General features: G+C 34.9%; 2 protein-coding genes across 3 annotated transcripts; one reads left to right on the plus strand and one right to left on the minus strand.

Moving 5' to 3' along the window:
* Positions 1–12,802: 12,802 nt before the first annotated feature.
* On the plus strand, positions 12,803–104,034 carry Fis1 (Mitochondrial fission 1 protein). 2 transcript variants are annotated; one of them, XM_090411914.1, is made up of 6 exons: positions 12,803–12,894; positions 24,605–24,737; positions 47,954–48,030; positions 81,586–81,691; positions 101,700–101,822; positions 103,682–104,034. In XM_090411914.1, exons 1-5 carry the CDS (start codon positions 12,850–12,852, stop codon positions 101,789–101,791), a joined length of 453 nt encoding a protein of 150 aa, XP_090268040.1. In that variant the 5' UTR covers positions 12,803–12,849; the 3' UTR covers positions 101,792–101,822; positions 103,682–104,034. The 2 variants fall into 2 exon arrangements, with proteins under 2 accessions (XP_090268040.1, XP_090268041.1); XM_090411915.1 differs by having other exon boundaries at positions 101,703–101,822.
* Positions 104,035–118,408: 14,374 nt separating this feature from the next.
* Positions 118,409–127,429, minus strand: LOC150094498 (serpin SMSB4-like). Its single transcript, XM_090412042.1, has 2 exons — positions 127,224–127,429; positions 118,409–119,899 (listed from the first exon to the last, which is right to left on the minus strand). Exon 2 carries the CDS (start codon positions 119,882–119,884, stop codon positions 118,619–118,621), a length of 1,266 nt encoding a protein of 421 aa, XP_090268168.1. The 5' UTR covers positions 119,885–119,899; positions 127,224–127,429; the 3' UTR covers positions 118,409–118,618.
* Positions 127,430–144,179: the final 16,750 nt, after the last annotated feature.

Raw genomic sequence — 144,179 nt, forward strand, 5'->3', positions numbered from 1 at the left:
ATTTTACACGTTGTTTTACTTTTCTACATTTTTTTTCTCTATATTTTCTGTCACAAAACACGCTAATTTACGCTCGATATGCTCTCTTCCTTTCATCAACTATTTCCTTAACTTCCTCAGTTCAAAATGGAGTTCTTGTTCTCTCTGTCCTTGCAGACAACTCCAACATATACCTCTCTGGCTAACAGTTGATGTTTTTCTGCTAACTCTGTCAGTGTTTCCAACGACTGTTCCTACTTTCAATTTGATTTTTCTAAAATATTTCTTCTTCACCCATATTCTATGTAGACCGTTGGGGAACTATAAAGGCGACAGTCCTAACATACTCTCTCCAGATGTTTCTGGCCCAGCCACCGAAGCTGTTTCCGACATATTTTAGTGATGATATTTCTTGTGATCTAGCAATGGAGAGGATTTGCCTTCTAACCTCGTCATTTACTATGTGTGCGGTATATGGTATCTTCAAAAGATTGTTGTAGTACTTCATCTCGAAGGTCAATAATCTTCTCTCATCTTCCTTTAGCAATATCTAACTCTCACATTCGTATAGTAAGAAGAATTAACAAGAGTATCAATGAGGTAGAGTATTGCAGCTAGCTGTATTTTTTGTCCTCCCAAAGTGCCTGTAGTCTCTGAAGGGCAGCAGCTATTTTCAATGCATTCTTTGATGTCATGTTTAGACTAGCTATCTCTGTGTTGTACGCTTACCAAGTAGGTGAAGCTTTCTACTTCTTCCAATTTTTCATTAGCTGAAATTTTCATTTGCTGAAGTTATTTTCTTGAATAATACATTAGTATTTGAGCTTATAATTACCTCCGAAAGCCGCCCAATTTTGATTCTTTTAAACTCTTTCTTATAGATTTGCTTTTCAATATGATATTCAGTTTTATAGTTCTTAAAACAAATTAGGGATCATTTCTTTTTTCTTTTCTTTTTTTTTTCAGATGCCATGCTGTCCTGAGTCAGCATGAATGTTATCGGAACAATTTTGATTAAACTATTCTTATTAATAAAGATTAGTCCATGTACTGAAGAGAAATGCAGCAGATATTTACCATCATTATTATTATTTGGACTTGAACGCATTGCACGACAATATACCAATCTTCCTATCCGAATATTTAACACCATTCAAGAAGAATCTGTTGTACCAAGCAAGAAAAGCAAAAACAGAAAAAAATTACCAATTTTTGTGGATCAGAGATGCCTAGATATTCTTGAGGAAGTCACAAACTTCAAAGCCGATACAAATTAAAAGTTCAGAAGACATGGAAAGGCTGCCACAGTGAGAAAAAAAAAGTCTCCTAATTAGTTCAAAAAAGAAGACCACAATAAAAAAAAAGAATGTGAACTATTAAGACAGATGCATTAATACCAGAATATATCGGCAATTTCACTTTGATCAGACCTTTCAGATCATTCATTTGATCTCCCAAACATCAGCCTACTTCCAGCACAGCAATCAAATTAATAAAAAAAATCTAACCAGTGTCATCCTCAGATAAGCTTATTAAAAAGCTTCGAGGATGCAAGCTGAGACATTACATTTCATCCGAGATCAACAGAAAAAAAAGATAAATAAATAATTTATTACATTGAAAAAAAAATATTATTCAAGTTGTAATATTGTAAGGTCTCATTGTTCATTGATGCTGCTGTCGATTTTATTTATTTATTTTTTTTAAATTATTATTGTGAAAAGTGAAATGAATGCATATAGCATGTTAATAAAAAAAAAGAAGTAATTGTTAATGTGAATTGTGAATAAAAATGAATTGTAAAATTAAAATGTAAATGCAAAAACAGCTGTTTAACTATTTATTTGTAAAACCAACTGTAAATTGTTTCTGTTAGGATCATAATTAATTTTAACATTAATTATATTATTACATTGTCCTAATCATAATAATTTTAGTAACATGTAACAAAATGTACCCTACACTCATGTAATTTCTTTGAAAGATAATAAACTGTTGAAAAAAAAAATTACTATGCGATTTTTTTCCAGTTTTCTTCAGCACATTTTTATGTCTAATATTAATTTCTTACTTTGCTGTTTATATCTTCTACAACGACTAACGTCTCATATTTCTTTATATGAAGTGCTTTCTCTACTGGCTCCGAACATATATTTCTCCATTTCCTCCTTAGTAGAACCTTTTGTGCCATAGGCTCAAATAAATCTCATTGTGTAATTTTCCATTTTTATGTTTTCCTACATCACACTACTTGAAATTGCTTCTCATTCAAGAATATTATCTTAGCGTATGGTATTAAGCAGACCTTATTAAGCTTGGTGACACCATAATTGGCATAGCATTTAATATTGTCTTACCATTATGGTCTTTTGGTTTAACCAATACGATATACAATTTAGATGGTAAATCCCACTTTGCGACCCATCATTGTCTGTTCCATATCCAGTAGATATTTCTGATGATGTACATCACGAGAGGTGAGGATTAGAGATTCTTTTAAAAGGCCATATGAAGATATCCAACCAGGCATATAACTCTTAACCGACCTCAAATTTCATACGAAAGTTATCCAGTAACTAATTTTCTCATTATATAAACTTTAGAGAAAGTTGGTATTGCCAAAAGCTTTTTTTTAAGCTGCCAAATCCTATCACCTTTCCTTAAAACTATCAATCCTTATTCACATATATCAACCATTTGAATTTTCTAGAAACTAGTGATAGGTTTAAAATGGGAGAGTCTCTCTCTCTCTCACTCTCTTTCTCATATATTGTCTATTTTATTATTATTATTATTATTATTATTACACCCATTGAACGCAGAATATTTAACACCATTCAACCACAATCTTTTTGCACTAAGCAAAAACAGAAAAAAATTACCAATTTTTGTGGATCAGAGATGCCAAGATATTCTTGAGGAAGTCACAAACTTCAAAACCGATACAAATTAAAAGCTCAGAAGACATAGAAAGGCTGCCACATTGAAAAAAAATCTCCTAGTTAGTTCAAAAAGAAGACCACAATAAAAAAAAAAGAATGTGAACCATCAAGACAGATGCATACCATCATAACACCAGAACATACCGCAATTTCACTTTGATCAGGCCTTTCAGATCATTCATTTGACCTCCCAAACATCAGCCTACTTCCAGCACAGCAATCAAATCAATAATAACACAAATACATATATCTAACCGGTGTCATCCTCAGATAAGCGCATTAAAAAGCTTCGAGGATGAAAGCTGAGACATTACATCTCAACAGATCAACAGAAAGGGGGAGAATTACTTATTACATTGAAGTGCTGTAGTTACAGCGGCTAAAAACATTAAAAAGCAAAAATTGTAAAATATATATAACTTACTGTTATACTATAAATGCTGTTAAAAAAAACATAACCTAATCCAATTGCAAACTATAAATTAGCATCCATAGTAACTATTATTAACGCATTTTAGAATACAAAAAAACGGAAAAATTTGTATGAAATTCACTGTAAAAAAATATATGTAATATGTAAATATATGTAACTGCTCTGTAAGTTGATAAATAAAATGTTAATCTTAAAAAAATATTATTACACCCTCCATGGAGCATCTGGGACAGTGCAAGGCTCTCTCTTATTTCAAAGAGTTCTCTCTAGAATAATGTATCAAGATTGCTTAACTTTTTGCTATCTGTTGTACTTATCATTGCTTTTAAAATACTGTCCAAGATTCTGACTATCATAATACCTTTTCCAAAATCAGTTTACCCTGATCCACTTCCTTTTAAAAATATGGTGTAGGACTACAGCTTATGTGTATTGTGCCTTTATATTATTCTTTACCACGTGGTCAATAACATAGATTTTTTGGGAAAATTAAACTCTTTGGATGATTTTAGAACACATCGAATTCTTTCTTGCTCTCAGTTCCCTTATTCTGCATGTGTACCACTGCCTATATATCAGATGTTCCACTGTAGGAATGGTGTTATTTTCTACAGTCCTAGACAGCCAGAAGTAAAACCGTTATAAATATCGTTCTGATCTCCAATTAGCGGAACTTTTTCCTATTTCAGTAATTTCACAGGTTAGTTGGTCTTTGGTACCTGCAAATAGGGTTCTACTCCAGGAAACTTGGGTTTTTGGCCCTGATCTCACAAAAAATTAACGAAGATCACAAGCAAATCTCGCACTATTTCAGACAATAAAATATAAATTATGAGTTAGGTCAGGGACAATAATATTGGCACCCATCTTCTTCGCTCTTCTCTCTCTCTCTCTCTCTCTGGATACGTATGAAATTATCAATAGTCTTGGGCCATTTACCACTGGTGATTATGGTGGAGCCTGACGGTCCACCATTTTTCAAAAAGATTATGGCTAAAAGGCCTCGTATAATCATTTTATGGAATAAATCATTCGACGATTTTTAGAGAATCTAGAGAAGAGCCAGAACAGTGTTACTCTGTGAAAATTGCATTGGTATCCATAATGCTATTCCACTTGATGAAAGATCATTATGGGATTCATTATGGTAGTAGACTAGAAGAATTTTTTCTACGTCTGCTACTAAAGATGACTAACTAGGAAACTGGCATTGACGAGTGTGGTTTTTCTCATGGAAACAAGGGGTTTTAATCCTACTGCTCAAAAAAGTTATCTTTAGAATTCACACTATTACAGATAATAATAATAATAATAATAATAATAATAATTATTATTATTATTATTATTATTATTATTATTATTATTATTATATATTTTTTATTAAAAAATTTTTTTTTATTGATCTCTCAAATATTTACATGTATACAATGGTCATATATTCAGTATATTATTTTACAAGGTTCAGCACTATGTGCTACATATAATGAGATTTCAATAATAATCATGATGATAACATAGTATTTTGCTATGTTTTTTAAATAACAATCACAGTAATAATTTACAATTACATAGTTCAGAATTATACGAGTTATGTAATATTACATGTTGTAGTTTACTTTTTTTTTTTCAAAGTTTGAAAAAGTGTGATTATACAACAGTATTTACACATTTGCAATTAAAATATTATATTTCCTAATTCTCATAAACATGCAGTGTAAACTCATTATTTACATTTTTTATTACATTACATTCATGTGTTACAGATATTACATACATTATATACATTTGATTACATATGATACAACATTAGTTACATATGATACTTACATTACATACATTTGTTTACATATGATACTTACTTATATATATATATATTTATTTACTTATCTTGGATGTGATGCAATTTCTCAGCTTTCATCCTCGAAGCTTATTTGTAAGTTTATCTGAGGATGACAACAGTTGGTTATTATTTATTGGTTTGTTTGCTGTGTTGGGAAGCTATGAAATCTATGATTGAGAAATTCGCACACGCGCGCGCGATAACTTGGAATGTATTGTGCGTCACTAAACTGGAAGCCTGAACGAATATATTGTGTTTCATTTAAGTTTGTATGGTATTTTGGATGCGTGTTTCTTGTTCATAGTATGTCCTCAGAGCTCTTTTCAGGCTATTGTAGTTTGTAAGGTTTCTGTATTCAAAAGGTAATTTGTCTATCATGTCTGGGATGTAGAAGTTTCATGTGGCCTTTCCGTAGTGATTATTGTACTTATATGTGATATAATTAGTTGTCTGAGGTCTTGTTATACGGTATGTATTTCTGACTGTCCTGTAGTTGGCATCGAAATAATGTTTTAGCAAAGCTGCATAGTGACATAAATGTTTTGCTGTCGGTATTTTGTGTTCTGACATTGCAGTGTATGTAAAGTTGTTATTGTCTCTTTGTTCCCAAAAGATAAGTTTTATCATTTTGTACTGTAACGACATTAATCTATTTAGGTTGTAGGGTGCACAGAAAGCATACGTTGTTATAGCGTATCTTAGTATATTTTGGCATAGTGTTTTGTATATTAGTATTTTAGGAGTGTGGGAACTGTCTTTTAACCTGTAGAGTTTGCCACTTATTGTTCGGAGTTTGTTGTATGTAGATGGTTTATGTGGCTATTTCAGTTCATATCTGCATCGAAGTAAATTCGAAGGTATCGTATCAATCTGAGTGATTGTAGTGGTTTTGCTGTTCTATGTGTTTTTTATGTTGGAGAGTGGATGGTTATATATCTGTTATCAACTGGTGGAGTCAGTAGATTTCTGAATATCATTAATTTTGTCTTATCTGAGTTTAGGTGTATGGAGTTTTTCGTGAGCCAGTCTGTGATCAGATTTATGTCATGTTGCATATTTGTTTGGGCTATGCTTGCATTATTATGGATGGATAATAATAATAATAATAATAATAATAATTTTTTTATTGTTCTTTCAAATATTTACATATGTACAATTATCATCTATTCAGTATATTATTTTACAAGGTTCAGCACTTTGTGCTACATATAATGAGATTTAAATAGTAATGATGATAACAGTTTTTTTTTATATAACAATCATAATAATAATAATTTACAATTATATTGTTCAGAGTTACATAAGTTGTATAATATTACATGCTGTGGTTTACTATTTTTTTTTTCCAAGTTTGAAAAGGTGTGATTATACAACAGTATTTACACATCTGCAATCTGAATATTATGTGTCCTTGTTTTCACAAACATACGGTGTAAACTCATGATTTACTTTTTAAATATTTTTTTTACATTGCATACATTTGTTACAGTTATTATATACATTACATACATTTGTTACAATTATTATATACATTACATTCATTTGTTTACATATGATACATTACTTACATTTGTTTACATATGATACATTACTTACATTTGTTTACATGTGATATTTACATTACGCATATTGGTTTACATATAATACACACATTGGTTTTCTTGTGATACGTACATTATATGCATTTCGTTACATATGATACATCTTGGATGAGAACTAATTTTTTTTTCCTTTCATCCTCGCAGCTTAAATGTAAGCTTATCTGAGGATGACACCAGTTGGTTATTATGTATTGTTTTTTTTTGCTTTGTTAGAATGCTACGGAATCTATGATTGAGAAATTCGCGCGCCCGCACTCACACGCACACGCACGCACGCACGCACACGCGCGCGCTCACCCCACCCCCATCCCCACACACAATAAATTGGAATGTACTGATGCGTCGCTGAACTGGAAGCCTGAGCGAATATATTGTGTTTCATTAAGTTTGTATGGTATTTTGGGTGCGTGTTTCTTGTTCGTAGTATGTCCTTAGAGCTCTTTTCAGGCTATTGTAGTTTGTAAGGTTTCTGTATTCAAAAGGTAATTTGTTTATCATGTCTGGGATGTAGGGGTTTCGCGTGGCCTTTCCGTAGTGATTATTGTATTTATATGTGATATAATTAATAGTCTGGTATGTATTTCTAACTGTCCTGTAGTTGGCATCGAAATAATGTTTTAGCAAGGCTGCATAGTAACATAAATGTTTTGCTGTCAGTATTTTGTGTTCTGCCATTGTAATGTTTATAAGGTCGTGATTTTCTCTTTGTTCCCAAAAGATCAGTTTTGTCATTTTGTACTACAGTACATTAATCTGTTTAATCTGTAGGGTGCACAGAAAGCATACGTTGTTATAGCGTATCTTAGTATATTTTGGCATAGTGCTTTGTATATTAGTGTTTTTAGGCGTATGGGAACTATGTCTTTTAATCTGTAGAGTTTGCCACTTATTGTTCGGAGTTTGTTGTGTAGATGTTTTATATGGTTATTCCAGTTCATATCTGCATCGAGGTAAATTCCAAGGTATGATATTGTTTCAACCTGAGTGATTGTAGTGGTTTTGCTGTTCTGTGTGTTTTTTGTGTTGGAAAGTGGATGTTGGATGGTTATATATTTGTTATCAACTGGTCGAGTCAGTGGATTTTTGAATATCATTAATTTTGTCTTTTCTGAGTTTAGGTGTATGGAGTTTTTCGTGATCCAGTCTATGATCAGATTTATATCATGTTGCATATTTGTTTGGGCTATGCTTGCGTTATTATGGATGGATATTATTGCTGTATCGTCTGCATACTGGAATATCTTACCTTTGAGTGGTAACTGATTAATATCGTGCGTGTAAATGTTGAATAGAGTTGGGGAGAGTACAGCTCCCTGTGGCACTCCACAGGTTACTGGTAGGTCTCTGCTTCGGTTTGATCCGATACGTGTGATATGCTTTCTATTTTGGAGGTAGTTTGTAAACCACCTGTGAAGAGGCCCGTCTATTCCAACATGCCTCAGCTTTTCTAACAAGGTTTGATGTGTAAGTGTATCGAATGCTTTGGTTAGATCTATAAAGACTACCACGGCTATTTTGTTTTTGTCTAAGGCGGTATCAATTACGTCTGTAAAGTCTTCCAAGAGAGATGTTGTTCCCTTATTTTTCTGAAAACCATATTGTGTTTTGGGGATAATATTAAAGATCTCAGTGAATGCTGTGAGTTTCTTCAGTATGATCCGCTCCATAATTTGATTGATAATTGGTAATGTTGCTATGGGTCTGTAATTGCTGATTAAATTTCTTTTTCCTTGTTTGTATGTGGCTGTAATTATGGCGGTCTTTAGTATACTTGGTATCTGTCCTGTTTTAAATATTTTATTTATTAGTTTTAGTAGGATAGGACTTAAACTAGTTGCATGTTGCTTTATATCTTTAGGTCTGATACCATCTATTCCTGGGCCTTTGTTTGGTTTGATTTGATGTATTGCTGAGAGAAGTTCTGCTTCTTTTATGGTTGGGAACCATAATGTCTGTTTTGATCGCGGTCCAAGTGGGTCTCGTTTTGTGATTGGGGGAATATTTCTGTGAAGTTCTTGGATGGAGTCTGCAAAGTATTGGTTAAAGTCATTTGCTAGTTGTTGGATAGGTTTTGCGTCTTTCATGAAGCTGTGTTTTATGATTTCGGAGGCAGTGGTGTTGGGAACAGAATCTAGCATCTCATTAATCATATGCCAGGTTTGTTTCATGTTGTTTTGTGCGGAGGTTAGTTTGTCTCTGTAGTAGCTTCTTTTTGCATTTCTGATTTCTGTTGTAAGGTGATTCCTTGTTATCTTATATTCAGTTTTTAAAGTTGTGTTATTTGGATATCGCTTTAATTCTTTCCATAAAGCGTCCTTTCTGTGTATTTCTAGGATTAAGTTTTGTGTTATCCAAGGATTTTGTGTTGTTTATCGAATTCAGACTTTCTTTGTAGCTGTCTTATATATTTCCTCCAGTGTGAGTTTAATGTTGTTGTATAAGATATCTGCTGAATCTGATGCCAGGTGTTCCCAGTCTGTTTTTCTTATTTCGTGGTTGACTATTTCTTCGTCTATTATTGTTTTCTGTCGTTTTTCTTCTGTGGGACATTGCATAGGTATTGTCTTGGTGTGCAGGTTTAGAGCGGTGAAGTAATGGTCTGCTACTTTGCACTTTATGACTGATGCAGTGTAACTATTTGGTGATGCTCGGACGTTTATATGGTCTAGACAGGAGGCAGTGATAGTATTTCCGAATATTTCTTCTCTAGTACATGATGTTATTGTTGGTATTAGATTGTACATGGATAGTGTGTCTAGGTATTGTACAGTGTTGTTCTGGTTTTCATTTGCAATATTAATGTTTATGTCGCCAATTATCATTAGATGTTCGGTTGAGCATATTTCTTGGCTTGAAAGCCAGCAATTGAGTTCGTGTAAGAATTTTATCATGTTTAGGTTTGGTGGCCTGTAAACAGCATTTAGTATTATGGGATGCTGTGTATTCGTGGTATTAATGATTTCGAGGCAGAGGGTTTCAGCATGCTCAAACTGATAGGCCATTTATTTTGCTATTAATTTTTGTTTCATAAATATTAGTATTCCACCCCCTCTTCTTGTTTGGTGGCATGATCTATGTTGTTGGAAGCCTGGAATCATTAGTTATGGATACTTCTGTAAGAATCAATATATCAGTGTAATTCCTCAGATAAGCCTGTAATAATAACCAATGTTTTCGGATGCTTCTGATGTTAATATGCAAGATTGAGAGACCTCTCGCTTGTACTGTGTTTTGTTTCCATGCATCAAGAGATTCGAAAGTACAATTACTGATGTATTCTGGTGTAATTACATCTATCTGATGGTTCACATTCATTTTTGTTGTGTTGAAATCTTCTTATTGAACTAAGTTAGAATCTTTTGTTTCACTCTGGCAACCTGTCTATATCTTCCGAGCTTTTTATTTGTATAGACTTTGAAGTCTGTGACTTTCTCTAGAATATTTTGCCGTCTTTGATCCATAAAAATTGATACTTTTTTCTGTTTTTTCCTTTCTTGCTTGGTACAAAAGATTCTGATTGAAAGATGTTAAATACTCAGATAGAAAGATTGGCGTATTGTCTTGCGATGCATTTAAATCCTTCCTTGACTACTGGTTTTTTCAGTCTGCTGGCTTTTATGAGATTGTCTCTTGTAGCCTTGCTTGTCAGACGAACTATGACTGGTGCCGGTCGTGGCGAACCTTGTTTTCTGTTCTTCCTGGGAAACCGATTTATGGTCTGAATATCATTATGCTGTAAGGGGATGTCAATTGCATGGCCTAACTTTAGAACTACGTCTCTGAGATTTTCTGTGGATTCGGTTTCTGGAAGACCGTTTATGACAAGGTCTTCTTTATGTTGTTGTTGGTTTAAAACTTCGTATTGTTGTTTCAGGGAATTAAATTCTTGACGGAGTTCCGATGTGTCTTTTATCAATTTGTGCTGCCTCTCAGTTAATGCGTTAATGCTGGTTTTAATGTCTTTTACCGTTTGTAAGATTTCTTCGACTTTTGAATTATTAAATTTAACAAACACTTCATATTCGCTAATTTTTTTTTGTTATTTCTTTATTCTGTTTATCAAATAGTTCTTGGACAAGATCTACCAAGCTGGCTTTTATATTTCCTAAACCGTTTTCTAGTAATAAATTAACGGAACTCAAATTATAAGACTCACCGGTGTTTTGTTGTCTGTTCAGTTCATCTTCCGATTCTGCCTCCCGCGTAATCAGTTGCGTCGTGGGTGGTGGCGTTTCTTTGTTCTCTCTACAGTTTAGGCACTTCCATTCTTCTCGTTTGGCATTGGATTTGTGTTGCCAGGTTGTTTCAGAAAGTCTGGAACATGTAAAGTGAAGATTCTTATGGCATTTCCTACAGGTTATGTAGCATCCGTCGGACGGCAATTCCTTCTGACACTTGTTGCACTTCATGACTCTTCTTTCTTCCTCTGGACAGCTGCAAAGATGGCGACGTCCTTTGTTCTGTACTCGTTAGCAACCGCGGTGTACGCTTCAATTTTTTTAGCACACTCAGATTTTGGATTTCACTTGGCCAATTTCGATGAATTATATGTCACTGTCTTCAGCGTGACAAGTAGAGTTTCTTTATGACACTTTTAAATTGAAAACAGGAGTTAGAACCACATTAAAACTATAAAAACGGGACGAGCAATACGACCATGCAACCGTTCGTATGCCTACACAGCCTATATTAAAATAATAATAATAATAATAATAATAATAATAATAATAATAATAATAATAATATATGAATCACGATATAGCAGAAGCTGTCTGCCATATGCTCTCTCTCTGTCTGTTCTGAAAAGCTTTAATTCATTGATGATTTGCACTTACTATCAGTGAGACAAATTTCCAAGTTAATTTGGGATAAAGTAGTTCCACTTACTCTTTCGGGGAATAGAAAGGAGGATTCAAAGGATATCGTCGGTACCGTCGACAGGGTCTGACATACAGTAGAAGCAGCTTGCCTCATGGCGCGACTTAATAAGGGCACTCGTTCAGCCATATTGCCGTAGGCGCCGTCGCTACGCTAGTTTACGTTAGTTTACGCTTGGAAAGAAGTTTTTCCAAGCGTAAACTGATTAAAAATTATTTGCGAATAGCATTGACCCAAGAAAGATTGGTTGGTCTAGCAACTATATCGATAGAGGCAGACATAGCTTATAATTTAAACTTAGAAGAGCTTATAAACAGTTTTATTGTGCGATATCCCCGTAGAGCAAACATTTAATTAATATTATTATATAATCGTTTTGCATTAATGTTTCTCTTGTAAAAGTTAATTTGGGATAAAGGAGTTCCACTTGCTCTTTCGGGGGAATAGAAAGGAGGATATCGTCGGTACCGTCGACAAAAACAGCTTCGCCTATTCCCTATACAGGAACAAAAAGACGTTAGCTTATTATTATTATTTTTTTTGTAATAAAAATAAAATAGCAATTGGAGATTTCCTTATATTTTTGTCTTATAATCCATCAGGGGTGATATTTAATTGTTTGCCTCACGGCGCGATCCAATTTGGCGACGACCCTGGATATCGTCTAATGCTTTAATTATTCAGAAGGAGCAGGCCGAGTTCCTTTAACTGGAACTTCCTTTTTGGAAATCAGTGGTAGGTAATCTCACCCCTAGTAATTATTAATACTGAAGGTCCTGACTATTTGATGTCTCTCAATGCATCTTAAAGTCTAGTAGACATTTCACTCCGTCTCATAATTGCAGCATAAAATTCCAGACAATAATCGGGATATGAAACTCAGAATTTGATTTCAATTCGAAAACAAACCAGTAAAGAAATCTAGATAAACGTTTCTCTAGTCGAACGACTAGGAAAACTTATTAGGGTTTTCCTTCCGGCAATCTGGAATATGGTGCTGGAAACGTTGCTATACCGGAACAAAAATGCAACCATAGAATTCTACATAAAAAATGAGATCATGTAACTTTTTTTGTTTGTTTGTTTTTTGTTTTGTATATGGGCGCTTTTATTGTCTGAAATACGAACAATCTTGGTGGCACTGTCGTGTCACATAGATATCGGGTGTTTTCCAAGATGGAGGCGTTGTTAGATGACTATGTTTCTACAGAAGATCTTAGAGTATGTTAAACAAGTATATTATTCATAACATTTGACTGCGGTGTTTTGAAATAATTTGTTTCAAGACTTTTTTTTTTTTCCGTTTCGTGTTGCTCACAAAAGTTTTACAAAATCTCGCTACAAACTTCTATATTTCACTTTCTCTTGGACAAACGTAGTAATTCTATGATTTGGTAACTGTGTTCTATGATAACTAATCTTATCGTAACTGGCTTGACTTGGCTAATCGAATTAACGGAATACAGGCTATATCCTATCAATGTATGTACAAAGCTGTATCTTTTCAATCCCCTCTTTTAATTTCCCAATCTATTTGAACCGCAGTACCGTAGACAATATCACTGATACCCGGTTAATACAGTTTATTATATGATACGTCAGAATTAGATCATATACTGTAGGAAGCCGTTTTTGAAAAATGCAGTTATCTTAAAGACCATTTTACTAGACATTTTTTTCGCTTGTGGAGATATTCTCCTCAGTGACAAAATGTTTGCTTCCAATTCTTTGGTTTTTCCCAAACCTTATGAAACACAAAAACTAGCGCAGAACATTATTAGTTGGTAAACAGAATGTTGTCAGAATTCCTGTTAAAAAGTTATATATATTTAAAAAAAAAAGAAAACCTTATTATGAATGCTATATTATTTTCATTTCAACTATACATTTAAAAATAGGAACTACAATTTTTAAATATACCATGTATTTTCTCCTGTGTTTTGCATGCACAGCATGGTTATGTTGATGCAGTATGTGGCTCTTTTGTGAAGGACATACAGAACATTTTAAATGGTCAGTTGACATCCAAAACTGTACTTTTCGTTTTCTTGTGGAGTGCAGAATTACTACTGAAAAGTTTTATATAATCCTATTCCCTTTTAAATTCTCCATTTATTATTTCACCGAATTGCTTATTAATATAAATTGCTAGTATTGATAAGAATGCGAAATCAGCAGGCTTCTGGACCATGTTGTTTTTTCATCAGCCATATGGATAGAATGATAACATATTTTGTTATTTGCAAAAATGCTTCATCTGGTGGTAAATACTAATCCTGCTGTTAGTCCAATATCTAGGATGAAAAAAAAAAAAAAAGATACAGCTAGGAGAAACTTATTGTGATGAACATGTGTAAATTTAATAACCATAATCTTTTAATAACCACTTGCAAAACAGTAAAGCAAAACAAGAACTAAATGGCCATTTTACACACTAGAGACCATCAAAGTGTAGGAGTAGCAACTGAGGTAGTCTGACAAAACTAATCAAAATATTATTTGTATGGCTTAATTTTTATTCTGATTCAGTGTTAAAGGAATTAAAGTATACACCAGATCACCCCCTTGAATATATATCGTGGCAGTGGACCAAAGCATTATTCATGGTGAACTCATTCACCTATAAAATAATTATATCTGATAATTTGATTGATTTGAAATGCAATACATAATTTGTTAGTATTTTGTTAGTTTTAAAACACTAACAAATAATAAACAATACAATTCTTACTCAAAAAATTCAAAACAGTAGCTCCTCCTTTCACATTATTAGAATAAAATATTTCAAGTGGCTTACATATTAAGGGATCTGAGAAATAAGCTCAGTTTGAGATTTTAAAAACCAATGCTACTTTTAAAATTGTAGAAAACACCAAGATGCAATTGCAGTGGTGGAAAATAAAAGGAATAAAGTCAAGAGTACATATCAATACCTGAAGCAGAGAATGCTATCAGAAGCCTGAAATTGGGAAGTCAGAGATGATGTTTTACTCAAAATATCTATGGAGGTCTAAAAGTTTTACAATGCAACACTGTATAATTTGGGAAGAGCATTCTTCAGAAAATAGAATTCCATATGATATACTGCTTGACAAAATTAAGAGATTTATTATTTTTTTGCCATTGTCTCTAAAAGTAAATATCCAATATGATAGGCATGCTGGCTTTCAAATTCTGAGTATTATTATTATTATTACAGGCTACTCCATGGAGTCAGACTTATTTGAGGGAGGCCCTAAACATCATATCAAGCATTATCCAACAGACTTATTTGAGGGAGGCCCTAAACATCATATCAAGCATTATCCAACATTGCGCACGATCTGCCATACTTTGCTTTGAACTCATTCACAGTCATGCCAACCTGTGTCACACTCATTCACCACTCTCCAAGCAAAAAAGCCTAGTTCTAACACTCTTGCTAACGACACTCTTACCCATTTTCTAAGGATGGCCCTAGTTCTCCAAAAAAAATTGAAAAATTTAATCTGAATTAACTTTGTAAAATCCCTTTAGTAATTTGTGTCTCAATCATGTAAACCCCACTTTCTGCCTGTCAACCAGTTTCTGTAACCCAAAATTCTTCAACTTGTCCTTCAACCAGTTCATTCCATAGACCTGCTACCATTTTGGTCACTTGCCTCTGGATCCTCTCTATCTCCTATTACTAAGAATCCTGTTGCCCAGATCCATACAGTAGTCAAGATGGTGTCTTATCGAGGGTCAATAAAGGGAAATAATAATGCTTGTCTATGCTCATCAAAGTATTCTTCAATAACCAAGTGATCTGATGAGTTGCTTTACCCACATTTGCTATGTGTGCCCTGCCCTCTGAAGTTTAACTCCCTGTCCACTAACACTCCCAAATCTCTAACCTCATCAATTTTCTGGAGTATAGTTCCATCAATGTAGTATACGGCTGGTAATATTTTCACCACAAAATGCATAACCTAACACTTTTCCACATTAAACTGACACCCATTCTCCTTTGCCTAGACTGCCAGTTTATCCACATCATCTTGCAAAATTTTAACATCTATATTAACTATTGCTCTGCCCAACTTTGCATCATCGGCAAACAACTAAACAGTTCCTCTCAGATCCTTTCCTATATCATTAATATACAAATTAAATAGAGCAATCTAAGAACAGAGCCTTGTATCAAGCCACTAGTCACAGGCTTTTTTTCTGTACTCTACTACTGAATAAACTGCTCTGATATCTCTCCATCAACTACCATCTTATCCACCTTGCCAACCTGTATCCATCCCCATGTGCTGCAGTTTACTGATTAGCATTCCTGTTAAAGGCTTTTTGCAAAGTCCATCTGTATCACTACAAACTCAGCTGTCACTTTATTATTAAACATGAGCAATAGCTACTGAGGCAAGACCTACCCTTTGCAAAATCATGTTGCCTCCCTCCCCCCTCATACAGCATCTCATTTCCATCTATCTGTTCCTGTATTTTGCTCTTGACTAACTTCTCCAGTACCTTGACAACTCCTGATATGCTGATCACTCAGTAATTTGTTACATCAGGCTAGGAGCCTTCCTTTTGCAATGGAACTTATTTTTCCCCTCTTTCCACCCCCTTGAGACTAACCCAGAGCCGAGACTTAGGTTAAACATGGTCAAGGGCACTGACAGTTCCCTAGCACCTTCACATAAAACTCAAGCTGGAATACCATACAAACCCATAGCTATACTCACATTAAGGTTCTGTAATATGCTATGCACCTCTATGTCATTTACCTCAGTTCCCATATTAGTCTTTGCTTCTCTTGTTACTGCAGTATCTCCACCTGGATGATATACTCTTGCAAAGTGTTCGCTTAGTAATTCCATTATTTCAACTGATTCAGTTACTTCCCTACCATTGTCAATCATTAACACGTTCGCTGCCAACTATGAGTATACTCGTAGTTGGTAAACCAGCCACACAAGCCAGCTATGAGTATACTCATATGACGCTTACTGCCGGCAACGAGATTACTGTACTGACCTTGAAGAAGTGAAAATGCTTGGCTTATGGAGCTAGCATCAAAACTATGTATTCTCATAGATGGTATATGCTCTGCACAAGCCAACTACGAGTATACTCGTATGACACTTACTGCTGGCAATGAGATTACCGTACTGACCTTGAAGAAGTGAAATTGCTCGGCGTACGGGAACAGACTATGCCGAAGTAGCGTGGCAGCGAACGTGTTAAAATCATTCTGCCATAAACATTCTTTCTTTTACTTGCAGCATATCGAAAGAACTGCTTGGAGTTATCTTTGGTCTTTGCTGCTAATTTCCTTTCATACTCTGCTTTTGCCTTTCCTTTCTCATCACACTGATTACCCTTCTGGCCTGTGCTTTATACTGGCCATGTGCTTGCTGGTTACTTTTCTCCTTGAATTCTCTCCACAATTTTTTCCTTTCTTTTCTTTTGTAGTTCTGGCTTAATGATGATATTCATCCATTTATCTCTCACTTGATTATTCTCCTGACTCTAGGTATGCAGTCTGCTGTTATTTCCCTCAGACACTCCTTCCACTTTCCATGTCACCAATCAAAGCAATTTCCCAAGCTTGTCATACATGCCAGCTCCGTAATTCCACATATACCCTCACTTAACTAAAAATTCAACACATTTTGCCATGCCCCATGTCAAGACCATATGATCACTCTCACCAGTTGGCCGCAACGTGGTCCTATTGGGTATAGACATTCTCAGATGCAATTACTAAGATCGAGCACTCTCAAACCCCTAGTGTGTTCCATCACATGCTGTCTCAGGTAATTATTCTTTAGTAACTACATAAATTCCAATTTTTTCCTCCCATGTGTCCTTTCCTCCATCCAATCTATGTTCCCATAGTTGAAATCCCTGTAATAATTACCTGCCCTCCACTCATTGAGACTATTTGCTGATGCATACTATCCCCAAAATCTTTTCCATCCACTGGTCTATAGCAGTATTCAACTGTATATTTTTTGCTCTGCTGTCTTCTATCTCACACCAGATAGCCTCAAATGTTCTATTTTCACTGGCCTTCAGTTGAACTTCTACTCTCTTCATTTGCGATTCATCGGCTATCATTAATGACACTTCTATCCCTGTTCTTTTCTCTCTATCCTCCCAGACACACTCTACCTTTCATATTCTATCCCACTAAATACATCATCTTCTGTCAGACATGACTCACTGATGCCAATAACCTTTGGCCAGGATGAACTAACCAATGCCAAAAGTTCCTCCTGCTTGTTCCAAATGCTCTTGGCGTTAGTGTACATAAAGAGCAAATGCACCTTAGACCCACTGCTATCCTGACACTTTATAGTAACTATCCCATTCTAGTTTGTTACCAGTGGTAACAAACTAGAATGGGATAGTTACTTGTCTTGCTCAGTAGATTAGACATAAACTAGGAGCACTGTTTTCTAACATTATTTCTACTGGTGTGCTAATATTATTGCTAATTTGGTTCCTTTTTTTACTAACCAATTTTTTATACATGCATTACATCGCTAACTTTGCTGGCACTGGTAAAGCAGGAGTTATTGCCACTATTGTACAATTTTCTTTTATCTAGTAGTGTTTTCATGCTTAGAATTTCCTTTAAGTATTCAGACTTAAAGGCACTTTACATTTAATTCAGAGTTAACATCACAGTTACAAAGAAAATGGTCCCACCCACAGCAAGGTTAATTGGAATTGATGTGCAATCACAAAGATACTTAAATAGACCATAGTAGCCAAATCATCCACTATGGCAGAGATAAGTATCTTTATCATCAGAGGTGATATTCAGCTGGTATGGCCATACTGGTTATTAAAATTTTCAGTTTTCTGTACCGGTTAAAGTCATTATTTAATTTTATCATAATGCCATTAGTTAATTAAAATGAATAATAAAAATAAAGAAATGCAAGCATATTCATAGATTTAAAGAAAAAAAACAGAATACGATTTATCAGTGCATGTACAATTGGCTTGGTCATTAGCTGTGATGCACATATGGCAATGTACTCGGTGTGTTTTTTTACTTTATTTACAAACACCTGCACTTTCGAATTTCAACCCCAACTGCTGACAGGACCAAACATGCTCGAAACTGATGTCTCGATCTGGCCTTATCAGCTGTCAGCGGGTGATGCATACTCTAACATGTATGTTTGGATCGCTAGAACAACAGTCAACTGACAACATTTACAGTGTATGCATGTAGAAAGATTTAATGTTCAAGTATGATATTTTAAAATAATTTCAAATTATAATTAATTATTCAGAAATTATTAATATTATTATATACATGACATGTAAATAAATAATTATAAGTAAATAAATGTCTACAATACTTTTATTTTGAATCATACCGGTTGTTGAATATTTCGAATATTACCACTGCTTATCATAATTAAATATATAAATTGAAGGGATAAACTTTTAGAGGGGTTTCTCCTTCCTGGGGAGCCACTTAACATCCATTATGGTAGGGAGCCAACTGAGAACTGCTAAAATAGAAAGATTTTCCCATGGAATATTTAGAGGACAGAGACAACATCTAAAGCCAGACATTTTTGAAGTTGGGAAAGTGAGCAATGTGAAGAACAGCATCTCCAGTGAAGATCCTTCTTGGTACTCCTGAGAAGTCTCATTCACAATGGACATGAAAATACCATTTGCAAACCTAGTCACCATCAGAACATCTTGAGTGATGGTTAACTACCTCGGAGTACAGAGACAGTGTCTGCGTTGTGGCTTGTCTGAGCAGCTGTTGTCACTGAGAAGTGTTTCATCTGTGTCAGCATTGAGCAAATCTCAAGAGCAGCAAAAGTCATACTGTGCCATAGCAGTACAACAGTACACAAAGTCATAGCTCCCCCCATGCCTCCCAATGTGTCTTATGTCTGTAGATGCATGTGTTTACAGGGCTGGTTTGTCTGTTCTGGGGATGAAAAACTTCTCCTGAAAAAAAACTCCTATCTCTGTATGAGACCAGCTAACTCACCTTTTGTCAAAAGAGACCAGATAAAGGTTCCTCACGTCACTGACGAGAATTGAACTCTGGTCTTTCTGACCAAAGGGCTTCGTCTATATTGACTGAGCTATGGAGGCTCTGCCTGAGTGTACATAGCTTGGCTAAATGGTAAAAGTTTCCTTCCTCTCATGTAAAGTGCTGCGACTCCACCAGAATCTAACAAATAGTAAGATGCATGTTTCATTTTTCACACACAGGTGAGTCATCAGCCCTCAGTAAATAAGAATGTGTAACATGACTATGACCTCTGCAGATCCTATCAAGAACAACTTCCTATCTGTTCTTTTTTGCAGAGACTTTATAAACTTGTCTGGTTTTTGGGAGATTAAGAGTTTACCTTTGTTAGGTTTATATTTATCACTTGTTTCTGTTATCAAATGTTGATCTATGGTATCAGTACTTAGTTGGGACTTTGTTAGGGCTCCTGAAACATTTGAGGATGAAGATTTCATGCTAAAGGGGGATTTGTGGTTTGGCAGCAGTGCTCTCCATTTACCATGGAGCCATGCATTTATGCCCACTGACTGGCAGGCAAATGGCTATGCTTGAGAGTGGAAGCCAGAGCTACTTCGAATGCAATATCAGCATCACAGCAAGCCTTGGATCCTGATTCTAAACCATGAGATGAGTGACAATGCAATACTCTTGACCCTTGCAGGCAAGTCAACTAGCCAATTGATCCTGGCTGAGCCATCCAGGCATGCCAAAGCAGGCACCAAAGTAGTGCGAGACTACCAGGATCCACCCCTTTTCTGGATCTTAGTAGTCCTGGTCCGTGGATCACATTGCACTGTAAACATAGCTGCAGGGCATTGGATTCCAGTGGTGGTGATGGTCTGAAAGGAAGGATAGTAGAAAAGACTGAGGAGAAGTAGAGCAAAGAATACAGGAAGAGAAGCAAAGAAAAATGAAGAATGAAAGGGACCAGTACCATCACTGGGATGGTATACTGGCCCCATAGGGATGGGGGGTGAAGAAGGTAGCTCTACCCAACACTTCATCAGCTACCACATTTCTATCTACTTCCGCTTCATCTACTACCCAGATGGAATTGACATACACCTTCCAAACAACACCACCACCATCTATTGAACTTGACACAACATTTCCTGTAGCACTCATTTCTCTTCAAGAAGAAATGCTAGTCGAAGAAGCAAATGAGGGATAAATTAAAGAATCTTACCTTCACCACCATCAAAGGTGATAAAGAGAAAAAGAACTCCTCACCACCATCAAAGGTGATAAAGAGAAAAAGAACTATCTCTAAAACCTAAAAAAAATAAAATCAAGACTGAAAAAATATCTATTAGTAAGGTATCCAAGCTGCAGCTGGGAAAAAAACTCCTCCCCACTCCAGAGAAGATCAAGAGGTACGTGAGTCAACAATTTAACTCATATGAATATACAATATTATTATTATTATATAGGTATCTCCATGGGATCATCAAAACTCATTGTGGGAAATCCATTATTTACACACTAGCCATTATTCATCTCCTGTTGTCGGTATGCCACCAATACATGTTAGAACAATGGTGGCAAAGACTATGTTGTCAGGGGATTTGAATTTGCAGGATTTTGTGAATTGATGGTGTGTATGTGAGATGTAGTCGTTGTGAAATTAAAGGATATGTGGAAGAAAATTGAAACTGGAGAAAGTGTGCATGTGTGTATTAAATGTTTCAAAAGTGAATGCCTATTAGTGATGAGAATGGATCAAATAGTAGAGTGAATAGTATCGATGATAGTATGGAAAATATTGAACATGCGATGGTGGAAATACAGGAGAACGAAATGGACATTAATAAAGAAATAGTGCACTTGAATGTTATCCTTCACAGACAAAGTGCAAAATTGAAAAATTGCAGAAGCGACAAGAGACTAGCAGGGCTGAGAAGTGAAAGAAACAGGTGATCCGAAGTAATAATAAAGACAGGTGAACAAACGAGAAAAACAAGTAAGGTGAAAGTTACGTACAGAGACTCGGTGATTAGGAGAGTACTTAATGAAAGTGTAACAAAATTGTTTCCTTGGTGCAAAAAAAATCATTTATGCCAACCAATCACTTGGTTGGCACAAATGATTTGAGAAATAAGAAATATTCTATGAGGGAGTATGCAAAGAAGTTGTTAGAAGAAGCAAAACAGAAGAATGAGACGGTGAAGATTGTAAGTCTCCTACCACACTATGATAGAGATGAGCTGAGGAGGGAGACTGGTAGCAAATGAATCAATACATAAGTTGTACAGGAATGATGTAGGATCTGTGGTCTGTGTTTGACGGAAAGAAGGATTTGTGTAATGATTGACGGCATCTAAATGGTTTTGGTTTTAGGTGTCTAAAAAGAGTTTTGTTCACTAAGCATAAATTCATATAGAATAAGAAAGAAATTAGTCAAAGCACTAAATTAGCTGCTTAGAAGACAGTGTTCAAACCAATTTTTAACCTATGGATCCTAGAACCAGGTTAGAAATAAAACACTTAATCAAAGACTGGAGACCTGATATGAGCGTTCTGAGAAAGATTAGGTAGTTCACATTAAAATGAGGATATTAGGAAAGAACTTATCATTGTTAGTAGAGCTAATCTTGGGTGGTATTGTCATTTAAACAGAATGGGAAAGAAAGATTAGCAAATCAAGTGTTTTTTGCCAGGTTGGCAGGAAAAAGACTTAGAGGAAGACCAAGATGTAAATGGATTGATACTAGTAAAAAGCACCTCGAAAGACAAGAATATAAGATCTGATAATGTTGGATTATTGACAGATAACCGATTTATTTGGAGAAAAATTGTTGATCGGAAGTTAGTAATGGTGTAACTGTTTCATGTAGTACTATCATAATTATCCTGTATACACCCTCAGATTGTACATATCAGGTATTTAATGACAATGATGATGATGACAATCAAGAAATCATTGGAGTATAATATCAATCTATATTTAAGTTTTGTAGATCTGGAAATGGCTGTGATACTCAAGCTTGCTTTATGCTTGTCAGAAGCAACATAGTTCAAATACACATAAATTTACAAAAAAATTGATTATATATTGGAATTAAAAAAGAAAAGAAAAACAACACAATTTACATCATAAATACACTAAGTAAAAGTACACTAGAAGGTCCATCAAATTTTTACTACTCAGAATTTGGCCAGATGACAAGCATTAGGTGTCGCATTAATGAAATCGTCCGTTGTACAATCAAAGGAACATGATCTAAAGTTCAAGAGGTGAGCCATAGTTTGCTCTTCCCTTCATTCACATTGGGATGATTCACGAGTCCCCACTTTTTTACGTTATCCTTGGATCTTCCAACAATTATATAGTGCATGTGGAATATTGTACAGAGTACTGTTGATTTTGTATTAAGAAGTAAGTCACAAAACTTAGTTTTGTTTTCCCTTTGATGAACATTATTGTTATTATTATTATACAGGTATCTCCATGGAGTCAGAAAATTCATTGTGGGAGACCTATACTATACCTATCATACCTCTCCTCGAACTTGTTCATTGTCAGGGCACTCACAATAATTCAGTTAACCCATTCCATTCACTCACCACTCTCTCCAAGCAAAAATCTATTCTGTATGCCCTTACTAACCACACTGTTTTACAACTTCAAGGAGTGACCTAGTTTTTTTTTGTTTCTGTTATGTCCCCTCTTTTTCTCCTGTCAGCTAACCTTTACAGTGCACATACCTTCATCCTGTCATCAGTAACAGTTAAATTCTTCATATGCTGTAATTGAGAGAAACTCCCTTTCCCACCTAATATATTATAAAATCTTTAAAATCCACTTCAAAGTATGGAATTATATGAAATGAGCACAGTTTGTGATCTGAAAGCTGTTGCATGTATTTGTCAGAAACGATCTTAAACTGTACTTACTTGGTGCAAAACTTGCCACAATTGGACTGCAGTCCATTGGAAAGCTGTTAAGTGATGAATCACAATGCACTCTCTTTGGATTAGACAAATGTGCTTGATATGCTGCTATCTAGGAGAATATTATTTACCAGAGTGCATTATTGCATTTTGTCAAGTGAACTCATTCCTGTAGTGTCTAATAAATAAACAAATGCTAAATTGACATTATGTACATTCCTGTGTTACACTTGCCTTGGAAGTTCTGTGGAAATGACTCATTTGAGTATCATCATAATAAAGCACCATTGCCAGCTTAGTTGGCTGAGTCATAGGAGTGGATGTTTAGGAATGCCTTTGGGTTCAAGATGAATTTCATTCATCTCTCATATCAAAGCTTATTGCCTGCCATGTTTAGTCTCTAGAGCATAGTTTTCAGATTATGTAAAAATAAAGAGAGAAGAAAACCCTCACCCCATCCATGCACTAAAGTACCATAGGTGTAGGTTTATTATAACCTCTAATGAGCAGGAGTTGCATAATAAAAATAAAAAGTCATGATGCAAGTAAGGGCTGTGGTGACATAGTGTGAGAAATGGTAGTGTAATGGAATACCTTTAGAATAGTTAGTGTATATAAGACCTGAATATTCTATGTCAGTGCAGTACCATAATTATTTCAGTGGAGAAATGAACCAAAATATCTGTTTTTATTAACATTTAGTCAAAAATCCACCCATAATAGTAACACTTTTCATCAGTGCTAAGGATGGAGCATCAGTATTTTGAGACAAGTGAAAAGGAAGGGTTCATAAACAGTTAATGTTTCCATATCATTTTTGCAGCATGGCATATATTATACATGCATTTGAGGTGGGGAGTATCATCTCACATTACATTTCAATGTATTATTTGTGTGTTAGAAAATTATTGTGCAAGTAATAATTTGCAAACACATACATAATACATAAACTTTGAAATTTGCAAACACATTCATAATATATAAATTTTAAAATTTGGTTGTATTTTACAGAGATTTGAGCAGAGCTACAATGAACAAATAAAGAAAGGAACTATAACATCTAAAGCTCAGTTTGAGTATGCTTGGTGTCTCATCCGTAGTAAATACTCTGCAGATATTAAGAGAGGAGTTGTTCTATTAGAAGGTATGATTTATGATAATAAAACATTTATTGGGAAGAGCATCATAATCTTTTAATATTATTTAAATGACTTTTTTTTTTTTAAGTGACTTCCACACTCACAGGGTTATAAACATATAGTGCATTAGTACTTTGGGTGGGCTAAGATATATATATAGATATATGTTTCATTTATTTATTTATTTGTATTTTTATTTTTTACATAATCTGGAATCCCTTCCCCAGAGACCAAACATGGAACTTTTTCAAGGCATTTCAGGCCTTCATTAATCAGAGTGGTAGTTTCATACTTGAGGATTAAATTCATCTTCTGCCTAAAGACATCCACAAACGGCATGTCCGTAGTGGGATCGAAACCCACAACCTGTTGGTTGGAGATGGTAGTGTGATGCTTTCAAAACAAAAAAAAACATGCTGAAGCCTATTTTTTGTTATACCGCTCTAGACAGTTTTGTTTTGCCTTATTCTGCCACTGCAAATGGTCTGATCGAAACTAAAATTTGAAATGACCCAGCAAATTTTAATAAAGATCCTAAATACTAAATGTCATTAAATTCTATCCAGTTGGTGCAGCACTATTGTTCAAATCATTTTGCTAATTATAATGCTGTGATTGGAACCAAAATTTATCCACATAGACATCACCCTATATGAAACCTATATCAAAATTTTATTAAATTTTATAGCCCAACTAGGGGGGAGGTGCTATGCCCCCTGGTGCCTACGGTGCCCAACCCCCGAGTTCCAGACTGATAGGCCAGTTCTCCTTGAATTCTGAATACTCAGCACTCAGGGTAACCCCTGAGTTTCAAAAAACGTGACATAAAAAGCTTATCATTTTATATATATATATAGGGTAGATTTATATTAAACTTCATCCAATCAAAGTTATTGCGGCGTATGACTTTTAATACATTTTAGCCTGTCAAATTTTTTTAATAGTTCCATACCAGATTTCATTAAAATCTGTCTAGCAGCAGGTCTAGAATAATTGAATACAGAGGGATAATGTTATCTTTAAAATTGGATTGGAATTAATCAACTTGAGAAGGATACTGGTAATACAGAAGGAGGGTAAATTATCAGCTCACAACATTAATTTGCTATAGAGTTTTTTGCAGCCTCTCATATGTGTAAGTGATATAAAAAAAATGAAATAGTGGTATCCCAGCATTAGTTTGAATATAAAGATTAATCTGTCCTTATGCTCCCAAACAGAAAGCTGCTTACCATTTGTAGTAAGAGGACAAACCAATAAGTGGGGCCTGACTTAATAAGCTCCATGCTAAACTCATTCAAATGCTTCAGAGATATAAGTAATAAGCATTTAAGTTTTTCTGAACTGTTTGATGGTATTTGTTCAAGGATGTGTGTGACTGTTGAAATGATGGCAGAATACATACTGGGCCTTGTTTATTAGTTTGAAGAGTTTCTAAGTAGCACAGATATTGACTATTGATGTCAATATCTGTGCTTCATTACATCAGAAATAATTCACATGGAAGCAATAGGATAATAAATTGGTAATATTTGTTACTATTCTTAGGAATAGCTTTGTCATGGAGTAATTTTTAAGCTGCAGAATAATAATATGAACAGGCAACACAAAACAGGAGTTGTCTCTAAGGCATAAGTTCAAATCTCCTTTTGGAGAGAAGAGCTTGCTTGTCAGGTTCTTTTATGATCAGGCTATGTTATTAGTTTGTTTGCAGCTCTTTCAAATTTCTTTTAGGAGACTGTTGCTCATTTAGTAATGACAGTGCCCTTGGGTTGAAAAGGCTTCAGTTTGATTGGATGCATTACAAATGCCTGTCTAGAATGCGAAATACTTCATAAGGGCTTTTTAATTGAAGGCGTGGTAGCTGATTTAATATAAAGGTTGCAATGTTTTTCATCTTGCAAGTAAGCAAATTGGCCCATGAACACAACCACCTATGTACATGATACACCCTTAGGGGAATGCATCAGAGGAATAGCAATTTGGATGCATTACAAATGCCTGTAAGTCCCTGACTAGATGAACTAACCCATCCTTGGATGGAAAAAAAGCGAGGGAGGTAGGCAGGCAGAAAAGAATGTGGAACAATCAAAAATGCCACAAGGAGTTTTTTTTTATATATCGCTGTTTGACACAATTCTTCGGATTTTTTCATGATGAAATATGATAGGAGGTATTGAAGATTGTGAGTTTGGAATTGGAGAAAATTTACGAAGGTCATCACTACAGAAACTGGAGAAGAAGTAAGAAGCCAGAAAATTGGCTTTTCCTGTATTAACGATGCTGTAGAATCAGCTGAGTGCAAACAAAATTAGAAGGGGTTTTGGCTAGGAACCAGAAAGAATGACAACTATTTGGACAAGATGCCGGTTTTGTTTTTTATTTCTTTATTTTTAATAAAAATCTTACAAAAGAAAAGTATGTAAATCGCATGATACATTGATATCTTGTTGCACTGAAGGTTATATAATCTGGAATCCCTTCTCTAGAGACCAAAGATGGGACTAGTTTAAGTTATGCATGCCTCCAGTAAGCAAACTGGTAGTCTCGCACTGATGCATTTCATCTACCACCTAAAGAGATTCAGAAACATCCATACCCATAGTGTGATTCAAAACTGCAGCTATCTTTAAAGTAGAGTAGAGACACTATCCACATGGATAGTGCCTCTATTTTACAAACAGTCAAGGATCATTCAAGGTCACTTTTGGATGTGTTTATTATTTGCTCACAACATTTGATCCTTACAGAAATTTCACTAAAAGCCAATTGGTTCTTTCTTTTTTTGAATATCACTTCCTGAAGAACCATTGATTTAATAAGGGTTGAGAATTTCAAGTTAGTGATACATTTAATACGGATCATAAGAGTGGAATGGTTAACCAACAAAGAACATGAATCACTGCAATCAGAAAGATCATCCCACTTGACATTTTTATAATGTTGGATAAGTGGTTGTGGGTATTGCTTCATAGCAGAAGAAATCAACACTAAGTTTTGATCTGAACCATCTCTAGAAAACTTCATCAGAAAACTGCGAAGGATCGTTGCATCATATTATCAGGATAAATTTCTAATAGTATTTGAAAAATTTATATCGGATCTTTTTATTTTATAAAAAGAACAACTGCAGTCATTATACTCTTGGAGATATTGCACAACTTTGTGTTTTTAATTAAATCATTTTCTTCTTCCTATGCATCACTTGTAACGGTCTTAACAGCTTAAGTATCACACACACACACACACACACACACATATATATTTATATTTAAAAGTGGTCTGAAACGTTCTCAGCCTCCACCATAGATGGCAACACTATTGGCAAGATTTTTTTTTTCTAAAGTTGGTACATCTGTCATAAGCATCCATGTGAAATTGCAAGTCATTCTATCAACTTGTTTGTTTTATACAGCTGTCTGAAGCAAAAGTGTTGTCTGTATCCCTTGAAATGGATAAAATTGAGTATCATATGGTTATAAAATTCTTTATAAAAGATATTCATTCGAAGTTCGTAAAAGTTTATGGGCACTCTTCTCCTTTGATTTCGACAATTAAGAAATGGGCTGCCAAGCTTAAACGTGGCCGTACCAACCTTGAAGATGATCCACATGAAGAATGTCCAAAAAAGTGTAACAACACCAGAAATCGTTGATCAAGTACACAATATGGTATTGGATGACCAGCGAGTCAAAGTTTGTGAAATTGCTGAGACTATAGGCATTCCAAAAGAACATGTAGGATATATTTTGCATGAAGAATTGCATGTGAAAAAGCTTTGCTCAAATTGGGTGCCACACTTGCTCACAGCAGATCAAAAATGCACTCGCCTGAAAATCTCTGAACAGTGCCTGAAGCGTTTTAACAAGAATAAAACTGATTTGGTGCTTCAATTTATTACTATGAATGAGATTTGGATTCACCATTACACACCAGAATCCAAACAGAAGTCAGTTGTTCAGCGCCATAGAAGACAAAGTAAGTTCCATCAGGAAGGATGGTCATGGCATCGGTGTTTTGGGATACTAAAGGCATTTTGTTTATTAATTATCTTGACATGGGTAAAACAATAACCAGAGAATATTATTCCGATCATTTAACCAGACTAGACGAAAAAAATTTGTGAGAAAAGACCCTGTTTGCAGAAGAAAAAAAATCATTTTTCATCAGGACAATGCACCTGTCCACAAAAGTGTTTTGGCAATGGGAAAATTAAGGTATCTGCACTATGAATTGTTGGAACATCTACCATATTCCCCAGATTTGGCTCCCTCTGACTTCTATCTCTTCCCCAGACTAAAACTCTTCCTTGCCGATCAGCGTTTTTCTTCTAATCAAGAGGTGATTGCAGCTGTAGAGGGGTATTTTTCAGATTTACTGAGAACCACTACAGGGATGGAATAATGCTGCTGGAGCATCGCTGGAATAAATGTATTAGTCTTAAGGGAGATCATGTTGAAAAATAAAAATTTTGAAAGTGTAAATTTGTTTTTTCATTGTTATGCCGAGAGCTTTTCAGACCACCCTTGTATAACCTCTGTTCTTCTCGTACATTTAATTTCTGCTGCAATGATTCTTTTATCTCTTTCTCTTATTGTACACCTCATTGCTGTATAATGATGTTGGTTTTGGTAAAATTTATAAAATTAGCAAATTCTCCAAAGTCAATGGAATAATAAAAAAAAAAAACATTAAGGACAGCAATAGTTACCAAGCAGACTAAGAAACTATTGCTGTCCTTAATGTTTTTTTTTTTTTTATTATTCCATTGACTTTGGAGAATTTGCTAATTTTGTTATAAATGTACAAATCTTCATTGTAACTTAATTTATAGGCCAAATAGTTCAGATAGGCATTTTTCCCTTGAATTCCTTAGTTATAGTTTTTTTGAGAGATTGACATATTATATATATATATATATATATATATATATATATAGTTTTATTATTAAATTCAGTTTATATACAGCGTTTATAGATGTCCTCAGTTATTCTAAATATTACTTGGTCATCTGCAAAAAGTAAGGTATCTAAGATAAATTTATTTTCTATTTGAATTTCTTCTTTGTTGGTTAACCTCCATTCTTTAATTATTTCATACATATATTCCAAATAATATTGGAAAATTTGTTTTAAATGTTTAAGTTCCGTTCTCACCACTTTTTATGCTTATTACTGTTTTCTCATGTAGACTGTACAACGATTGTAATAAATTTATAGGCAAGTGCTTTTTTTAAGTATATCAAAGTTTATATCTTTCTTGTCAAAAGCTTTTTTGTAATCTATGAATGCTCTGTTTCTAAGTTTAATTGTTTTATTTTGTTAGTAGTTTGAGGCTGAATATAGGATCTATGTAGAATTTCCCATTTCTATAATATTCTCTTCTTCATTTATTACGTCACAGTTATTCTTACTTCCTTTTCTAAAGATGGGAATCACATATGCATGGTTTCTGTCACTGGGTATTCCAGTGTTGTATATTTCATTTATTGAAGTAAGAAATCAATTTGTTGAAATGTATTATCTGCATATTTTTTGTTTATAATCTGATTGTTGATTTACTTTCCAGAGTTTATAATAATAATCTATTCATTGTTAGTCATCTATTTCTCCAATATGTTGTTTCTTTTGTTTATTTCTATAAGAAGTTTACTGCATTAATGATTTTGAGTTGTGTTTTATATATTTCTTTTTTGTAATTTACTAATATAATTATCTCAACTTTTTTTGCAATGTTTTCTTGTCTCACTTTTTGCTGTTGCTCTTTTTATCTTAATTTCTATTTCATCTTTGAGTTTTCTTGAGGTAAGCCATTTAATGTATACAGTGTTGTGATCTTCAATTATATTCTTGATTTCATCATTCCATATTCATAGGCCTTGTTTTCTTTTCCATTTTCCCCCCTTCTTCCTTGCCTTTTTCTGCTGCTCTTTGTATAATTAGTGTCAAATTTTAAAAATTTTTAAGTTAAAAAAAAATAATTTGTTTTAATGGGAATTTTTGAAGTGAAAAAGGATCAAGAGAATTATTAAGCATAGCATATACTTCTATTACAAGAGGGGGGGAAAGGAAGCAGGAGATATAGGTATATAAACCAAATGCTGTCATATTCATTTGAGAATGAGTAGAGAATAAAATCATGGATAAACCTTTGTAAATGAATGTTTATGCAAGACACAATACTTTGCAAGAAATACTAATTAATAAACTAAATATTCGGTTTGAAATTTGGCTGAAGCATACTGAATTAAATTTTGTAGACAAATTTAAAAACTATGTATATACTCATTACCTTGTAATGCATTTGGAAGAATAATGCTATATTGTGCCCTTCAATTGGAAGAGGACTAAGTTCATTTCTCATCATTATGAGAGGAATCTTTATATGGGATTTTTCATTCAAAGGTGAGTTAGCTGATCTCATATGGGGTAGCAGGATTTTTCATCCTGTGTACAACCAAATCCGGCCTTCGGAACACACGCAGTTTACAAACAAAAAATATTGTTAGTGGGAATGATGGGTGGTAGATGGCATTGATGGTAGTAGTGTGTAGTAGGAGATTTAAGTAGTATGGATAACAGTTGGTTGGATGTGTATGTGTGTGGCAGAGTGCAGTTGAGTGCCTTCCCCCACCCGCAATTAGTCCTTGGAATCTTTGGCAATGTCAAATAATAATAAAGCTAATGATTAAAAATTAAGTACTACTTTCAGTTGTCTGTTTAGTAACAGGATAGGAATTTCAGTTTAAGTGGGGATGCACCAAATGCCAAATATTCAGTTTGAAATTTGGCTGAAGCATACTCAATTAAATTTTGTAAACAAATGTTTAAAAAAAATACACGTGTTAAAAATGGATAAAAATTTTATTAAGTGTATATTTTTTGTTAAAAGAATTTCTTCATTAAATTTAATTAGTAGCATTTAAAATTTAATTAGTTATGCTTCAGCCAAATATTCAGCACTTCTGTCAAATTGTAGAATGAAGAAAGTTTTTAAAATATGTGTAATAATACTACGCCTAATCATATGACCACTTGAAAATAAATATATATATATATATATATATATATATATATCAGTTGGATTTGCTGTCATGGCTTATGCAACACTTGCTACAAAATTCATGTCGGTTTGACTGTATGATTGCATTTTTATTGATGTATGAAAGTTTAAGAGTTTATAGCACATCAGTGCTCATCTTGATTGGTCTAATGCAGTTAATTGTAAGATAACTTTGAATACTTTAATTTATCAATTAATTGTAACCAAATCTGTGCAGAGTGGGACAATGTGTTTGTTTTAAGATATATGTATATTAGAAAGCACTAGTGAAGGATAATGCTATATTTGGTTGGTATATTTGAATTACTCAAAGGTATAAAATTTGGAAGGGAAGAACTAGGCTTACCTCCTTCGATTACAATACTGTCTCCCATTGTAAATATGGACAAAAAGTTATAAAATTATCAAAAATTATATATTAAAAACTTATCTATATGATATATAAAAACTTGCCTACCAAGTCAGTTCACACTTCACACACACACAAAACAGATGAAACTCAGAAAACAAAAACAGCAACTCATGACAATTGACAACATTCAATTGTATTGGTTGACACAATAACCAATCACAGCCTCTAGGTGTTATTGTCTTAGAGCTCACCCTACCTCACCTTCTGAGCAGTTTAAAACTACTAGAACACTAAGAATTTGACCTGCTGCCCATCTGTACATCTTTTCAAAGGGCTCAAAGATGTATGTATTTTGAACGCACACCCGAGCTATCGATGCGAATGTGATGCACTGTTTACTCGTTGAAAAAATATCCTCTTTGTGAAGCATCAGTATGTTGTGTTTACTTTTAGGAATCACGTGAAGTCTGGAAGCAATTAGAGGTGACTTTAATTGGAATAAATTGAAAAGTATAATATCTGTGATATTGCCATTTGATGGATGAGCACTGTACATCTGGAATATTTGCCCCATATATATATATATATATATCATCATCATCATCAAATTCCTGCCATGTACCCTCAAGAGGTGTACAAGATATGATAGTACAACATGAAAAATTTACTTCATTACGAACTTCCTATCTATAATTTTCCTCCAAATCAGTCTGTTACCTGTCAAGATGCCAACATTATCAGTTCGTATATATTTTCTAAGGCACTTTTAACCATATCAATCCACCTATATCTTGGTATTTCTCTAGGTCTTTTTCCTGCCATCCTGACAGAGAACATTTGTTTTGCTAATCATTCCTTGCCCATTCTGTTTAAGTGACCAGTACCACCTGAGATTAGTTCTGCTAATGTATTCCTGGATGCTGACAATGTCAAGTTCTTTCCTAATATCCCCGTTTTTAATGTGGCATTGCCATTGATGCCATCTGTTCATGCCCCTAATCTTTCTCAGGACAAGTGTTTTATTTCCAACCCAGCTCTCAGAATCATAAGTTGAAATTGGCTTGAACACTGTCTTGTATATAGCTAATTTAGTGTTCTGACTAATTTCTCTCTTATTCCATATAAATTTATTCAGTTGACTTCCTACCATACCAGCTTTGTTGATTCTTTCATATTTTACCATCTTCACTAAAAATTATGCCTAAAGAGTAGCTGAAATGTTTCACTTGTTCTACATGTTCTTCATTCACAGTGCAGTTGATATTTTCAATGCTTCTGGCTATTTTCAATGTCTTTGTCTTGTTATTGCTGACCTTCATACCAAATCTATTCAATTTAGTCAGGGAATCTGGCAGACTTATAGCAGATTTCTTTAGACGTATAACATCTGCATAGAGTAAAGAGCTGAGATTAACATATCCAATTTTGATATCAGGTTTAATACCACTTCATAATGTGATCCATATAGATAATAACATTTGCATCCTTATCTTGATACCAGATTTAACATAAAAACCATCTTCCTATACTTCCTTCAATTCTAACTGCTAACTTACAACTCAAAGACTAAGTATTGCTTGATATAATGTTCCATTCATACCATACAACTGTAGCACTTTGAACAGCTTCTCTCTTTGCACCCTCTCATATGCCTTTTCCAGATCTACAAAACTTAAATACAGGTGTTTGTTATATTCCCATGATTTCTCAACTATTTGTCTTAACATGAAAATTTGATCCTGACGGCCTCCAGTTGGCCTGAATCCAGCTTGTTCTTCACCAAGCTTTTCTTCCACAATCCTTCTCAACCGTTTCTCAAGTATACTTGCATGTATCTTACCAGGAACACTCAATAGGGAAATACCTCTATAATTCTCACATTCAGTTTTATTTTCCTTTTTATATATGGGTACTATCAGAGCCCTACTCCAATCATCTGGAATTCGTCCCTCTGTCCAGGCCTTCTATGCAGTGCAGCCACTGTAAGACTTTTATACCTCTATACCTGAGCATTTCTGGTTGAATATCATCTATTCCTGCTGCCTTTCCACATATCAAGCCTTTGATGTCTTTTTCTACTTCAAGTACGGATATGTATTCCTGTCTGCATGCCTAGTCAGTGTTTTTTTACCACTGTGCTGTCATCACTGCTTGTTTCATTTAGCAATTTTTCGAAGTAATTACTCCATACTTCAAGGATATCTTTTTCTCCAGTTTTCATGTCATCATCTTTATCATCTCTAATTCCTTTTATCTTGCCACCTTCTTGATATTTATTTTCTATGTTCTTACTAAAGTCTTCCCATGACTTTTGTTTAGTTAGTTTTACACAGTGTTTAGCTTTCTTACATTTGTCTCTGTATTCTCTAAGAGCACAAGCTGACTTATTTGCCAGCAACTTTTCGGACGGAAAAGTTGTGACGGAAAAGAAGAAAGATTCCTTTCTTCTTTTCCGTCACTGCCTCTTTAACTTCCTTTATTCCGCCATGGATTTTTGATTTTTCTGTCCTTGCAGACAAGCTCACCACATGCTTCTCTGGCTGAATCAATCAGTGTTTTCTTCAGGGCTTGCCATTGAATCTCCAAGGTTTGGTTCCTGTTCTCAAACTCTTTCATTTTTCCTTGAATAATATTTGTGTATTTTAGTCTACAGTTCATATCTGACAGCTGCTCAACTTTTATTTGCTTTAAAACTTTCTTATATGGAATTCTTTTCAATATGAAATTCAATTTTATCCTGCTCAACAAGACTAAATAGTGATCACTTCCAATTACAAATCTTCTGTACACTGATGTCTTGCACCAGGGAGAAAATATCACTATCAACAATAGCATAGTCAATGAGACTTTTCTTATTCCTTGCCTCTTCTCTCCATTTTTATTTGGAACATTGTTTTAGTAATAACCAGTCCATGTCCTGAGCAGAAATCTAACAGGTATTTGCCATTATTATTAGTTTTGTTCTTTTCTTTAAATTTTCCCAAAATATTTTTGTATGTCTGACAATCATTTCCTACTTTGCTACTTAGATCCCCAACAAGAACCAACTTTTTCTTCTTTATTGTGTCAGTTGCTTTCTCTAAAGTCTCAAAACATTCCTCCACTTCTAAGTGGTTATTTGTGCCTTAAGTGGGACCATAGGCACAAATAAGTCTCATTGTCCAGTTCCCCATTCTGATGCCCACATCACTACTTGATATTGCCTGCCACTCAAGATTAGCCTCATATTTAGTGTTGAATACTAAGGCTATTCCTTCTTTTCTTTGGTTGTCATTGCATGAATATAATATTTTGTATTTATTGCTCAGAAAGATCTCACGTTTTTGTCTTTTTTTTTTCAGTCACCCCTATTATATTGATCTGGTACTTATCTAATTCCTCAGCTAGCTCCATTTCTTTTCCATTCAGGCTTCTTATGTTGATGGTACTGATCTTGAACCATGGGGATGTTGAGTTGGGGTGTGTTTTAAGATTTTATTTAAGATATATAAACTGAAAGTTTCTAAAACTGACTGGAGAGCTTATGAGAATACAGTCTTTGGCATCAGAGTTGCTTTAACTTGCACTTATATATATATATAAAAAAAAAAAAAAAGATGTGTTGCCGAGTCATCTGTATATTTGCCTTTTATTAGTTCTTTTGATTAAAGTTTGACTGGCCTGACAGCTGTTTTGAACTGCTAGTTTTCATCAGAGACCAAGCAGAAACCTTAAAATAATAAGAATCCCCATTCAGTACCAAGCAATTTCTTTTTTTAGAGAATTGTATTTTTCATAAATGAACAGCAGTTGGTACTTTAGAATAATTATCAAAATCAAAGAGCCTAAATGTATTCATTTTGGCATTGTAAATAAGCAGATCAATTCATATTTCATTCACTACTTAAGAACCTTGGAAAGTTTTTTCTATTTCTGTTTATTTTACATTGCCAAAATGAAGACTTCTAGGATCTTCTTTGATAAAACTGAAATCTAAAATTTTACTTTCCCTAATATTGTGTGTTAAATTTTTAAATATAGATCCAGGATGCTCCAATTTGAAATAAGTGAGATATTGAAATAGCAGATATTAGGAATCATCCATATTTTATAGTCAAATATAGAGAAAAAGTTAAATCGAATGGACAACAGCACACTACCAAAAATATTATACAGATACAAAATAAGTGGAAAAAGAAGAATCAGAAGACCAAGAAATTGATGGCATGAGACCGGAACAGGCCTCTTGGCCTAAAATCCATGTTAGGAAGAAGATATAGAAAAAAAGTTAAAACTTTCAAAAATTTACCAGAGAGTTTATAATAACATAACATTCTTATAAGCTATCTAGTAATTTTTTGAAAGTTAGAACATTGTTCTACATTTCTGTGTTGTTACACGAGCAACAGACAGAGAGACTTTAGAAGATTTTTACCATTGAAGATTCTGTATATGCCCCAGATGATCAGACTGCACATGCATAGTACCCAGGATTCAGAGACGTAATCACCCAGCATCACTGATGGGTTTGTGTGTATGTGGGGGGGGGGTTGATGTATCAGGAAATATCAAAGCTACATTTCTAAGAGAAAGGGATCAAAACCTCCTCCAGAGTGTATCAAGATGCTATGTTGGAACAATGATATCTTCGGTTCGGCTTCCAACAGGCCTCAGCCCCTGCACACAAGGTGAGGACCACACAACAATGGTTGGAGGCAAATGTGTCTGACCACATCATCTGATTGGCTGTCTGGAAGTACCAATCATCATCATCAAATTCCTGCCATGTACCCTCAAGGGGTGTACAGGATATGATAGTACTACATGAAAAAAATTACATCATTATTAATTTCCTATCTACAATTTTCCTCCAGATCAGTCTGTTACTTGTCAAGACTCCAACATTATCAGATCTTATATTTCTATCGTCTAAAGCACTTTGTACCGTATCAATCCACCTATATCTTGGTCTTCCTCTGGGTCGTTTTGCTGCCAACCTGGCAGAGAACACTTGTTTTGCTAATCTTTCCTCGCCCATTCTGTTTAAGTGTCCATACCACCTGAGATTAGCTCTGCTAACACATTCCTGGATGTTAACAATGTCAAGTTCTTTCCTAATATCCTCATTTTTAATATGATATTGCCATTGATGCCATCTGTTCACGCCTATAATCTTTCTCAGGACTCTCATATCTGTGGTCTCTAGTCTTTGGTCAAGTGTTTTACTTCTGACCCAGCTCTCAAAGCTATAAGTTAAAACTGGTTTGAACACTGTCTTGTATACAGCTAATTTAGTGTTCCGACTAATTTCTCTCTTATTCCATATGAATTTATTCAATTGACTTCCCACCATAATAGCTTTGCTGATTCTGTTGTCTATTTCTATATTTAATGTACCATCTTCAGTAAAAATCGTGCCTAAGTAGCTGAAATGTTTTACTTGTTCCATAGGTTCTCCATTCACAACACAGTTGACATTTTCAATGATTCTGCCTATTTTCATTGTCTTTGTCTTTTTATTGCTGACCTTCATACCATATCTATTACAACAACTATTCAATTTAGTCAGAGAATCTTGCAGACTTGTTGCGGATTTATTTAGAAGTATAACATCATCCGCATAAAGCAAAGAGCTGACATTAACATCTCCAATTGTTATATCATGTTTAATACCACTTTCCTTCATAATGTGATCCATATAGATAATGAATAACAGAGGAGATAACGTACATCCTTGTCTCACACCAGATTTAACATTAAACCATCTTCCTGTACTTCCTTCAATTCTAACTGCTGACTTACAACTCAAATAAAGACTAAGTATTGCTTGATATAATGCTCCATTGACACCATATAACTACAGCGTATTGAATAACTTCTCTCTTGACACCTTGTCATATGCCTTTTCCAAATCGACAAAACTTAAATACAGATCTTTGTTATATTCCCATGCTTTCTCGACTGTTTGTCGTAAAGTGAAGATCTGATCCTGACAGCCTCTATTTGGCCTGAATCCAGTTTGTTCTTCACCAAGCTTTTCTTCCACAATTCTTCTCAATCGTTTCTCAAGTATACTTGCATAGATCTTGCCAGGAACACTCAGTAGGGAAATACCTCTGTAATTCTCACTTGCAGTTTTATTTCCCTTTTTATATATGGGTACTATGAGAGCTCTACTCCAATCATCAGGAATTCGTCCCTCTGTCCAGGCTTTCTGAACTATGCAGTGCAGCCACTGTAAGACTCTTATACCACCATACTTCAGCATTTCTGGTCGAATATCATCTACTCCTGCTGCCTTTCCACATTTCAAGCCTTTGATGGCTTTTTCTACTTCAAGTATGGATACCTGACCGCATGCCTGGTCAGTGTTTTTTCACCACTGTGCTGTCATCACTGCTTGTTTCATTTAGCAGTTTTTGAAAGTAATTACTCCATACTTCAAGGATATCTTTTTCTCCCGTTTTCATATCACCTTTATCATCTCTAATTCCTTTTACAGCACTCTTTCCTCCATTCTTAAGCTTCTTCAACAACCTCCAGAATATTTTGCCACCTTCTTGATATTTATTTTCTATATTCTTACCAAAGTCCTCCCATGACTTTTGTTTAGCTAGTTTTACACAGTGTTTAGCATTCTTGCATTTGTCTCTATATTCTCTAAGAGCACAAGCTGACTTATTTGATAGGAACTTTTGATATGCTTTCTTCTTTTCCTTCACTGCCTCTTTAACTTCCTATGTCCACCAGGGACTTCTGATTTTTTTTATCCTTACAGACAACCTCACCACATGCCTCTCTGGCAGAATCAATCAATGTTTTCTTCAGAGTTTGCCACTGAATCTCCAAGGTTTGATTCCTGTTCTCAAACTCTTTCATTTTTTCTTCAATAATCTTTGTGTATTTTAATCTACAGTTCACATCTGAGAGCTGCTCAACTTTTATTCGCTTTAAAACTTTCTTACATGTTATTCTTTTCAATATCAAATTCAATTTTATCCTGCTCAAGACTAAATAGTGATCACTTCCAATTTCAAATCCTCTGTACACTCTGGTGTCCTGCACCAGGGAGAAAACATCACTATCATCAATAACATAGTCAATGAGACTTTTCTTATTCCTAGCCTCTTCTCTCCATGTGAATTTGTGCACATTTTTATGTTGGAACATGGTGTTAGTAATAACCAGTCCATGTCCTGAGCAGAAATCCAACAGATATTTGCCATTATTATTAGCTTTGCTCTTTTCTCCAAATTTTTCCAAAATATTTTTGTATGTCTCACAATCATTTCCTACTCTGCTATTTAGATCCATAACAAGGACCAACTTTTCATTTTTCATTGTGTCAGTTGCTTTTTCTAAAGCCTCAAAAAACTCCTCCACTTCTACCTTAGTACCAATCAAGGCAGTACCAATCTGAATCTTCAAATTGTGGTGAGAGCTTGAGAGAATTGCCTTGCAAGAAACAACACCCAGCATTGCCAACCAGAAGGCGAATTTTAAGCGAACAGTGGCAGTGTTTCCATTGGATATTGTGCATGCTGCCATCGATATGTGGCACCTCACAGACTACAGGAGTGCATGAAGGCGAAAGGGGGACATTTCAAATATTGAGTGCTGCTATATGCACATTATGTGCTGAAAGCTGTAAATGATTTATTGATAGATTAGAGGTTTATGTACTGTTCAAGTTATACCAGTATTTATGGCTAGGCTAAGTATATTAGCTTCTTAGCTGTATAGTTAATATTTTATTATGCACCCACCCAGAGCACTTGCTACTTATGAATTTAACTTTCTGATATAAGTTAGAGTTGAATGGGCTTTTGTCTTCACTTCTGCATGTAATTTTTTTAACTTGGTCAGTTTGAAGCCTGGTGTTTCAGGCTAGTGAAACTTCTATGCATTAATAAAAGGCAAATATATATATATAGGTTGGTGAGTACTTATGAGAACGAGTCTTGTAAAATTTCGAAACTTTACTTTCTGCATTTGGCTGACTAAATGCGGTACTTAATAAGCAATCTTCTTATACGATTAATTTTCACGTTACCGATGGATCCATAATATCTTCTATATTCGATATAATGAAACTATCATTTAATTTCATAGAGAACATTGTATTTAAAATACAATACAATATAAAAATCAGAAGAAAATAGTGCACTTATTTCTTCAAATAACAAAAATATTAATGGAACTTATTTTAAATAGCCTTGGAAACTTTTCTACTTGAACAGTCACACAAAATAAGTGAAGCTTTTCCTGATTGGTTGGGTTTGTTATGAAACATGTAGCAGGAATTTTTTTGCTTCAGCCGACCGAGACAGTTTTGGTTCTGAATATATGAAAAAAAAAACATGCTGAATTGACAGAATACTGAAGCAAAACATGGATATTCAACACATCCATAGTTTTAAGTCAATAAGTAATACTTCCTTGGATGTTTTACAGGGTTATGTAAAATTTACAGATAACTTTAAATAGGATTCACCAGCCTTTATTCAAATTTGACTTAAATATAATTAATAAATATTGTGAATTTTAGGTAATGATCTGTTGGCATGAATCAGGATTTCATTCTAACAGAGATTCTGTACTCAGAATTTGAATATAATACTTATCGATTATAAAGGATTTATAGATGACAATAGCAAGGGGAATGGTTACATTATTGATTAGTAAAATTCTAGATTATATACGAAATTTTCACTTAATGAGAAACTTAACAATTCGAGTTTAAGGATACACTTGTTACAAAGCAGGCAACAATTGTGATTATGGTGCAGCACTTTTCAGACATAAAATTGACTAGCAAAAATAAATGTCTAATAGAGGAAGATTTCACTTTCCTGCTGTTGATTGGGAATTGTGGGATGTGTATTTGGCTCATAATAGGTTTTTGTCTGAATCTTTTAGATGACTGTTTTTTTCACTCACCACATAAAATGTGTCACAAGCAGAGGGAATGTTCTAAATGTAATACTTAATAAGCAATCTTCTTGTATGATTAATCTACAGGTTACCGATTCACTTGCAGACAGTGATGATAATGTTATTATCTGGAGTATGTAATGAAGCCATAAGGGTAAAAATTAAAGGTAAGGGATTTAGTTTTTCCCATGTGACAAAGATATAGTCAGTTAAGTGTTAATAAAAAATAGGAAATGTTCAAGGAAATTATGCTTTCAGCTGCCATCAGTTTTATATCTCATAAAGCATAACAGTTCAAAATTGACAACCAAATTGATCACCCAGACTTGGAGGAGATTCATCAATCATGATAATTATAAAGACATTTATAACAGCACAACTAAATATATTATACTTTCAAAAGCAGATTATGAAAAAGTTTTGTTTAGGAGGACTAAGGAAGTAGTTACATACATATCAGGGGCATATACTCAGGGTGTGCTAGGTGTATGGTGCACACCCATAGAATAGCAGTTTCACTGATATTATATTTTTGCATTTATTCCTGTTAAAGATTCCCCTTATTGTTTGCTGACTTTGCATAATTCCTAAAATTAAACATAATATACTAATGCTCATGAAGAGGAGATGTTTCAATGCGTAAATATTTTACCGCATTCGTGTTAATAGTACAGGGGTGCGGTCACAAATATGGACACCTTTGAGTCCTTTTAACAGACATTCAGATGGCACAGCATGTCAAATTCTTAGCATTCCAGCACATAAACAGCCCAGAAGGCGAGGCAGGTGTGTACTGAGACAGTAGCACCCAGAAATCATTAGTGTCTGCGATTGGTTATTGTGTTCAACCAATCCAGTTGAGATTGTTGTCATTGTCATGAGCTGCTGTTTTTTTTTGTTTTTTGAGTTTAATCTGTTTTGTGTGCATGAAGTGTGAACTGATGTGTTTATGACACTGATAAAGACAAGTTTTTAATATATATTTATAGTTTTCTATAAATAATTTATAACTTTTTTGTCCATATTTACAATGGGAAACAGTTTTAACGATCTATTAAATTCCCTGTTTTCTACCAGAGCTTTTGCAGATTGTATGATTATAGTCAAAACAGGTTAGAATTTGCATATAAGTAACTAAGTAAAATGAGTTATTTCAACCTTTCTTTGGTTCAATCCGGAGAAATAATTTCCCATGTAATTACTTTTTCTGATTTCTGTGTTGTATTTAAAAATCATTTGAAATTTCAAATTATTCATGTCTCACTCTGGTATTTGCCAATGATAATCTGATCTCATCACGAAGCGTAAACCTTTTGTGCTTCTCCCATAAATGGCCTGTGTGAAGCATAGCTATTGTTCATTTGGCCTTTATGCTTTTCATATTTAGCATTATATTAATTGATAAATTAAAGTATTCAAAGTTATCTTACAATTAATTGCATTGGATCAATTAAGATAAGTGCTAATGCATTATGCCCTCTTAAAACTTTCATACATCAATAAAAATTCAATCATACTGTCAAACTGATGTGAATTTTGTAGTGTGGGTTGCATAAGCCACACGACAGCACACCCAACCTAAAAAAATGGGCATGCCATGCCATTGATACATATATAACATTAAAAAAGGAAAAGTATAATTGTCTAAATGTCCAATGATAGGCTATATCATTGGACATTTAGTTGAAATCATAGGGAATATTATTGACCAGGTAAGTAAGATGCTAATGTTTACAACCAGTTTTCTGCAAAAATAGATGCTGGTTATAAATGAAGGTACTAATGATTCTATATAGTGAACTTAAAGACATTTTGTTAATGAAGAATAAACTTGGAAAAAAAATTGCAAGCATGGTACTTAATAAGGCTATAGGATAGTTGGCTATATCAAGCAATGAATGAGATAAATTAATAGTTAAGTATAATAATAAGGGCTTCATTTGATTTAGGGGAAAACTTCAATGGATCTGTGAAGGATAAATGTCACTTCAGCTAATAAGGAAAGATCAAAAATATGTGGAACTGCAGGTGTGTGCAAGTTTAATATCTGTTGGAAACTATTCTTAAGGACAGCCTGCAGGAATATTTATGAAATTTGCACTGACAATGCCTGTATATGCATAAACTGCTGACCCCCTAGGATTACTGCAATCATCATAGCAAAAGGAGAGCTTACATCTTATTAAGGTGGGCACCATGGCTGTTTGTTTCTCACACTATGGTGTCCATTGACTTCTTTCCAAGCAGTGTATAGCATTCTCTTTCATTGTTGTTTTCTAATACCATATTTACTCAAATATAACTCGCCCTCGCATATATCTCGCACCCCTGATATTAAAAAGTTTTACATATACCTCACGCATGAAAAAAAGCTGAAAACTTTAAGAAATAGATTGTGAATGTTGTTATGGCAGAAATAGTAAAAACATTTCAATGTGAAGACCGGTGTGGCCATTATTTCTGGGTCTTACACCTTGTCTACAGCCCTCGGATGTATCAATCGACAAACCATTCAAGGACTACATATAAAAAATTCTACACATAGTGGATGGCAGCTGGTAGTTACGATCTGACTCTGGCAGGAAAGATTAATTACGAGACCATCATTAGAACTGTTGTGCAACTGGATTTTGAGAGCTTGGGACATGATTTCACAGAAATAATTGCCAAGAGTTTTTTAAAAACTGACATCTCTAATGCCCTAGATGGGAATGAAGATGACACTGTTTGGGTAGATTGACAATGCACAGGAGGAAACTGCTCTCGAGACCAGAAGTAGCGATAGCAAATAGATATTCATTTCCCATTTTCAGTTTTTTTAAATCATGGTGATCTTATGATTCCAAAATGATAAATGGACAAACAATAATGAAACTAGTTAATTTAATTACAGAAACATTGTTACTATAGATTCAAGTATATTGTGTGATGAAGGTGAGCAGCCGATTGCATAAATAATGTTGATAATTAAAATTTAAATGTCTTCATTTTATAAATAATGTGAGCAATTTATTTATTCATTTGTATGGGATTTCTACCTTTCTCTCCTGTCCGTTACGACAGGTTTAGCCCACTCAATGTATTTTATAACTGTAAATTCATGTGTATTCACAGGGCCGGTTTGCCTGTTCTGAGGGACGAAACACCCGAGTTTCCAGGTGAAAAAAACCCTCTACCTCTGTATGAGACTGGCTAACTCGCCTTTCATTAAAAGAGACCAAATAAAGGTTCCTCATGTTGTGGACGGGAATCGAACCCAGGTCTTTCCAACCAAACAGCTTCATATATACCGACTGACCTACAGAGGCTCTATGTGAGCAGTTAAAATCATAATGAATACTGAGGATTTAATTATAAATGTCAATTTAGATTTTTTTCCTGAAAAATTTTAGTTTCTGAAAATCCCCACATATATCTTGCACTACGATTTTTTAATTTTAATTTTGAGAAAAAACGTGCAAGTAAATACAGTATATCCTAAAACAAGCACCTTGTTCCCCACCTGCACACCCACACGCATGTAGATATGGTTGCAATTAAAGAACCATTACAATAGCATGTCCACTGAAATGCAAGCACAAAATTTCCCCTAATCAGTGTTTTTTCCCCATCAGATAATTAGGTGACGGTGAAAGAGCTACAATCTCTCCAGCATGAATGGTTTAATGTAAAATTAATCAGCCATTCACAATTTAGTTTTCTGTGAGGTTAAGTCCTATTTATGAGACTTAATTACTGTGATAATGTTACAAATGAATGAGATGTATAATAGTTTTGACATCATGTATTTGGAATTTAGTACATTTGATACTGTACAATATACTTATCTCAGTTACAAATTGGAGAAATGTGGCATTAAGGGTAAGGCACTGGTTCAGTGGGTAGAAAGGATGGTTAAAGGGAAGAAGGCAGAGTAATATTGAATGGTTATACCTCTGATTGGACCATGATAAGGTTCCACAGGGAACTTCATTAGTTACCAGGTACTAGATTTATTTTTGTTCTTAATTTTTATCATCGATATTGATAATAGAATCAAAAATTTAATGTCAAAATTTGCAATTAATGCCAAAGTGGGTAAAGTGGTTTATCAAATAATGCAGGTGAAGGCTGATTTTGGTATTGTACTTTGTTGATGTTAAGGAGTGTCAATTAAAGTTTAAAATGCAAACTTCTTCACTTAAATGGTAACAATTTAAGAGTGGCCTCTTATTTGGATAAGGATAAACTGAAAAAAGTAGAAGATGAAAAGTACCTCAGAATAGTAATATAATAAATCCAGTATGAAAATTTCAAAATTGTAGTGAGGACTGGAATTGGGATTCTTTCATCAACTTGCAGGAACTTTGATAGTAGACGCAAGGATGTGTCTCCACTTCCAAGCTTTCAAATTAATGAAGGGCATAGATGTGATTATTCCTCTTTACAAAAAAAGTTGAAAGTCCTTATCTTAGAAAGATATAGATATGCTGGAGAAGGTAGAGGAATGTAACCAGACTGATATCAAATGAATATCTTGTTTTATGAAGAAAGACTGATTTTTTAGGTTACAAACCTCAGAGACAATACAAACAAAAGCAGGTTTGATCAAAGAACACATTTTCACAGGAATCGTGAACTAGGAGGCAGTTTTAAACTCACAAAGGATTCATCAGTGTTAGGCTTTAGAAAATATTTTAAAAAAAGTGTAGTCATCTGCTGGAATACTGGAAAGTATTGTACAAGGGTGGTCGGAAAAGTTCTTGGCCTCAACCATAGATGGCAACACTATCGGCAAGATTTTTTTTTTTTTTCTAAGTTGGTACATCTGTCACAAGCATCCATGTGGAATTTTAAGTTATTTTATTAAGTGGTTTGTTTTATACAGCTGTCTAAAGCAAAAGTGTTGTCTGTATCCCTTGAAATGGATAAAATTGAGTATCGTGCGGTTATAAAATTCTTTGTAAAAGAAGGTTTAATGCCAAAAGAATTATTTCTGAATTGTCGAAAACGAAGTTCATAAAAGTTCATGGGCACTCTTCTCCTTCGTTTTCGACAATTCAGAAATGGGCTGCCAAGTTTAAACGTGGCCATACCAGCCTTGAAGATGATCCACATGAAGAACATCCAAAAAGTGTAGCAACACCAGAAATCATTGATTGAGTGCATGATATGGTATTGGATGACCGGCGAGTCAAAGTGTGTGAAATTGCTGAGACTATAAGCATTTCAAAAGAATGCGTAGGATATATTTTGCATGAAGAATTGCATATGAAAAGGCTTTGCGCAAGATGGGTGCCACACTTGCTCACGGCAGATCAAAAATGCACTTGCACAAAAACCTCTGAACAGTACTTGGAGCATTTTAACAGGAATAAAACTGATTTTGTGCATCGACTTATTACTATGGATGAGGCTTGGATTCACCATTACACACCAAAATCCAAACAGCAGTCAAAACAGTGGACAGAAGCCAGTTGTTCAGCACCAAAGAAGATAACGTCGGTTCCATCAGCAGGAAAGGTCATGGCATCAGTATTTTGGGATGCTAAAGGCATTTTGTTTATTAATTATCTTGAAAAGGGTAAAACAATAACCGGGAAATATTATTCTGATCTTTTAACCAGACTAGACGAGAAAATTTGTATCAAAAGACCCGATTTGCAGAAGAAAAAAATCATCTTTCATCAGGAAAATGCACCTGCCCACAAAAGTGTTTTGGCAATGGGAAAATTAAGGGATCTGCACTATGGATTGTTGGAACATCCACCCTATTCCCCAGATTTGGCTCCCTCTGACTTCTATCTCTTCCCAAAACTAAAACTTTTCCTCGCTGGTCAGCATTTTTCTTCGAATCAAGAGGTGATTGCAGCTGTAGATGGGTAATTTTCAGATCTTACTGAGAACCAATACAGCGACTGGATAATGGCGCTGAGCATCGCTTGAATACATGTATTAGTCTTAAGGGAGATTATGCTGAAAAATAAAAATAATTTTTTGAAATTGTAAATTTGGTTTTTCATTGTTAGGCCAAGTACTTTTCAGATCACCATTGTATCCAGTGATGCTCCAGTGGCAATATCCCGTTCCTGTAGTGGTTCTCAGTAAGATCTGAAAATTACCCCTTTACAGCTGCAATCACTCTTTATTTGAAGAAAAACGCTGACCAACGAGGAAGAGTTTTAGTTTTGGGAAGCGATAGAAGTCAGGGGGAGCCAAATCTGGAGGAAAAGGGCGTGATGTTCCAACAATTCATAATGCAGATCCCTTAATTGCCAGCCTGGTTGGCCAAGTGGTTAGCATATCTGTTCTCCAGCCAAAAGGCTACAGGTTCGAATCCCGCTGTGGGCACGGATGTTTGTGATTGTCTGTGAAAATACTATTGGTGCTGCTGGGCAGTAGATGGCATTGGTGTAGATGATGCAGTTCACTGTAGTTGGTAGATTGAGTGATGTAGACGGAGAGCTGTAGAGTAGGTGCCCTCCCTTGATGAGTCCTTGGACTCCCTGGAGGTGTCACATAATAATAATATAGTATTTGCAGATACTTCAGACAAATTTAAAGATTCCCTAGACAAGTATTTGGAAACAGTTGGTGTAATGGGTATTTTTAGTATGTTGTTCTTGGGTAGTACGTTAGAAATGGTTAACAAATGGTTTGTTTACTCAGGTGCAGTGGTTTTGTAGTGAAACGTTATTACATCATTATGTATACTTACTGTTAATTGTATGAAAACATCAGGAGCATTTTGATCTTGAGGATTCTGTTTGTGTTCTGACATCTATGATATATATGCTTCTCCTCTCATAGAATTTTATGATAATATGTAATGCAAAATTGTGAAATATTTGTTTAATTTTTTGACCATCTGTTTATTAGTATATATGTATCTATATGGATTTTTTTCCCCTCCAGATTTATTTCAGCATGGAGATGAAGAAGCAAGAAGAAACTATTTATTTTATCTTGCAGTTGGTAACACAAAACTTAAGGTATGGAATAATTTACAAACTCTTATCTGTAATACAGGGTATATTAATACAAGAACTGTAATTCCAGGAGCAGCTGACTCAAAACTTGCAGAATTAGTTTATAAGTTATTTTATAAAGAAATGTATCATTGATTTAAAACATTATAAATATTTGAAAGAAGCCATCCAATAAAAGCAGGTTTATGTGTACTTAGTTTGAGGTAAACAGAGTTCCAGAATTGACTTTAGCTATTCTGGAACCAGAATGCCATTAAGGAGAAGCCTATATATCCCATTTCTATTGTGATAGTTTCATACAGTAGGCACTCACTATTGCTAGCTAATGTAAAGTCTCATATCAACAGTTCTGTGAGTAAGTGAACTGCATTCACTTCCATGTCACATCAAAATGAAAACTTCGGAATTGTTTGTTCACAGAATGCAGAACTATTTATTTTTAACTTATTGACTATTTAGACTGATGTGCTGATTCAAAAACTTATTGTAAGGTTTAATGGAATGAATACAGCACATATAAATAATTAAACTAGTTTAATTGATCCTGTTTTTCTGTATCAGTCATTGATACATTGTCAGGAAAGCAATATTAAAATTGCAAAAATGCACAAAACAATAAATGAAAAATTTAGACTGAAGTTCTATGTGGGGCACCCATAAAGGCAATATAAATTACAGTATGAATACAATCATACCTCGATTAATGAAGAGAATGCGTTCTGTGAAATTACTTTTTTCTTTTAATGTTGCACGGTGATCAGCATTCATATTCTGATATGAATTAGAATGGAAATAATGGATTCTCTGCCACACCTAGCCCACTCAGGGGTTTACAAAATACATTGCACATGTAACATACCATACATAGGGGAAACAGAGCGAATCATCCCAATCAGGAAGGATGAACACAAACTACATATTAAATACCTCCATTTTGGAAAAACCGGCCTTTCTGACCACACGCTCCAAACATACCACATAATTGATTGGAAAAGTCCCTACACCCCACCAACACCTGGTTCATGAGGAAATTCAAAGAGGCATGTGAAATGCTCAAACATAATCCAAATCTGAATAAAAATGATGGTCTAACCATTTCAAGAATGTGGAGGACCCATCTGCAACCTTCATAGCAACCAGAAAGAAAAATCCCAATACAAGAAAACTTGGTGAAGTGTTTTTTTTTTTTTCTTCAGAACATTCAATAGCAATTTGAGCCGTACAGATCCAGAAGATAATCTTAGTATAACAATATAAAGTGTACAATTCCAGAAGAATCTTAGTACGTGAGGACTTTAGCAGAGTTTATTGTATTTTTCATTTCTTTTCTTTCTTTTTTTTTTTAATTTCCTTCTTTTTATTTTATATCTACTCTATACTATAAAATGATAAGCTGAAATTGGAAACGGATGTGACATCGGCTTGAAACGGATGTAGGCTGTAACGTTTTTATGCAACATTTTTTTGTAACGTTTTTCTACTCTCTATAATATAAAATGATAAGCCTTTTATGTAACGTTTTTGTCAAGTTATTTGAAACGTTTCGAAACTCAGGGGCCACCCTGAGTGTCGAGTCTTCAAAATTCGAGTCATCGGAATTCAAGAAGAACCGACCTGCCAGTCCGGAACACAGGGGAGGAGGCCTTTTTTTTGAAGACTCGACAGTCAGGGACTACCCTGAGTGTCGAGTCATCAGAATTCAAGGAGAACCGGCCTACCAGTGCGGAACACGGGGGGGGGGGGATTGGGCGTCAGGGAGCGGAGCCCCTAGTATATATATATATTTTTTTTTATCACTAGAGGTCAGGCTAAGAAAAAAATTAGTTAACAACAGATTTAATTTACCTTTATAGAGTGCAACAGCACATAGCTTGGTTCCTATACACATGTATCCTTCTGATGATGACCTCGATACAGGGGTCGAAACATCAAGTGTTATTTTATTAATAATTAGTAAAATAATCATTTCAACACGTGTTTTATGTCCCTAAATTCTTAAATATAAGTGAAATTACTTTGTTAAGCGAAACTTCGTTCTAAGAGGTAAAAATACTATGGCCATAATAGGGATATGTTTATACGTAAAGAAAATGAAAGACTTTTTTTGAAAAAAGAAAAGTTTTATAAATAAAAAGTCATTATTACACCTAACAAATATAAAATCATGACATTTCAAAATACTCTAAAGTTCATTATGTTTTTTTTCTCTTTCATTTAGCAATTGCCTATACAGATTTATTGCATTTAACACTGATTGCTTAACAGTAACACTTTTCCTAAATCAGGATCATTTTCAATGAAAAATTTTAAAACATTTTCAGTTTCATTCGAGCGCCTTTTTATATCTTTGGTTCATAACACTATTTCTGTAGGAATCGTTTTGGGAATTACGGACTTTACAACTGTGTTATAAATAACAATTTTTATTTCCCGACGTTTTGACCTTCATATCAAGGTAATCATCTGGAATATATACAAATATACAAGGACAAGCTGAGTTACATTTCACACAGTGAGCTAAAGAAACAATGATTTGACAACCTGTTATTCTACTGGCATGACCTCTAGTGAAAAAAAAAAAAAAAGATACAGATAAAATTAATTAAATATTTAGAAACTATATCAAAGCTAAATTCTATTTAAGATAACATTAGAGAAACATTCTTTCATATTGATAGTTTTATTATTATTATTATTATTATTATTATTATTATTATTATTACGGGTATCTCCATGGAGTCAGTAGACTCATCGCGGGAGACCCAAACTAGCAAAACAATATCTGTCATATCTCTTCTTGAATTCATTTACAGATGAAGAGCTCACAACAAAGTCAGGCAATGAATTCCACTCATTCACCACCCTCCAGGCAAAAAAACCTTGTTCTGACACCTTTGTTAACCACACTCTTCTTTAATTTCCAGAGATGACCTCTTGTTCTTCCATCACTATCACACAGCTGAAACATTTCCCCTGCATCAATCCTATAAAAACCTTTTAGTAATTTGAATGTTTCTATCATATCCCCTCTTCTTCGCCTATCAACCAATCTCTGCAATCCACAAGCTCTCAATCTATCAATGTAGGGAGCATTTTTTATATCACTCACCAACTTGGTCACTCTTCTCTGAACCCTCTCCACAGCCTCCTCATCTCCAAGGAATCCAGGTGACCAGACCTGAGCACAGTAATCCAAATGTGGAAGTATCAATGCTTTATAAAGGGGAATAATAACCTCTTTATCTCTGGATGTCAGTGTGTTCCTCAACAACCAAGTAATCCTATGTGCAATCTTGGACACCTTAGCAATGTGTCCTCTGAACTTCATCTCCTTATCTACCAATACCCCTAAGTCCCTAGCCTCATCAATCTCTTGGAGTACCTTTCCATCTATGTAGTACACAGCTGGTAATCTTTTAATCCCAAAATGCAGGACTTTACACTTTTCCACATTGAACTGACATCCATTTTCTTTTGCCCATTTTACCAGCTTATTTAAATCCTCCTGCAAACTTTCAACATCAGCTTGATTTTTTATTGCACTACACAACTTTGCATCATCAGCAAACAACTGAATATCTCCCTTTAAGCCATTTCCTATATCATTTATATACAAATTAAACAACATTGGCCCAAGCACAGAGCCCTGAGGCACACCACTGGTCACCTGCCTCATTCTGGACTCGGCTCCTCCATACACCACCTTATGGTATCTCTCCCTGAGCCATTCTCCTATCCATATCACCAATTTAATATCCATTCCCATCTGCTCCAATTTGCGTAACAGTGTTCTATGGGGTATCCTGTCAAAAGCCTTAGCAAAATCCAGAAGTACCACTGTGTAGCCAGTTCCTTTGTCCAACTCTGATGTTATTCTATTATGGATAGTTAATAGATTGCTAAGGCAGGATCTACCTTTAACAAAACCATGTTGGCCTCTATAGAGTATCATATCCTGATCCACCCATTCTTGAATTTTGTCTTTAACCAACTTTTCCAATACTTTTACCACTACTCCTGAGATGGTGATTGGTCTGTAATTCAATACTGCAGTTTTAGAGCCACCCTTATGCAAAGGAACCACTTTGCCTAACTTCCACTCCCTAGGGACCATACCAGAGTTCAAACTTAAATTAAATATCCAGGTAAGAGGGGTTGACAATTCATTTGCACATTCACGCAACACCCGAGCTGATATTCCATCTAAGCCTACCGCAGTGTTTGCATTTAAGTTTCGCAATATATTTAATACCTCTGATTCTTTAGCTTCAATTCTCACATTAGGTATTGCTATAGGTATAGAGATATCCTCACTTGGGTGATAGACTTTTGAGAAGTGATCACTCAGTAACTCGACTATTACATCTGATTTTGTCACCTCAATACCATCAGCACCCACTAAGGTTATCCTTCCGAAGTCATTCTTCCTCTTACTTGCCACATAGCGGAAGAACTCTTTGGGATTACCCTTGATCTCTTTGGCTAAGGTCTTCTCATAATCTGATTTAGCTTTTCTTACTATGCTGGTAACCTTCCTAGCTTGAGCCTTGTACTGCTCATGGGTGTCCTGATTGCCCTTCTCCTTGTAAATTCTCCATAACATTTTCTTTTTTTGTAGTTCAAGCTTGATACTACTGCTCATCCATCTAATGCCTGCCTTGTTTGACCTCCTGACCATGGGAACACAATCTGATATTGCTTTCCTCAGATACCCGCTGATTTTATCCCAAGCACTGCTAACATCTTTCCCTTGCAATATGTTCTGCCATGGGATGGCTGCAAGCTCACTCTGAAGCTTGTTATAATTGCCTAACCTGTAGTTTCGTACATACCCCTTCTTAATAGAAAAATCCACAGATTTTGCAACCTCCCAAGTCAATACCACATGATCGCTTTCACCAACTGGAGGTAACGAGGTCACCTTACTTATGCATATAACCTCTGAACCAATAACCAGGTCCAACACTCTCACACCACGTGTCCCTTCAGTTACGTGCTGTTTCAAGTATTTATCTCGTAGCAGATGTATGAACTCCATTTCCTTTTTGCTACGTGATATTTCCTCCTTCCAATTGATATCACCATAATTAAAATCCCCCATAATAATCACTAAGCCTTCACTCATTGCACTAAGTTGCTGATGCATGAATTCAATATCCCCCCCTGTACTCCCTGGCCTATAGCAGCATCCAACTGTATATTTGGTTGCGTTGGTCACTATTTCGCACCAGACTGCCTCAAATGAACTCTCATTCACATGTCTATCATCATGATATACTACTTTCTTTGGCTGCAACACATCAGCTATCATCAACAGTACTCCTCCTCCTGTTCTATCTTCTCTATCCTCCCTGAAAATACTGTACCCATCACATTCAATTCCAGTGACCACATCTTCTGCTGACAGCCAAGTTTCACTAATGCCTACAACTTTTGGTGAGATTTCACTGACTAATGCCAAAAATTCTTCTCTCTTATTTCTAATGCTTCTAGCATTGGTATACAAAAATTGCAGATTCCCTCTAGATCTTGTACCGGCTTTAGAACTGATATATAAGTCACTAACTACCGTAGTCCTATGCCGATTTTTTTCCCCTCTCTTCTGCAATTTATTCTGCCTATAAGGATCAATAAATACACAATCAGTGCTAAAGTTTCTCTCTCTTACACTCAACCTTTTCAATATTAGTTTCCCTGCCCAATAACTTCAACCTGTTCAGAAAACAATAACTTCTTCAATCTCTTATGTCCTTCCATGTTAAGATGCAGTCCATCTCTAGCATACAACTGCCTTTTTCCTTCAAACACACTCCAAACATCAACAAACTCCAGACCTCTTTTTCTGCACATTCTTGCAATCATATCATTCATTATCATTGCTCGTCTACTTAACTCGTAATTGTCAAAACGAGGTAGCACACACACTATTCTCCCATTGACACTTTTCCTCTTCACAATATCTAATAATGTTCTTAAATCTTTTCCTACCCGATTTATACTACCTCTCAGGTCATTCGTACCCACCATAACTATCATCTTGTCTGTTTCATGCCCTCTCTTTATTGCTAAAGCCACTCTTTCTATTGTACCATCAGCCAAGTTTTTTCTTACAGTAACAATGATGTCCTATTTTTAACATGACAGTTATATTAGATTTAAGATTCTGGATTATCTACAGTCCTGTTTATAGTTGACTCTTAGGATGAAAGGTTCCGTGGGTAGAATATGTGCCTTCCACATGCTCGGGATTTTTAGACCATCATTATTGTTCAGATTGGGGTGGTTGATAAGAATCTCACAGGCTTCCTTAAATTTGCATTCATACCATGTTTTGGTGTTGATGTAAACAACTGGTGCTTTTCCAGTCAATTCTATGTAAAGTGTTCAGTGCATGATCAGAAAGGCCACCTTCACCATAGTTATTATATTTAATGTGTCATTTATGTTCCTTTTGTCTGATAGTAATTGTGCGTCCTGTTTCCTGTATGTAAGGTTGATTACATGTGCAATAAATAAGGTATACTCCAGGGTGGGCCAGCGGAGGTAGTGGGTCTTTGGATGAGTTGAGTAAGCTTTTTAATTTTGCAGGAGGTTTAAAGGTGGCTTTGAGGTTGTATTTCTGTAGTATTCCATTTATTTTATCTGATGTCCCTTTAATGCAAGGAATGGTTATAGTTTTATTGTAGTCTGGTTTATCTTTGTTTTTTATTGAGGTCTTATAGAGAATTTTGTTAATGGCATTTTGGCTGTAACCATTTTTTAGAAAAGTATTGCTGATAACTTTAAATTCATCTTTCAGTGCTTATTCATTGGAGCAGATCTTCAAAAACCTGTTTTTTAGAGTATGTTTTTTATTTTATTTATTTATTATTTTTATTTTATTTATTATTATTTTTTTTTCACTAGAGGTCATGCCAGTAGAATAACCTGTGATCAAATCAGTTTCTTTAGCTTACTGTGTGAAATGTAACTCAGCTTGTCCTTGTATATTTGTATATACTCCAGATGTTACCTTCATTTGTATATACTCCAGATATTACCTTGGTGTGAAGGTCGAAATGTAGGGAAATTAAAAATAGTTATTTATAACACGGTTGTAAAGTCCATAATTTCCAAAATGAATGCTGATCACCATGCAACACTAAAAGAAAAGTTTTCTGTAGGAACGTCTTTAATTTCATCTTCATTTTCTTTGGCTTCGTTGTTAACAAGTTTTTCTAAATCTTCCACTAAAAACTATCATTTTCTGCATTTAATAAATTTCTTACATCTTCTTCGTCCACATTTTCGAAACCTATTGAGCTATCTGGATAACTTCATTTCTAATCTCTTGAATGTAATTTTCTTCTTCTAGTACAACTTCTGGCCATAATTTGCACCAAACTTGATGTAAGCATTTCTGAGTGACTTCTTTCCAAGAGCTATTAATGTTTTCAATTGCGTCTTTAATGGTGTAGTTTTTCCAAAAAGTTTTAATTGACATTTACTCTTTATCTTCTAGTTCAGTTAAATTGCTTAATGTACCACACAGATAATAAGCTTTAAATGTTGCTATTACTACCTGATCCATCGGTTGAATCAGGGAAGTTGTGTTTACTGGAAGAAAGACAACTTTGACAGGAATGCATGTGTCTAACCTACTATTAAGATAAGTAGGATGTCCCAGAGCTTTTTCTTCAAAATTATTTCTTTATCAATACCGTTTCACTTCTGGACAAAAATGGTTACCAAACCAATCAGGAAATAACTCCTTGGTAATCCACTCATTTCTGTTAGCTTTCCATATTACAGGTAAATTCATTTTTATGTTACCTTTTAACACCCTCAGATTTTCCGAATGATAAACTAATGACAATTTTAATTTAAAATCGCCAGACACATTTGATCCAAAGAGTAGCGTTAAACAGTCTTTGGGTGCTTTGAACCCAGCTGCTGATTTATCTTCAATAGAAATGAAGCTTTTTTGATAAAAAAAAAAGTTTCATATCCAGAACAAACTGCTTTCGTCAACATTGAACACCAAATTTGGTGAAAATTTTTCATGTTCAATTATTTTCTTCAGTTTTTTTGCTCAGATTTCAGGTGATCAAACAAAAATCAGATGATTGCCATCGTTGACCTTAAAATTTTAATATTTTAATGTAAAATGGGGCTTGAAATTGCAGACTTCGTTATATCGATCGAGGCTTCATTATCGGAGGTAACATTAACTGAGGTATGACTGTACAGTCATATTTATTAAGATTAGGTTGTTTTTTTTTTATTGTTAGATCTCCCAATATGACATTTATGGTCATACTGGAAGATATGCTAACATCTGCCAAGAACAGGGTTTCCCAAACTGTGTTCCTGGAACACTGGTGTTCCGCAAGAAGTTCTCCTGGAATTTGTCATTTTAGTTTCTTAGCATTTTTCATGAATAAATATTTTATAGTGGAAATATTCTGAGGAGAATAATATTCGTGAATATGTCGAAAAGCTCAGACCCAGAATGCCTAATAACATCCGTGTAGCAAATGTTAGTGACCAAGCCATGTATTTTTAAATGTGAAAGTATTCATGAATTATCGTTAATTTTCACACATCGAAACCTTTCAACATTTGGGAAGGGGAATACTGCAGTTTATGACCGGTCATAAAAATTGCCTGCAAGCAGATTATAACAATGGGCAGTGTATCCTCTGTTCTCAAAACTGAAGGAAATGACATCTGTGTAGCAAATATCAGTGACCATACGGCATATTTTTAAACATGGAAATATTCATAACTTATCGTTAATTTTCACACATCGAAATCTTTCAACAATCGGGAAAGAGAATACCGCTGTTTATGACTGATCATAAAAATTGCCTGCAAGCCAATTACAACAATGGGTGGCGTATCCTCTGTTCTCGAAACTGAATGAAATAACATCTGTGTTGCAAATGTTAGTGACCAATCAGCAAGGAAGTATAAAGAAAATTTTTCCACTAAAATTGAAGATCAAGGCGGTCTGTATCCGGTTCTCAAATCTAGTAATACTGAACACTTTCTTTGCAAGTTCGTATTGTAGGGTGAAATTTTCGAAACTGTAGTGCCATGATTTTTTAAAAGTAATAGGCCTGCAGATTTAAATTTTAATATGAATAAGAGACAAGGGACTTTGTTTTATTTTGGTATTAAGAAATCTCTTATTGAAGGTGTTTGTGACAGCGAGTCATCCACCACCAGCCTACAAAGCGATCTGCAGGATGTACAAAAGGAGGGGAAAACTACCAGCACACAGGCAGAGAAAAAGTCTGCATTCACTCGTAAGTACTTATAATTATATAAATTTTTAGTGATCAGAATGGGATATGTCAATGAAAATCAGCACAAATTAATTTAATGATGTTTGTGTTTAATTTATGTTTAATTAACAATTAATGATCAATTATTAATTAATAAAAATCAGCTAAATTAATTATTAATTAATACATTTCAAAATAACCAAGATGTTCCATGAAAATTTCCGATTTGTGAAGTGTTCCATTGTAGGAAAAGTTTGGGAAACACTGGCCTAGAATAACATAAAAAAATATACCTGATGCCATAAGTGATTATGATTGGTCAATTTGGGGCTCGTGTGAATTGGCGGTTTTTATCTGTTTTGTTGTGTTTTTCCCTTGGAAATTAGTGTTTTATAGTATGCATTAGTGTAGATTTTTGCATTTTTAGTATATTTAGTGTTTTATAACATATTTTTATTAAGATATTGCTATAATAAATATGATTCAAATTGGTGGCAAAAAAGCATAAATGTAACGCTAAGAACAGCAGTGAAGTCAAGAACAAGACGACTTGCCTAGCTATGGAAGTTTAAAGATTAGGGTATAATTTGACAAAACACGTCACAGATAATAATGGCACCTGTGCGAAGGAAAATGTGCAGCCAGTAATGAAGGTTCGCCATCGTTATCAAAGAACGGTAGCATAAAAGAAATGAGTCAGTGTACTAGCTGTGAAATGTACGCTTTGCGGAGTGCGGTCGGTGTGTGGTTAGATGATAATAAAGGATTGAATGTGTGTAGAAAATGTAGGGAGAATGCGGAATTGAAGTGTATTTCGGATCGTGAGTGTGATATTTTTGTCAACCTTCAGAATGAAGGAAACAGGGATATGACAGGAAACGGCAAGGTTGTACATGAAAATTGGGAGAGTATGAATGTAGAAAGTGTGAATGATAGTATAAATGGCTTCTCAGAGAACAAAAAAGATGAGATAGATGCATTGAGTGAGATCGCGTTGTTGAATAGTGCGATAGAAAGAGCAAAACAGCAGCTAGAGTGCATGAACAAAAGTAGACTGAATGAACCAACCAATAATAAAAGGTATGACAGGAAAAATAGACGTATGAATGTGAACATGAACAAAATGAAGGATAGAGTGCTGTATGGAGACTCGTTAGTACGAGGTGTGTTAGTAGAGGATTTGACAAAATCGTACCAACCTGGTGCGACCATAAAGGACGTAACTGCGTCTATTAGAGAGCAAAAGGAAAGGGTGAAAGAAATTATTGTTGTGGCAGGTACGAATGATTTGAAAGGAGATAAAATGGAAATGATAGAAGACCTGAATGAATTGTTTGAGGTAGCAAAAGAAAAGAGTGAGAGAGTTAGAATGATTAGTCTTTTGCCACGGTATGACAGTGAAATGTTTAAAAGGAGGGCTATAATTGCAAATGACTTTATGCGTGGGTTATGTATGACGAGTGGTGTGGAATTTGTGGATGTGTGGAGTGAGTTTGATGGGCGAAAGGATCTATATAAGATGGGTGGCTTGCATTTGAATGGTTACGGTGTAAGAAGACTTGAGAAAGTGTTGCTGAATGTAGTGGATGTGCAAACTCAGGGAAACTAGATTTGTTGGGGGGGGGAGTAGAGATACAGTCCTTATGGAGGCAGTTGAATGTAAGAATGAATATAATATGCCAGAGCAAATAAGGACAACAAATCTGAGTGGGATAGTTAATATAAGGCATCAAGGTAGGGTTGGGGCTAATGGGGGTCTTAAATTCATGTACACTAATACTAGGAGTATTAGGAACAAGAAGGAAGAGTTTTTGGCCATGGTTGGCACTTCCAGACCACAGGTTATAGGTATTAGTGAAACATGGCTGACTGTAGATGATATAACTAGTGGGATTGAATGTGATGGGTATAGTGTGTTCAGGAATGACAGAGAGAATAAAATGGGGGGAGGAGTATTGTTGATGATAGCTGATGAGCTCCAGCCAAGGAGAATAGAAGTTGAATTGCAGGATAGAAAAAAGAGCACATTTGAGGCCATTTGGTGTGAGATTGTGGCTAGCAGAACTAAATATACAATTGGGTGCTGCTATAGACCAGGTGATGGAAAAGATGGTGGTGACAGTATGCACAAGCAAATAGAAGAAATGGGTGGAAGGAGGGTGATTATAATGGGAGATTTCAACTATGGTCGCATTGATTGGAGTGAGGAGAGGACACACGAAAGGAAGGAACTGGATTTTATGCGGTTATTAAGGGATAACTATCTGCGACAGCATGTAATGGAAAATACTAGGGGTCAGAGAGTGCTTGACCTAGTAATTACATCTGAGGATTTGGCTGTAACAAATATGACCACATTGCCACCAATCGGTGAGAGTGATCATAGGGTCTTAACTTGGGAGGTGGCTAAAGGTGTGGTTAATGAAGTGGAGGTGAGTAGTCTATTGCATAACCTCAATGTCAATACATCTGTGGGATTGGATGGTATACCAGCTCGTGTTGTACGAGAAGCAGCTAAAGAATTGTCAGTACCCTTGACCATTTTGTTTAATTTGAGTCTCGGGTCTGGGTTAGTCCCGAGCGGGTGGAAAGAGGGGAAAATAGTTCCACTGCATAAAGGTGGTTCCAAGACTGCTGTAGTAAATTACCGACCGATTAGTATATCAGGAATCATTGTCAAGGTCTTAGAGAAAATAGTCAAGAGGAAAATACAAGATTGGATAGAAGAAAATGGGATACTGTATGGGGACAGCATGGTTTTGTGAAGGGTAGATCATGCCTCAGTAACTTGCTCACGTATTATAACACAGTGACGGCTGAACTGGATAAGGGTAATGAGTTTACGGTGATTCTACTGGACCTTGCCAAGGCCTTTGACAGGATTCCACATGGAATTCTAATCAGTAAATTGCAGCATATGGGAATGGACATAGGGTTGGTGAGATGGATAGGAGGGTGGTTGACGGAGAGATATCAGAGAGTGCTTTACTCAGGAGTAGAGTCCACAAGACGGCCTGTGACTAGTGGTGTGCCACAAGGATCTGTTCTTGGACCACTGCTGTTTAATTTGTTCATAAATGATATAGGAAATGATCTGAGAGGAACAGTTCATTTGTTTGCGGATGATGCGAAGTTGGGTAGGGCAATAGTGAATGCAGATGACGTCAAAATTTTGCAGGATGATTTGGATAGATTGGAGGTCTGGGCTAAGGAGAATGGATGTCAGTTTAATGTGGCAAAATGTAAGGTTATGCATTTTGGGGTGAAAAGATTGGCGGCAGTTTACTGCATTGGTGGAACCGTGCTCCAGGAAATTGATGAGGCACAAGATTTAGGAGTGTTGGTAGATAAGGAATTGAAATTTAGGGGACACATTGCAAAAGTGACCAAAACAGCTCATCAAATCACTTGGTTGCTGAAGAATACGATGACAAGCAGAGACAAGCAGGTTATTGTTCCTCTCTATCGAGCCTTGATAAGACCCCATCTAGACTACTGTGCTCAGATTTGGTCACCTAGGTTTCTTCTTGATGGGGAGGAGGTGGAGAGGATCCAGAGGCGAGTGACCAAGATGATAGCAGGTCTGTGGAATGAACCGTATGAGAACAGGTTGAGGATTTGTGGGTTGCAAAAATTGGTTGATAGGCAGAGGAGGGGAGATATGATTGAGACATTCAAATTACTGAAGGGTTTCTATAAAATTAATTCAGAAGATATTTTTGAGTACAGGGCTGGTTGTGGCAGGACTAGGGGACATCCATGGAAACTGGGCAAAAGTGTGGTTAGTAAAGGTGTTAGAGCTGGGTTCTTTACTTTTAGAGTAGTGAATGAGTGGAATGCTCTCCCTGAGTCTGTGGTGGATGCTGTGACAGTGAATGAGTTTAAGGCGAGGTATGATAGATACTGTATGAATGTCAAATAGTTGTGATGAATATGATTTGGGGCCTCCCTCGATGAGTCCAATGACTCCCTGGAGTTGCCCGTAATAATAGTAATAATAATAATAGTAATAAAGTTATTGAAGATATTGAGGAGGTTATTGAAAATGAATTAACTTCCAAAATAGCAAAGTTAAAGTAGATAATCAGAGAGATCACATGAGAATTATAGAAAGTCGACAGTCATTTAAATGAACACAGGGAGGAAATGAAAATTAAGCAGCAAAATAAGAAAAAAAAAGCACGGTAAATAACGAAACTCAGGTAAGTGATGTTGTTTGTAAAAAGAAGGGTGTTATTTGGTATGCCGACTGTCATAAAACATGCTGTTGATGAGCGGGTTATAACTTCGAGTTTTCCAGGGCCAGAAGTTAATATAATGCAAGCAATTCCAAAATAGAAAAAAAAAAAGTAAATGAAACTGTAATTGTAGTAGACACTAATGACTTAACTAGCGATAAGTTCAGAATGAGAGAGAGAAATATGAAAGGGTTGTTGGAAGAGGCAAGAGTGAGAAAGTGAAAATAGTAAGTTGATGATAAAATAAATTAAGCTGTGACGGCAAACGATTCACTGCATAGCTGTGTAGAAGGAATGGACATGTGGGTGAGTTTGAGGGAAGATTAGATTTGTATAAGAGGGATAGCCTACTCGTCTGCATTTGATATCAGGAATCTCGAAAAACTAATACCTGGTATAAGACCTAACACAGAGAGTCAGGAAAACATAATAATAATGACAGGAATGGTGAGAATATGAGTTTAAGAGTGAAAATTGAAAATGTTAGGTAATTGTGCTAATGACTGAAATGGGCCTTATCATGGAAATGATTACAAGGAGAGAACGTTTTCAAATTTGTGTTTGTCTGGTTCAGACCAGTCAAATGTATAAAGATGTCTGCATACATAAGGTACTAGAGAAGAATAGATCTGCAAGTTGTCTGACTGTGTCATGCAGGTAGATTATTATTTCTATACATGGATGCTAGGAGTATCAGAAACAAAGAGGTAGAGTTTGTTGCCTTGGTCAATATGTTGGGATCTCAGATTGTTTGCATTAGTGAGACCTGAGTATTATAATCAGACATACCATCTAGTATTGAGTGTAGAGGGTACAGTATTTTTAGGAAGAACAGATCAGATCGGAGAGGAGGGAGTGTGCTGCTAATGATATTGGATGACTTGAATCCAGTTAGTGATCCAATATCGTTAGCAGCACGCTAACGATAACGCAAAAGATACAACAGGTGGCGCCACAAGTTTCATCTATTTTCAAAAAGTTTGGTTTCTTTTTGGACAGAGGGTGTAGTCCTATGACTGTAGTACTACACACTCTGTCCAAAAAAGAAACCAAACTTTTGGAAAATAGAAGAAACTTTTGGCACCACCTGTTGTATCTTTTTGTTGTCGAAAGTGGCAACCTTCATTAATGTTGCATCAACTGTTTATGACATTTGTTTCATTAGAAGCCAAGTTATAGTACCAAGAGTGAAGTGTGTTTTGACGAATGGTCAGAAAATGAGTTTCAAACAGAGAGTAGCGATTGACTTTTGTGTTAAACTTGGTAAAAGTTTGACCAAAACACTTCAAATGCTTCAAAAAGCATACCGTCATGACCCGTACTCAAGTTTACAAGTGGTTTAAACGATTTCAAAGTGGTCGTGAGACACTTGAGGACGACAAAAAGCCGGATCATCCAAAAACCGGATTGAGCGAAGTTAAAATCCAAAAAGTGTGTGATTTCATCAAAGAACCCAAAATCGTTCGTGAGATTGATTGAAGATGAATTGGGGATTCCAAAATCAACTGTGCACAATATTTTGACCGAGAGTTTGGGCCTTCGTAAATTGAATTCGCGATGTGTTCCCCACAAGTTGACCAACGACTAAAAAATGTATCGAATTGAACACTGCAAGGACCTAATTAAAACCGCTAGTACGGAATCAAACTTCCTTGAAACGATCGTTACTGGTGACGAAACGGGGTGTTTTGAGTATGAGCCTGAAACAAAGCGCCAGAGTGCTGAGTGGAGACCACCAGAAGAGGGGCATCCGAAAAAAAGTCGCTTGGAGAAGTCAAAAGTAAAGACAATGCTGATTTGTTTCTATGATTCCAAGGGCATTATCCACAAAAAATTCGTTCTGCCTGGCTAAAAGTTTTATCTCAAAGTTTTGAAGCAATTGGTAGTGAGAATTCGTCACATATGGAATGAATATTGTGATGCAGGCAGCTGTCACTTTTGCACGATAATGCACCATCTCATTGTTCGAACATTGTGAGACAGTTTTTGAGCAAAAACCAAGTTTGTGTGTTGGATCACTCGCCGTATTCACCTGATTTAGCACCTTGTAACTTCTTTCTCTTCCCCCGAACTTCATTTGCCGATGAGAGGAAAGTGGTACAACACCATTTAAAACATTCAAGCGGCAGTAATCATGACCCTCAATAGTATCCCAAAAACTGATATAAAAAAAAATTCATTTAACGAATTAATTGACCATGCCAAATGCTGTATTGAAGCCTGAGGGAGAGTATATTGATTGAAATAAATGATTTGAATAATTATAATTGGCCTGTGTTCAACAGTTCAGCAGAGGGTGTCGTAATGGTATTTCATGTGATAGTGAATTTGAAGCCATCTGATGTGAGGTAGAATCTAACAAGATCTATAAAATAGTGTGATTTTTTTACTGAGCTGGTGGCTTGGTTGTTAGTGATGAAGAAATGCATCATCAAATAAATATGATGGATTCAAAAAGAGTAATCATAATGGGTGAATTTAATTATCCAAACATTGACTGGGTAGAGTAGCTATGAAATTGCATGAGAAGAATGAAAGTGCATTTATTGAGCTGTTGCAATACAATTTCCTCAAGCAGCAGAAGGAACTCTAGGTCAAGAGTGTTAGAGGGTGTTTCATTTAAAGACGTAACTATTCTGCCTCTGGTTGATGACAACGATGATGTGATACTCACTTTGGAAGTGACTAAGTTTATGAATGTTCCATTCAGAAAAGATGACATGCTGAACTACAAAGCAGGAGATTATGACCAACTGAAGAGTATACTGAGTTCAGCAGAATGGTTTCTGTTGCTGGATAGAAAGAATATCAACAGTGCATGGAAAGAATTTTAAAAAAATACTTAAATGATGCAATATCAGAATGTGTCCTGAGAGTTCTAAGAATAAATAGCATAGGAGTCAAATGGATGAGTAATCTTATTAAGCAAGAGATTCATAAGAAACAGATGATTTGGAAGGAATACCATGTGCATGAGAATGATGTCCGTTATGAAAATTATAAGCAGCAGGCTAGAATAGTCACAACTGTTGTACAGAAAACTAAGTCGGAGTATGAAAAGAAACTGGCTATGCAAACTAAAGACAACCCACAAAAATTCTATTGATTTGCTGCAAGTAAAACAATGAATATTATTATTATTACAAGTATCTCCATGGAATCAGTAGACTCATCGCGGGAGACCCAAACTAGCAAAACAATATCTATCATATTTCTTCTTGAATTCATTTACAGACTAAGAACTCACAACTGAGTCAGGCAAAAAAAACCTCGTTCTCACACCCTTGTTAACCACACTTTTCTTTAATGTTCTTCCATCACTATCACGCAGCTGAAACATTTCCCCTGCATCAATCTTATAGAAACCTTTTAGTAATTTAAATGTTTCTATCATATCCCCTCTTCTCTGCCTATCATCCAGCCTCTGCAATCCACAAGCTCTCAATCTATTAATGTATGGAGTATTTTTTACATCACTCACCAACCTAGTCACTCTCCTCTGAACCCTCTCCACAGCCTCCTCATCTCCAACGAATCCAGGCAACCAGACCTGAGCACAGTAATCCAAATGTAGAAGTATCGACGATTTATAAAGGGAAGTAATGACTTCTTTATCTCTGGATGTTAGTGTGTTCCTCAATAACCACGTAATCCTGATGTGTAATCTTGGACACCTTAGCAATGTGTCTCTTGAACTTCATCTCCCTATCCACCAACACTCGTAAGTCCCTAGCCTCATCAATCTCTTGGAGTGGCATTCCATCAATGTAGCCAGTAACCTTTTAATCCCAAAATGCATAACCTTACACTTTTCCACGTTGAACTGACATCCATTACCCTTTGCCCATTTTGCCAGCTTATTTAAATCATCCTGCAAACTCTCAACACCAGCTTGATTTTTTATTGCGCTACCCAACTTTGCATCATCAGCAAACAACTGAATATCTCCCCTCAAGCCATTTCCTATATCATTTATGTACAAATTAAACAACAATGGCCCAAGCATAGAGACCTGAGGCATGCACACCACTGGTCACCTGCCTCATCCTGAACTCTGATCCTCCATACACCACCTTCTGGTATTATCTCTCCCTGAGCCATTCTCCTATGCATATCACCAGTTTAGTATCCATTCCCATCTGCTGCAATTTTTGTAGCAGTGTCAAAAGCCTTAGAAAAATCCAAAAATACCACCACTGTGTAGCAATTTCCTTTGTCCAACTCAGATGTCATTCTGTTATAAAAAGTTAATAGATTGCTAAGGCAGGATCTACCTTTAACAAAATCATGTTGATCCCTATGAAGTATCATATCCTGATCCACCCATTCTTGAATTTTGTCTTTAACCAACTTTACCACCACTCCCAAGATGGCGATTGGTCTGTAATTAACTACCGCAGTTTTAGAGCCACCGTTATGCAAAGGAACTACTTTGCTTCCTTCCACTCCCTGACCATACCAGAGTTCAAACTTAAGTTAAATAACCAAGTAAGAGGCATTGACAATTCCTTTGCATATTCACATGATACCCGAGCTGATATTCCATCTAAACCTACAGCAGTGTTTGCATTAATATATTAAATACCTCTGATTTCTTAACTTCAGTTCTCACATTAGTTATTTCTACAGGTACAGAGATATCCTCACTTGGGTGATAGACTTTTGAAAAGTGATCACTCAGTAACTTGACTATTACATCTGAATTTGCCACCTCAATACCATCAGCACCTACTAAAATTATCCTTCCAAAGTCATTCTTCCTTTTACTTGCAACATAGCAGAACTCTTTTGGATTATCCTTGATCTCATTGGCTAAGATCTTCTCATAATCTGATTTAGCTTTTCTTACTATGCTGGTAACCTTCCTAGCTTGAGCCTTGTATGGCTCATGGGTGTACTGATCGCCTTTCTCCTTGTGCATTCTCCTTAACATTTTCTTTTTTTTGGAGATCAAGCTTGATACTACTGCTCATCCATCTAATGCCTACTTTGTTTGTCTTCCTGACCATGGGAACACAATCTGATATTGCTCAGATGAATGAATGAGATTGAATATGAAAGAATAATCCTTCTAAATGCAGATGGTGTGAGGGTGATAGATGCAGAAGAGGTTGTTCTACTAATGAGTTCCCATTTTACTTAAAAGGTTATCAACCTAGTGTATGTGACATTGAGTTTGATTGCTACCTCTTCTGAAGAAACTCAAATGTGTGAAGAGCTATTAGTAGCTGTTGCACAAACGGAATAAGGATTCAGCAGTAGGGACTGATGGGATATTGGCTATTGAATTGTCTATTCCTTTGCCAGGATATATATAATTTGAGTCTCAGAACAGGGAAGATTCCGCAGGAATGGAAAGAATGTATGGTAATCCCATTGCACAAGGGTGGTACAAAGACCGATGTATCCAACTATTGACCAGTCAGTATCTCAAGAGAGGTGGTAAAGATTTTGGAAAAATTGGTTAGCTCTTGCATTAAGAAATGGGTTGACAGAGAATCAGTTTTGCAATGAACAGCATGGGTTTATTAAGGGAAGGTCATGTTTTAGCAACTTGCTCACATTCTATAATAATGTTGCCATGGAGTTAGACAAGTGGAATGGATACACCATAATACTTTTGGATTTTTTCTCAGGCTTTTGACAGAATACAGCATGAAAGACTGTTGCATAAATTGGAGAATATGGGTTTGGATTATAAAATATTAGCGTGGATAAGAGGATGGCTGACTGACATATCAAAAAGTGATATATGGTGGATGTGAGTCTGCAAGATTTAAGGTAACTAGTGATGTACCACAAGGATCAGTTTTTTTAATCTGTACATTAATGATATTGAGAAGGATCTGACAGGTGACATACAGCTATTTGCTGCCGATCCAAAGTTAGGTAGGGTAATCAGGAATGCTGTTGATATGCAGTACTTTCAGAATGATTTGAATAGGCTGGAATTGTGGGCATGGGAAAATGGATGCCAGTTCAATGTTAGTAAATGTAGATTGCTAAAGATTGCAAATACAACTCAAAATATAATTGAAATGCTGAAAAGAACTTTAACATGTAAAGATAAGGATGCCATTTTGCCTCTTTACAAGGCCTTGATAAGACCTCACTTGGACTATTGTATGCAGGTCTGTCTCCTGGTTTCTGTTGTGATTCTGATACAGTGGAGAGAGTGCAAAGGAAAGTGTTAAAAACGATATCATGATTGTGGAATACTGAAAGAATATGAAAGATTGTTGTAGAGTGCAGATACTAGCGATCAGGAGAAAGAGGGGTGATATGATTGAGACTTAAAAACTTCCGAAATAGTTATACAGGATTTCAGTTGGATTTTTTTTTTTTTTTTTTTTTTTTTTTGGAGGGTGGGAAAAGGACAAGAGGGCATCCTTGGAAGCTGAGAATGAATGTCCATAAGAAGGGGTGAGGACTAGATTTTTCTCTGATAGAGTGTTGCATGATTGTAATGGATGTAGTGTGTGCAAGCAGTGTGAATCAATGGTGCATGTAGTATGTGGCTTCCCTTGATGAGTCCCTGACTCCCTGAAGGTCTCTTAATAATAAGTATGGTCAGTTATGTCTAACTGATCATGCTCTGGATACTTTGCACAGAATCTACAAAACAAACTTGTGAAGAAAGCATTCAGTATTACTAGATCTGAGAACCGGATACAGATTACCTTGATCTTCAATTTGAGTGGAAAATTTTCTTTATGCTTTCTTGCTGATTGGTCACTAACATTTGCAACACAGATGTTGTTTCATTCAGTTTTGAGAACAGAGGATACGCCACCCATTGTTGTAATTGGCTTGCAGGCAATTTACTGCAATTTACATAAACTGCGGTATTCCCTTTACCGAATGTTGAAAGGTTTCGATGTGTGAAAATTAATGATAATTCATGAATACTTCCACATTTAAAAATACACGGCTTGGTCACTAACATTTGTTACACAGATGTTATTTAGACGTTCTGGGTCTGAGCTTTTCGACATATTCACAAATATTATTCTCCTCAGAATATTTCCACTATAAAATATTTATTCATGAAAAATGCTTAGAAAACTAAAATGACAAATTCCAGAAGAACTTCTCGCAAGCACTTATTCACCTTCTGCGGAACACAGTTTGGGAAACCCTGGGATAATCAATCTGTATTGTGGGATGAGTTGTTTATTATTATACGGCGGAAAATTACCTTCTCTTTTATGATCATTGTAGTTTTTAAAGTGGTAACTATTTTGCTTGTATAACAGCTGGAAAATTTTACCTGTAAAGCACATGATTTCATGTGTTGTTGACCAATTCATTCATCGCCATTGTACATAATGAACAGCGTGTTGCAGCACATTCTGGCATAATGTGATAGCGTGTAAGCAGTGAGTGTTCGTGAATTTAATTTTGCATGTGAGTAAGTGTTTGTCTTTTTATTATCGAAAGTCTAAATTTTGCTAATTGTTATTTTAAAGATTTAATTTGGCCCAATGGAGGAAAAAAAGCACCAAAGAAAAGCAATTTCTTTGGAAATGAAAATTGCAATTTTAGATCGCTTAGCAAAAGGAGAGGGTCTACGGTGATTGGTAAACAGCTTAATTTAGGCGAATCTACTATAAAAGCAATTAAAAAGAATGAAGTTGCAATAAGAAAATCTGTCATTTCTGGCACAAAACTAAGAGTGCCAAATTATCATCGTACTCAAGAGATGCTTTATTAGAAAAAACGGAACAAGTGCTCATAATTTGGATTGAAGAATTAACTCAAAGAAGAATTCCTATAAGTGGTTATTTAATTAAACAAAAAGTTCTTCAGTTTTATGAACAGATGAAGCAATTGGAGCCATCTTCTTCCACTTCCCAGGCTGTTAAAGAATTTTCAGCTAGCAAAGGATGGTTAACAGGGTTTTTAAAAAGGAATGCACTTCATAATGTGAAGATTACAGGCGAGGTTGCAGCAGCCAAAAATTTTCAAGATAAGTTAGCCAAAATTATTGAAGATGGTGGATATTGCCCCGATCAAATGTTTAACGCTAACAAAACAGGATTGTTTTGGAAGAAAATGCCTAGTCGAACTTGCATTGCAAAGTCAGAGAAAAAAGCAAGTGGGTTTTAAGCAAGCAAAGATCGAGTAACGTTGTTACTTTGTAGCAATGCATTCAGGAGAGAAAATGTTGAAACCCCCCTCCTAGTAAATCGATCTCTAAGACCACGTGCTCTAAAAGGCAAAGATCTAAAACAGCTGCTGGTACATTGAATGGCTAATACAAAGGCTTGGGTAAAAACTGCTGTATTTACTGAATGGTTCAATAATTGCTTTGTACCAGAAGTGAAAACATATTTGCAGCAAAAAGCTCTTGGTTTTAAAATTTTATTAATTGTTGACAATGCACCAAGTCATCCGCATTTAGAACATCCAAATGTGCAGGTAGTGTTTTTTCCACCCAATACAACAAGCATTATTCATCCATTAGATCAAGGTATAAATGCTACTTTTAAAAAATGTTACGTTAAGCACACTTTTCAATTTATATTGGATAAACTAGAAAATGAATCATTAACAGTAATTAACTTTTGGAAAAAATTTTCTATTTTGGACTGCTTAAATCATGTTGCATCTGCTATCACTGAAATAAGACCACAAACTTTAAATGCCTGCTTTAAAGCAGCTTGGCCTGGATGTGTTGCAACAGTGCAACCATGCAAACATCTACATTATCAGCTGAAATCATTATTTTGACACATGAAATTAGTGGTGAAAGTTTTGATACGTTTAGTCAGAACGATGCAGACGAATTGTTTGTGGATAATGCCTTAAGTGACGATGATATTATTGGATGTTGATTAATTTAGATATCGTTGAAGATCCAGAAAACGATAGTGAAACAGAAGAAAAACCTGTCCTTCTCACTGCAAATATAATTCGAGAAGGTCTTGAACTGTGCATTAAATTGGAAAATCATTTTCTTGTTAATGACACAAATTCTGAATGAGCCTTTAAATTCCAACTTGAGCTGAAGAACTGTATGTCTGGATATCACGAGCTGTATAAAAAATTAGTGAAATCATCATCGCAATGTTTAATCACTGATTACATTGTCAGAAGAAAAAAATCTGCATAGAACGAGGGTGAAGCTAATTCTGTTTGTGACGAACCATTGCCTTTACTATACAGGTCCGATGCGCTGACTATCTCTTCTGGTGATGAAAGTGATTTTGCACCAGTTCGCAAACGTTGCCAGATATTGTCTAATAGTGACAATAATTCTGATGACAAAATGTAAAAAAAAAAATTGTTACTTTTCAGTAAAATTAAATGAATAAAGCTTTAAAACAAACTTAGGCATTCTTATTTTCCTGAATTTTCGTAAACTTTTTTTATGCGATTTTAGATTTATTTTAACTCATTGCTTCGGTTTTATGTGGTTTTAGAGAATTATGGAATGTAAGTTAGGCCTTTTTTATATGCGGTTTTGTGTGGAACATATCTAACGCATAAAAAGAGACCCGAGATATATGTGTGTGCTGTATTCATTCCATTAAATCTTGCAATGAGTATTTTTAACTTAATTGATCTACCCAGTACAACAGCTCTCACCATATTGATAGATTTGAAATAAGGTTACTATGCATTGGACAAATGGTAGTGCCTCCTTCATAGTTACATCCATAATGACTGACCCAGCAGTGTGTTATGATAGTGTTTTGAAAACTTTTATGAAGTTTTAAAACTTGAAACTAAAATGTATCATTATAAATAAACAAAATATAGATCTGCTAATGCCTTTTATTCGCATTAAGAGTAGGTGAGGCCGTTTTGTGATAACAAACAGTTATCCCCAAATTGGTATGGATCAGTTTTTTTTAAATGAAGCTGGATTGTGGCATAGATGAAAGTGATATTTAGTTTCTACAGAAGCAATGGACAATTCCTTTTGATAAGTTATGCAGCAAACATACTCTAGTTAAGCACTGTAAACCTGAAAAAGATGATTTTTGTATTCAAGGATAAGGAAGAAGTTTCCACAAGGGAAAAGGGAACTTTCAAATGATCTTTGTTTTCATCATCATCAAATTCCTGCCATGTACCCTCAAGAGGTGTACAGGACCTGCTCCCACAGAAGCTCTTAGTAGTACAGGAATAGGTAGAAGAATGTTTGATGTGAAGACAGTAAAAAAGAGCCTAAAGACAAACAAGATCTTGGTGGATTTATGCAATTAATAGAGGACCAAACTGTAAGATTTGAGAATACTGATGACAGATTCATTTGGAAGAAGATTGCATATAGGAACCTGAAATAATCTAGACTTTATTATGTACTACCATCATAGTATGTATTCTCTTCTCCTTGAGCTACTGTGATGATTGCAGCATATTCCTTTTAAGTATATGTTGTACCTGATTCCAGTAGCTCCTGAACCGGTAATTGACATGTTAGAGAATTCCGTGACTTCCCTGAGACAGAAAGATAGTAGCTGTCATAGTGTGATGACCTTTAGTTACTGTTGTATAAAAGCAATGTATGTGGTTACCTCTCTGATACAAAACGGTGTTGGTCCAGTAGGTAGCTTCTCTGTTAAATCATCAAATGTTTTATTTTCACTTTTTTTGGAGGAAAGGAAGTAGGATGCTTTGGGACAAGTTGCAGGTTATGTGACATTTTCAACAATAAGAAATTTGAGATTTCTTCAGCTTACTCTTCTGATTTTTCGGAAACACAGAATTCTTAGAGAAGGTGTAAGAAAGGAAAGTGGACATATGCTCTTTCCTTTGAATCTTATACTATGAATAAATGGCAGAGTTGTACTGCTTCTGTACTTCTTATGTCTAAGAATAAAAAAAGAGTATATATATATATATATATATATATATATATATATCAACAACTGTAAACATCTGCAATTTGCGCCATTATATTGGAATTGCTCTGTTATTATCTTAAATAAATCTTCTACAAAATCCTCATGATTTTTCAACTAAACTTAAATTAAGAAGTAAAACATTTTAGCTAATTAATACAGCTGTTAGTGAAATTGGTAAATTAAATATGGAAATACTGTATATAATAGATAACAGAATAAACAGAGTTGATATGGTGGAGGGGTGGAATCACTAAGAGTCAAGCTAGAAAAGACCTCCACCTATCCTTTTATGGAATGTTGAGAACCAACCAAGCTTCTCTCCTCTTGTTCTAGTCCTCACATTCTCATAGTGGTGCACTGTTAATGGGTATTTACTTGGATACTGAAACAATGAGGATGGGCTGGTGGTTTGGGATTTGCCAAACCTAATTGTATTCAGTATTGATTTAAACCAAAACAATATAATGGTACATCATCACAAAATCTCATGCACTGGAGTGTCACTTAGTTAACAAGTACCTGCTGTTTTTGTTACGGAACTTGGGCTCACAGTGAAAAGAAAAGTCAGCTGCTGAAACAAACTCCAGGCCCAACATTAGCAGAATTTAAGATGGCCTCAATCAGCATAAGAAAATTGACAAAAAAAAAAAAAAAAATTGAACTGGCAGAAGAATTATAGAAATATCACATTCATGTATTTGGTGTTAGTGAAACTAGAAAGATAAAAACAGATGTGATTCTTCTAAATAACAAATACAAGATTTATATTTGGACAATAATGGCTATAATGATGGAAAAGGAGTAGTTACAGTATTCAACTCTAAATATGAAGATTATCTTATTGAATGGCAGGCAATACCTAGTAGAGTGATGTGGGCAGATATCACTATGAGAAACTGGACATTAAGACTTATTTTTGCCTATGATTGCACAGAAGGTTCTACTAAAGAAGTGAGGGAATTTTTTGAGGCATTAGAGCAGACAGCTGATACTACAAAAAAAAAAAAGAAGAAGAAGAAGAAGTTGGTCCTTATTGAAGATCTAAACAGCAGAGTAGGAGATGAATATTAGACATAAAAATGTAATGGAAATATTTGGAGAAAAGGGAAAACTAATAATGGTAAGTACCTGCAGGATGCAGACTAGTCATTACTTGCACCATGTTTCAACATAATGCTGTACATAAATGTACATGGAGAAAAGACACAAGTCTCATTGTCTTTATTATTCACTTTATACTTTTGTGTCCTAAACAAGCATTATTCTTATGCTGGTTCAGGGCACACAGGTGTACAAGCAATTTGAAGTAAGAAGTGATCACAGCTTTGAGCAAGATAAAATTGAATATTATACTGAAAAATGTATACGAAAGTTTTAAAAAGTATTGAAGTCGAGTAGCCTTCCAAGGTAGACTCAAATATACAAATATTATTAAACAAAAAAAAAAAAAAAAGAAAGAAAGAAAGAATTTGAAAACAAGAACCAAATCTTGGAGATTCAATGGTAAACTGAAGAAAACATCGATAGATTCAGCCAGAGAAGCATGTGATAAAGTTGTCTGCCAGAAAAGAAAAATCACAAATATATAATGGACTCAGGAAGTTAGATGCAGTCATGGAAAAGAAAGTATTGAATGTTCCTAGCAAATAAATCAGCAGTTGCTCTCAATGAGTTTAGAGAAAAATGTAAGGAAGCAAAGCAGTGTGTAAATAGACCTTAGCGAAAGTAATGGAAAGCTTTGGTAAAAATATGGAAGGCAAATTTCAAGAAAGTGGCAAAATATTCTGGAGGCCATTCAAAAAAACTTATTAATAGAAGAAAGGGTACTATAAAGGCGATCAGAGATGATAAAGCTGATAATTTTGGAGATAATTACTCCAGATGTCTGGAATAATTACTTTGAGATATGTTAAATGAAACCAGAAATAAGAGAATGATGGTAGAAAATATACAGGAGGGGTGTAATTAGGAGTCCATAGCAATATTTGAGGTATAAAACAAAAACATCAAAAACCTGAAACATTGAAAGGCAGCTGAGGTAGTGATATCTGTCCAGAAATGTTCAAATATGGAGATACAAAAGTTTTACAGTGGCTGCACTCCACAGTTCAGAAGCCCTGCTCTCAGAGGGTATAGAAATTCTTTTTTTTTTTTATATGTGGCTGAGGAATTAACTGTTGATAATTTTCTGATGGTAGAAATTATCAACAGTTATCATTCCTCAGCCAGATTACAGTCTGATGTTGAATGAATTTCCATACTCTACATCAGTGATTTTCAACCGGTCTTCAGGTGTGCTGTGAGATTTGTGATAACAAATTAATTTAAAGAAATAATATTGTAATTTGCACATTTATTTATCTTGGTGTGTGAATCAATCAAAATTATGCCTATTTTTTTGCCAGATCGTCACAAAATTAAAAGAATATATTTTAGTGTGCTGCAGAATTTTAATAATTAGTCAAGGTGAACCATATTATGAAAAGGGTTGAAAATCACTGCTCTACATTAAGGAACATCAGAACAAATAGCATGGATTATTCATATTCCAGATTATTGAAAGAGACCTCTTGTAGTACTTTCTATAAAAAGTGAAATAAAACTAATATGAGAGTTACAGAGAAATTTCCTTACTGTGTGAGCCATATGAGATTTATGCAAGCATACTGGAGAAAGGGCTAAGAAAAATTGTGGAAGTAAAATATGGAGAACTAGCTTGGTCCAGGCCAAGTAGGGACTCTCAGGATCAGATTTTCACTTTAAGACAGATAGTTGAGAAATCATGGGAATATAACAAGGATCTGTATTTCAGTTTTGTAGATCTGGAAAAGGCATACAATGATGTGCCATGCTGCCACAGTTATACAGTGTAAACAGGACATTATATGGAACAGTATATAGCAGTTATAATTAAAAGAAGTACAAGAAGATGGTTTGATGTTTAATTACAGAGATAATGTGTATCCTTGTCTCAGGTGTGAGACAAGGGTGCACATTATATCCACCATTATTGATTATCTGTTAATCTCAGCTGTTTGTGCAGATGATGTTATGCTCCTAAATAAATCCACTCCAAGTTTGCAGAGGTGTTTATATATATATATATTTATATATATAGCCAGCCTGGCTGGCCAAGTGGTTAGCGTGTCTGCTTTCCAGTCAAGAGGCTGCGGGCTCTAATCCCGCTGTGGGCATCGACGTTTGTGATTGTCTGTGGAAAAAATAGTGGTGGCGGTTGGCGGTAGATGGCGTTGGTGTAGTTGTGGTTAATTGGTGGATTGTGAGTGGTGGAAGCAGAGTTGTAGAGTAGATGCCCTCCCTCAATGAGCTATTGGACTCCCTGGAGGTGACAATTTTTTTTTTTTTTTTTTTAACATTTTATTATTTCTCAGATAAATTACATACATTATATGAAGACAATTATGCATAACAAATACTTTCTCGTACATAAAGTTTTTTTTTAAATAATAATAATAACTGTTTGCAACATATATTATTATAATATTCAGAATGATGATTATTACAGATGTTTCTTTGCAATTTTACACTCTATATATATACAATATCAATGGATATAATAAATTTAGTTTAATCCTTTATCCAAGTGTGAGCAAACAAAGTTTGCCCCTGAAAGTATCTTCAGGACTGGAGTAAGGTGGTACAACACCAGGGAAACTCCTTGCAAAGGTGGAGCAAGCTACCAACACCCCTATCTCAGTATCTCCCATAATGCAAAACACCTTAATGCATAACATTAGACAAATCTGCAAGGAGATGTGTTTTGCATTATGGGAGATACTGAGATAGGAGTGTTGGTAGCTTGCTCCACCTTTGCAAGGAGTTGCCCTGGTGTTGTACCACCTTACCCCAGTCCTGAAGATACTTTCAGGTGCAAACTTTGTTTGCTCACACTTGGATAAAGGATTAAACTAAATTTATTATAGTTTAACCAAGTGAAAAGATAAACTTTCGATATCAATGGATATAATCACTCTGTATTGCATACTTTTGTTACAGTTATTATATACATTACATACATTTGATTACATATAATACATACATTACATACTTTGGTTTACATGTGATACGTACATTACATGTGCTTGGTTACATATGATACATCTTGGATGAGAACTAATTTTCTCTGCTTTCATCCTCGAAGCTTATATGTAAGCAATAGTGCTGTACAAATTTGGTATGAAAATCTTTCACTAAAAAGATAAAGATTATGAAAATAAGCAGGAATATGAAAAATATTAACCATGTCTTGAATGGAGAACCTTTTAAACGACCCAGCCATTTCAACTATTGGAGCACAGTTTTTACTGAAGATCACAAATTAATGTAGAAATAGATAATTGAATAAGGAATGCTGGTAAGGAGTCGACTAAGAAAATTTATATCGAATAAAAAAGATCAGGTAGCTGTATTCAAGACGGTGTTTCTGAGAGATGGTTATGTTATGATAAAACAGTTGATGAAATGCTGGACACCAAAGTTCTGAGAAAATTTAGAGGAAGGAACAGAACATCAGTCACTGAATCATATTAAAAATAAACCTCATATTGTTATCATCAGTGGAGGCTCGTGGCTTGAAATCATGGGGATGCTGCAACTTTCGAAATATACATACACACTATGAGTACAGTGTATATATGTGTTTGGATAAAATATCAAAATTATGGTAAAAATTAAAAAAAAATTAAACATGAAACAATATTGTTTATTATCGATAAATTTATACAGTTTGGTATAATTCAAAATTACTAATAAAATATATTCTTGTTTTGTTTCATGAAAAAATATTGTTTATTATCGATAAAATTATACAGTTTAGTCTAATTCAAAATTACTTAAAAATAAAATCCATTATCATAATCTCAATAAGTTCTAAAATAAAAACTATAACAAATGTTATGTCTTTAATTGTAATGTCCAAATATTTAAAGAAATGGAATAAACACGATAAGCGCTATGAACACTCTACTACTGGTGCAAACTGCATATAAACAGCAGTGGGACTGCGTGACGGTCAGTGCCGCATTACGCTAATAGCTCGCATCTCACTATGATGTGCATATGTTTGCACACATAGCAATATGACACAGTGCTGCTAGCGTCCTTTGCTCTCCTAAGTGCTGCAAGATGGATTTTTTATTATTTTATAAATGCACAGGAAAACCAGAGTGGACTGATGGTTCTCATATTGCCTGCCTTACAAAAAGTGTTAACAGTTGGCCACATCAAAGAACTGACAAACAGTAGGATCCCAAAAAAATCATCTCCTGTAATTTTTTTATTTTTATTTTTTTCGATAAACAGGAGACAAGGAACTTCAGTTGTTGGACTCATAGTATCTTATATATCCATGCTAGGATATTATTATTGCATGACAACTCCAAGGAGTTTGAGGTCTCATCAAGGTGAGGGAGGGCACTCTACTCTACAACTCTCAATCTCCACCAACTACAATGATTGAGCACTATTACCATCATTATTATTATTATTACGGGCAGCTACAAGGAGTTCTTAGACTCATCGAGGGAGGCCCAACATCATGTCAAGAACAACTATTCAACATTCACACAGTATCTATCATACTTCACCTTCAACTCATTTACAGTCATGGCAGACTCTGGCAACTTATTCCATTCATTTACCACTCTCCAAGTAAAAAACCTAGCTCTAACACCCTTCAGTTTCCATGTATGGCCCCTAGTTCTCCCATCACCAAACCTGTTCTGAAAAATTTCCTCTGAATTAATCTTGTAAAAACCCCTCGGTAATTTGAATGTCTCAATCATATCACCCATTTTCTGCCTATCAACCAATTTCTGTAACCCACAACCTGTTCTCGTAAGATTCATTCCATAGACCAGCTATCATCTTGGTCACTCGCTTCTGGATCCTTACTCTACCTCTCCTCCTCATCAAGAAGAAACCCTGGCGCCCATATCTGGGCACAGTAGTCTAGATGGGGGTCTTATCAAGGCTCGATACAGAGGGAACAATAACCTGTTTGTCTCTGCTCGTTAAAGTGTTTTTCAGCAACCAAGTGATTTGATGAGCTGATTTTGCCACTTTTGCGATGTGTCCCTTAAACTTCAACTCCCTATCCACCAACACTCCCAAATCCCTGGCCTCGTCAATCTTCTGGAGTACAGTTCCACCAATGGGATATACTGCTGCTAATCTTATCACCCCAAAATGCAAAACCTTACATTTTTCCACATTAAATTGACATCCATTCTCCTTAGCCCAGTCCTCCAAACTATCCAAATCATCCTGCAACATTTTGACATCCTGAGCATTCACTGTTGCTCTACCTAACTTTGCATCATCCACAAACAGATGCATAGTTCCTCTCAGATCCTTTCCTATATTGTTAATGAACAAATTAAACAGTAGTGGTCCAAGAACAGAACCCTGCGGCACACCACTAGTCACAGCCCGTCTTTTGGACTCTACTCCTGAATAAACCACTCTCTGATATCTCTCCATCAACCACCCTGCTATCCATCTCACCAACCCTATATCCATTCTCATATGCTGCAGTTTGCTGATTAGAATTCCATGTGGTATCCTGTCAAAAGCTTTAGCAAGGTCCAGTAGAATCACTGTAAACTCATTACTCTTATCCAGTTCAGCTGTCACTGTGTTATAGAACGTGAGCAAGTTACTGAGGCATGATCTACCCTTCACAAAACCATGCTGTCCCCATACAGTATCCCATTTTCTTCTATCCAATCTTGTATTTTCCTCTTGACTATTTTCTCCAAGACCTTGACAACAATTCCTGATATGTTAATCGGCCGGTAATTTTCAACAGCAGCCTTGGAACCTCCTGTATGCAGTGGAACTATTTTCCCCTCTTTCCATCCCCTTGGGACTAACCCAGACCCGAGACTCAAATTAAACAAAATGGTCAAGGGCACTGACAATTCATTAGCTTCTTCTCGTACGACACAAGCTGGTACCATCCAATCCCACAGATGAATTGGCATTGAGGTTTTGTAATAGACTACTCACCTCTACTTCATTCACCACATTTCTCGTATAAGCTGTTGGTTCTTCCATTTCTGCAATGTCACCACCTGGATGATATACTTTTGCAAAGTGCTCACTCAGTAATCTACTATAGCAACTGATTCGGTTACCTCCCTACCATTGGCATTCTTTAAAATCAGTCTCCCACATACATTTTTACTTTTACTTGCAACCTATCGAAAAACTGTTTGGGATTCTCTTTAGCCTGCATGGCTAATGTTCTTTTAATCCGCTTTTGCTTTTCTTACCACACTTTTTATCCTTCTGGCCCTAGCTTTATACTGTTCATGTGCCTGTAGGTCACCTTTCACCTTAAATTCCCTCCACAGGTGTTTCTTTTTTTGCAGCTCAAGCTTAATGGTGTTATTCATCCATTTAATCCCTACTTGATTTATTATTCGGACTCTAGGTATACAGTCAGCCGTTGCCTCCTGCAAACACTTCTTAACCGTCTCTCATGCACTATCAACATCCAGCCCTTGCAGTTTTACATGCCATGGCACTGAACCAATCAAACGCCTAAGCTTGTCATACTTACCAGCCTGATAATTCCATATGTACCCTGTCTTAATTGTAAATTCCACACTTTTAGCCACATCCCAAGTCAAGACCCTGTGATCACTCTCACCAGTTGGTGGCAATGTGGTCATTGTTACAGTCAAATCCTCAGATGCAATTACTAGGTCAAGCACTCTCTGACCCCTAGTATATTCCATTACATGCTGTCTCAGGTAGATATCCCTTAATAACTGCATAAAATCCAATTCCTTCCTGCCATGTGTTCTCTCTTCCCTCCAATCAGTGTTATCATAGTTGAAATCTCCCATAATAATCACTCTCCTTCCACCCATTTCTTCTATTTGCTTGTGCATACTGTCACCACCATCTTTTCCATCACCTGGTCTATAGCAGCACCCAATTGTATATTTCGTTCTGCTAGCCACAATCTCACACCAAATGGCCTCAAATGTGCTCTTTTCTCTATCCTGCAATTCAGCTTCTATTCTCCTTGGCTGCAGCTCATCAACTAATATCAATAACCTCCCCCCCCCCCCCCAATTTTATTCTCCCTGTCATTCCTGAACACACTATACCCTTCACATTCAATCCCACTAGCTATATCATGTTCAGTCAGCCATGTTTCACCATGTTTCAATAACCTGTGGTCTGGAAGTGCCAACCATCTATGCACAATGCCATCTACTGGCTACCACCAATAGTATTTTTTCTCTGTGAATTGTGTGTGTTCTCAAGGCTTGAGTTGCCTGTATGTGGAATTAAAAATGTGAGTTTCTGAGATTAAAAAAAAACCTTGCTACCTCCATATGAGATCAGCTAACTCACCTTCAATTGAAATCCAATTGAAGTTCTGCTATAATATGAATATTCCTCTCATCACAATGAGAATTGAACTTAGGCCTTTTCTTGCCAAAGGGCACAACATACCGTTGTTCTTCCAATTGTGCTACAGTCGCTAGGATATATATCAAGAAATAATGGTGGTTTGTATAGTTTGGACTGTTTTCAGCTTTAAGCAGTTGCTCAGATTCAATTCTTTAGTAAAGTTTAAATTTACCTATTTGTTTTAATACTAATTTTATCCTGCTCTGAATAAGATGACCACTTGTATTCTGGATTACTCTAAGGATATTGTTGTGAAGAATAATATAAGATTTTTCTTCTTTCTTGTGTGATTTTCTGGTAAGATATGTTGAATGATTGATCCATGTAAGAGAATTAAAGCAGAAATTTACCATCATTATTAGCTCTGTCATTTCTTCGAGATTTTCCTAGAACACTTCTGTAAGTCTGGGATTCATTTTTTACTTTGCTGCTTGGGTCTGCAAGAAAATGATACAAAGAATTTTACTTCTTCAATACATGAACTTTTAATCAGAGTATAAGCACAAATTACGTGTTTTCTTATATATTGTGCATGTCTTTTAAATCAACCAAAAATTAAGGTGTATGGTTTATTTTCTGACTTTCCTTTTTTGCTTGCTGTGCATTGTTGTTGCAGTTCTTTTTGCATACCTGTGCACTGTAAAAAAAATAAATCATAATAACAACAATATGTATTCTGATACATTGTGTAAATATTTTGATTAATTAATACTTTCATGTTTAAAGTTTTATTGTTTTATACAGGAATATAATAAAGCTTCACAGTACATCAAAGTTTTTCTGAATGTTGAACCAGAAAACCGGCAAGCACAGCAGCTACAACATTATATTAAGGAACGCATGAAGAAAGGTAAAATTAAAATATTAAAATTAATATTAAATGCCTTAAATTAATTTTATATGCTTAAAATAGAAAAAAATTATATTTAAATATGCATATTGTAATATTAAATTTCTTTTATCACATAAGCAAAAGTATGAATATGAAATATTATTGCACACCTTACTTTTTAAATTCGTTTTGCTTATCTTTATAGTATTGATTGTGATATTTCCACCAATCTTCACATTGGTGTTGGTTTTGTTTGGAATTACAGCCAAAGCAACTAAAATTATTAAGCCACTATATTAGATCTATTAATTGCATATGGTCTTCTGGCTTGTTTGTTTGCAAGATGAAAAACCTAACATAAGGAAAGTTATGGGGCACATAAGGAAAATACTTTTCCACCCTCATATGAGACCAGCTAACTCACCTTCAATTGAGAAAAGGTCTTATAAAGGTTCTTCATGTCCTAAACAAGATTAGATCTCAGGTCTTTTCAAAACTTTGAAGTATTAGTTATTAACAGATTCTGTTAATACTTAGCTTGCTTTGTGTTTTTTAGTACTATACAGATGGATTTATCTTTATAGTGATTTCTTTGGTATCCATATTTCAAATAACTGAGTCATATAGTTGAATTATCAACATTTCCTGATATATGCTCAAGAGACAGGGTGCTACAATCATATTACATAAAAACCTTTTCATTATTACTAAATCCCCTTCAACAGTTTTCCTCCAAATTAGTCTTATCTGTCAGGACTCCAATATTGTCAGATCTTACATTTCATTCTTCTAAGGCATTTCTAACTGAATCAATCCACCTAGAACTTGGTCTTTCTCTGGATCTATCTTTTTTCTTGCCATCCTGATATGGTAAGAAAAAGATAGATCCAGAGGATACACTTCTTTTGCTACTTGTCCTCTCCCATTCTCTTCAAGTGATCATACTGCATTAGGTTAGCTCTCTTCACATGTATCTTAATGTTAATAGTGTCAGATTCCTTCTTAATGTTGTCATTTTTCAAATGATTTTACCATTGATGTTATTTGTTCACTTCCCTAATTTTCTCAGAACTCTCATATCTGTGGCATTATCATCATACTCTTTGACACCAGTTTTATTTCCATTCCACTCTCAGATCCATAAGGTTTGAACACTGTATTATATATAGCTGCTTCAGTGTTTTGACTAATTTCTCTCTTAATCCATATAAATTTATTCAGTTGACTCTCCCACCATAACAACTTTCTTATTCTGTTGATTTTCATGCTTACACATATTCTTCACAAAAATTGTTCCTAAATAGTTGAATTGTTTTACTTGTTCTATAGATTTTCCATCCAGAATAAAGCTGAATTATTAACTATTTTCCTGCTGATTTTCTTAATTTTTGAATTTTCATTGTTGATTTTCATGTCAAATATGGTTCAGCAGCTATTCTATTTATTTAAGGAATTCTGCTCACTTGTACTGGATTTCAATGCATCATCTGCATATAGTAGAGCTGAGTTTTCATATGCCACTTTCCTTCATAATATGATTAATGTAAATGATGAATAACAGTGCAAATATTGTATTCCCATAAACCTGAGTTTACATCTATCTTTCTGTACCTTCTTGATTTTGAACTTACAACTTAAATATTGAATATTTTGCTGCAACCTTTTTTTAAATTATCTCTGACATACATTAGCCAATCATTGCCAGTAGATTCTAAAAGCACTTTAATAAGTAATTGTAGAAAGTTTTTTTGTGTGGTTACAAAGTTAATTATACTTGCCAAGACATTATGTTCTTGTTTCATCCTTACTCCATCAGTTACCTCAGTATCTCATAATGTAATGCAAAGTGCATTTCCTTTCAGGAGCATGTGTGTTGCTATGCATTATGGGAAAGGTAACTGCCCAGACCAGTTTTAGCCTTTTGTTGAGGTATGTTTAAGTGCAGGGATACCTCTCCAAAAACTCTGAGTGATCTACAAGATCATTCTAAATCTTAATGAGTAATCCCAAAGGATCACTACTAAACTCATCACTACAGGATGAGAAACAACAGTGTTTTCCACACAGTGACAGGAAAAACCAGCCACTGAGCAGAACTTCTCTACTCTCTGGGAAGCAAGCTACTATCAGCAGAAGCCAGACCCAGAAGGAATATGTGGGAGCTAGACCCAGAAAGATACCAAGGTTAAATTAATGCAAAATTGATATTCATATATTTTCCATATACAAGTAGCCAAAGGTGTATCACCTTATTATTATTATTATTATTATTATTATTATTGTTCTGGGAAACTCCAAGGAGTCAACAGACTCATCGAGGGAGGCCCTAACATCACGTCAAGAACAACTATTCAACATTCACACAGTATCTATCATACCTTGCCTTGAACTCATTCATGGTCGTAGCACCGACAACAGACTCTGGAAGCCTATTCCACTCATTTACCACTCTCCAAGTAAAGAACCTAGCTCTAACATCCTTGTTAAAATACTATGGATCAGATATACTTGTCCAATGTTTTTACACTTCGTTGAAAGGTACATTATACTTGCCAAGTATAATGTATATCTTTGTTGAAGTGCATTTTGCATTAATTTGACCTTGGCGTTTTTTTGGGTCTGCCTCCTACTGATGAGCCCTCGATAAAGATCAAAATCAGCCTGGAAAGTGACTCTTCCCATAATGCATAGCAATATATGAATCCAAAAGGAAGTGTTCTTTGCATTATGGGATACTGAAGCATACTAAAAGAAATGGGCTGACAAAACAACAGATTTAGCTGACTGAATTGTGTTCTGTATTAGCATAAACCAGAAAACATCTATGATACATCCAAATGAGAATTTTTGCTGACTGGGATGTTAGCAGTCAGCAAGACTGTTTTTCTCTGGGAATGAAGCTGATTACAAGAAGTTAGCAACTGGAACAAACTCAGACCTGATATCAACAGAATTCAAGATAGGTACTATAAACATAAGAAACATCAGTCAATAAAAAGTAGAATGGGCATAAGAATTAGAGAAGTACCACATTGACATTATTAGTGTTACCATAATAAAGAAGACAAATACAGGCGAGTCTTTTAAATAAAAATTACAAGATGTTAGTTATATTCAGGCAATAATAATGATCATGGAAAAGGAGGACAAGTAATAATATTTAACACTAAGCACAAGGATAATCTTCTTGAATGGCATTCATTAAGTGGAATGAGGTGGGTGGGAAAACATCAAAATAAGGAATTGGACAGTGAGACTTATTTGTACTGATATCACAATAGAGGAAAATTTTTCAAGTCATTAGAGAATTCAGCAAACATAAAGAAAAAGTTGGTTCTTTTTGGGGGGGAAAAACAGCAGAAATGGAAATGAATCACATGCATACAAAAATATGTTAGGAAAATTTATAGAAAAGGTCAGAGCTACTAATAATAAGTACCTGTTGAATATCTGTTCAGTACATAGACTAGTTATAATTAACACCATATTCTAGCATAAAGATATGCACAAATTTACATGGAGAGAAAATAGAAGAAATAAGAAAAGCATCGCTCATATTATTTTCAGTAGCAATATCTTCATGCTAGTTCAGGACACAAGAGTATACAGGAGATTTAAAAAAGAAAATTATCACCATTTAGTTTTGAGCAGGATAAAATTGAAAAGAAGAGTATATAAGAAAGTTTTAAAACAAATCAAAATTGAGCAGCTTTCAGAGGTGAACTGTAAACTCAAGTATATAAATATTGTTTGAGAAAAAAATGGATTTTAAAAACAATAATCAAACATTGGAGACTGTGGACAAATCTATCCATAGGTTGATTAAGCCAGAGAGGAATGTGGTCAAACTGCTTGCAAGGATAGAAAAATCAGAACTTCATGATGCTCTCAGGAGTTAATAAGGTACTATGGAAAATAAGAAAGCATGTCCCTAGCAAGTTAGTATGTGCTCTGGGAGAAGACAGAGAAAAATGTAAGAAAACAAAGCATTGTGTTAAAGTAGTAAACAAAAGTTCCAGGAAAATTTGGATAAGAATATAGAAAACAAATATTTGTCTTATATGAAACACTTTGCCGTTTTCAAACTGTTTCATTTTTTCTTCAATAATGTTTGTATAGTTGAGTCTACAGTTTACCTGGAAGAAGCTGTGCAACTTTAATTCTTTTTAAAACTTTCTTACATTCCATTCTTTTCAATTTAAATTCATTTTTATCCTAATTAGAACTAAGTGATCACTTCCAATTTGAAATCCTCTGTACACTCTTGTATCCAGCATGAATATATCACTCAACAAAGTCAAATGAGCCTTTTCTAATTTCTTGTTTCTTCTCTCCGTGTGAACTTGTGCACATCTTTGTGTTGAAACATGTTGTATTAGTAATTGGTAATGACTAATCCATATCCTGAGCAGAAATCCAGCAGATAATTATCATTATTATTAGGTTTTCCCTTTTCTCCAAATTTTCCAACTCTTATATGCCTGGTTGGATTCATTTCGTACTTTGATTTTCTTTGTCAGCTATCTACTCTAATGATACAAAAAATTCCTCCCTTGATGGAGTATATATCTGACCTGAAATGTTTTGATAATGAAGTATTAAAGTGGTTGCACTGCATAAGTCAGAGGGCATGGTCAGACAGTTGAATTCCAGCTGATTGAGGTAAAGCTGTTATAGTAGTAATCATCTATAAAAAAAATTAGATGAATGTCAGAATTACAGAGGAATTTCCCTAGAGAGTGTTCCAGTTAAGATTTATGCAAGCGTACTTGCATAAATCTTAAGAAAAACTGGAAGAGAAGCTTGGAGGCAGTGGGGGGGGTGCTAAATTCAAAACAAATAGGGGTTGTCGAAATCAGATTTTCACTGTAAAACAGACAGTTGAGAAATCATCGAAATATAATAAGAATCTAAATTTGGATAAAGCATGCCAAGAAAAAAGCTGTTCAGAATGTTACAATTATGTGTAAATGGGAAATTATCTCAAGCAGTACATTTTTAATGTGACTCCACCCAGAATAGTTTTTTGCAAACCTATGGTATATTCGTGCTGTGGATAGGCTAAGGATATTTAAAAAAATGTTTGTATTTTTATTTATTTCATAGTCTGGAAACCCTGTTTTAGAGACCAAAGATGGAACTTTTTTTAAGCTACCTCAGGCTTTCAATAAGCAGGGCAGTGGTCTCACACCAAGTGATGTCATTCCTAAAGATAAATCATATCCATGCTGATAGCAGGATTTGAAACTGCAACCTATTAGTTTTAGAACAGATTTGCTAACTGCTTAGCCAACCAGGCCAGCAATATACTTTATCATAGTCTTTATTTATGTTCTAAGTCAGCAGTTAGAATTGAAGGAGGTATTCAGGAAGATGGTTTAATATGATGTAAAATCACTGTAAGACAAGTATGCAGTCTATCTCCACTGTTATTCATCATCTGTGTGAATCACATTATGAAAGGAAGTGGCATTTAACTTGAGATTAACATATCAAATTTCAATATCAGGATTCCTTAATTAAACTGAATAAATACTGTAACAAGTTCTGTAACACGTTTGGCATGGAAATTACCAATGGAAGGGCAAAAACTATGCACACCTAAGTGGTGAACTCATAGAAGTAAATCTGTTTAGTTGTTTAGGCACAATTTTTATTAAAGATGGCAAATTAAATAAACAAATGTGGTATAATGGGGAGCCAGCTGCATAAATATATATGGAATAATAAGAGAAATTAACAAAAATACTAAACTAGCAGTATACAAGATGGAATTCAAACCAAATAACTTAACAGATCTGAGAGATGGGTAAGAAAGAAAACATTTTGTCAAGGACTGGAGACCACAGATATGAGAGTTCTGAGAAAAATTGAGAGTGAGCAGAATGGCATTAACAGCAGAATCATATTAAAAATGAAGATATTAGAAAGGAAGTTGATGTTAGTAACATTCAGGAATGGGTGCATCAAGCTTTCTCAGGTGGTATAGTCACTTGGGGGAGTGGGAGAGGAAACATTATTAAAGTAGGCATTCTTAGAAGAACAAAATACAAACTCTGACAATATTGGACAGATAGGTAACAGATTTATTTGGAGGAAAATTGGCAGTCTTGTTGGCTAAAAATTTGGTATCTCATGGGATGCTTTTCTAAATGTAAAAATTGACAGACTAAACAAATATCAGTCTGTTGATATTCCATAATCTCATTAAATTATTAAATAGTGTCATTTTTAGTGCCCACTCATGGAAGAGGTTTAATATTTCTATATACCAGGTTCTGCTCTTATTGATGATTAGAACAACTGGTCTGGAATGATATAGCAGTTAAAGGATTAGGCATAGAATTCTATAGTATCCAGGAACATACTCAGCTCTTGGGCCATTGTAATACTTTATGCCAAACAGTAGGAGAAAAAGCCTCAGGTAGTATTGAGAATGTCTCCACATGTATAATTAGTCTAATGGTTTATATTTTTTGAAGATGTGTTTCTTAAATAGCAGGATTTTAACCAAAATATTATAAAAAATATATATATATAAAGTTAAAAAAGAATTAAAGCAGAATTCCTTTTTAACTTTGTTTTAGCTGGACCAAAAAAAATCTGCTACCCAATTGTCTTTCTTTGGCTTCTGAGAAGGGAAGATTATGGTTTTAAGTATTGTTGCTTTAGAAGGGAAAAAAAAGTGGTAGAATTTTAGTCTTCTAAGGTTTAGATGGTTTTGTATTTTTGAGCCCTACAGTAGTACTAGGCAGGTGGGAAAGAGAATTCCAGGTATGGATGAGAAGCTCTTGGTTGGGAATTAATCCAAAGGGAGTGCCATTACACCAGGAAGCCATCTTTTATAAATTTTTAATATTGGGAATTAATCCAAAGGGAGTTGGGAATTAATCCAAAACACCAGGAAGCCATCTTTTATAAATTTTTAATATTTTTCTAAAATACCAAAAAAAAATGTATATTGAATTTTTATCCCTCAAAGCATATACTGCATTATCTGCATTTACTAATAATTTATTTTCTTTTAGAGTTGAGTGAATTGCTATTCCTCACACAGCACACAAATTGTCAGCTTCTTTTTTTTTGGGGGGGGGGGTGAGTGGCAGTTCCTGAACTATGCAACAAACAAGGGACTTACAGGGTGGCCTTGCTTAACTGCTGTTTGGATTTTGACCAGAATTGGTGGGAACTCATTGACTAGAAGGCAAGTAGTTATATTGCCATAACTCTTTTAATGATGGACAGCAACCTTTTGTCTACCCATCAGATAATTCCCATGGAAGGTAATTATCTGATGAGTAGACAGGTTTAATCTATTCTTAGATTAAACCCCTTAGGGTTTAATCTAAGAATAGATTAAACTCTGTCACTCAGCCTGGAACTACACATACCTATGTGCATTTGAAAAAAAGATCTTGCAGTTAGTATTAGATAGAGAAATAGACCTTCAGTTGTTAATTTCAGGTGTGAACTGTATTAGGTTTTGGAATGAATACAGTATAGCTAGCTACAAATTCACTTAATGTGACCTGTAGAGAGAAAGGAATTATAAGTGTACAGACAAACCCTTGAACAATGCAGGGGTTAGGGGAAACAACTTCATCCTCTCCGTGCAGTTGAAAATCCATGTATAACTTAACTCCCCAGAAACTTAACCACTCATAGCCTACTGTTGACTGGAAGCTTTACCGATAACATGGACAGTCGATTAACACATATTTTGTATGTTATATGTATTATATATGCTAGAGAAAAGAAAATGCTAAGAAAATCATAAGGAAGAGAAACTGTATTTATCAATACCATAAGTTTACACCATCTTTATACAAGATGGATCATCTGTCTGTAAGTACCACTAACACTAGACATCAAAAATGGAAGATGATGTAAAAGAAATTCATATTTATTTACAGATATAACAATTCATGCATTGATAATGAAAAAGCAGCAATATGATTGCTTATGGTAGCCTAGCCTACACACTAATGAATGAATCATTATAAAATTCTTATTTTATGCTAATTAATGAATTAAATTTAACTAATCAATTAATAATACATCATCATCAAATTCCTGCCATGTACCCTCAAGGGGGTGTACAGGATATGATAGTACTACATGAAAAAAATTATGTCATTACTAACTTCCTATCTACAATTTTCATCCAAATCAGTCTGTTACTTGTCAAGACTCCAACATTATCAGATCTTATATTTCTATCGTCTAAGGCACTTTGTACCGTATCAATCCACCTATATCTTGGTCTTCCTCTGGGTCGTTTTGCTGCCAACCTGGCAGAGAACACTTGCTTTGCTAATCTTTCCTCACCCATTTTGTTTAAGTGACCATACCACCTGAGATTAGCTCTGCTAACGCATTCCTGGATACTGACAATGTCAAGTTCTTTATTAATATCCTCGTTTTTAATATGATATTGCCATTGATGCCATCTGTTCATGCCTATAATCTTTCTCAGGACTCTCATATCTGTGGTCTCTAGTCTTTGGTCAAGTGTTTTACTTCTGACCCAGCTATCAGATCCATAAGTTAAAACTGGTTTGAACACTGTCTTGTATACAGCTAATTTAGTGTTCTGACTAATTTCTCTCTTATTCCATATGAATTTATTCAATTGACTTCCCACCATACCAGCTTTGCTGATTCTGTTGTCTATTTCTATATTTAATTTACCATCTTCAGTAAAAATCGTGCCTAAGTAGCCGAAATGTTTTACTTGTTCTACAGGTTCTCCATTCACAACACAGTTGACATTTTCAATGATTCTGCCTATTTTCGTTGTCTTTGTCTTTTTATTGCTGACCTTCATACCATATCTATTACAAAAGCTATTCAATTTAGTCAGAGAATCTTGCAGACTTGTAGCGGATTTATTTAGAAGTATAACATCATCTGCATAAAGCAAAGAGCTGACATTAACATCTCCAATTTTGATATCATGTTTAATACCACTTTCCTTCATAATGTGATCCATATAGATAATGAATAACAGAGGGGATAATGTACATCCTTGTCTCACACCAGATTTAACATTAAACCATCTTCCTGTACTTCCTTCAATTCTAACTGCTGACTTACAACTCAAATAAAGACTAAGTATTGCTTCATATAATGCCCCATTGACACCATATAACTGCAGCATATTGAATACCTTCTCTCTTGGCACCTTGTCATATGCCTTTTCCAAATCGACAAAACTTAATTACAGATCTTTATTATATTCCCATGCTTTCTCGACTATTTCTCGTAGAGTGAAGATCTGATCCTGACAGCCTCTATTTGGCCTGAATCCAGCTCGTTCTTCACCAAGCTTTTCTTCCACAATTCTTCTCAACCGTTTCTCAAGTATACTTGCATAGATCTTGCCAGGAACACTCAGTAGGGAAATACCTTTGTAATTCTCAGATTCAGTTTTATTTCCCTTTTTATATATGGTAATATGAGAGCTCTACTCCAATCATCAGGAATTCGTCCCTCTGTCCAGGATTTCTGAACTATGCAGTGCAGCCACTGTAAGACACTTATACCACTATACCTCAGCATTTCTGGTCAAATATCATCTACTCCTGCTGCCTTTCCACATTTCAAGCCTTTGATACCTTTTTCTACTTCAAGTATGGATATGTATTCCTCACTGCATGCCCGGTCAGTATTTTTTACCACTGTGCTGTCATCACTGCTTGTTTCATTTAACAGTTTTTCAAAGTAATTACTCCATACTTCAAGAATATCTTTTTCTCCCGTTTTCATGTCACCTTTATCATCTCTAACTCCTTTTACAGCACTCTTTCCTCCATTCCTAAGCTTCTTCAACAACTTCCAGAATATTTTGCCACCTTCTTGATATTTATTTTCTATATTCTTGCCAGGGGTTCTTAAGGGTCAAAGCTGTATAACTGAGAGGAGACCTCCACATAGCCTTTAAAGGAATGCGGAGAACCGACCAGGGCTTCTGACCTAATGTCCAATCCTCACCTTCTCGTGGTGCACCCTGTTGGGTATCTACTTTGATACTGAACGAACGAGGATGGGCTGGCAATTTGGGATTTAGCCGACCAAATTGTATTCTTATTGGTTAAACCAAAATAAAAAAATAATGGTACAACATGACAAAATTTCATGCCGGCTGGGGCGTCGCCCGGTTAAACAAGGCCCCCTTTGTTTTTGCCAGGGAACCAGGGCGAACAGCGAAAAGTCAGCTACTGGAACAAATCTGAAAACAAACCCCAACTCAACATCACCAGAGTTAAAGATCGGTACTATCAACGTAAGAAGCCTGAATGGCAAGAAATGGAGCTAGCTGAGGAATTAGATAAGTACCAGATCGACATAATAGGGGTGACTGAAACAAAAAAGACCAAAACTGGTGAGATCTTTCTGAGCAATAAATACAAAATGTTATATTCAGGCAATGACAATCAAGGAAAAGAAGGAGTAGCCATAGTATTCAACACAAAATACAAGGCTAATCTTCTTGAATGGCAGTCAGTCTCAAGTAGAGTAATGTGGGCAAATATGAGAATGGGGAACTGGACAATGAGACTTATTTGTGCCTATGGTCCCACAGAAGGTTCTACTAAGGTAGAAGTGGAGGAATTTTTTGAGGCTTTAGAAAAAGCAACTGACACAATGAAAAAGGAAAAGTTGGTCCTTGTTGGGGATCTAAATAGTAGAGTAGGAAATGATTGTGAGACATACAAAAATATTTTGGGAAAATTTGGAGAAAAGAGCAAAGCTAATAATAATGGCAAATATCTGTTGGATTTCTGCTCAGGACATGGACTGGTTATTACTAACACCATGTTCCAACATAAAAATGTGCACAAATTCACATGGAGAGAAGAGGCTAGGAATAAGAAAAGTCTCATTGACTATATTCGGATTTTTTTATCCTTGCAGACAACCTCACCGCATGCCTCTCTGGCAGAATCAATCAATGTTTTCTTCAGAGTTTGCCACTGAATCTCCAAAGTTTGATTCCTGTTATCAAACTCTTTCATTTTTTCTTCAATAATCTTTGTGTATTTTAGTCTACAGTTCACATCTGAGAGCTGCTCAATTTTTATTCGCTTTAAAACTTTCTTACATGTTATTCTTTGCAATATGAAATTCAATTTTATCCTGCTCAAGACTAAATAGTGATCACTTCCGATTTCAAATTCTTTATTCACTCTAGTGTCCTGCACCAGGGAGAAAACATTACTATTAACAATAACATAGTCAATGAGACTTTTCTTATTCCTAACCTCTTCTCTCCATGTGAATTTGTGCACATTTTTATGTTGGAACATGGTGTTAGTAATAACCAGTCCATGTCCTGAGCATAAATCCAACAGATATTTGCCATTATTATTAGCTTTGCTCTTTTCTCCAAATTTTCCCAAAATATTTTTGTATGTTTCACAATCATTTCCTACTCTGCTATTTAGATCCCCAACAAGGACCAACTTTTCCTTTTTCATTGTATCAGTTGCTTTTTCTAAAGCATCAAAAAATTCCTCCATTTCTACCTTAGTAGAACCTTCTGTGGGACCATAGGCACAAATAAGTCTCGTTGTCCAATTCCCCATTCTCATATTTGCCCACATTACTCTATTTGAGAATGACTGCCATTCAAGAAGATTAGCCTCGTATTTTGTATTCAACACAAAATACGAGGCTAATCTTCTGTTGAATACTATGGCTACTCCTTCTTTTCCTTGATTGTCATTGCCTGAATATAACATTTTGTATTTATTGCTGTGAAAGATCTCACCAGTTTTGGTCTTTTTTGTTTCAGTCACCCCTATTATATCGATCTGGTACTTATCTAATTCCTCAGCTAGCCCCATTTCTTGCCATTCAGGCTTCTTACATTGATAGTACCGATCTTTAACTCTGGTGATGTTGAGTTGGGGTTTGTTTTCAGATTTGTTCCAGTAGCTGACTTTTTGCTGTTCGCCCTGGTTCCCTGGCGAAAACAATGGGGGCCTTGTTTAACCGGGCGACGCCCCAGCCGGCATGAAATTTTGTCATGTTGTACCATCATTTTTTATTTTGGTTTAACCAATAAGAATACAATTTGGTTGGCTAAATCCCAAATTGCCAGCCCATTATTGTTCGTTCAGTATCCAAGTAGATACTCAACAGAGTGCACCACGAGAAGGTGAGGATTGGACATTAGGTCAAGAAGCCCTGGTCGGTTTTCCGCATTCTTTAAAGGCTATGTTGAGTTCTCTCAGTTATACAGCTTTGACCCTTAAGCACCCCTTTAATAATACAGGCCTGCAAAATTTGAGTCATGAAAAGTTGTCTGGAAACTATTAACTAATTCTGATTTATTTTTGACTGCTGATTTCAAATATCTCTTCCATTTTTCTCTATCACGTAAAGATTTTTCACAAAATGGATCTCAATATTACAGTAAAATAGCTTTAAAATGCATTATATTAAGTAAAATAACAGTATTTAAAATTTTTCTTAAACATTTTTGGAATAAAAGTATTGGAAAAAATTTTTTTTAATTAAAGTAATTAAAGATTAATCTTTAGTACATACTTTATATTTCGTTATGGTGTCTTTTTCCTTCAAAGCTTCTTTTTGAACTTTTTCTGTGAAATTCCTCTTTTCTTGGGTCGTCTCTGTGCAACATCCAGCAATAGTCTGCCATCATGTTGACATTCCACCTGCCCTGATACCTTCTTTCCATCTCCTTGATGTCTTGGTGGAATCGCTTTCCTTACTCTTCGCTAACAGTTCCCAGATTCTCAGGAAAATAGTCTAAATGAGAGTTGATTAAGTGCACTTTTAAGCTCATGGAGCTTCTCAAGTCCTTGAATTTCTGTAGCATGTCTTCCACAATCATTTTATAGTTGGGGTCCTTGTGATTTCCTAAAAATTTGGTCACCACCTCTTTCAAAGCTTTCCACATTTCTTTTTCAACAGTTGCCATTTTTTCTTCAAGCAATTTACCCTTCATTAGTTTCCTGATGTCCAGACTGATAAAAATACATTCTTTTCAATTTTGCTGTAGGTAATCCAGGAAATTTTGCACAAATGTATTTAAAACGCTCTTCTTCTTTCGCCAAATCCTTGACAAATTGCTTTATCAATCCCAGCTTTATGTGAAACGGGAAGTAAAAGGATTTTTTCCCAAGCAACCAAAGTTTCGTGCAACACATTTTTACTTCCATGTTCTAATTTGACTCTTTCTGACCATTCCTTCTTGATCCAATGTTGCTTGCTTTCGATCTCGGCTGTCCCACTTGTACAAAAAGCACAGGTATTTGGTGTATCATTTTTGTTGTCCCAAAATCAAAAGCCATTACAAACACCACTTAAAATACAGTTAAACGAATTTTAACGAATGACATCAACACTATTACACGACACTACATAAAAACTTTAAAAAAAAACGCAAACACATTGAATTAAATCTTCACACTAACTTAGAAAATATGCCGCCTTCCAGAAATATGATAACCTTAGTAGTCAACGACTAAAATTCATCTAAAGAATCACACAAGAAAATGTGTCTGTGACAACAGGAAAGTCATCCATTATCTCAACGAATCAGATTCAACGTAGCCATCTGCACTTTTATCTGCATTCCTCCCTCCCTCTCCTATCTTGGAGAATGAGAAATTTCATGGAAATTTCTTTATTTACCATAAAAAGGCACTTCAAAAAAGCACTTATACAACTAATTAGCTATAAATAAAGGAGAATGAAAATAAATACCAATGCGATGAATGAATTTAAATCCAAATACTACTAATAAAAATGATAAAATTAGAAATTGGGTAAAATTGGTGGGTGATGGAATTTTTTTTCTTATTTTTTCTGAACTCAGCACCTAAAAATCTATAAGAATCAATTATTACTTCTCAGACAACTTTTCCATCTCAGACCTGTGTAACAGTTAATTTTATGCAGTTATGATTTAATACTGCATCCTTATGTTTACATTTCTCTCGACTGTGACGGTCTGTAAATGTTTGTGTGCATAAGTTTTGATAAATTTTAACTTTTTATAATAGATTTGTGTATATTTTATGACAGTAAATGATAAAATAGACCACTATCTACATATATTTTATGCATTCATGACATACCCTAACTTTTTCTTAATTTTTTCAATATTTCTAAGCTACATGGTTCATCTGCAAGTTTTTCAAATTGTTGCAAATCTCCAAAAAAATTTTCCAATATATTTATTTTTAAAAAATCCACTTATAAATGGATCTGCATAGTTCAAACCCGTGTTGTTCCAGTGTCAGCTGTATAATTTTGAAAGGAATTGAAGTGTATAAAGTGCAACTAGACTGGGAAGAATAAAATCCCAGGCCTCATCATCAAGTTGCATCCTGGGCTGCCTGGTCTTGGAGATTTCTCTATATCGCATTCTTTATAGGTTGTAATAACTTCAGCTGCCATAATGGGTCTGTCAGGCCCATCTTGGATGCTAACAGGAAGGACATTAATATGCCGGAGATCATAATGGTGATATTTTCTTCAATCAAATGTCCATATTGTTTCTGAAAGGAATGGAAGATGTCTTCTGTGGTGGACGTGTCTTCTCCGTTAAACAGACTTAGATTAACGTCCTTTCACCTTGGAGTTTGATGAATTGTTGAAGTAGACGAAGAAACAGCTGCTTGTTTCTGCCTTTTCCATTCTGTTTCTCTGTTGTTTCTGATTGTTACTATCGTCTATACCATAGTGTTGATTTCCTATGACCCAGCTTCACTCTTTGTCCAGGTCATTTTAATTGTTTTGAGCAGAGCACTTCTTTCCCCATTCAATCATGTTCTGTTTTTCTTCTTAAAATTACAACTATGTATCCCAGTTTCAGATAGTGCTTCCATAGCTCAGTCAGTTTTGACAAAGCCTTTTGGTTGGAAAGACCTGGATTTCAGTACCATCTAGGATGCAGAGAGTCTTTATGAGGACTTTTCAGTTGAAGGCAAGTTATCATTTGTCATATGGAGGGAGCAGTTTTTCATCCCACAACCAGGCAAACCAGCCAGAATAACACAGTTGATACACAAAAATGTATATTAGGTACAAAAATTAAAATGCAAAAATATTTATTTAGGCATCAGACTAACCACCTTATCAATAACATTATGGTAATGAAAGGCAATCTGGAACAGAGTCTGGAGTTTGGATGGAACATTCGATGGGGAAATCTGTAGCAGTGGGAACTAAATCAGTGCAGAAGTCACATTTTTTATATGCAAATAGGAAAACAGTGTAACAGTATGTTATTGTAACATTCTAGGTTAGAGATGGTTGAAGAAAGATTTTTCACTTCGTCACAAGGTAGATTATACTAAACAAGAAATTATATTTAATCCTTAACCCAAGTATGAGCAAAACAAAGTTAGTGCATGAAATAACATACATAAAGTTGTTGACAAAATTATGGCATATGACATCTAGAAAAAACTTCACCCCCCCCCTCCACTTCTGCTGCAGTTTTCTAATTCCAGTTGCTTAGAAAATTTTTTAACTTTGGAAGTTTGACATATATGTTTATGATATTGGCATGTTTGAATGGTCTGTTCTCAATACTAGCAACATCTTTTGGTTGATTAAATTAAATAAAAAGTCTGTGAGGTGATGGCTAAACAAAATGACAAGAAAAGGGTTGCCAGCTACAGAAGAGTCTGGGAAAACTGATTTACTTTTTAGACAATCAGAGATGATCACCCCTTTTTTGGAAAAGAGGGTGTTCATGTGTTTCATTTTCTATCCTTCCATCCATGTGCGAAGTATTTCATATTCTGTTGAACAAATTTGATTAAAATTGGTATTCAGACTCCTTACAAAATTTGTCAAACAATCAAAGTTTTTTCTCTTTTTCTTTTCAGTTACACCCTTTACAAGGAAACAAGTATACAAAGCTTGTCAAAATTATATATTGCAATAACTCTGCTATGGTTATGAGAAATTTAATAAAATTTGAGATTTAAGAATGCTCATGAAACATCTGTGTGTTTCAGTTTTGGTTTCACTCAAATCATTTCTATTAAAAAAATTTGAAAAACTCATTTCATTCGTCTCTAATTTTTCATTATCTATTTTATTTCTGTGGTGGAGGTAATGTAATGGTTTAGGGAGCTATCTCATTAGGTTGACTCACACCAACCTGTATGTGCTTCCTGGAAGAACCATGAATGCTGCAATTTTTAGAGATGGGGTCCTGGATCCTGTGTTTGTTTGTATGTAGGTGTGATAAGGAGACATTTATTCTACAAGTTGATCATGTTCATCCTTATTGAGCAAATCTTGATGACCTGTAGCTTCAAGAAAAGACTATCATATGTATGGACTGGCCTGTCAGGTCTCCTAACCTTAATCCTATTGAGCATGTCTGGGATGCTCTAGGTAGATGCATTGCTGCTCTCTTTTCTCTCCCTGAAACCTTGAGGAACTTGGAGAGTTTTACAAGAGCAATGGTCATTATTAGCAACAGCTCTTGAACATGATTATAAACAGTATGAACATTGTTGTGAGATCTGTATTGCTGGGAGAGAAGACCACATTCCTTATTGAGACACTGACAATCTCATTTTGACCTCTTATTTTTTACCAGTATCCATTTGTTACTGAATTGAACTCTTTAGTTACAAGTTTTGTGGATGTTTATTTTACATCTGTCATACAGTTTTTGAGTTGGGATTTTTTTTTTTAATTTATGGAAATCACTGTATTTATTTTTCTGATCTTGAAAATATGATCCCAACAACACCAATTTTTCCTGAATCCAGCTTCTTCTCCAAATTTCTCTTACAGAACTTTTTTTTTTTTAGCCCCTTCTCAAGTATTCTTGGTTAAATCTTGATAGGAACACTCAGCAGGGAATTCATCTCTAATTTTCACTTAGAGTTTCATTTCTCTTTTTATAGATGGGTACTATGAAAACTTTACCCCACTTATCTGGAATTCAGCCTTACATTCGTTTGGACTATCTGCAAGGACAAAACTTGTTTAAATTTTATATTATAATAATTCTACTCTTGGTAGATGGAATTTAGGATATACATTCCTAAATTTTTTTTAAATTCCATGTGGTTCAATTTTGGATTCCGTCAGATTATTTTTTGGCATAATCTGAAAAACAATTCAAATTGTTAATGATGCATTGGTTTGATGTAATTTAAGGACCTTTGTATATGGGATCGCTAATAAAGTTTGTTGAATCCTTTTATTTCAATTTTTGTTTCAGTTGTCTCATTTGTACTGGTACTAGAGGTCAGGCCAGTAGAATAACAGTTATCAAATCATTGTCATTTTGGCATACTGTTTGAAATGTAATATAACTTGTCTTTGTATATATATGTGTGTATTCTCCAGATGATTACCTTAATATAAAGGTCAAAACATTGGGAAATTAAAGCAATTATTCCTAAATGGTTGTATAGTCCATAATTTACCAAAATGAATGCTTTACTGGTTAGTCCACCTTTTATATTTCTGCAGGATGCCAAGAAATTATATTCTTAGTTTAATACTTTATCTAAGTTTAACCAAACAAAGTTTGCACTTGAGATATGAGATATCTTCACGACCGAGCTACTTGTATATAGAGGTTAATGTATCCCACAATGCAAAGCACACATCCTTTTGCACATGTATAATGCTGTGCATTATGGGAAGGGCCACTACCCAGACCAGTTTCAACCTTTATTGAGGTCTCATCAGTGGGAGCCAAACCTGCATTAACTGATTACTTACATAATGCAGAAATTATATCTTTCCCATATACAAGTAGTGAAAAGGTGTATCATCTTATTATTAAATTATTCTGGATCAGAGATAGATGTCAGAAGTTTTTTCACTTGATTATACTATAAATTAAAGATGCCAAGAGGTTATTATAGGATGCCATATCAGTGGTCTGGCCATTTGTAATGTTGATAAAAGACTGCATCACTCATAATGAATTGTAGGCAGTGTAATCAGCTGATAGAAATGGAAGGCTGCTGCCTTGGCCAAGGAACATACAGGAAAACTGAAAAAGCTAACAACAGAACTAAAATTTATCCTGATGGATGGTATAGAAATCTTGGTGTTCTGATAGAAAGCTATCCAAACTAGCAATCTATAAGAGTTCAGTGTAGTAACACTAGTTAAAAGCTGAGAGTCTGTTTTTATAAAAAGATAGTTATGTGGATTACACTAGTTGCAAAAACATTAACCCTTTTTAAGAAGAAATGTCAGACATACAGGGTGTTCGGGATAAATTTGACATATTTATAATTAATTATATTTTTCCGTAAGTTACATGTATTAACACACACTTCTCTTCATTTAAAAGTTTGGACCCTTCTTCATTCATATACAAGATGTCAGAAAGGATGGATAGCTGGAACCCACCTGAATCATGGAAGAGAATAACTTGTATCATGATGATTCGTGCCCGCCATCAAAATAAGGATATTACGACTGCTGCCCAATGCTCCCTGAATACAGTAAAAACAATCAGGCATGAACTAGAGACTTGCAATGGTGACTACGAGGATGTAGCAAGAAGAAAGATCCCTAGCAGACGATCTGATTGCGTTCGTACAGCAGAATTCCTCGCAAATCTGCAGGAACAGGTGTTGAAGAACCCTGGCATTGGAATTCGGGCTTTGTTCGTGGAGTTGCTAACTGTAGTCAAGCCCTGGATAACAAGGGTAGCCAATGGTAGGCCATATGTATGGCAGCAGGATTCGGCCCCTTGCCACACCTCTGGGAAAAGTCAAAAATGGTTGTCTGAAAATTTCTACGACTTCACCAGTCCAAATGTTTGGCCTCCAAACTCCCCAGACCTTAACCCCATGGATTATTTTGTATGGGGCGCAGTTGAAAAAGACACCAATCGCACTTCCAGTAATACAAAAGCCCAGTTAATGGATAAAATTAAAACAGTTTTTGCGGCCCTTCCCAGGGAGACTGTAGCATCAGCTTGTTCGAGGTTCCGAAGCAGAATTGAAGCTGTGATCGATGCTAATGGTGGTTATTTTGAGTAAATCTTGTTGATAGTATTGTAATTAACTCTGCCTGTAATGTTTTTTTGTCAATTCATTAAATTTAATAGATACAAAGAAGATTTTCTTTTTCCTTACGAAACTGTCAAATTTATCCCGAACACCCTGTATTTGTAGAGCGAATAATAATTAAAATATGTGAGAAAGATTTATTGCCTCTAATATTCAGCAGCAGTCTGCTATTCACTCTTTAAATAAAGAACATCAGGACTAGTCTGTAAAACATTGGAAGTATATGATATGGAACACTGAATTATGCTACACTTTTTTCTATTAGGTGGAAGTAGTAGGTACCTGAAGAACACCTTATGCTAGAGTGCATCATTCCAGCCATGTGAAAGGGTGGTGGAATATGTAATATTCCACCACCTGCAGCTTTTTCCACTTGTACAGACTAATGAATCTGAAGTGGTTTACAGAACAGAATGATGTCTCTTTGAACATACAATGCACTGTCTTACTGCAGGTGCTATTGAACCTTTATTTGAGGAAAGCACTGTAACACTGTATGAGCCAGGCCACTCTATCCAATAGTGATAATTGACTGTTGCTCATGATGAAAGAAGAATTGTTCAGTATGCTCGACTCATCACAAACTTTCCATCCATGAAAGGGTGGAAAGTGTAATTGGGACCATGCATTCTCAGAATATTGAGTTTTTATATAGTTTAAGTTCCTTGAAATTTTGTGCTGTTTCAATATTTATTTTAACATTGTGTGTTTAAGTACACACAACAAATCATGCATTGTATCCAGCCACTCGTTAACAACTTAATATTCGGCTCATATTTAAAAACAGTTCTCTTTAATTGATCACATCATTGATGAGGTATCAGCAGCCACTGACTTGTCATCAGTATAATAAATCACAAGAAATGGACAGTTTGTTGAATAAGCTGAATACTCAGTTGCTAACAAGTGGGTACTGTATGCATATGTACATCTTATTTATCTCTCTCTCTCTTTTTTTTTTTTTTTTTTTGTCATAGAAGGATTATTAGGAATGGCAATTGTAGGAGGAGGAGCCCTAGTCTTAGGAGGCCTAGTAGGGCTAGGAATTGCATTAGCAAAAAAGAAATAGCCTATAATTGCTAAGACATTATTTTGCCTTTGTAAGTAAATCTTTATATATTGTGCACTGACAAATAATTTTTTCTAGTATATTATGTTTAACATCAATTTTAGTTTTTTGTTAATGACTTATTTGAAATTTTTATGTATAGCATGTTCCAGTAGCTTAAGACAGTGAGATTTAAATGCATCAGAAAAATATCTGTTAATAACTTATACTAGTTGGATCATTATGTGAAGGAGTGTGTTTTCAGAAGAGAATTTAAATAAATGGTGTATATGGATGACATCCCATTTGAGTTGGTATAATAGCTGTGACTCTTTGTAAGAAACATAGGAGATCCTTTCGTGCAGCACAAGAGGTTATCACTTCCATAAATAAACATTTCAGCTGTCAGTGTAGTGTAGCTAGGATATTTAAATAATAAACATTGAATCTATTTATGCTTGTTAGGCCATGTGGACACAGAAATCTAACTTGGTGCAATTATGATATGGCCATAACTGTCCTTCAGTGATTAAAAGTTGATGTCACGAATATAAATAAGCAGAGATTCAGAGGTGTAAATAAAGGTGTACAGGTCTTCCATCTTTTGCTGATTTACTTGCAAGGAACTTTGAAGATATTTTCTAATTTTCCCCCTTAAAGTTGTGAAATCCAACATATAGTTCTCGTTTTTGTTATCTTGGCAGCTTTTTTATTATTTTGCCAATAAACACTTTCATACACATTTTTCTTTTTCAGTACTATGTTCATTTTTATCATGCTCAGAAGAGGCTGATCACTTCCTATTTCGAATTCTCCCTACACCCATATCATGAACCAGTTTGAAGTATCACTTCAACAGTAACATAATCAGTGATCTTTTTTTCATTTCTTTTGAACAATCTTGCCAGAATTTCAATTCTTTTGAGGTTGTTCCAGTAAATGACCTCAGCTTTCATGATATTTGATCAAGTTGTATTAGCAGAATGCACATATAAGATTAAGCCAATACAGAATACAATTTGGATAACTAAGTTACAAGTCACTGCAGCCTCTGTGTTCAGTATTTTTATGAGAATCCTGCATCTGTCAAAAGTGAACCTGTTGTGCATTTTATATTGTAGACTAAGGGTTAGATAATTCAATTCCTTTATACTAGAGAACAAACATTATACTTTATCAGCCACTAGCTTAGTAAACAAGATGTGATCTCACAGTGGACAAAAAATAACTCAACTGCCATAAAAACATACACAAACATCCATGTCATTTTTATATAGAAAGATGAGAATCAGAATTGGTTGAGTGGAGTGCATTCATCCTCTAGCTTACATGCTGTGAGTTTTGTGTAACCTAGATGTTTGCATTAGTTTTGGAAGTGGTGGATTTTCTTGTAGAAAGATGAGGATCAGACATTGAGACAGGTTATGCAGTCCAGTCTATCAGAATCTGTGATGTATCCTGCAGTTTGTTTAACTCTAAACCTTAAGCAACCCCCCCCCCTACACACATGCATATCAAGCTTTTTTTTTTTTATTAAAAATCCTAATACCAAATTGTGAACAAGCAGCTGCCATTGTGTATAGTACATAAGGAAACTCTGTCTTATTATTATGCAGATTAATGTGTATTTTTAATAGCAGTTACACTCAAAAAAGATTAAGAGCTCACAGTGCAGCAAGGAGTGGATCAAGATTAGGTATAATGCAGAGAGTTATTGGCATTTTATTTGAATTTATTACTCTTTAGCATTATAGCTTAGAAATGCTTTGTGACAGAAAAGTTAAGGGGTTAAAAGTAAAAAAAAAAAAAAAAAAAAAATGCACTTGAAAAGAAAATAATATCAATTGTTAAATAATTCTTTCATTTTTTAATGAAATTTCATCTTATTTTATTTATTTTCTGTCCCTACAGGATGAAGGCACTTGTTGAACTCTACATTTATTTTGTAGAATATCCCCTTTTTTTTGCCATCATAGTTTTTCTTTTGGTAGGCTGTTACCGATTCATATTTTGTAAGTTCTGTAAAGGGTTTTCAAATGTATGCTAGTATATGTATATATAAATGTTTGTGATCAACATATCACTATGTTATGTTGTAAAAGATTCTGAGGCATAAGTAAGATGTACATTTTTTAACAACCATTGTGAACAGTGAACTGTATAAAAACTGCACATTTGTTTAAAGATTAAAAGCTTTTCTATAAAAACTTGTATTGTCTTTTGCATATAAAATTGAAATTAATAAAAAGAAAATCAAAAACTGATATCTCTCACCTTAATCAAGAAAAGTTTTTTAGATTATTCTATCTACTGATTGTGACCACTTGTACTATCAGAACCAGATTACAGTTTTATGACTATCTGGTACAACCAACATAGAAGTTTTGCCCCTTCCCCCGAAAGAATATACCAGTATGGAGGTTGCTTACTTTTTTACTGTGAAGTAAAAAAGTAAGCAACCTTCTTTAATTTGATTACTTTTAATTCAAAAGAATGATTATTCACAAACTATGAATGAATTTACACCTGATTAAACTATGCTGATGATTCTCTCTACTCTGATTATTTGAAATGTTGATTGGCATAGTTGATATGAAATGTTGATAGCACTCACAAGTCGGTCACTTATATTCATCATCATTAGTAAACTGGCCTGGTTGGCTGAGTGTGTTTATTCTCTAACCAACAGGCTGAAGGTTTGAACTCCACTGTAGACATGGATATTTGTGATTGTCTTTAGGTGGTAGATGAATTTCAGTGCTTAGTGTGAGATCACTGCCTTGCCATTTGGAGACCTGAAGTGGCTTGGGAAAAATGTTTTGTGTTTGGTATCTAGAGCAGGATGTTTAGAATATGTAAAAAATGCAAAAAGAAAAGAAAATTTAATAATAAATAAATAAAAAATCCTTAGCCCACTTATGGTACTACATACCTACAACCTTTCGTGAGGGAGACTGAGAGTCGCATAAAAAAAAATTTAAACAAAAACAAAAAAAACTCATAACTCTGAATCACAAAAATAGTATATTGGAAAGTATATTCCATAATCTCTATTCGGAGTAGAACACAGCTTTCAATTTGACTTAATTTGGATCAAAAATAATAATTTATTATTGTGGGATGTTTGTTATGACGAATTTCCTTTAGTGTTACTATGGGATGTCGACTAGAACTTAAACATTAATTATTAAATAATTAAATCAACATTATTTTCTAGTTGAAATTAAAATTCTGTGTAGCGTGATCATTATATATTGGCCACTTGCCTAAGGCAGTTGATTTAAACTAAGCGTTATATCTGTCTTCATTTGGTGATAGTAGTTACTATTGAACTTGATTTAGTAGTATCCTATCCTCGTTGAGTTACAAATTCTCTTTCATTCAGGATTTATCTCCAAAGATGTCATGCAAGGAAGTCAGTCTGTCAGTAAATGTACTGACCTCTACCTGGTACATACTTCAATCATCAATATTAAATTTGTGCCAATACTTTTTTGTGTTCTCTTGGCTAAGCAATGTTATTATAATCCATTACAGCGGTCGGCAACCTGCGGCTCCGAAGCCGCATATAGCTCTTTGAATGAATAATTGCTGCTCTTTTCGTTATTAAACAATCTATTTTTGAATAATGCAAAATGAATGTTATTTATTAAATTAGAAACTAAAAACCCTAAATATAGCATTTGCAATAAATTAAGGACAATTTACATTTAATCAAGGACATTTTACATTAAGTCAAGGATATTTTACAATTGAAAATAATACATGCGATGCTGAAAAATTTAATACTTTCATGTTTGAACTCTTTAAAATCATATGCGATAATCCTTCTTTACATTCGTCTTGCAAATGTAAGACGCATTCTGCCGTACAAAACGAACACCGTGGACCACACAAAAAACCTGTGAGGGCCGCATGCAGCTTGCGGACCATTGGTTGCTCATCATTGCATGCGGCTCCATAAATTTTTTTTTAACAGATATAATTTTAAAAATGTCTCTTCACTCCAAAAAAGTTGCAGACCTCTGATCTATTACATAGTGATGTTTTAGAGATCATAAATACATAGGATTTATCTCCTTTTTGCATTATAAAAATTACATACAAGATGCAGTTTTCTTTACTTTCTCGTTAGCGAAGGTAAAGAAAATGGCTGTCTTTTAAGGAACTAGTGAATTTAAATAATCTAGTCCAAAGAATAATTATTTTATAATGAATTATTACAAACTGGTAAATACTTCATTGTTGAAGTATATATGAATGAAATTCCTGTCTCACCAGGTAAGTTGAATGCTGCTTCATAAGTTCAAATCTTTTGGTTAGAATTTATGAGATATAACTATATTTGTGAGAATTTTTAACCCTTGTACATATTATGGTTATCCTCGGTAACTTATTTACAGTGAGGACTTTTTGGGGACGATACGCAATGCTGGCACCTTTATTAATAGTGACACATGACATACAGATGCAGTATTGTTTTATTTAACTTTTATTGCTACTAAAGAATGCATATTCCATCTATTCTTTTCCAAAAATTAGCACTGCTTAGTTATCTCATTCATTCATCAGTGGCTTTAACATGTACTTAAGCACCCATAGCCGTCCACGTACCCTTGGATTACCTAACCATAATACGAGGATAAGGCAGTTAAGGAACTAGTGAATTTAATATTAAAATTACCCCTATGCCTCCAAGTATTCTTGTCTGTAAATTGCATGTGTTCTACTGCCCAGTTTGCCTGTTTTGAAGGACGAAAAACTCGAGTTTTGGGGTGAAGAAACCCTCTACAGCCATATGAGACCACCTAACTCACCTTTAGTTGAAAGAAACCAGATAATGGTTCCTCACATCATGGACGGGAATCGAACTCAAGTCTTTCCGACCAAAGGGCTTCGTCTATACTGACTGAATTATGAAGGCTTTGCTTACAGTTATCTACAACTACTTAAAGCTAAGAAATAGAAGTTTATCTTATTAATCATCACAACAAGCCTAATATCCAACATGAAAGAAGAAAAATAAAATTAAAACTGTAATTTTTATTTTAAAGTAAATGGCTTTTTCTTTAACAGATTAAATCTCATGTTAATTTGTGCAAAATAATTTCTTCAGTATAAAGGCTGAATATTCTAGTCCAATAATTCCCCATTTCTGATGAACTTTGCATGACAAGTTAAAGTAAATTAAACTTGCCAAGAAATTATATTGTTTTATCTTTTATCCAAGTCTAAGCAAACAAAGTTTTTGCATGAAGTACATTCACAAGTTGAAATGCCGCTGAAGGCTATTATGTGGACATGATTATGGTATTATGTTGTGACAAGGTTCTGTGTAAGTTTTTAATAGAGTTAGTAGCACCTCCAAAGTCCAGTCATTGGTTTCGAGAAAGCTTTTTGAGAAAGACAAGTTCAAGACACCTCAAGGATTTTTCAAAATATTCAACTAGTCAGAGACTGCAGATAAGGTTAGCTGCTATATGATGATGATAATTAGGTTTGTATGAAGCCAAATTACTTGGCTGTGGCAGGTATTGAGCATAACACGTTAAGATAAAGAAATATAGTTAGTAGCCAGCCTAGTTGGTCAAGTGGTTAGCACATTTGCTCTCCAATTACCGAGCTGTAGGTTTAAATCCACCATGGACATAGATGTTTATGATTGTCTTTAGGTGGGAGATGAATTTCATTGCCCATTGTGAGACCACTCCCCCTGCTTATTGAAGACCCAAAATTGCTTGAAAAACTTCTGTGGTTGGTCCCTAGAGCAAGGTTTCCCAGATCAGGTAATAAAATATAAAAAAATCAATAAAAATATTTTAAAAAAAATCCTTAACTTACCCATAGTATGAATATACCATAAGTTCATAAATGAAAATGTTGTGAATGGGAGTCGCATAAGAAACGTAAACAAAAAAAAGTTAAATGATAAAAGAAAAAATACTTTACTGATTTAAATACAGTATCTAAAATAGATGTTACCTGATGTCATGTCTTTGATGTAAGGTGGATTTCACTGTCTAATCCTTTTATATAGCAAGTCCCAAAACTTTTGAGGTTTCTTGCTTTTGTGACTTTATTGTATAAAAGAGAGAGAGATTCTCAGAGTTAACATGAATCAGTTTTTTGCATTCAGTGATATAATTTTAATTTCTAGCAGGGATTAAAATTTTCAGTGAGTTGGAGTCATGATAAAATGATTGGTTTTTTAAAAATTGAATTATGTATTTTACTGTACCATTATTCTGTAGGTTAAATAACCTCTTATGTTTGGGGAACACCATTAAATAAAAAAAAAATAAAAAAAACTTAATCAATTCATAAAAATTCTATATTAACTTAATGAAGATAATTTATACAGTGAAGTAAGAACTCTGAACAAACTTCTGTTATAAAATATGAACAGATAAGTAAATTAACTTAATTTTTAAAATAGTGCATTTCAAAACACACACTTCTTGTGTAGAGGCTTAAGTGCTGTGAGGACATTATGTTGGAGGCTTAATGGATTTTTTACAACACTCAAAAAGAATTAAAATAGAATTTAATACTTCCTATATTTCGTCCTAGTCACTAGGACATCTACGGGGATTACAAAGACAATTAATGTAACATGCACACAAAAACTTACAATACTAAGCCCAACCACGTGGGTGACAATAAAGTCCTATCTAGGTGGAGCGCCCTCTAAGGGCAGTAGTAGGTGGCCTGGAATGTAAGGTGGGACCTCTGGTGATGACTGTTTCCCAAATCTTCGGAAGCTTAATGCAACCGTATTTGTTAAGATTTGGTTGGTTTCTGAGAGCTGCTGCTGCTTCTAAGAAAAGTCTCGCTTTCTTGAATTTGCTGTGGTGGAGCATGGTGGTTTTCTTCCATGATACTCTGTGGGTGGTGTCCAAAACATGGTCAGCCAAGCCTGAATGGCCATAGTTGTGTTTAACGATGTACGACTTGTGTTCCTCCAGGCAGATGGATGCTGATCTGCCTGTCTGTCCAAAGTACGCAAGCTTACAGGAACAGGGTACTTTGTAAACTCCAGGCAGAGAGAGGAGGGAGCTGATCTTTCATAGAACGGATTAGCCAGTTTGCGGTAGGGCTTATATGCTGTGTGTAGGTTATACTTTTTTAGTATCTTGGCTATTTTTTCCGAAGTGCCACGGATGTAGGGTATGGTGATGGCATTTTTCTGTAAAAAATCCATTAAACCTCCAACATAAAACACACACTTGTGTATCATTATCAGAATCGTTGAACCTTGTAACTAATACAAAAGTTTGTAAGCCTATACTACAGCAGTACTGAGAGCAGGCTAAGGATTTTTGCCTTTTTGTTGTTGTGATTAATTCATGTTTTGTTTTTTTTAATTGATTTTTGACTTAGTCCTGAAATTCTCTTCTAAAGACTAAACATGGTACTTGTTCAAGCCACTTCAGGATTTCAATTAGCAGGATGGTCATCTCACACCAGGGGATGATATTCATCTCCCACATAAAGACAATCATGTCTAGAATTGGCCAACCAGGCTGGTAGTGTTTCCTGGTTTGCTATTAAAATTATAAATTAAAAATAAAATGACTCAACAAATTGTAGCTGAGATGCTGATTACCAAATTTCATTATATTCCGTCCAGCTAAAAGGAAACTGCAGCTATTGTGTCAAAAAATAATAATAATAATAATAATCCAGTTTTGAATCCAAGAATGGAAACTACTACAAGAGATTCATATGACATACAAACAATACAGTTTGAAGACGGTCAGAGTTGAATTACTTTTATTTCTGTCTCTTCTTTTTTTGAAGGAACTATCCCAACATCTGTGACCTATTTGTGCCTTTTGACAGATATGTCATTCAAAGTGAGCTCTGTTGAGTGGTAGTACATTTATCGTAAAAATCCACAATTGTATAAAAAGTTAGAGCACCGTTCAGTGGCTTTTGGCTGTATGCAATTTTGCCAGCTTTACTCTCCAGTTAGAAAGTACATGCAGTTAATAGACAATGTTCCAGTGGAACATTGTCTTGTTCCACTGTAAAAAAAATAAAATAAATAAATTTAAAAAAAAATGTATTTATTTTTTCCTAATCAGTAACCAATTTATTAATAAATAACTTTACATATTAAAAAATTGCTTTATTAAAAATATTTCATCCTCACCACGAACACGCACCAATAATAAAAATTTCTACGAAATTTTTATTATTGGTGCGTGTTCATGAATAACGCGCGTAAGCATATGATACACTGCCCAACCAAGCAGTGTCCTAATGACTTGTAACGTGCAATCACAAGCACAAACGAAAAGCGAGTCTGGCTGCGATTGGTCGCTCGTGATAATTCCGACACTGCGTTAGGTGGCAGTGTATTTGTTTCGTAATCTAAAGCGTTAATCGAACAATCCCAATTATTAACTATTCAATCACTGTCGAAACATAAGGTGTAACCCTTAACATGTTGTATTGCATTTATATAATGTAAGCATTGTTGTTATTTATAAACACAAACAAAATTTAAATTTTTCATTTTTTTCCTTGGGGGTGCTGCAGTGTCGCAGTGCTTATGTACGGGCCACCACTGCAATGTTCTGTCCTTAGTTGCTTTGGCCATAATCGCAACAAACATAATTTTGCCACTACATATGGTCCAATTGAAATCACTTTGCATGTTATAATATAATATAGATCCTAAACACCAAATTTCATTAAATTCCTTTTAGTACTGAGTTATTGCTACCAGTTCAAACAGGCCTGGTTTGGCTTGCATTTAGGGTGTCCACTCTCCAACCAATAAGCTGCAGGTTCGAATTTCATTGTGGACATAGATGTATGTATGTTTGCGTTTTGGTGGGAGATGCATTTCATTGGGCAGTGTGAGACCATCACCTCACTTATGGAGACCTGCAGTGGCTTGAAAAATTTCCATGTTTGGTCTCTAGCATAGTTTCCCCAGACCAGGTAAAAAATAACACAGAAAAGAAATATAAAATTAATAAAAATTGAAAGAAAAAATTTCCCTATCCCACTCATTGATGTATAGATGTACTTCAGGTTTTATAAAAGTCTTTTGTGGAAACAACAAGCAAATGTTTTGCAAATGAAAATAATCACGATTTCATTCAGAATAAAAACATTTTTGGGTGAACAAATTGTATTAAATTCTATCTAATCAGTACAGAGTTATTTCTGTATTTAACTTAATATTATATTTTGCTCCTACAAATGGCTTCAGCTAAAACAAAAATTAAGATAGCTTGACAAATTTTGGGAGGATTCCAGATATCTATTTTGATAAGTCAATCAAGAGCCAGGAATAACTTGCATACGGATAGATATATTTAAAAATATATAAGATTGTAATGTTATTGAATTGAAATAGCTTTTTGGTGTGTGTGGGGGGGGGGGGGAGTGAATACCACTTAGCAGATACTTTTTTGGAAAGTGTTTTTTTCTTTTATGACAACAAATGTGTGGAGGTATGAATGGAACAGAAAGTGAGTAGAATTAATAAAAGTGGAATGAATATAAGTCCCTGACTACCAGAGACTTCCTGGGAGTCAGGGACTCATCAAGGGAGGCCCATATCAACCACACAACTGTCATACCTTTTCTTGAATTCATTTACACTACCTGTGCTCACTAATTCTAAAGGCGGTCCGTTCCAATTATGCACTGCTCTATGAGAGAGAAATCTAGCTCTCACCCCTTTCTTGACTGCATTTATTTGCATAGTTGATAGTACCAGTCTTGAACTCTGCTGATGTTGAGTTGGGATGTGTTCTGGGAGTTGTTTCAGTAGCTGACTTTGCATGGTTCACCCTAGTTCCATGATGAAAACACCAGGGGCCTTGTTTCCCCAGCCAGCATGAAATTCTGTCATGTTATACCATCATTTTACATTGTGGTTTAAGCCAATAAGAATACAGTTTGTCAGCTAAATCCCAAATTGCTAGCCCATCCTCTTTTCAGTATCCTGGTAGATACTGAAAAATGTCCAATTTCACCATGAGAAGGTGAGATTAGATCAGAAGTCCTGGTCAGTCTCTGTATTCCTTGGCTACGTGGAGTTCTCCTCCCAGTTATACAGCTTTGACTCTTAAGCACCTTGCATGCATTTCCAGTCTATTCAAATCATTCTGCAAGTCCTACCTATCTTTGCATCATCAACAAACAGCTGTATGTTACCTGTCAAATCCCACTGTCATTAATGCAAAGGTTGAATAACAATGGACCAAGGAATGATCTATGTGGTACACCATTAGTTACCTTAAATCTTGTAGACATGTCCCCATGTACCACTTTTTGATATTGGACAGTTAGCCATCCTCTTATCCAAGCCTATATCCTGTTACTCATGCAAAAGTTGTCCTATCAAAAGCCTCAGCAACATCCAAACTATCATTGTGTATATACATACACTGCTCAAAACAATTAGCAGATATTCTTGTTATTCTTGTTAAAATTTTTTCATGCTAAAATGTATAATTTGTTAAATTTGTAATAAATATCGATTATTTAAACAATATCTCATCAATTACACCCTATCCATAAGTAAGAAATACTTATTCATGTATAAAGTATTACTCAATAGTTATAATTATTTGCAAAAATTTATAATTATCTGACAGAAATTAAAATATCCCCTAATTGTTTTGAGCAGTATAGAATGTGAGCAGTTGCTCAGAAACGCCTTTCCTTAGTAAACCTTAGTGAGCCCTTGCTGTTCATTGCAAAGTATAAATTCACTGTCAACCCATTTCTGTATGTGAGCTCTTATGAACTTTTTCAAAATCTGTAGTACCACTCCATAGATATTGATAGGTTGATATTACTACAGATCAGTCTTTACACCACTCAGTACAATGGAAACTTCCCTGTACTGAGATCCAATTTATATAGCCATTTCAGCTGAACACACTTTTAGCATCTGTGCTGATAGTCCCTGTTGTTGAATTCTTATTCAGTTTATGCACCAATTCTAATGCCTTATACACCTGAGTTTCTTCATCCATAGAATAGTTAGAATTGAGCTCAGTGCAGCACACACACTAGCTCTTAGCAAAATGGGTGCTTATTAATTGAACAATTAGTAGGATTGAAACTATCAAAACAGTGATGTTTAATTAAGCAAAATGTCCATCTGACCACACCTAACTTAACCTTGTATCCTTTGCCACTACAATGGCACAGAGTGAGATGACCTCCAGAATTATTCTTCCTTTCCATGACATGTCACTTACACTGAGCAAGTTGCAGAAATCATTTACACTAGCATGAAGCCTGTGTCCCTCATTCCACATATCAAGCCCTGCAACAGAAGATGTATGAAAGCATTTGAATTGTATATATATATATATATATATATATATATATATATATATATATATATAAACAGATTATTACAGGCGGCTTGCATCAAAAACTCTAACTTCATACTCAGCCTATGCTGAAGCATGCAACAAATATAAAACTATCAGCAACCTGATCTCAGATGTTGTTCTCCAGCTAATACCTGTCCTTTATCATCTCTTCAATCTTCTGTAGTCAGCACTTGTTCCTATTAACACATGGAAACAAGCACATATCAAACCCATTCCAAAAAAAAGGAAGATATAACCTTCATTACCCCCATTTTCTCCAAAATAATGGAGAAGGTTATCAATAGTCAACTTTGTCATTACCTAGAAACTAATCAGTTAATCAGTGACCAGCAGTATGGATTCCACCAAACCAGATCCAGGTGGACACATTTCATGGAAAGCTGGGGGAAATGTGCACTGTTAGCATCATTGTCTGCTTTTCAAATTCCCATTCTTAGAATACTGTTCACACATTTGGGGTGGTGCACCTAAAAACTCCCTGAAAATTCTTGATGCTCCAGAGGATAGCAATTCAGATCATAGATGACTTCATGACTTCCCTCACAGGCTCAGTTCGATCCTTAACTCACTGATGTAAGTACCTGTAAAAGAGACAGCTCTGAGTCTCTTCTACATGTACCTCCATTGCCATTGAATAGGCAAAAAGCATTCCTCCACTTGCTGTTGGGCCTGTTAAAACAACAGCAGCAGCCATCCAACATTGCTTTTTAGTACCACTGCAAACACATCGAACTTGCTTTTCCTCATTTATTCCATCTACCTCTGTCTTAGGGAACAGCCTTCCCCATAATAAGTTGCCCAACAACTTCAATCTCCAGCTCTTCAAGAAAAATATCAATCGATTTTTTCTTTCTCAGTCCTTATCTGCACCTCACACATGGCACTGATGTACTATAGATAGCTTCCCGTACCTCTGATGTGTGGGATTTACAAAATAAAAAAAATGGAACAAAAGCCATTCATGGAGAAATCAATCCAGAGCACTTGTACCAAGTAAGAAAAGTGAAACAAGAATCAAAATTATATATCGAACGTGAACAAAACTAGAAATAAAAATATGTAAAACGACAGCAACAGTTGCATAACATTGAAGCAAAATGAACTTGACACTTTTTATTTCAGTTTAGTTCTCTCCTTGGCTATTTATGGTCTAAGATGACTGAGGAACGATGTAAAAGGAAATTATATTGTTTTAATTTTATACCAAGGGAATATAATTCATATACATTCCTTAACAAGAAGATAATTTATTGTCTGTTATAATTTACTTGATAACCAAGTGAAAAAACTTAGCAAATATTTATTTTAGTTGTACAATTAATTACAGTAAAGAATTATACGAGATTATTATTGTGAACTGATTGTACAGTTAGTATTGTGGTATATTAAGGGTCAGATAATTCAGCAAAATACCAGTCCCCCCCCCTCCAAAAAAACCCCGCTTCCAATAAGTTCATTTTACCATATAAAGACCAGTGGGATTAGAACACCACTGACCATTAGTTGAACATCGGAGACGCAATCTGCTCAGCTCCAACCGGGTAATAAGCAATGATTGATCTTCAACCATTGTTTAAGATCAATCTTAAACCTCGTGAGAAGTACCTTAATAAAACCTCGACACCTTGCGGTGTCGAGGATTTATTAATCAACGGACCTCAAACCGTTCACAGGATAAGGTGGTCAGGCCTATACCCCGGTGTATCCTATGTCCTGTAGTGTTGAGTTCTCAAGGTCGGTTTGCCTGCTTTGCGGGATGAAAAACCCCAGGATAAACGGAGGGAAAAAACCCCACAGTCCATGCCCAAGACCGGCTACCTTGGGTATGGCTGAGGAAGATCCTTCAGCTTCTCACGTCACCGACGGGAATCGAACCTAGGACACTCCTTCCCCAGGCATATGGTTGCATAAAGCACAGCCATTAGGCTAACCGCGCTGACAAAAAAAAAAAAAAAAAAAAAAAAAAAAAAAAAGAAGAAGAAGAAGATATCATTTGATAATGATTTTTTTTTTTTTTTTTTTGGCCTGTTCCAGCCTTAGAAGTCATCGTTGAATCGTTTAAGATGACGTCCTGGTTTTCTTTTTCCTAATGGCTTGTACTTAAGGCTTGTTTTGGTATTCATTCTTTGAACGTGTTCCATCCATTTATGTTTATATTTTTTAATTTTTTTTCTATTACTGGTTCTTGGTTTAATTCTTTCATAATTTCTTCATTTCTTTTGTGATCAAATAGGGTATACTTTGCAGTTTTTCTCATAAACTTCATTTCTGCTGTTGTTAATTTATGTTTGTCTTTTTGTTTTATTGTCCAGATTTCGCTTCCATACATTAGTAGGGCTGGTAGGGCTAATGTATTGTATACTTTTAGTCTGGTTTGTTTTTGAACTAGGTTTGGTTTAAATATAGAGTTAATTACACCTGTTATTTTTAAATATTTTGCAATTTTTACGTTTATATCTTTTTCATTTTCATATGTGATCATACATCGTAGGTAGTCAAATGAATTCACCTGTTCTAAGATCTTGTTATCTATTACTATTTTTGTTCTTGTCCTTTAAAGGCCATAGTTTTCGATTTTTCTGTTGATATTATCATACCATAATCTTTGGATATCTCATTTAGATCTAAAATAGCTTTCTGTAAGTTATCTTCAGAATTTGTAATTATTATTTGATCGTCGGCAAAGAGGAGTGTGTGTTTAATTTTACTGTAGGAGAAAGTTTAATTCCTTGATGTAAATTTTTATTCCATTTTATTATTATTTCATTTAAGTAGATATTAAAAAGTTGCTGAGAGGGGACATCCCTGTCGGACCCCTTGGTTTATCTCTCTCGTATATGATAGCTCGTGATTTAATCTTATTTGTATTTGATTATTTTCGTATATACTTGTGATAGCTTTTAGGATATTATTTAGTATTTGTCTTTCTTTTAATATGTTTCTTTTAACTTTGCCAAATGCTATTTCAAAGTCAATAAATGCAATATGTGTTTCTAAATTGTATTCTCTTCTTTTCTCTATTAATAATTTTTGGCAAAAGGCCGGGTCTATACATGATCGTCCTTTTCTAAATCCATTCTGTACCTCTAAAATAAAGTTTTCGGAATATTTCATTAGTTTGCTATTTAAGATTCTGCTATATATTTTGTAACAGAAATTTAGTATACTGATAACTCTATAGTTTTTAGGGTCATCTCTATTACCTTTTTTAAAGATAGGAATCACAATTGCTTTTTTCCATTCTATTGGGGGATACCAGTTGAGTAAATTTTATTTAAAAATAATAAGAGTCTTTCTTTGAATCTTGTTCCTGCGTATTTATATAGTTCTGAACCTAGCTTATCTTCTCCAGGTGATTTTCCATATCTTGTTTCTTTCAGGCGGATTTCTAATTCTTCTTTGGTTATTTCCTTTTCATTTTCGTTAATTGTTTGGCAGTTGTCTTTTTTAAAATATTTGTCTGTCCACAGTTCTGTGTAGTAATTTTGAAATTCTTCTAATTTCAGTTCAGTGTTTAATTTTATGTTTTCTTTGGTATCTGCACATTTAAGTGTTTCAAAATCTTATATACATTGGGTCTTATTTTATATAAATCATGTTCAAAATTAGAAACAAATTTGTTCCATGATTCTCTGTCTTTTTCTGACTTCTCTTTTAACTATGGCTCTTATTCTTTTATATTCTATTTCATCTTCTAATCTTTTACTGCTTAACCATTTGTGATAAGGCTTCTTTTTTCTTTTTGATTATTTCTTTGCTTGTATCATCCCAGATCTTCAGTTTTTTCCTTTTATTGAATTTTTTGGTCTTTCCTAAACTTTCATTTGCTGCTGCATTTAGTATCGTTTTTATATTAAGCCATTCTATTTCTATTTCTTCATTTTGTTTTATTTTATCTAGATATTGGTTAATTCTTCTAATTAAACTAGACTATTGAATGACACATGGTACATTGTGTCATTCAATAGTCTAGTTTTATAAACAAACGTTTCAATTTTTCTTTCTGTTCTTGTTACTTGTAGCCATTTAGGTGGTAATCTTAATTTTATTTTAACAAGGAAGTGGTCACTGCTTATTTCATATCCTCTGTGAACTCTAGCATCTAGTGAAAATTTTGATGTCTTTTCATTTAATATGAAGTAATCTAATATTGATTTCCATCCTCTTACTGCCCAAGTATATTTATGCGTGTCTTTATACTTACTAATAATCTTAAAGTTGGGCTGAAGACGAGATGCCGCCTTAGATTAGTTTTCAGAGTTTGCGATATATATAAAAATAAACAAAATTTAAAATTTAAAAATACTTATGCATCCCTAATAGCTATTTGATGTACAAGAAAGCCTGTACATTTTCTGCTATTATTTTAAGTGGAACGAGAGAATGCAAAACATACCAAATGAAAGAAAGTTATTAAAGTAACATTTGCAATGATATTTTATCACATGTTCAAAGTTGGGGTTCCTCAGCTCTGCACCATTTCAGCACGTCATTGTATATTTATGAGTGATTCACACTATGCTTATTACTTCAGTTTTACTGCTCTGTTTACAAAAGTTTGCACATTTTGGTTTGATGTAATTGTTTTTGTTTAGAATAGTAGACACCAATAAGCACAGTATTTCTTCAAAAATATATATATTATAAATAATAATAGATATCGCACGGCTGCAGTAGGGCACTCAGGGTTTAATCTGGGGAGTTGAGTTGACGATTTGAGAATACACACTACGCATCGCATACGACCAATGACTGAGCATGTACAATGATCGCTAATTCATAAGTAGTATAGAAATATAAGACACGATGCAACATAAATTTAAAAAAAATGAATTTTAATTAGGAAAAGATTTTTGGAAAAATTTCTAGTGTTTTTTCCCCCTTTTCTTGGGGGGGGATCATTGGCCCCTTGGGTGCGCCACTGCACGGCTATACTATGTTGCTTATAATGGAGGTAGAGAAATCATACGGAAATTGCTCTAGGCGTACATGTACGCCTAGAGCAATGCTGTTCATATATAATCATTCCGTTTCCCTCTACAAAAATAAACGTGAATGTCGATCAGAGAGTCAGATGATGTGAATAATAAAGAATATGGTGTTATTGTTTGTACAAAGATGAAAAGTCATTTTAAAATGTATGAAAGTAGATCCATTTGTGGGATCATTTGTACTTTTGTAGATATTTCGTTGTGCTTCTAAATCTTACATATTGAGTGTTAAATGACGTGTGATGATTCATTAATTCCATTAAAACTTTTTAACAATAAATATATTTTGTATATATATATATAATTACAGCATTTCTTTCAAGCATAAAACACGTCATTTGAGAGATACGCTTTTCCTCATATATATATGTATATATATGAGGTATTTTTATATGAATATGCACAACCTCAATTGTGTTCTGCAGGAGGTAGATCCAGGTACTCGGTTTAGTCGACGTTATTGTAAGAATCAGTCAATGCTTTCATGTAGATGTATATTCAGGATGAAGTACAGTACCCATAAAGAGTATATGGTTGGAAAAGCTGTCTCTGATCAAGAAAATGAATCCTCTGTCAACAATGAATGATGCAGGCCAAAGAGGCCGAGCTGTGCGAGAAGCTAATATTCCAGTTGCAGCAGCAGCTTCAGTTCCTTCCTCATTAACATCAATATATGCTTTGTGGCGAACTGCATCAACTGTAATGTCTCTCTGTCCAGTGAAACCTGACAAATCTACATTCTGAGGATCAAAGAGATTTCGCATCCCCATTTTTTCAAGTACGCCTTCCAGTTCAAATTCGTCTTCCATGTGGAACTTGGGAACTGCTACGAGGACTTCACGTGGATACATATCAAGAATCAAGTCCTTCAAACGTTCCAAAGTTAGAAGACGGCTTACGACATTCACGCCAATGAATCGGTTCTGGGGAAGAAGAATTATCATGCTTAGATCATTACCAGAGTAAGGTAGTTCAAGAGCAGTACATTGAAGTTCCTCACTGAATCCATACAGAAACCGTCCTCTCATGGACATCATGTCGACTTGAATGTCTTGTCTTGTAGGTAGTGTGAAACGACGTTTCCTAGTGTCCTTAGGATCAAACTGTTGAAGCCACGATTCTTTGAAATATACAGCATTGGCAATTACCATTTTGGTAAGAGCGTTGATACTTCCTGATGGAAACAGATCCTGGATCTTTTGCTCTGTCTGATCTTCAATCCACTTATTAATAACATCACGGGTATTCTCAGGATCGCTTTGGAAGTCTATATTCTCAACATCTCCATTGAGATATTCTCTTATGCAGTCCCGAAACGGAAGATTCTGTTGAAAGTAGATTCTGTTAGCAAGCCTGTAACTCTTCTCGCCTTCTTTTCGGCTTTGGCGATCACGATTCCAGGAATACAGGTTCTTGTAAGCTTCCAACACTTCTGCCTTATTACTGTCTCCTAATCCTAGAATAACTTGCATCTCTTTCTCTGTTCTTCCTTGTGCGCCAATATATGTGATCACAAGAGCTGACCATATGCTAAAGGGGCTGAAGAATAACCCCGTTGAGTCACTTTTCTGTTCTTGATTTAGAGCACGTAGCATCTCTATTCCAAAGTTCATCGAGCCATCTACAAGTGTTCTTACAGCGTCTCCAACAGCATTTTCTTCAATGTGAGTATCGTTTCTGGTGAGGCATTGAGCACCAACACGAATCGAGCACACCATTAGAAGTAGAAACACGACTTGTTCCTTCATGTTTCGAAATGTTACCTGGAAATATAAAAAAAAAAAATGTTAAATTCAAATACCATTCTTATCACAATATATTTTAATATTCGCTTAAATGCAGTATTTAATAATAGTTAATCAATTACTGGAGTGTGAATGCGCTTCATTTTCTACATTCCTTTTTTGGGCATGTCAAACTGTTCATTCTTTTTACAATACAGGTCTATAATTTTTCTACATTAAAATTATGTTGCTGCTTTTTTTTTCCCGAGTTGGTTTCGTTTTAAGTAACCTGCCTTGAGGTGTGATACACACAGTAGTGTAATAAATCGACCTATGGAATAAATAGGAAATGGAATGGAAGAAAACGGAAACACAGCGAAATGGAAGGAAATACTCGTATACAATTGCAACAGTGACCATTCAGAAAAGTAAAATGTGCTTCTTATTTGAGGTCAATAATCTGCATTACCAGATGTAAAAAAAGTGATCACATATGATCGTCATTAGCGCCCTAAGTAAAACGATATAAAAAATCAAAAGCTGGAGAACGTCGGTTGAAAAGGTAGAGTGAAATAGGTAGTATTACAATTGATTATAATGAATTTGTTCTAAATTTAAAGTTTAAGATTGTTTCATTGTGAATTCATAATTAGCATAACTGAAAATAAAACTCTCGTGTTATTGCCACTAGTCGCAGTAAAGAAAATGGAATGTGTAATTGCAATATTTCATTCTTTGTGTGATATTCCCAGTTTTCCTGTTAATGAAATTCACTATGTTAAAAATATTTTGACACCTTACGTACCATGCAAATTTCGGATCCTACTACATGCAAATATTCAGGGAGTGTCTGGTAATAAAAAGTAAGATGTGCTGCATGTTTTGCCTTATACTCGATGTCAAGATGCCACTTTCAGTTGAACTGACAGACCAACATGAAATGGTAGTCGGGTGTCACATCAGTGGTTTTTCTGTCCGTGACATTACCCTTCTCAGTATACCGAAAACTATTGTTGCTTATGTCATTCGTAGATGGAAAGTTGATGGTGCTACCACAGCAGAAAAACGCCCTGGAAGACCACCGATACTCACCTGGAAAATGCTGTAGGGACATCTGTCAGCACTAGAACTGGCCACCGAGAGGTGCATGCCTTAGATTACCATGGCAGAGCTGTTATGAACAAGCCACACACCATCCCCCTCAACGTCAAACAACGTTTTGATTGGCGTCGTCCTTCACACCATTCCTGGACTGTAGATTATTGGAAAAGGGTTCTGTGTAGCGACGAATCACGCTTCCATATGTTTCACTCTGGTTGACGTGTTTGGATCTGGGGAATTGTTCCTAATCATTCCAACTATCAAGCTTGGTGGAGGCTCGGTAATGGTATCGGGGTGTTTCAGTTGGATGGGGCTTAGTCCATTGGTGGATGCACCCAAAATCATGATGTTTGATGATGTTGGCAACTGAACAACTTCATGCTTCCGACGCTGTGTAAGTACTTCGGCAGTGACACTTGCACATTTCAGCATAATAATGCTCCAGGCCATATTGCAATGAGTGTCCAGATCTCAACCTCATCGAACATTTAGAGACGAATTAGAATGCCTAATTCGCTCCACACCACAGAATCGGCAGTGGGGTAAGCTTTGCGCGAGGAATGAAAGAATATTCTGCTACGACGTACCAGAAATTGCTTGAAAGCATGCCCCGAAGGGTAGTTGCTGTCATTCGGGGCAAAGGCAGTCCCACTCGAAATATAATTAAAACGCTTTTTTTTTTTTTTTTTTTTTTTTTACCACAACTAGGTGATAAAAAAAAAACACTAGAGGTGTCCAAATACTTTTGTTAGCATAGTGTATTTATGGCTACATGTCCATCTCGATTGAAATCATATACATCAAAACGAATCGTACATCCACTAACCATAACCTACAGCGACCTAATTTTATTTCGGATCCCTCAATTCAATTTGAATCCAAAGAAATTTGAATATGTGTGTTATTATTATTATTATGTTGTGAATGTGAATCTCACCTACGAATGTTTGCTGTTTACATGATTACTATCAGTTAGCTAAGGGTTAGAAAATCCCGAAACCTTGCTATAGAGAACAAATTAGAACTTTTTCAGGTCATTTTCAGGCCTCCAGTAAATAGGATAGTGGTCTTACACTAGGTAATGTTACTGTTGTTGGTGTTATTTGAGCAAATACGGCTCTGAGGGATCAGTATATTATGTCTCTTGAGTGTGTGTGTGTGTGTGTGTGTGTGTGTGTGTGTGTGTGTGTGTGTGTGTGTGTGTGTGTGTGTGTGTGTGTGTGTGTGTGTGTGTGTGTGTGTGTGTGTGTGTGTGTGTGTGTGTGTGTGTGTGTGTTTCTGACTGGTTTACTTGTTCTTGGGAAAGAAATATCCTAACCTTACATTACTCATCTTCTGTTGAAAAAGTTTTATAAAGGTTCTTCACGTACTAGACGGAGTTCGAAACCAAGATCTTTCCAATCAAAGAGCATCGTCGATACTGGCTGGTGGTTTGTTTTTTTCCGACAGAAAACTGGAAGTTCAAGCGGGGGGGATCAAGACTAGCAAACTAAGCTTTGGTGAAAATGCTACAGAGGACTAATAGTCTAAACATATTTTAGAATGGAATTTTAAAAAAAAATGCGCGTACCCATTGGCCTGTGCTCACTATACACGTGTAAAAAATACTATTTGTTGAAATCTACACAAGTCTCTAAAGTGAATTTGCGAACACTGTGATTGAACTCTTCGCAGAAATTTTGGAGTCCCGTTTTGTTTATTTGTTATTGTCACATATTTGGTTGTGAGGTTATTCTGTATCCTTGAGCTTAGAACTTGTTCTACGGTGCATAAGTTTGCTAATCTGGTATCTTCGGTTTGGGCAGAATTTTCGCTGTCCATTCAAAGTTGGCAAACGAACAATCACAGTGTCCCCCCTCCCCCTCCACACACCTGTTTGGGAAGGAAAAAACGGAATTAATTTCAAAGAAAAATCAGGAACTTAGATGAGGTCAGTTAGTGAATAAATTATTTTTTATGCGACCTACCAACCCAAAGGTTGGGAATATAAATAGCACATTAGTACGGTTCTGGGCTAAGAGATTTTTTTTTTTTTTAATTTTATTCATTATTTATGTTACACAATCCAGAAACTTTGCTTTGGAGACCAAATATGGACTTTTCAACTTCATCCCTCTAATAAGCGGGACGGTTGGCTCACATCGCGAGATGAATTTCATCTCCCAGCTTTAGAGACATTCACATATATCCATGACTACTGCGAGATTCATACTCATCCGGCTGGACAACGAGTACGTTTACTACTACCAACTAGCCCGAGAATGTGCTGTCCACGGCGCTAGACCGCCCAAAGAAAGAGCATCGTAAGTTTTATTCTAGTTACCAACTAGAGGCACTTTTATTAAGTTTTTTTTCAACCGTTTCCAGAGGTCGTCGATCTCTGGTATGGGCAAGCGGGTTATTTCTTCGAAACTCGGATTTTTCGTCCCGTAAACTTAAGAAAATCGACCCATACAACCCACATTATTTTTAAACAGTAAACATAGTGTTAGGATTAGGGACCACGAGATGGCGACACTTCCCAGTAGCCTCTCTTCACCAGATGCTATATATAATTAGGGATAGTCTTTGACCAGATATCTGTGATTGGCTACCAGTGGAGACTGAACTTTTCCTCAGTCTCCAAAACTTAGTGCTAAAACGGCCTCACCTGCTCCCTATACGGGAATAAAAGGTGTTAGTTGATTAATTGCGAGATTCATACTCATACGGCTGGACAACTGACCATTTAAAACTATGTACAGGTAACCCTAGTATAACGCGGATGTTAGGTTCCCCAGAAATGCCGCATTATATAAATCGCGTTATGCGAGTCTCAGATCACATAACTCGTTTTTTTTTAAAATTATATAAACAACAATGACATCCAACAAACAAAATAATTTTATTCAATTCAGGTAAGTTAAGAAAACATAAACTATGAAACAAATACATAGTATAAAAGTATAAAATTACAAATTGTACTTAAACTTCATTGCACATAATGCATCAATGTTTTAGGCAAAATAAAATAGTGCATATTTTAAACTTTCATAGCACGAGGATTTGAGGATTGGTTAATAAACACTGGTTTTGTCATGTAATCTGATGCGTTACTACAAAACAGTAGAGTAATTCTATCTTTGGAAACTTTGAATCCAGGAGCTGATCTTTCATTTTTCGAAATATAGGTGTGTTTTTGCACTTTTTTCCAATCTAACCCGGATTTATCCGCATTGAACACCTGGTCTGCACTATAAATGTTTATAAACTTTGAGAGTTTTTTTTGTTTAATAAGATTTTTATCCATAGGAATTTTCTTTTGAGGCGCAATCTTCTATCGAAATCATTAGAGATTTCTTCATTAGAATATGGCGTACACGAGCAAAGGGCTTTGCACTTATCGTTGACCCAGCAATAAACACTTTCTCGGATTTTATGTTCATTTTGTTTGATTGTTCGAACTGTTGATTCATTTAAATTCCAAGTCCCTGCAAAAACTCCTGGTTTTTCTCCATTTTTCAACCGATTCAAGATTTTGAATATTTTTCTTCGAGAGAAATTAATTTTGTTTTCAATGTTGGTTTTTCCCTTTCGTTGCAGTTTGTGGCCATTACTATAAAAATAATTTTTTACACAAAAAAGCAAGCATTACATATTGTATGTAACTCACCAGAAAATAAAGGGCTCAGCTTGAGATGAACACGCTTATGATTTTTAATGCACTCTCCTGGCAGAAACGAGGACAATTTTCAACAATAAACGTTTTATACGGTAAACAATTGAGGCACATGCGTGCTAAAGGGTATTTCCCCTAATATAAATTCGCTACTTATAATTACATGCGGGATACAGGCAGACACAAATTTAACGAAGATAAAATTTGATTTTTAAGTCGCGCGGTGAAAACCATATGAAAACATAAAGGGTCACTACAATTTGTAGACCGTGTTTTTATCAGAACTGTGTTGTATAAGTATCGCATTCAAAAAGGGTTACTACCATTTTAGACCGCGTTGTCTAAGTACCGCGTTATACGAGAGTTACCTGTATTTAGAAATTTATGTACATTTAATCATACAAATACAACATTTATTTTACAAATGATATTCTATCTTTTTCAATTTACCTACTTGAATACAAATTCTACCCAACAGTTCTTCTTTATGAACTGGTCAATAACATCGTCATAAAAAGTTGGTTGTAACTTAATTTTCCCAAGCAACACACACATACTTGTAAAGGCTGGCTGAAGCTCACTGGCTAGAGCTACTTTGACTGCGTAGGGCCCGTGTTTAAGCAACAGGGTGAGATGACGTGGAGGGAGCAGAAATGGCTATGCGCGCGCATGAAATCACAGTGCTGAAGCGAGGACCTGGATGCTCCCACAACCGAGCAAGCCAAGGTAGCTTGACGCCTTCGATAAAGCTCAATTATTACCGCGAAAGCTTAAGACGTCTTCTGTCTACAAAAATAAAAGCCTAAATGGAATGCTTATAAATGCATTTATTAACAAATAAACATTACTTCTTTCTCAATTAATGAGCTTGCGCAGCAAGCATGGAGAATTCGCCACTGGAGATTTTTATTTAATAAGGTCAAAGCACCTTATGGTAGCTTGTTTTGGTAAAATATTTATAAGCTCTGTATTATTTAAACCTAGGTATTTCTAAGCCTGGCTCCCACTGATGAGACCTCAATAAAGGTCGAAACCGGTCTGGGTAGTGGCCCTTGTCTTTAATGCATAACATCATACATCTCCTCAAGGAGATGTGCTTTGCATTAAGGGAAAATATTAAGAATAATGATCAGAGCTTATTCCACTTTTACCACGAGTTGCCTAAGACTTGCACTACTTGCAGGCGCAAACTTGACTTACTTGGGAAATGGATTAAAACCAGGTTTATAATTAAAATAGCTTGGTATTTCTATCATATATATAACGACATGCTTTTTTTTCCTATATATATATATATATATATATATATATATCAATATATATTGACCTAATTCATCTTGGGAGAGTGCATGTATTGAATGTGTATGAATGAATGAAGGGCATCATAAATATCTATGTCCATAGGGAGAGTCGAGTGTAGGTGTAGCATTATTTATAAATTCATCTGTGGTAATGACGTCTTCGAAGAAAAGACTTCATTTTCGAAGAAAAGAAAACATATTCGCAAGACGAACCTGCAAAGTATAACTTACTTTAAAAATAAAATAATATAATATTGCCACCTCTGAAACTATAAAGTAGTTTGAGGCTTACGTGTCTGGGAGACATGATTCGCTAATTTATGGAAGAGGACACGCGAATCAAATCTAAAATTTAAAAAATAGCAAGAACATTTTATTACTTGCTTATAATTCTCGAGTAATTTTAACTGCTGTCATAAGAGTCAAGAGCAACACCAACTTCTATAGACCATTAAAGATACAAAATCTGTGTGAGGCATTCTTGGTCGTGCGAAGAGTGCAGCGAGAGCATTAGAGTACAGTACAATAAATGTTCTTTCAAAAAGTTCCTGTTCCTGCTGACGATTACAGCTTCCTGTATCGGATAGATTCGATCGTTTTTTGTTTGTTTGAAGTTTATTTCGAAAGATCTTACATTTTAAAATAGTTACGAAATTGAAGAAGCCAGACCTTAAGAATTTGATGTTCGATAAGGGGATAATGCGAAGCAGTCATTCGCTCATAATGAACTTGTCAATAGCTTATTACAACTTCATGTTTTCCTACGACCAATCGCACTGCTGTAAGTATGAAAACATTTTTGTATTGCTTTTCATGGCTTCTGTAGGTCAATATCAGGTCTGTTAAAAACAAACATGATTGTAAAATCGGCAGCAAAATATAAGCAAATAAAAAAATAGGACTTGAAAAAAAAAAAAAAAACGTGTTTTCTTCGATAAATCAGCGAACAAGCAAGTTATGGTTTTAAGAAAGTCTCCGAAAAATGTAATTCACCAAATGATTTTGGTTATTAAAGAATTTTGTGCAGTAGGAAAGTATGTTAATTGTAAAAGTGTGAATTTCAAAATTCCATAATTAACATACTGTTGAAAACAACTTTTTTGAGTATTTCAAAATTCAAAAAGTTAAATTTCCTTGCTAACTGCATTATTAATCGCAGTAAGAAATTTTCACGCTTCAAACTTATAATTAGTGGTACAAAATAATAGGCCTAGTTATTTCATTACGGCACGCTAGTAGTATATAAATGTAAAAGTACATGAAACTTCAATTTATCTTCAAAATAAAAAAAAGTAACACTTACTGAATTGCGATCAGTCTTGAAGGTGTTCAATGGGACGATGAGATTCTCTTATGAGAAAGCTGGGTGCATAGGGATATTTATGCAGCTAAAATCTCTGGGGACGAGGAAATCACTTCTCCTGAATCCGGTTCATCATGAATGAAAGGTGAGGAAACCCCGCTATCTCTCTCACTATACACACATTGCCGACGTCATTCCGATTTCCAGAGGGCAACCACGCCTTCCAACCGGTAATGGATGGCGGAAACACGCTTTTCGACGTTGTATGCTTACTCGGGTATCACGTGTTCTTTAAAATACTAGTTGGCTTTCGTTGCTTCAGATCGACACCACGAGATAAGAAGGCGGTGCTACAATGGCCTTCGAGTGATGATTAGCCAAAGTCTGACGTTGTGCCAGAAATACGGTATGCGTCAGCCATGTCACGTATTAAAAAAATAAATAAATACACTGCATCAAACATGATTGGATGTAAATAATAAAGATAACAGTGACCGCATCCGATTTTTTGGAAAGCTTTCCAAGAAACACAAGCACTTAACATATGACGGATGAGACAATTTCTTAATCTGAATGAACACATGTAAAGCAATGGGATTTGCCAGTCATATCTCCGTTTGAGTAATATGCTTCAAAAGTACAAACACAACACAGCTTTCTTTCAGGTAACAGAAAAATTATGTCATTGGTTGAACCCAGTTTAAAATTTTCCATCTTTAGCGAATTTCTAAAGAAATTAGTTTCAAGCTAATAAACTTGATTTCCAAACGGCCACTTCTGAAAAATTCTCAAAGAAAACCCACAGTTCTTGTAGAAAACAGAAGGGTGGGTATATAACAGAATGAAAGTAGATAAGAATTTTAATATAGATTTATTCCTGTACGAACATCTATTGCTTATCAGTTCCTTGTGTCATCAATTGGAAAATATTTCACTGGCATGTTGCAATATGCCAGTCCAGTTTCTCTATTCGGTTAGTTAATTTGGAAACATGTTACACCCATAGCACACAATGCAGATAGGATTAGCCACCATATTATAAGCAGTATTGGATTTCTAAGAAGCTAAGTTACTTGGCCAGGACAGGCCAATGAGCCTAGCATGCAAGGAAAGATTTTGAAAATATGTTAACGGTAATAACGTTTAACATTTTATCAGACTTTGCGTAACAGTATCTAAAATCAAAAATATTAACACATACAGTTTTATGTATACTCTCTCTCTCTCTCTCTCTCTCTCTCTCTCTCTCTCTCTCTCTCTCTTTTTTCTTTCGATTTTAAATGCAACTCCTGTATGCCTTTGAAACTAAAAGTTTTGAAATCACTCTAAGAGCTTACGAAATTACAACCTTTCGGGGCATGAGTTGCCAAAATATTGTACTTAAGAAATACTACTACTGTCCAAGACTCTGTGTGGTTTAGGGGATGGGGGAACTATCCTGGTTTACCTGGAACTTGCTCGAAAGTCCCGCATTCCATGAACAAGGTATTAGATTATATATATATATATATATATATATATATATATATATATATATATATATATATATATATATATATATATATATATATATATATATATATATATATATATATATATATATATATATATATATATATATATATATATATATATATGGACAATTTCTTAATCTGATATATATATATATATATAAACTTAAATGAATTTTGTAAACTAGGAACTGCAATAAAGTATTAATTTCTGGTTCAAGGCACTTGTATTACTGACAGGCCCTCTCGAAACAGTTGAAGGGGCCCAGAGCAACACAAATGAAGGCCCACATACCATATTGGCTAAGTATTTAAACATTATTAATCAATCTAACAAACTGTTAAATAAAATGTTTCATCCTCCTACCTTGACAAATATAATTTCATAATGACAAAAAAATAAAAAAAAAATGTGTAAAGTGTAAAAACCATTGGTAGAATATCAAAGATGACTGAATTTAATTATTATTGTTCATGTCTGTGTATTCCGTTGATGTGCCGGCAATATTTGGATGAGTAATAAAATAAAAATATACATTCATAAATTATTATATATGTATTCCATGAAATTTATTTTCCCATAAGGTTGATTCTGAATACAGTATTTCATTTTTATCTCTTATTTAATATATTTATTTTTCGTGTTTGTGATATGCTAGACCCTGTAAATCGCGGGCCCGAAGAAGAGCCCCTGTTTCCTGGGTCCAAGAGTGACACTAGTTTCTGATTTCAGTTAGTGATCAGTATGAATGCAGGAGCGACTCATTCATTTATTTTAAGTTCCACAGTTTCGCAGACAGATTCAGTGAGTCACGATCACACCTTCGTAATTGTACTCAAATCGTTCTTCATTAGAATGTAACGGACTGCAATTATTATCGATAAAAATTTAAACTATATATATCTTTTAACTAAAAAAAATATACCTTTTATTTAGTTAAATAATAGATATATGCTAAAAGAAACGTTAAGGGAAATAACTGCGGGTTCTTCTTCCTCTAATAATAATATATCATTATTATTATTATTATTATTATTGAATGATAAATATTTCCCATAATATCAAGCTGCAGTCCGCGTGCACACATTCCCCACACGGATGTATCAGGGAACACAATAAAATAATATTCCGGATTGTGAATTTCTAAAGGTGGCCATCCTAGCGTATATCAGCTTTTATTAAAAATACGCTAGGATGAATACCTGCGCATTCAAAGCTAATAAGTCGTATAAGAGATGAAGCAGAAATCCGGAACTAGTATAGTATTCATAGAATTTTGATCTTCTGTTTTTTCCCAGGTATCTGATAAGAATCGGCAGTTCAAAATAGTAGCCGGTACAGTGAAATACAACACTCAAATTTCCATTTACAGAGATCTTCATTATTATTATGATGTGACACCTCCAGGGACTCATCGAAGGAGAATGTGCCAACACCATCGAACGATTGGCCCCCTTCTAACCGCGCTCAAACCTGCTTAACTTTTTTGCGAGTCATTAGTAGCAGAGACTCTACCAATCGACCAACCTTCGCTACGGTAACCATACGTCCTTTATTTAAAATTGGACAGTCTTTATTTATTAAAGGACAGAGCATACTGCTCTGTCCTTTAGGTTTATTTATTTATTTTTTCTAAATTGGCCATTTTGTGAAATGAAATAGTAAATTGAATATTGACGCGCAGCACAATGCCCATAGAAACATGAAACTGCCATTTCGGCGCGACATATATGGCTGCGTCGTTGATGTGCGTGTGTGTACATATTCTACTTGACTGTGTGTAGTGTAGAAGTGTGGTAGGAGTGAGTGGACGTCTGGTATCTCCCTGGATCTAATGCCCCCACCGAACGAGTATTTTCATTAGTGAACAATATGTGTACAAATGAAAAAAACCCAATTAAAAATCGAAACATTGAAAGCATGCATTTATATCAAATGCAACTTTGACATGAATTGTATACAGTTTTATGAATATTTAAAATACAAACCTGATTTATTACAAAAAAAAAGAAAAAAGTTCATTCTTGTGAAAAGTATCAAAATTAATTTTTTAAGTAATAATATGATTGTTTAAAATGCTATGTATATGCTTATATTTTATAATAAATGTTATAAAGTTTTTTAGTTTTCGTGAAACAAATAACCCAACCTGCTTTTTATTATTATTATCATTATTAAACAATTTCTGATTTGTCCTTTATTTTCTCCAAAAAATATGGTCACGGTAATTATCTTCCCTGAAAATGAAACTTCAACCCGCGTGCTCGCTTCTTAGGTCGTCTGTATCGCTGTATTGGATTGCTTTAGTATTAAATGAGCATTCTTGCCCTCTTAAGGTTACTGTTTGGTCTCTAGTAAGAGCCAGCCAGTTCGAAACAGCTGACGGGCCAGTGAAAAAATTATCAAAACTAATAAAAGACGACTATACGGACGGCTGAGCAGCCTTCTTGTTTTTTAAGTAGTGCAAGCTAAGGCAACTCCCTGCTGAGAATTGTGTTCTTATAAGCTCTCTGGTTAATTTTCGAAAACATTTACAGTTTCGATGGAGCTTTGATATCCCTTATTTCTAACAATAATTAGTTTTCGCAACTGTCTCAGGATCAGGTGACCGAAATGGTTGCTTGAGATTCCACTTTCATACCTTGAAAGACTTCACAATGTTAAAGTACCTCCAGTTGACTTGTGTCGTTTTTTTTTTTTAATTTTCGGCTTCGAGCGCTGAATGAATATTATCCACATGCATTGTTCTGAAGTGAATAATTAACAACATATCTTCATAATATTATTATTACCAGCAAACCACACATAGCATGTTACTATCACCTATCTTTTATATGTAACAAGACGAAAGAAACAAAGCACGTATATTTTGAATAATGCAAAGAGTTGCAGTTATTTATAGTGATTTTATTGCAAATTATGTAATATATCGTAACTAAATGCTCATGAAATTTTAAGTGCAGTTATTTATTTTGTTATTTTGCAGTTATTTATAGTGATTTATTGCAAATTATGTAATATATCGTAACTAAATGCTCATGAAATTTTAAGTGCAATTTGATTTTCAGTGATTGAACAAAATTTGATGGGCTGATGAGGAAAAAAATAGAGAAGGGCATAAAAAAATTCAAGAGACTTCTCGCCTAGGGTGCCGTTTGGTCTAGAACCGTTTCATTTCCGAACACTAACAATAGAGACGGTTGCATGAAATTTACTTTGGTCCCCGACTCCAAAAATTTGAAATCATTGTCTTGAGCGGGATGGATTTGGATAAAAATATTACATAATAAAAATAAATAAATAATACAACACAGCAAATAATTATAATTACTTGATAATGATAATACGATATTTTTAAAATATTCATTAATGAATATAATTTGACCCCAAGAATAAAGCAAAAAACAATGTAGTATTGCTAAATTTCCCTCGAAAAATCTCTTTTTTATTACAGATAATCTTTATCGCGAGGAAATTTATAAACCGTGTTCATATTTATATTTTTTGTGTAGTGTAGTACCTTGTTTTTAATTATTTTATTATTATTATTATTACTTGACACCTGCAAGGAGTCCAAAGATTCATCGAGGGAGGGCACTTACTCTACAATTCTGTTTCCATCACTCAATCCACCAACTACAACGAACCGCAACTACACCAACGCCCTCTACTGCCCACCACCACTACTAGTATTTTCACAGACAATCACAGACATCATGCCATGGCGGGATTCGAACCTGCAGCCTTTTGGCTGGAGAGTGGATACGCTAACCACTCTCATAACCAGGCCGGCAAAATGTACCGCTCTCTTATTTTTATCATTTGCCTTAAAGTCCAAAAATTGAAGTTATGCCTTTTCAGTATTATATTTATAACGCTGGCATCAGTTCTCAACATTTTTGAAGAATATAGTTATTAATAAGTAATTACTAATATTAATCAGAAGTAATGTTAATAAATAGATAATGGATTAGTTATTGGAATGTAGGATAGTTCGTACTGTCTCTTCCAAAATCGACTGTTGCGCGTGAAGACGTCATGCCATGTATTAATGACATTCACTGACGTACGATCAACTTTCCTTTTTCCATAAGAATTACGATTATGTCCGTTTCTCTTTCTCTACGAGAGAATTTATTCAGGAAGTTTTGCGTTTACGTATATTCACTTTCGCTAGGAAGGTGATCCGGGACACATATTTCCTCTTGCTAATTCCAAGAAAAGCCATGTAATGAAGTATCCTGAAGCTCCAAAAATATCTCTCCTAATACAATGAATGTACTTGGCTCAGTTTGCTAATCAACTTTCAGCCGGACGTTTATGTCTATGGAGCTCCTCAGTTTAATCAATTATAACAATGCCTTCTGGTCGGAAAGACCTGAATTTGAATACTCTGTACTGGATTCGAACCTAGAAAGTCCCGTGAATTATTCGATCTCATATGGAGAAGGCAAGGTTTTTCATTGCGGAAAATAAGCAAACCTGCCTGAGAATTAACGGAAGCAATTAACAGATACAGCAGACTATTAGCCATGCTATCAAAGCATTAATTGGGTTTCTATGAGGCCTAGTTTGACCCGTGACAGGCCATTGTGTCCAACACGTTAGAGGAAGATGAAGATAGTTGTTCAAAATGAAAAGAAAATGGCGGGAGAGTGAGAGAGAGAGAGAGCAAATAATGACAATAGTAATTTATTGATACCGAAAAGGGAATATATCTGATGTGATTATGCCATGAATGATTGCAACTTAAAGACATCTCATAAATAAGAAAGCTCATCTTGTTCAGAAATGAGTATTTTTACCCAAGAGTAAGAGCGACCAAAAATATTTCATTTTTGTTACTGTCATGGAAGATAACAAGATCCCTATTGAATAGTAGCATGGATATCAGTATAATTATTGCTGCAAAACTACGTATTGAATTAGCAATCATTTATCTATAGAAGAAAGGTAGTACACGATACAACAGGTTTTATGTTATACATGTCTTTATTATTACCGTTTTCTTTGAATATAAAGATCCATCAGTTTATACTCGACATGCAACCAGAACGAAAACTAAATTGCAAATAACAGAAAGGATAATCATCCCCCTTTCCACCCGAGAGTGTGGAGAAAGGGGAAGATAGTTCCATTGCATAAAGGAGGTTCCAAAACTGCTGTTGCAAATTACCGACCGATCAGCAAATCAGAAATCGTTGTCAAGGTTTAGGAGATATTAGTCAAGAGCAAAATACAGGAATGGATAGATGAAAATGGGATACTGTATGGAGAGCAGCATGGTTTTGTGGTAGATCATGCCTCAGTAACTTGCTCATGTTTTATAATACAGTGATGGTTGAACTGGATAAGGGTAATAGTTTTACAGTGATATTGCTGGACTTTGCTAAGGCCTTTGACAGGATACCACTTGGAATTCTAATCAGTAAACTACAGCACATGGTGATAGATATAGGGTTGGTGAGATGGATAGGAGGGTGGTTGATGGAGAGATATCAGAGAGTAGTTTATTCTGGAGTGGAGTCCAAAAGAAGGCCTGTTACTAGTGGTACATCCTGCAAAATGCCAAAATTTTGCAGGATGATTTGGATAGATTGGCATTCTGGGCTAATGAGAATGGATGTCAGTTTAATGTAGCAAAGTGTAAGGTTATGCATTTTGTGGTGAAAAAATTAGCACCAATATATCACATTGGTGGAACTATACTCCAGGAGGTTGACGAAGCCAGAGATTTTGGTTTGTTGGTGGATAGGGAGTTGAAGTTTAGTGGACACATAGCAAAAGTGGCTAAATTAGATCACCTGGTTACTAAAGAATACTTTGACGAGCAGAAATAAGCAAGTTATTGTTCCTCTTTATCGAGCCTTGAGAAGACCCCATCTTGATTACTGTGCCCAGATATGGGCCCCTGGGTTTCTTCTTGATGAGGGGGATGTAGAGAAAGGATCCAGAAGCCAGTTACCAAGATGATAGCTGGTCTATGGAATGAACCTTACGAGAACAGGTTGAAGATCTGTGGGTTATAGAAATTGGTTGATAGGCAGAAAAGGGGTGATATGATTGAGACATTCAAATTACTGAGGGGTTTTTACAAGATTAATTCAGAGGAAATTTTTCAGAACAGGTTTGGTGATGGGAGAACTAGGGGCCATACATGGAAACTGAGCAAAAGTGTAGTTAGCAAGGGTGTTAGAACTAGGTTTTTTACTTGGAGAGTGGTGAATGAGTGGAATAAGCTGCCGGAGTCTGTTATGGGTGCCATGACTGTGAATGAGTTCAAAGCAAAGTATGATAGATACTGTGCGAATGCCGAATAGTTGTTCTTGAAATGATGTTTAGGGCCTCCCTCGATGAGTCTAAGGACTCCTTGGAGTTGCCCGTAATAATAATAATAATATACCTGGAACAGAATAAAAGATGACTTCAGCGTAATGTTATCACTAGAAACAACTTTTTAACTTAATTTGTTATTTATTTTTTCATGCCATGGTTCCAAAGTTATATCGATAATTTATTAGTTCCGATACTTTCAAGTAATGGTTTTTCTATATATATATATAGAGAAAAACCATATATATATAGAATAGTCTATATATATATATATATATATATATATATATATATATATATATATATATATATATATATATATATATATATATATATATATATATATATATATATATATATATATATATATAGACTGAATATAAATAGTTTTAGAGCTTCGTGTTAGCAATGGAATAGTGTGGAATGTCTGCATAGAACAGGAATTGACTCTGAAACATGTTGACGCATTAGAAATTAGAAACATCATTAGGACAAAAAGCCTTTGAACAGTTCAAATCAAAAAGCCGTATTAAGTATCCGTGTTTCATATGGTTGTAGACAGGACTGCACAGTAAATGATGCGCCACATGAGTCTTAATCTTTCTGAACAGGGGAATCTTTTTACGGTACATTTTGGTCTGAGGTGATATTTGTTTTCGGAGATAAAAGGTTTCTATCCAGCCCTGGTGGGAAGAAATCTGTCAGGATCAGCAGTGATGTACGGAAAGTAAAAGAAGAAAAAAAAAAATCGCGGAGGGCACACTTTTCCACTATACAACTACCCACCTCTAGTACTTAATCCTCCAACTACAGAACGACACTACCACTACCAACATACAACGCCATCTGCCCACCACCACTACCAATAGTACTTTTTGTCTGTAAATTGCGTGTGTTCATATTATTGTATAGTTCTGTTCAGTTTCTGCTTTCTTGTTTATTTATTAATGCATATAACCATGTATCCTCCAATAATATCCGTCATTCGTTGTTTGCTAAACGAATGCTAAAAATCATCAGTATATATATATATATATATATATATATATATATATATATATATATATATATATATATATATATATATATATATATATATATATATTGTACTATGTATATTGTACACGAGCAAGCGCGTGCTTGGAACGACCCCACTTATCAAGGATGCATTCCATCAATATACAGAAATCAGTTGTTGTTTTTTTAATCTTTAGTTCGTGATTTTGTAATTGTGATTATATTCAGATAAAAATGACTACATTAGTAGGAAAAGTTTTTATTTCATGAAATGCAAATTTCTATTTTTTTTTTTTCATTTTGAAGTTAAAAAATGAAAAAATCAAAAAAAGGTAGACTAACGGTTTTGCTTGGGCCAAAAACGTATAGTTTCCCCCCCCCCCCCCTTCTGCAATGAGACAAATGCAATATGTCCAGCGACACACTGAGAATAATAATAATAATAATAATAATAATAAACCGTTAATGTCTGGGCGGCACCAGTACTCGCTTTGTGAGGGGGTGGTTTTCTGATTAATATGCATACCTACTTCGAATAGACTTATTAAAACACGCACTACAAAATAATTCCGAAAAGGGAGTGGCGTGAGTCACGGTTAATGTGAAATGTACGTCAGTTTCTTGGGCAGCATTGTAACAACCCTTTTAAGTGACGACCGGGGGCAGGAGTTAAGCTATACAATATCCGGAATTTGCGACACACTCTTAAACTACTTAATTTACACTACGAAAGAACGATGTGTATTACTGATGAGGGGATTTTGGCACCTCTGTCACTTACAAAACATACTTCTACGAGATTTGTGAAAATTGCCAATTCAGTCACTCGAACTCCGTTTAATGGAAGCTTCAGAAATGAAGCCTCAGTTAAAAATAAAAATTAGAGGAGTAGCATGGGAATTTCCCAGAAATTATACTTAAAAAATAATACGAATATTTAAGTAAGTGTGAATGAGTATTTAAATATTTAAAATAAACGTTTAGCAGTTTTATTTTAAAATAATAAGAATGTTTAAACTCTTAACACTTTCTTGGGAAGTGTTAAGAGGTTAACACTTGACTCCAAGAATCTAAAGAAGAAACTGGTTTGGTGTAACTTTTACGCCGATCAATTGCCAAACTTACTTATTAATCCTGCTGGTGAAGCTGAATATATATATCATCATCAAATTTCTGATGTGTACTCTCGAGGAGTACACATCAGAAAATACTACATGAAGTACTACATGATTAAGTTTGCGTCATTGCTTGCTTCCTATTAATGATTTTTCTCTAAATTAGTCTGATTTCTTTGATAGTATTTGTCAAGACTCAAATATCCAGATCTTATATTTCGGTCTGGCAATATGTAGTCAGCGCCTACATTTCGGTCATCCGGCCCCACAACACCTATTTCTGGGCGTAGCAAAAGCGAATCCAATTGGCATTATTTTGTGGGGTCCCTATTTAAATAATTAGGTATTGAGAATATATGCTATTGAAAATATTAACAATTAAATTACATATTTGTTGATTATGTATTTACAAAAAATAAACTACGTACAAAGAATTTTTTCTTGATTTTTGTTCTTCAGAATCTTCCAAAATTGTATCAAAAATTTCATTTATTGCTTTAATCACATAGCGCGAGACCTGATTGGGCCCATTCGGCATACGGCTAGTCTTGATTGCATTTGTCGTAACTCCTACTTTTTCTATGTGCCAATCATAGCAAACATTTCATGCTCACTGAAATGCGATCACCCTATTCCAAGAATACACACATTTGTAATCACGTACAATACAAAAACATCTATACTCATCTATAATTATAAAAGGCAAACTAAAAGTAAATCTCCCTCTGGAAAAAAAAAAAAAAAAGAATAAAAAACGCCATACTTGAGACAATCACTGGATTATCGACGTTTTTCTACCTGCAGTTTTCTTTTTCATTTTTCTCACAGTTCTATTATATATATGTTACTACAACAGAGCTATATTTAAGACAGAATTCAACATAACAAAGTCCGCCTTCTGGAATTTGCAAACATATTTATTTAAATGACACCTCCATGATGCAGTGGTTTCTCTATGTTCTCTAATGGTTCAAGACTGTCCTTTAAAAGGGAGAGCAGTTTCTAACAATTTTTCAAGTTAGAATAATTTTAAACTGCATATGTAGGATTTTTTGTTCCCAGATTGAATTTTTCTTCCCTTGAAGCAGGCAAACTGGGCCAAGAACACATGCATTATTAGCAGAAACCTTCCTTAAAAGTGTCATGGATACCCTCACTAATGAGTGGTTAAAATAATAGGCTGAAAAACAACCATAGGTATTAAGCGCGTAAAAGTAGACTCCCACTCTACATTGTTAAAGAAAATTTATTGTATGGGACATAACTTGAATTTTAAGGACCTTTTATGCTGCATTATACTACTTGTTTATGACCGATATCTTTTGTTTCCGAAGTCTGACACTCCCCCACTCCCGCTCTGCTCGACTATAAAAAAGACCTTGCTCAATTAAAATCCAACACAACAAACTTTAACATCCAATCATTGACTGGAAAGGATACTACTTAAAAAGTGAATTATGATGTTGGTTATTTAATGAATACGAATATCTTAGGTTTTTATTTTATTATTTTTTTAAGGCAACGCCACTCAAAGACTTCCATAAACCTATAGTATATTCGCACCGTGGGTGAGTTAAGGATTTTTTCTCTATTTTTATTTATTTTTTACAATGTCCGGAAACCCCGCTCTGGAGGCCAAATATGGAACTTTTTTAAGTCACTTTAGGTCTCCAATAAGCGGGGCTGTAGCCCCGGGAGATGAAATCCATCTCACGTGTTCTGGAAAACTTTCTTTTTGCAATAGTACGAATATATAAGATCATGTGAATACTTATGGATAATGAGGTAGGGTGTTGCTTTTATAATTAAACTGCAGGTATATGACAAATGCTGAGAATATAATTATAGCCAGTATTGTATAAGAAGCTCTCTTACCTTTTTTTTTTAGTGCTATTATAATAATCATTAGCACCATTGTTTTTAAGAAAAGGCAATTGTCATTAAGACAAACAAAAAGCAAAGTAATTAATTTCTTTTTAGGCTCTGCTTCTTATCGAGTTGCTTTCATACTGAGAAGTTTTTAGTATGTTATTTTTTATTATAAAATCTGTTAGTTAAATTTGAATTCCTGTTGAAGATTATTAAGAATGAAAAATTATAAACGCATATATTTTTTTTATATATATTTGTTTATTTATTTATTATTTTTGCCGTTATTGCAAAATCACAATTGCATTTTAACAGAAGAATTATTTTTTTCCCTCTGCCGTTCAAACCGGAATGGAAATCACCCAAATACAATTTTAGAGGTCATCGTAATATGTTTGGGTGGCGGGAGGGGGTGAACATCCGGAGGATGTCATTACTGCTGTGCTCATGTGTTCCTTCCTGGATTACCGATGGATGAGGAAACTCCGGAGGATATCGTTCACGCCACTGGAGTCACGTGCGTGATGTTCCCAGGATATACCGCACACCAAAATTCACGCACGCTTGTGCAGCCACGAATGTGCCATAGAAGTAAATGTTTTCAAATTTCAATGAAATCTTCAGGCTTTAATGGGTTCAGATCTGATTAAATATATGGCATTTAGGAAAGTTCATATTCAGAGGTAATGCTACAGCATTTTCTCCTTACAGGACATTCACTGTTTTATCATAACAGAAATTACGTAATTGATTTTCTTCCAACTGAACTATTAAGTTTTAATCTGGGATTATAGATTATCGGGATATTAGAAAAGTACATGAAATACCCGATATTCAGCTATCTCTCAGTTGGAAGTACTGCTTTGAATAAGCTAAAATGTATCGATGTTTAAAAACTTGAATTATATTAAGAAAACAAATCTAATAATGGTTTCCTTTGGCTGTGGAACCAATGAACAACTGGATAAAGTATCCATTATCGGCATAGACAATAATGGACATTTTACTCACTTGTGGTATATGGATTATTCAATGATAAGGGGTGGGGAACCCTTAATGAAAAAAAAAAAAAAGAAGAAGAAGAAGAAAATCACATGGCTAGGTATTCATTTATGCAACTCAACTTTTGTGAAGATATTTTACGACGTATGTAGTTATGCATACTCGTTTGTGAACAATTAAAGTATTATCACTGAATGAATTTCTCCACCTTGCTTATTAGAAGTCTAAAATAGCTTTAAAAAAATCGGTGTTGGTTGCTAGAGGGGTTGCCAGATTATGTAACTCGTAGTCTGTTGTACATTAGGTAGGTACTAATGTACAATAAGTTTACAATCTTTCACTGGTGGTGGTGGGATTCACACACACACACACACACACACACACACACACACACACACACACACACACACACACACACACACACACACACACACACACACACACACACACACACACACACACACACACACACACACACACAGTTTTCGAATTAAGAAAACAATTATTTAAAACATGCTTGTTTGTATATTATAAAAAGAAAGTGATAAAACATTACTATCTATAAACAGGGCCGCCCCTAGGAATTTTGCCTCCCTGTGCAGTAACATATTTTGCCGCCCCTTTCCCCTTATTTTTCGTATAGTTTATGCCAATTTTGTCGCCCCAAAACAACTTGTCTCCCCGTGCAAATGCACGTCTTGTACCGTCGGTAGCGCCGGCCCTGTCCATAAGCTTTCAATTGCTCTTCTCATAACCTTTATTGAAATCTTGCCAAGAAAAACATATGTTCGGTTGCAGTTATCTTTGTGAAAGAATAAATATTGGCAATAAAATAAAATAACAGTGATTCAGAAATTACTGGTTTTACTGAGATGTTAATATGATCGTTGAAAAGGTTTTAAAATTCATTTGGCTCTCGCGAGAGACATTTTTCCGCCAAAACTATAAAGAAGCATTATTAGCAGCTACCAATAATTCTTCTATTCATAATTAAATATTTCACCTTTCCTGCTACACAAAATTTCTAGATCAGTCACTGTACTTCTGTATACACAAAAGGACTCTTTACATAGTTGTCCGAACTAGCTTAATAATAATGCTGATAAAATCATTGACACAAAGCTTCGTTTCACAAAAGAGTATTAGGAAACTTATGAAACGTGTTTGCATGCATGTATCAAAGATTTAGCAACAGCATGTTACACATATTAAAAAAAAGTGGGAAAAAACTTTATCTCCATGCTAATCAAAATGCGATATATATAGCAGAATACAGAATTTCTCGAAAGAGTATTAGGAAACTTATGAAACGTGTTTGCATGCATGTATCAGAGATTTATCATTTAGCAACAGCGTGTTGCATATTATACCCTCAAAATGTCTCAGCGAATTTGATACTTTGTATAAAAGTACTCTTTTCTGTACGTTTAAAAACAATGTAATTAAACTGATGAAAATATATGGGAAACGTCTAATTTATGTTAATTATTATTTACATTATACTGATGAATTATCGTATACTGATGAAGAAATTGAAGCCTAATATCATGATGTATCCCAACTTTACATAAAGGAAAACATCATTTCAGAATTGTATTAATGCTAGAATTGGTATACAACAATTAGATGAAAGCTCAATGGGAAATTTTGGATATTGCATGAGAGATGATAGAGGAGCAAGGTTAATAGAATTTCCAGAAAAAGAAAACCTGTGCATCATGAATTCTTTTTTCAAGAAAAAAACACATAGGAAGTGGACATGGAAAAGTCCAAATGGAAAAACTAGTGAAATTGACTTTTCCTCAGCAATAAGAAAAACATCTTTCAAGACTGTTTTTTTTTTATAAACACCTTAAACTTTGGAAGTGACTATCGTATGGTATGCAGTAAGATTCAAATAAACTGCCAAAAAGAAAGAAGAAGAATGTTCCGAAGATCATAGCAAAACACAGATGTACACAAACTCAACATTAAAAAAAATACATATTCCAACATGAACTAAACAATAGATTTAAAACTCTTATTATAGATGACAATGCTGATCCATCAGAATAATGACATTATTACCCAAAACCTTTTACGATGCTCACTTGAAATAGCTGGTACCACAGAACAGAAATGGATATATATATATATATATATATATATAATTAATTTTTTAACTTGGGGATACTGTATATTAGGGTCACCAAGTAATATTTTATAAGCTTGGTTATTTAACTCCTAATCCCAAGTAAGCAAACAGTTAAGTTTGCGCCTGAAATCAAGTCTAAAGATGGTACAACACCAGGGCAACTCATTGTAAAAGTGGATAAAGGTCTAATCACTATTCTTAGTATTTTCTATAATGTAAAGCACATCTCACTAAGAGATGTATGCTGCAATACATTATGGGTGGGGTCACTACCCAGACCGGTTTCAACCTTTTTTGACGTCTCCTCAGTGAGTAGCTCTGTATTACTAAAACCTTGGTATTTAGGGTCTAGCTACTCACTGAGGAGACCTCAAAAAAGGTTGAAACCGGTCTGGGTAGTGACCCCACCCATAATGTATTGTAGTATACATCTCTTAGTGAGATGTGCTTTAACTACGTTCAGGCGCACACTTAACTGTTTGCTTACTTGGGATTAAGAGTAAAATAACCAAGTTTATGAAATTACGTGGTAACCCTAATATATATATATATATATATATATATATATATATATATATTAGAATTCATATTTACTCGGTTAAAATTATATGAAAATTAATAAAGTTTTAATGACTAAACACCGAGAATAATAAGGAATGAGGTTTAATAGTAACAGTACTAGTTTCGTTGATAAAAACAATTTCTTCAGGTGTCAAAGTATAAAGAATTATATACAAAAAACGACAGAAACATTACATAATAACTACAACAGATCTATAAAATGTGGTACAGTTTAAACTTGGGTACGTCACGTACCCCGATAGTTCCAGCTGAAAGTAACTGCGGGTTACTTCCCATATTTCCCATAATGTAAAGCACATCTCACTAGAAGATGTATATACTGTATACTGCAATACATTATGGGTGGGATCACTACCCAGACCGGTTTCAACCTTTTTTGAATGTAAAAGTGAAAGGGGCTCTAAAAATAAGACGATCCCTAAAGATCGCCCAAGTCTACGTTGTTCCACTCAATGACAGACTCACCCCGTCACCGAGAACTTCTCAGTATTGGCTCTACCCAGTGGCAGGCTCACCCCACAACCAAGCAGAGCTATAATCTCAGCGGTGGCCCCACTCAGAGACAGGCAAAAACCTATCCTCAAGCAGAGCCTCATGGAGCCCCCACCGGTTTCAACCTTTTTTGAGGTCTCCTCAGTGAGTAGCTAGACCCTAAATACCAAGGTTTTAGTAATACAGAGTCTTATCAACTTTACCTATACAAGTTGCTACAAGGTGTTTTTATTTTGAATAAGAATCTCTGGAGGAGATATAGATGTAAATAAGTTTTTTTACCTTGGGAATAATGTATATTAGGGTTACCAAGTAATTTTATAAACTTGGTTATTTTACTCCTAATCCCAAGTAAGGAGGAGACCTCAAAAAAGGTTGAAACCGGTCTGGGTAGTGACCCTACCCATAATGTATTGCAGTATACATCTGTTAGTGAGATGTGCTTTTCATTATGGAAAATACTAAGAATAGTGATCAGAGCTTTACCCACCTTTACAATGTGTTGCACTACCTTTAGACTTGAACTACATTCAGGTGCAAACTTACCTGTTTGCTTACTTGGGATTATGAGTAAAATAACCAAGTTTATAAAATTACTTGGTAACCCTAATATACATTATTCCCAAGGTAAAAAATTTATATATATATATTATGGAAATTACTAAGAATAGTGATCAGAGCTTTACTCACCTTTACAATGAGTTGCCCTGGTTAAAATAACCAAGTTTATAAAATTATTTGGTAATCCTAGTATACATTACTCCCAAGGTAAAAAAAAAACAAAACAGTATATATATATATATATATATATATATATATATTATAGGGAGTAGGCGAGGTCTGTTTTAACCCTATCTAGCATGTGGAGTTTGAGTGGGTAATTTAGTATCTTGTTGTTTA

Source organism: Typopeltis vanoorti, chromosome 22, assembly GCF_054136105.1.
Source record: "Typopeltis vanoorti isolate ZY-2024b chromosome 22, IOZ_Tvanoo_1.0, whole genome shotgun sequence".
Classification (NCBI taxonomy): domain Eukaryota; kingdom Metazoa; phylum Arthropoda; class Arachnida; order Uropygi; family Thelyphonidae; genus Typopeltis; species Typopeltis vanoorti.

Bases quoted from the DNA above. Each gene is read 5' to 3' on its own strand.
- Fis1 (XM_090411914.1), top strand. From the start codon at position 12,850: ATGGAGGCGTTGTTAGATGACTATGTTTCTACAGAAGATCTTAGA. The intron at 24,738-47,953 runs GTATGATTTATG...TTTCCCCTCCAG, and splicing joins AGGAGTTGTTCTATTAGAAG to ATTTATTTCAGCATGGAGAT. The intron at 48,031-81,585 runs GTATGGAATAAT...TGTTTTATACAG, and splicing joins TTGGTAACACAAAACTTAAG to GAATATAATAAAGCTTCACA.
- LOC150094498 (XM_090412042.1), bottom strand. From the start codon at position 119,884: ATGAAGGAACAAGTCGTGTTTCTACTTCTAATGGTGTGCTCGATTCGT.